General features: G+C 49.3%; 1 protein-coding gene across 1 annotated transcript; it reads left to right on the forward strand.

Moving 5' to 3' along the window:
* Positions 1-66621: 66621 nt before the first annotated feature.
* On the forward strand, positions 66622-118450 carry LOC147412526 (acrosin-like). The gene is made up of 6 exons (XM_086481289.1): positions 66622-66704; positions 67017-67217; positions 67556-67821; positions 68108-68253; positions 68745-68994; positions 118347-118450. Exons 1-6 carry the CDS (start codon positions 66634-66636, stop codon positions 118448-118450), a joined length of 1038 nt encoding a protein of 345 aa, XP_086337415.1. The 5' UTR covers positions 66622-66633.
* Positions 118451-121896: the final 3446 nt, after the last annotated feature.

Consider the following 121896-nt stretch of genomic DNA (forward strand, 5'->3'; position numbering starts at 1 on the left):
GGGGAAGACCGTGCCTGCGCAAGGGAGAGGAAATCTAATTGACATCCGAAGCGGGACAGAGTGATAAATATGTAAACATGTAAGTTTTGTTGCTTTAAATAGGACGCAATTACCGCGGCTCGGGGTGCCGCATCCTTGGGGCACCGGACCCTCGCTGCACCCAGCGCTGCAGAGCTGTAATAAACAGACCTGCTGCACAACCAGCTTGGATTGCGGAGTTCTTTCGCAGATCAGTTCAATGACAGATTTTGAAATCTTCAAATGCGTCTGAAGTGTCTGTGGGAAGTTTGAGATTTCATTTAAAATGTGGCTCTACTTTTAGCTTCAAATTTAGAGTTTGGGTTTGCATCTGAGCTGCCTATTTCAGGGTGAGACTTTTGGTTCGGTTTTTACCTCACCTTTAGTCTTGGGGTTTGCATCTGATCTGGCTGTTTCTGGGTGAGGTTTTTGGTTCGGGCTTTAGCTCACCTTTAGCATTTGTGTTTGCATCTGACCTTCCTGTTTCAGGGTGAGTCTTTTCGTTCGGCTCTTAGCTTCACCTTTAGAGTTTGTGTTTGCATCTGACCTGCCTGTTTCTGGGTAAGCTTTTTGTTTCGGCTTCAAGTTCACATTTAAGGTTTGGTTTGCATCTGACCTTCCTGTTTCAGGGTGAGCCTTTTTGTTCGGTTTTTACCTCACCTTTAGAGTTGGGATTTGCATCTGACCTGCCTGTTTCAGGGCGTGCTTTTTGGTTCGGGCTTTAAGCTCACGTTTAGAGTTTGTGTTTGCATCTGACCTGCCTGTTTCTGAGTGGGGTTTTTGGTTCGTCTTTTAGCTTCAAATTTAAAGTTTGGGTTTGCATTTGATCTGCCTGTTTATCGGTGAGCTTTTTCATTTGGCTTTTAGGTCACCTTTAGGATTTGGGTTTGCATCTGAGCTGCCTTTTCAGGGTGAGCTTTTTGGTTCAGGCTTTAGCTTGCCTTTAGAGTTCAGGTTTGCATCTGAGCTGCCTGTTTCTGGGCGAGCGTTTTGGTTCCGGCTTTAGCTCGCCTTTAGATTTTGGGTTTGCATCTGAGCTGCCAGTTTCAGGGTGAGTCTTGGTTCGGCTTCTAGCTCACCTTTAGACTTTGGGTTTGCATCTGACCTGCGTGTTTCACGGTTAGGTTTTTGGTTCGGGGTTTAGCTGACCTTTTAGAGTTACGGTCTGCATCTGAGCTGCCTGTTTCAGGGCGAGCTTTTTGGTTCGGCTTTTAGCTCACATTATGTCATTTTACCTTTAGACTTCGTTTATGTCTTTTTATGTTTAGATGTTACATAATTATATGTCTATATATTATGTTTTGTTTTTTAAGTCTAACTTTATTTTTTATGATTAGGTATAGTTTTTAGGTTTGGGTTTCAGGTTACGATTTTATGTCATTTTAGGGTTAAGTTGGACGGGTGGAGCCTGTCCAGGCACAGGCTGCTTTGCCCAAGCCCAAACCCCTGGGGAAATGGAGCCGAGGCAAGAGCAGAGCTTGTTCCTGCTAGAAGCTGCGACGGGCACAAGAGCCCGAGAGAGCCAGGGCACAAGCAGCGCCTGGGAAGTGCGAGAGCCGCAGGCAAGAAGCTGGCCAGAACGGCCCAGAGGAGCCCTGGCAAGGGGCCGTGCTCAGTGCTGCGCAGGAAAGCAAAAAACCCCCGGGGACCGGTGCCAATCTGCCCCAGGGGAAAATTTCTTCCTGACCCCAGGGCTGGCTGGGGCTGCTCCCTGAGCACCTGAGCACGACCTGCACGACCTGCCGCCACCTCCTCCTCCTCCCACAGGCTGGTCGCGCCTCCCAGGAGGTGCCTGACCCTGCTTCTCCCTCAACCTGGAGCCACCTCCAGGGCTGCCCAGAGCGGCCAAATGCCCCCGGCCTGATCGACCTCGAGGGCAAGAATCCCCCTCCACCACGCCTGGCAGGGCACCTGTGGGTGCTCCAAAGCACTGGCACCCCTGCCAGCGTACCTGTGTCCCCCTTCTTACTGCCGCTGCCCCTGGCTCCGCAGGGGTGAGGACGGCGAGCTCCGCAGTGCTCCTCCAGAAGGCATCTCCTTGCCTGGCCGCTGCTCTCCAGCTGGAAAGGCCCGACAGCCCTGGGCACCTCCGGCTGTCGCTGGTGGTTCTCTTCCCCAGCAGCCCCGTGCGGCCTCCGCTCGTCCTCCCTCAGCCCCCTCCAAGCCATTCCGCCGGCTCCTCAGGGACCTCCTCGGGGATGTCTCCCTTGGGCTGCCCGGGCCAGCTCTGGCAGGGACAGGGCAGGGGGCTCCCTTGATCCTGCCCCAGGGCATTGTGACGTGGGGGCGTTGCCGGGTGGTGGCATTGTGACATGGGGGTGATGTGGCCCCCATGCACCGCACTGCCCACCACCCCTCTGCCCAGCACCCTACAGCAGAAGGCCTGGGAGCACACAGGGGGCGATTTCAGCAGCTGCAGCCCAGAGGAAAACCAAAGTCTGTTCCGCCTTCTTGGGGGGGCGGGGTGTGGGGTAAAATAGTGCTGTACTGCCCTGGAGCAGAACTTGTGATTCTTGGAGTGCAAATTTTCAGCAAGACACAGATATGTTCCTGTGTTAGGGCTTGTGTCTCTGTTGGGGACACTTCACCCCACTCTAGGAAGACTCTGCTTTACAATTTTCTTACTGCAGTCTAAAAAGCGGCGAAGCTTTTTGTCTTTAGAAGTGCTCAGCTGATTTATTAAGAGTTTATAAACGGAAAAGGAATGTCTAAGAGGCTTAAAATGGTTAATAAGTGATATTTAGATATATAAAATTAGGATATATATATAAGTAAAAGGAATGGTTAGTCTCTTCTTTTTTCCCTGATTCATGTTTTTTCTTTGTTATTTCTTTTTCTATTGTTGTGTTCTCTACCTCCTTAACAGTAAAACGCTGTGCTGACCCTGCTGCCTGTAGAAGGGTTCAGGCTCGCTCTTAGTGTTTGGGCTCTGCATAGCAACAGAAGTTGGCAAGAGAAGAGGAGGTCCCCAGTATAACAACAGTCTGGGGAAGAATCAGCAATTGGAAAAATTCTTCCTGAAGGGAAGCATGTTCTTTGTCCTTTTCAAAATGAGCTGTAGTGTTTCTAGACAGAATCATCTTGAAGAGAATAATAAAGACAAAAACCAAAATGTGTGTTATCTTGGATGTCCTTTGTGGTTTGTTAAACAGTCTTTTTAGTTTGGAGATTGGTTTTGGCATGTGCTTCTCTGACAGTAACTGACTTCCTGTGTTGGAAGAGGAAGGTAATAGTGGATCTAAAAACCGCTTTTGTGGTCTACCATGAAGTCTCCATCTGCTAAAGTGTTGTAAAGCAAGAATTGTCACATAGGGGGTTGTAGAACTCAGCACTATGGTACTAACACAGAATTGTCTTACTCTTTTATAGCTGGTTCCTGGAGGAGAAGGACCGGAATTGCTATTGTTGTCATCTCTGAAGACCTGTTATAAATACAAGGGTATATAATCTAAATGGAGCTTTTGGGGTATGGGTGTGGGTGGGTTTTGGTGTGGGGGTTTTGTGGGGTTTTTTATTCACACACTCTTGCAGCTGACATTTGAAAAAGGGTCGGGATTCACTCTTCAAGAGAGGTGCATTGCTAATGATAATGCTGACTTTGTAAGTTGCAATGGTGGTGTTCTTGTAAAACGCACTAATCTGTTCTGAAGAAAAGGCTTTCTTTTTGTTAGTTACCGTGTTCTGTTATGGAAGTGCATGAGTTAAGTAGTTTTAGAACTGGTTGATGGAATGGAAAATAATAGTTACGTTTCAGTTGCTCTCAGTCTTCAGGTTTTCTACATCTGTGGCATTTGTTTGTGGCCCAAGTCTCTCTAAAACCCGAGCCCTGAGCTGAGAGACTGCTGTTCGTTAGAGTGCTGGCAGGTACTAAGCTGGATTGTTTGTTGAAACGCAGCTTCAGGCTGCATCACCAGAAACCTTGTGGCAGAGCACTGTTGAGTTCTGAAAGCTCTTCAAAGTGCATCCATCTGTTTGATGCTCAGCAGCCTTTTGTTCTGATGGCCTGGAGGTTCTGCTGTCCCAAAATCAGGGTTCTTTTACCCAGTGTGCAAAGAGCAGACAACCACAGAATTCAGATATTGGTTTAATTTCAATCTGCACAAAGAAGGGTGTGAGGTGGTAACTCCACAAAGCTAGCTACGGCTTTTGAGAACTAAAGCTGGGTCTTATATACAAAACTACAGTGAAGTCAGTGATGTCACTCCTAACCTTACATATGAAACCAGACCTTTAACATTCTTTTATGTCGATTCTCTTGTTGTCTTTGAGATTAGTTGGGTGCCACCAAGGCAACAGACACACAGGTTGGTTGGATTGCTGGTGATAAACTCACTGTCTGCAAAGCACGTGCAAGTTTCAGATAAGAATAACACAGCCTGGCTATAAAACACACTAAGTTATAAAAGCAACTCAACAGAGATTTCTAAGTTTGCTGGGGAGCACGTGGTGCAAGTGAGTGTTTGAGTCTTACCCAAAGGTGTCCCTGTGGGGGGAAAGAGAGGCTCAGCCTGTCGACTGATCCCAGAAGTTTAAGGGAGTCTGTGACTTGTCAGCGATGACATCTTCCCTAACATCCTCCTCTCTTAAGCTATTTTTATACTATTTTTTACTTTTCGGGTGGAGCTTGAGTGACTCCAGTCGTACAGACCCTCGTTATGATTGGTGTCCAACTCTCCCGCTTCACTTTTAGAGGTACGGGCTAGAGACATTCAGGGCACAAGTTCAGCGAGGGGTGGCCGCACCTTGAAGGCGGGTAGCTTTTGGGATGGAGGCGTGTTCTGGGATTATAGTGATATTATGATGGGCAAAGTCCACCCAAAGGACAGTATTCTCTCAAGGAATGACAGCGTCGGCCCTGGGTAGCAAATACGCAGCTTATCGGTTCCGCAGCACCATCCAATTCCCATCCCAGGGCGGTACCGCAGAGCCTGGCCGCCCCCACCCTCTGTGCCGTGCCGTTTGTCTCTCAGAATCAGCACATCAAGCTCCCCTGATGTTGCCAACAGCCAAGGTTGCCTGGGGAGCTCCTGGGGAATGGATTCCTTGTGTACCCGCCGCACTCTGCTTTTGTGCCCTTCCTTAGCGGGGGAACACTGCTGCACCGTTAATCCAAGTCTAATTTCCAAGTCGCCTCTAGCTCTGCTTCCACAGCTGCGCAGAGGGGAAGGATCACTGCCCTCAGCCTGCCAGCAGCACTCCTCCCAAGGCAGCCCTGGGTGCTGTTGGCCGCCTTTGCAGCAAGGGCACGTTGCTGCCTCGTGTTCAACTTGGTGTCCCCCAGGTCCTTTTCTGCAAAGCCACTTTCCAGCCAGGCAGCCCCCAGCATATACTGGTGCCTGGGGTTGTTCTTCGCCAGGGGCAGTTGGGGACTATCCAATCAGCTGTGCTTAGTGGAAAGATCCACTTTCCTGCAAGTGCATTGAGGAGATAGTGCTGGGTACCAGGACCGTCGTGTAAGATGAATGCAGCCAGTTTTCTTGTGGTCCTGTTCTGAGCAATGTTTAATCTGTACTGTAAAGGTATCCCGCGTTTCCTGAGCACTCAAATCTGATAGGCAGGTTTCCTCCGGCTACTCTGAAAGGTCGGTGAAGAAGTATTCCCTGTTTAAGCCTTCCTTGGACGCTGAGCTGCCTGTGATTTCTTTAGGAGTGCTGCTTCACATGCTGATGGTGAAGCGAGAAGGAATATGGGTTCTTCTCTTAAATTTGCAGGATTTGGAAACGAGCTTGGACAAGCGAGCGCCTTGGGATTGGTAGGAGGGAGATTCCAGGTGATAGGTTTGATTTTAGTTCAGTATCCAGTGCCCATGATATAAGTAGAGTTGCCTTTCTCATAGTGGAATGGGAATATTTAAAACCCTTTTTCTCCCCTGGGGGGAACCTTCACTTCCAGGGCCCCAAGGGTGAGAACAGCCTTAATGACCCTGCTCAGCCTCTCCTGGGGTCTCCCCCCAGCCTGCCCCCAGCCCAGGAGCTCCATTGAAGCTCAGCCTGAGGCTATAACCTTCTCCCTGAGCAGTGCTGTGGGAGTGTGGGTCTTCATTGCTCCCGGCCCCAACATGCTGGCTGTTGGTCTGTCTGTCTGTCTTGTCCTTGTAGGCCTGCCTGGCCCCCGCGGGACTGTGTCTGACCTTGGCTGCGCTGGCTGGCCGTGATCCTGACTTACCTTCCTGGCTTGGTATGGGCCCTGCCTTGTCCCCGTGGCTTTGCCTGGTGATCTGGACTTGTAGCCACCTCTGGGGCTGCCCTGCTGCCTTACTGGGGTGCTGAGGTCGGTCCTGCTGGCCTGGAGATCCCCATCCTGTCAGGAGCAGCCTGTTCTTGCTGTGCCTGGACTGGGAAGCAACCTTTCCTTCTGCTTCTAGAGCTGGCTCAAAGCAGGTTAGATCACAGCCCTGGCGTGCCAATATGATGGCAGGAAGGTTTTGGTTTGGTGTGGGTTTTTTTTGTGGGGGAAGAGGGTGTTTCATTGTCGTTCTTTTTGGAAATCAGGTTTGGGAGAATCAGGATCTCTAGTTGAGCCCAAAGACCTACAGCTGGATTATGTAACCTATTGGAAGTATTGGAGTCCCCTTATTTGGATAGGTTAGAAATACTGTTTGAGGGAGGTCTGTCATTCATTTTAGGTGTAGAGTTTACCTTTTTTGTTTAGATTTTACCTGTCGATTTTATGTCATTTTCCATTTAGATTATTTTTCCGAATCTGTTTCCGAGCTGAAGGGCGGTCACAGAGGTACAGAAAGGAGCAGCAGGATTTTATGCCACTTTACAGTGAGATTTTAGGTCTAGATTTTAGATTTAGATTTTCGGTTTAGATTTTGTCCTATTTTCCATTTAGATTTTACATCATTTTAGGTTTTGTTTTTATGTTTACATTTTATGTCATTTTACAGTTTGATTTTTCCCTCTAGATATGATGATGTATTTTACTTCAAGATTTTAGGTTATGTTTTAGGATTAGATTTTACATTTACATTTCAAGTTTAACTTTTGGAAGTCTAGATTTAACATCTAGATTTAACATTTAGATTTTACGCAATTTTATGTTTAGATTTTATGTCTAGATGTTAGGCTGAGATTTCAGATTTAGATTCTATCTCATTTCATGTTTAGATTTTACATAGTTTTAGGGATATATTGGTTTAGACGTGGTGAGGAGCGACACAGGAATGGCAGGAACACCGCTGGGTTTGGTGACTGTGTCCGTGTCCTGCAGCAGCAACGTTTGAGGCTTCGGCCCGATTCAGCCGTTGCCGTGGAGAGGTTTGAGCTCACTGCACCCAGCCTTTTTGTACGGGCTAAGTGTAGTATTCTGGGGTTTTCTAGGTATTTTGATTTTAACATTCTGGGCCTAATTTTCCTTGAAACTGGATTTTCAGCTAGGGTGTTACTCTTGTTGCTAGAGTCTAGCATTGGGCTGCCTGAGGAAAAATAGTGTGTAAGGTCTATAACCAAAGGGTTTCTGTATTTTCTATATATTTCTATATTTTTGGAGTACTTGCCAGCTGAGGAGTTTCTCCCTTGGACTTAACCTATAGAGGGTGATCTGTCGGACAGCCTGTCCTAGCGGTTGCATGATTCCTACTTGTAATCAGGTTCTTAATTTGCAGCCTGAATTTTGGATGGGTTGTGTGCTGAACTTCCCAGTAGCTCATTTGTTTGCTGCTACATTTCCCCAAGGCAAAGATTTCAAAAGGCAGCAAAGTTAAGGATATTTCCTACTGTGCCGTGAGCTGTTGCTATTTGAAAGCCAGTTTGAGTATCGGTGGTATTCAAGAAATTGCCAAGGTTTCGAGGGTAAATCTGAGTATCTGTGTGCTGAGCAGAAAAGTACAAGGCATGTTTTCAGTGGCCAGGTAGATTTCTTCACGCAGGTTTCTCGAGATGATGCTGCAGCGTGGCTGGTGTATTTGTTAGTTCCAGCAACTGCCCTCTTAATGCAGAGATTGATGGCAGTTCTGTGATCAAAGCTGGGATCAGCGTCCCTGGTTACGTGTTCTTACTTGCTTTTTCTAACTCTACGGCAGGGCAGAAGAATCACTCTGCTGCCTCTACTGAGGGCAGAAGAATCACAAAGCTAGACCAGATTTTGCTCAGTGGCCATAACACGGCAGTGGTAAGTCGTCGTTGTTAAAGGCCGCGAGCATTTATCTTCTGTACCTGTAAATCCATCGGCCGTCGAGTTCAGCTACTTCAAGCTGAGCTTTCCGGCAGTTCTGTTACAGAAGCTGTTTTCAAGTAGTTTTGGGGGCGTGTGTGTGTGTCAGTGATGCTGGGAAGGGGATCTTACTGCCTCACTTGGTACATGTTACAGCGAACATGAAAGGAGCGTGGCCCTTATCTTATTTTGGGGAATGTTTTTCTGGTCTTCAGGTGCGCGAGGGAATCCCCGGCTTTGCTGCCCACTCTGTGGGTTGGGTCGTACGGTGGCTTTTAAGTGGTGAGCAGATGTTTGCCTGCAGGAGCGTGCAGGGTGGGATCCAGCTGCGTTTCATCCACCGCCTTACGGATCAACACATTGGCAGCCGTTCAGATGCTTACAAGCTCGCCAAGTCATCTGGCGGTGATGATGATGCCACGTGATGCCCGGAGAGATGTACCTTCGTGTGCTCTGAAAGGAAACCTGGAGGTCTGCTGGGTCACAGCAAATTGGAAGTGCTGTGATTCTTAGTTTATCCTGTGCCGATGCATGTAGATGGGTACTGAAATGGGAATGAAGTCTTGGAATTCTGCAATTGCGGAATTCTGCAATTTCCTAAATACCGCAAAAGCGGAGCCAGGGTCATTTTTTGCTTGTCTGCAGAGATGGCTACAAAATCTGGACTTGTTGCCTGAGGGCATGCGTGATTATGAGGGAGGAGAAGAGGAAGACTGACTTGAGTCCGAGTCAGCTCTGTGTGAGTAAGGAATAATCTCCATTTTGCTGTCTTCCCTGCCTTGCACCTCCTCCCAGTGTGACTGAGTAAGTGCCATCCTGACTTAATTTCAAAGCCTTTCTCCACTTTGGTTACCATTCTGCAGCCTTAAAGGATAGCGCATGTTCTGCGTTCTTGGGGGGGAGGTAAAATTACGACGACGCAGTTGAGCTGGTGCTCTGCTGCCCCTGGAGCAGAAGCTTGTAATTCTTGGAGTGCGAATTTTCAGCCAGACACAGGTCTGTTCCCGTGTTAGGGCTTGTGTCTCTTCTGGGGACGCATCTTCCTGTGCCAGGAAGGCTCTGCTTTAGGCTGTTCCTTACTTCAGTCCCAACAGCAGCAAAGCTCTTTACCTTCCGGATTGCTCAGCTCCAAAATCACTTTCAGCAACACAAATCAGAGAGGCTGCAAGTGGAAACAGTGTTTTGTCTTTAGATTTTATTTCATTTAATTTTGTGTTTATTTTTGTGAATCTATTACCGAGCCAATGCTCCCGAGCACTGACACAACACCCATGTGTCACCAGGAGAAGGCTGATGCGCTCTTCAGTTCGGCTGTAAAAAACATCCCTTGCAGCCTGGTGGTCCAGAAAGGAGCAGCGGGGGGTTATGTCATTTCACGTTTGGGTTATGTTTAGAGTTTAGGTTTGGATTTTAACTTCCTATTTCAGGGTGAGCTTTTCGGTTCATGTTCTAGCCCATGTTGAGGGTTTGGGTTTGCACCTGAGCTGCCTGTTTCAGAGTGAGATTTTTGGTTTCGCTTTTAGTTTCAAATTTAGAGTTTGGGTTTGCATCAGACCTTCCTGTTTCAGGTGATGTGCGGAAAACGCACTCCCCAATCTGTGAGACTGTAAAGTAGGTATGTGTATTCAGCACTGGGCAGCACGGGGAGCAGCCCCACCAAAATCGTGTGCACCCCAACGCGGCAACTTGTCTCTGATTTAAACGGTCAGATGCTACATATACCTAAGGTTTCCCAATACACCTATACATAGGCATAACCTGTCCCTGCTTTGTATTAAAATTAGTTCCAAAAGGTCATTTCCATAAACTCCTCCTAACTGCGCTTGCGCAGTGCCTCCTTGTGGTGGTCGTCGGGGGGCGGGGGGGGGGGGGGCACAGGTAGGGGGGTCGTGGAGATGAAGGCTGATGGCTCCTCTTTGCCACCGCTACTAACCCCTTGAAGGCTGATGGCTTCTCTTCATCACCGCTAGTAACCCCTTGTTCTTGCGCAGACTCAGTTGCTCCTTGGCTCTTGCTCAAACCGTAGGGTTGGTTTCAGTCGGTTCTTGAGGCATCCCCCAGGTTCTTATCAGGAACTATCCTTGTGTGGAGCCATAAATCTTCATGATTCTGTGAGTTTATCAGGAATTGTCTTTTGTAAGGGGCCACAACATTCCTTGCTTCAACTAGTTTGTACAATAGTCAGCAAAATATTAAGCGGTATCCATTAGCCTGATTCTTTGGGTTACACAGTAATCTAGATCATCATTAAGCAATAATATTTTCACCAAGATTTCCTTAGCCCCTTCCCTCACAGGAGGAGTTTTTTGGTTCGGGTTTTAGCTTCAAATTTAGAGTTTGGGTTTGCATCTGACCTGCCTGTTTCAGGGTCAGCTTTTTGCTTCGGCTTTTAGCTTCATATTTAAAGTTCAGGTTTGTGTCTGATCTGCGTGTTTCAGGGTGAGCTTTTTGTTTCAGGCTTTAGCTCACCTTTAGACTTGGGGTTTGCATCTGAGATGCCAGTTTCAGGGTGAGCTTTTTAGTTCTGGTTTTTATTTCACTTTTAGAGTTTGCGTTTGCATCTGACCTACCTGTCTGAGTGACCTTTCTGGTTTGGGCTTTAGCTCACCTTTAGACTTGGGGTCTGCATCTGAGCTGCCCGTTTCAGGGTGACCTTTTTGGTTCGGCTTTTATCTCAGAAGAAGCAAACAGGTTTGGGTTCAGCCTGATGCTGAGTCAGCTGAGTGCACCGCAGCTGGCAGGGTGGCAGTAGGCCTGTGTCCCTGGTTTACAGGCTGAAAATTCCCAGCTTCCTTAACCTCAACTGTTGATTAGGGCTCCTCGAGAAGCCTCAGGTCAACTGTGAGGAAGGGAACTGGATTTCTTATCTCTGATCAAATTCACATTCAGCGATTCCTGCCCTTGCCCAGATTATTTGAGATGCTCTTTTTCTTCATACATGCCTCGTCTGCTGCGGGAGTTGAGATCAGCACTTGGAGCTTCAAGGCATTTTCAGGTGTCTGAGTCAAACTGCAGGAGGTTAAAATCAGGCACCTGGAGTTGGTCCCATCTGTGTTCACTCCTGGAGTCTTGGGCAGAGGCTGTTGCCCCTGAGCTGGGAACAGTGAACAGCTTGTGATGGATCACCTGAAGTTCCCCAGTTCCCAGCTGGTTTTATGAAGGTGAATCATCCCCAGCAGGGACAGGATCCTTCTGCTGTTGTGTGTGGAATCACAGAGTGCAGTGAGAGCTCTCAGCTGCATCCAGACAGGAGAGCTGATAAGCAAGGCCTGTGTTTGCAGGTCAGGTTTTAGCTGATGGCACACAGTAGGTGTTGGGTTTAATAGTCACATTTAGACCCCATCCAGGGAGTTCTGCGAAGCCTGGAAACCAAAGGATGCTCTTTCACATTTTTCTGAATGCTTGTTTAGTGCAAGGCACGCAGCAGCTTCCGTTCCTGACAGGAGTTGAAATACCTAAACGTACTCTAAGGGCATTAAAGGATCGTTGATCATAGAGTTAACACCAGTCTGAATGTAGATATGATTCTCGTTTTCCACGTGTAGAGCAAATGCATCCCCTGTTGCTCACGTTCTTTCCAGCCGAAGCAGAACTCACAGGAATGAACCATTTTCCAGCCAAGAGTGGCCTGGATATTTCTGTGACGGTGTTTGTTTTCTCTCACTGGGATTTCCTTCCACCAGGCATATGTCTGGGGCCTGAGGGACAAATACTGGTGCGATAAATATCCTTTGAAATGCTGGTTAGACCTCCCCAGTTCCAGTTTTAAGAAAACCCAACAAACCAAATCCCAGGCATTTCTGTTTGCTTTTGCATTTATTAACCACCCTGCATCAATTTTCTTCAAAACTGTAGCCATTTTCCAAATGCTGCGAATCTTTTACAGTCTCCGGCTTCTAAATCATCCATATGTTGTTCTGTCATGTATCTGGGTGCCCCGGATGACTTTAGGGTCTCATTTTCACAGACTGCAGCTGTATGCCAAATCCCTTCTTGTTTCTGGGTGCGTTAAAGAAATCCATGAGCTTGTTGCCCCTTTGCAGCTACTGCAAACACTTCTTTCCTTTGTACTGTCCTTGTTTTTCTCTGCCAGCTGGATCACAGGAAAGCAAAAGAGACACGGCAAGAAGGTGCTTCAGCTTCCCCTAGATCTTTTTCTGTGGTCGTAGAACTGTTTAAAAGGTGCAGTACCCAGCTACAGATGACTCTGCTGATTGGAGTTCTGTGAAGAAAGGAGCAGCTGAAAGAGCTCCCTTTGTCCTGGCACTCCTGTTTCACAGCCAGGTGAATGGAGCCGGAATAAAATTCCCAAGGCTGGCATGGGTGCTGTGTTCCTTTACCGCAGGAGAAGGGACGTCCCTGGGGCAGCACCATTTAACCGCAGTGAGGACAGGCCCTCCGGCTCACCGCTGTGCCCGGTGCCTGAGGGCAGCTGCAGAGGGACGGGACAGGACTGATTTTGTGACACTTCTGTTGTGGGAAAAGTAGAGAAACTTCCTTTTATTGTTTTTACTCTAGGATAGTTCATTTGCCTTTTTAGGCCTGGAATTTTTCCTCTGTGTTTAAGAGGATAAGAGCAAAGTCCCTTTGGCCACTGTCTCTTTAAATGCCAGTAGTGCAGAGCTGTTCTTGCCTGGCAGACGTTTTTATGGAAGACTCCTAGATCTATTTCTGTTATTATTGCTGTATATTTGAGACATATACTGGAAGTTTAGGTGCAAACGGTTCAAAATGTTTTTCTTGCGTTTCTAAAGAACGTCTTGCAGAAGCAGAATGAACTCATCTGTCCAGCTTCTCAGCATGTGAGACCTTGATTCCAAGTGAACTGCCCTGGATAATGCTCACTCCATGTTTTGCAAAATTCTGTTCTAATTCCTTGGCCTGAGGTCTGTCAGGAAGACTTGCTGATCTGGAATTTGGAGACTGCTGAAAGACATAGTTGCGGTGGCTCCTGTCTGCCCAGTTATGCTTTTTCTTCATAGTATATTTGTGTACGCAGCTTACACGTTTGTGTAGAAAATGAGATTCCAAATGTTTCTGTTTATCCAAGGAATAAGCTGATGGATCTACTCTTTTTTTTCATCTGGTTACCATTTTTATCTAGAACAGGGCAAAAATCTGGACTAGGTTTGTTTTAAGGAAGCTGTACTTTAGGGAGCAGTGAGTACTGCAGGGATGCATTTTATGTAATCATCCTTTGAAATAATACAGCTGGCCCGAATTCACTCTTTAAAATAGCCAGTAAAGTTGGTGTCAATGCATGGAGAAACAAAATGTGCTTTTGCTGATGGAGTTCATACTGAGTCAGCCACTGCAATCAGCTGTCAAGGCAAGATCATGTTGATGTTGGAGTAGCTGTGGCTGCATCAGTTTTTTTTTTTGTAGGTATAGAAAAATCATCTCTAACCCTCTGCCAGGGAAGAAACTGGCACCGAAGACTGGGCCTTAAAAAATGGGCTCTCTGTGAGCAGTTCTGGGTAAGAAAGAAACAGGTGGAGTCTCGTGTTTCTGTTCTCTCTAGGTGACGTATCTGATAGCGACCAACGGGACACCAGAGCTGCAGAACTCCGAGCAACTGTGCACTGAGTTTCGGGCCTTTTTGAGCTGCTGCCTGGAGGTGGACGTGGGCAGGCGAGGGTCTGCCCAGGACCTTCTGCAGGTAAAACGCGAAGCGGCTGCAGGTGAAAGAGCTGCGCTGTGTCCTGGTTTTGTCATCAGCTGAACTCGAAGGCATCAGATGGAGCCCCCTCATACAGCCTGGTCTGTACTTGCAGGCCGGTAACGGGCTTTGGTACCGAATGGAAGAGGCCTCAACAGCCCTTCCTGACACCAAACCGGTGCTCAGTCAAGGCGCTTACGTACTGTTTTGTCAGGTGATAACAACTACCGGTCGCTGGGCAGGGCGGGACCTGCACCTCTGAGCACACTGACGTATCTGGTGCCCACGTGGAGGGGACAGCAGAAGTGACCCTGGACTGCTCTTCCGGACCTGCCTGGGTATAGCCCGCGGGCATCTGGAGAACCAGCGTGCTTGTGAGGTCAGACATACTGCATTTGGCTCCCGAGGAAAGGCACAAAAGATTTCAGCCACGTATTTCAGCCATTAACTTTGAAGTGCACTGCAGTTAGACAGGTCGCTGTCCTCGGAGTCTCACCATCTGCTCCAGCCTTGCAGGCTCTTTCACCAGTGGGTTCCTGAAGCCACACTTGAGAAGACAGGCCTTGTTTTCCTAGATTTCTTAACGCAGAAAGCAAACAGGGTATATAACTCTCCCTTAGGAGAACTTGAATAAGCAAAAATGGGGGGGAAAAGATTTGGAAACACAGATTTATTAAAATACAGGGGCTGAAATATTTTACCTGTTCATGTTATGAAAAACCCCCTATTTTATAGGAGAGAAGAGAGGGCACAGAGGATAGATTATGTAGCTCAACATACTTAAGGGGCGGGGGGCTTCCAGGCCATGCTGCAAAGGTAAAGTTTGAAGTCAGTCTGTGGCCTCAGTCCTTCCATCAGTGGGGCTAAATCCTGAGGATTTTTGTTGTTGACGATTGCAGAGATTCACTCCAAAGTTGAAGCAAAGAGCGACCGTGTGTCTTCCTGTAGTAAGTGGTGCCTGTGTAACAGCCAGGATCTGACTTACTCTGTGTCTCGGATCTCCTAAATGTGTGTTCAGCCTAGAGGATGATGACCCATCTTGCTAAAAAGCCTCTTTAGAGTAGAACTGCTGCTTCAGGGTGATGACTCGGCTTAAATGGTTCACAATTTAAGAAAACAACCTTCTGAACACCACTTGAATTCTTGGAGCTGAGCATACATTTTTATTTCCGCACTAATGTGCAGTAAGCTTTGGTTCATTTATTTTAGGGGAGAGAGCGGCTTTGCAATGGCATCCGCCAGCTCCCTCAACACTTGTGGGTGCATCCCATCAGGGCCCATGGATTTGTGGGTGTCTAGTTTACCTAGAAGATCCCTAACCCAATCCTTCTCAACCAAGGGGTAGTCTTCCTTTCTTCTGACTTCTTTCCCTAGTGCCAGGGTCAGGGACTCCTGAGGGTCAGCTTTAGTAGTAAAGACTGAGGCAAAGGCAGCACTTAACAACTCCACCTTCTCCATATCCTCTGTCACCAGGGCACCCGCCTCATTCAGCAATGGGCCCACAGTTTCCCTCGTCTTTCTTTTGCTGCCAATGTATTTGAAGAAGCCCTTCTTGTTGTTTTTGACATCTTTGGCTAGCTTTAATTCCAAGTGGGCCTTAGCTTTCCTGGTTGCATCCCTGCGTTCTCTGGCAGTGTTTCTATATCCCTCCCAAGTGACTAGCCCCTTTTTCCACCTGCTGTACATTTCTTTCTTCCCTTTGAGTTTTACTAGAAGCTCCTTGCCCATCCAAGCAGGCCTTCTGCCTCCTTTGCTCCACTTCTTCCTCATAGGAATGCACCCATCTTGAGCTTGGAGGAAGTGCTGCTTGAATAGCAACCAGCTCTCTTGGGCCCCTCTGCTTTCTAGAGCCCCAGCCCACAGGATTCCTCCAAGTAGTTTTTTGAGGAGTGTCCTGGTTTGGGCTAAATCAGAACTAATTCTGTTTTAGTGCTTTAACTTTTCAGTTAAGTCTCCTCTAACTACCAGCACTTTCTGAAACAGCAGCCTGTTTTTCCAGACAGTGACTGCTCCTAGCAGTGATAAGGCCTGGTGTTTATAGTTCGTACCAAGGAATGGGATGCAGAGAGGCCCTTGCTTATACTTGTTTTTATGGCGACCAAGGTCACTGCTAAATCTTGTGCCCCATGTTGGGGTGCCAGGAGTGAAAAGAGTCGCACCTACAGGGAGGAGCGAACTGGACAGGTGACCCAAACCTGACCAACAGAGTATTCCATCCCATAGACGTCATATTCAGTATAAAGCTGAGAGATCACGAGGGTCTCGTCCTTTCGCTCTTCTTCGATGGCCGACATCTGAGGAGGACTGATCTGTGCATCCCTGAATCCAGCGCCTGAGTCCAGCTCCTGCATCCTGTCCCTGTCTGCTGCCGAGTCCAGCCTGGGACTGCCCCAGTGTCAGCCCTGCGGTGTGGTGGTGACGTATTGTCATCAGGGTGGGGGGGAGTTGGGTTCGGTATTGGTTTTGTATATATTTGTACATACTGTATATATTTCATTTTTTTCCTTATTCTTATTATTATCTTTTCTTTTATTGTTATTGTTCCATTAAAGCTGTTTTAGTTTTCTTTTCCAAACCGTAAAGTCTCTCTCCCTTGTTCTCTCTCCTTTTCCCTTTTGGGAGGGGAGAGGGGTTAGTAGAGAGCGTCTGTCATTCGTTAGTGGCTGGCCCAGCCTCAAACCGTGACAAGGAGGCTGAAGTTGGCTCTCCAAGTCCAGGGTTGCCATCCTACTTAGTGCCCTGCTTCTTCCATGCAGGACCCTGAACTCCACCATCTCGTGGTCACTACAGCAAGGGTGCCCCCAACCTTCACATCTCCAACCAATCCTTCTTTGTTTGTCAGTATGAGGTCAAGCAGTGCCCCTCTCCTCATTGCTTCCTCCACCACCTGTGTCAGAAAGTGTCCTCAGTGCTCTATAGGAACCTCTTGGACTGTGGCTGCTTGGCTGGGTTGCTTTTCCAGCAAATGTCAGGGTAGTTGAAGTCCCCCATGAGACCCAGAGCCTGTGATTGTGAGGCCACTTTCAGCTGGCTGTAGAAGGCCTCATTGACTTCCTCCTCCTGGTCAGGTGGCCTGTAGTAAACACCCACAATAGTGTCACCCACATTAGCCTGCCCCTTAAGTCTCACCCATAAGCTCTCAACTTGTTCCTCCCCTAGGCAAAGCTCGATACATTCCAGATCCTTTTTCACAGAGGGCAACTCCCCCACCTCGCCTGGCTGGCCTGTCTTTCCTGAAGAGCCCGTAGCCATCCATGACAGTATTCCCGTCATTGAGCTGTCCCGCCATGTCTCCGTTAGTGCTATGAGATCACGGCCCTGCAGCTGCACACAGATCTCTAACTCCTCCTGTTTGCTCCCCGTGCTGTGTGTGTTGGTGTACAGGCATTTTGGGGAGGTAACTGAGCATGCAGGTTTCCCTGGAGGGACGGAGGAGGATCTACCATAGCTAGACATGCCCTGGAGGCAGCTGGCCTTCTGGTTTTCTTCTGGAGAGGCAGTTGTGGGACACTTGTTGTTGCTCTGCTTTGCCTGGTCTATTCCCCAGTCAAATGAAACGGCAGGGGCATTGCCACCCTGGACCCCATGCCTGGGCGCATTCAGTTTGAAGCCCTCCTTACCAAGCTGGCTGGCCTTTTACCAAAGATACCCTTGCCTCTGCCAGACAGGTGAACTCCATCCCTCCCCAATAGGTTAATGCCAAAGGATGCCCCACTGTCATAAACCCCAAACCCCTCACAACGGCACCAGCTGCACAACCAAGAGTTGATGTGCATTATCTGTTGATTTGCGGCTGCCTCTTTCCCCCTAACTGGTAAAATGCAGGAAAAGGTAACTCGGGCACCTGAATTTTGCACTGTTGACCCCAGGACTTTGTAGTCTTCTTTGATTCTACACAGGTTGGGACTTGTTAGGTCATTCATGCCCACATGAAAGAGGAACAGTGGGTAGCAGTCCATGCTCTTGACAAGCTGTGGTACCTTCTCAGCTCCGTCTCGGATCTCACCCCTTCCCTTTTGTTGCTGCTAGGTGTCACTCCTTGGCGCAGATGGTTTAGAGCGGGATGCTGATGGAACCGAAGAGAAGTCCTCAGAGCAACGAGCTCGCCGACCAGTGAATGCGTTTTTCTTGTTCTGCAAACACCATCGCGCTCTCGTGCATAAAGAACACCCTTGGCTCAATAGCCGTGATGCAACCAAGGTCCTGGCGGGTCGGTGAGCTGTTGTAGAGACAGAAGAAGAGCAGAAATACACTAACATGGCCAAGGAGGTGTGTTCTGCCGGGATGTAAAGGGAGTTCATTACCTATTTGCCTGTTTTCTGTTTCTGTGTGTATTCAATGTTTTCTGTGAGGTCTTCCTCTTCCCCGAGTTCCTCAGCTTCCCCAGTGGGATTCTGGTGCCCAGAGCAGCTGCTGTTCTTGCTTTGAATCACGTGGTCCTTCGGACCAGAATGAAAAGAAATTGGTCTGTGTACACAAACTAACCTGGCTCTAGTAGTCATTGGCACAAATCTACGTATTTTGTGGTAGATATCACCTGGTAATTCCTGCGGTACGAGCATTAACACGGGGATAGTGCATGGGCAGGGGCCACTGAACACAGTAACATACAGTTCAGTGTCAGCTGACCAGTGATCCTTCGCTCAGGCTGTGCATTTGCTATCGGTAATACAGGTTGCTGTTATAATACAGGTGGACAAAAGAAAAAGCGTAGTCAACAAATGTAGTTGCTTTTTACTTTTGATGCTAAAGAATTTAAAAATTCTTAGTGTTTCATGAAGTACTCTCCCTATGTATTGTTCCCCAGTTTCCGACAGAGCAACGTTTCGTGAGGCAGAGTCCGGTGTCTGAATCAGAGAGCAACCCATTGTCAGAGTCCTTTAACTGGGAGCAAGGAAAAGAGATTTATCCCCATATTTCACAAAGTATCTTTAGGTCAACTTCAAATTTAAATGAGGCCTTTTAAGAAATAGCTTGCTTGGTAAGCTGGCCCCAAGAAGGCTGCAGATCTCAGTAGCAGAGTGAGGGGGACACAGCCAGGCACTCAGGCTGATAACATCACCCCAGAACAGATCCCTGTAGTTACCCGTGTGATGTAGATTGTGGGTAACCACTGAACTCGATCTTAGGAAAAATGATGGAGGGCCAGTCAGAAGGAAGGACATCTCTCATTTGTCCAGCAACGGTGGAGCGCTACAAGAAGCACAGAGAGCTGTGAAATGATGGAGAAACCATTCTCTGTACCTGTACCTGTCACCCGAAGTTGTCTGTTACTGTTAACACACGGGTACAAGGTTTGGCGGTTCAGTACTTTGTGTGAGAACGGAAGAGCCCACAGGGAAATTGAAGTGTTCTGCATGGCAGGTCATTTTTGAAGCGGGGTCTGGAATGCCTCTGTAGTTCCCTGTCTGTGACACAGTGTAGAAATACTTGAGTATCAGCTTTGTCCAGCTGTTCCTGGTTTGTTCTGCATTCCCACTCACAAATTGGTGATGCTTCCTGAAAGGTGTGGGAAAAGGGCAGTTAGGAGATCCATCACTATTTTTCTTAGCCTTTTGTCTTGAATGAAGGAAACTCATTCATTAACAAGGAAAATAATTGCAGGACTTCTGCATGGAGTGACAGATTTGAAACTATTAATGATACTGCTGTAGAAATCATTGCTCCTGTAGCGATTTATTTCTTTTTCTTGGCATGAAGAACAAATTGCATACTCACAGTCAAAGCAAAACAATAAATCTAAGTAGTTTGCATCATTACAACTGGTTCCAAGAACATGTAGAAGAGAGATAGCATATAATTTTTATTCTTTAAACACCTGCCCTGGAGAGCTCGTGCTGTGCCTGTAGAACTCAGTGTTGGCTTCTGTTGGTGGTTTCCTTAGCAGCAGGCTTTCTATTTGTATCCTGCAGACTCCCTTGATCAACTTAACTTTTAAAGTTCCACGATCTAGGATATAAGCCCATTAGCTGAGAGGATTTATCAAGTGGAACCACAAGCGTTCCTGCCGTTCGTTAGCGTTTCCCTTCACCGAGGGGAAAATGAAATCTGGCCACTCATAAACATGCTCCAGCGTTTTTAGTTACTCCCATAACAGGGGTAGTGTTCTTCTGTTAACTCTCACAGGGCTTACTGGGAATATCCAGCTGCCTTGGAAAATCGCCAGCCAGGTTACGGTTGCTCAAGCCCCGTTTCCCTTGCGAGAAAGCCCGTCGTTTTTAAACACGGCCGTGCGTCAGCAAGACCCCGGCAGTGGGGATTGTTCCTGCAGGGAGCAGCCTGATGAATCCCGGCTGCTGCTGCTCAGTGACGGAGCTGGACGGGTCTGCCCGTGAGTGCTCGGCCAGCGGTTCCGCAGGTACAGGCAGCCCAGCTGGGAGCTCCTGTCCTTGCTGTGCTGCTGCTTTGGCAGCCGCCTGCGGTAGGAGGGGACAAGTGTTGCCCTCCCGCAGTTTGCTCCCTCCCCTTTGGGGAGGGCGGTTGATGTTCAGCCCTGGCTTTGCAGAGCAAATCCATTCATACAGCAGCTCACGTGAACTGCTCCTGTTGGGAACCGATGGAAAGCTGATCGCTGCCTTGTCTGGCGAACGGCAGGCGTTCCGTTCTCCTGTGATGGACAGCCTGTCAGCTCGTTGGATTTCTCTGTGGAACAGTTCAGTTACTCGAAGCAGCAAGGCTGATACGAAGAGCTCACTCACCTCATTGCTAGCGGTTCTGTGCTTTCCACTCTGCAGGCTGGAAACGTGATTCCTGCGTGGGCTGTGGCTTTAACGAGGGGAGGCAAAGCTGCTTCGCTGTGTATTTCCCTCCCATCTCTTCCCTTACCCCCTCCTCTTCCCTTCCCTCCACCAGGCTATTTTTGTGGCGTACTGAGCTCCCAAACCGAACTGAGGGAAAGGGGAAAGAGGCGAGGTGAGAAGTGTTGCAGTCCTCGGGCTGCAGATTAAAGACACGGGCCCTATTCAGAAAAGGCGGGGGGTGTGGGGGGGTCAGCGGTCCCTGCAGGGTTTTGTTGTTTACAGCCGTTCCTGTAAATCCAGGCTTTCACACGGCGGGTTCACTCGGCGCTGAGCTGCTTGGCCACTGAATAGTTTTCCCCCTTGCTACAGCCTGCAGGCAGCAAATGCCGGCTGGCAGGTTCAGATGGAAATGAAAGCAAGCGACGCATGTGTGATGGTGATCCTGCCGCAAGGCGTGCGGGGTGTTGGGCTGGGAACCACTGCAGGGACTCCATCAGAGGGCCAGGTTCCCGGAGCTGTTTCTGTGTGGGACACCCAAGGGGTTTTCTTCCTTCTGCACGTGTTTCTGTGCAGGCACACGCGTGAAACGTAGGTGCTTCTCTGTGCCGTGGTGGGGCCTGGCGGCAGCTGGTGGGTGGGAACATGTGCAAGCCCAGGAGAACTTCCTGCAGCTGCCCTGCCGTGTGCTTCAGGGTAAAACCGCTCTTCTGGTCCTTTGCTGCCATCGAGAGCTGCTGAGTGCCCGGGAAGGTGTTGGGTGTTGGGTTCCTCCTCCCTGGGGTCAGCACTGGTCCTTGCTGGGTGGCCTCCCACAGCAGCCAGTGCTGTACACCCCTGTCAGCCGTCAGGCAGACATCTGCAGCAAGATCAGCAAGATACTTGGAAAACATCGCTGTTGCAGTTTGTGAACGAAATAGGTCCCCGTCCTTCCCCTACTCCCCAAACTGTTGAGAATCCAGAGCTTTTCCCCCACCCTGCTACGTGTAGCCTGGCTTTGTTTGTTTTGGTGCCTGCTACCACGAATATAGCAAACAAGTGAGATGTGTGCGGTGTGCTCTGGGCCAAAGAAAGTTTTAAATGGTCCCAGTTTATTGTACACAGCCATGCAGCACGGTACATTTGGAAGGAACGCTGGGATGATGTATCAGAAATTACTGAAAACAAAATGATACTGGTAGTGGTTTACATTTGGTGCCTGGTTTGGGAAAGCATATACTCAAATATTCTAAAATCAGATCTATTAGAGAACAATGAGTGCAAGTTAAGGAGCATCATGATGCATTTATTGCTAAATGTATGTTTTAATTGCATTCAAACTAGAAAGTAAACCAAGATTGTACCTGCAAAATTACTCAAATGGTGTCTGTTTCCCAGAGTGAGCGTACAAGCACTGGAGAGCAGCTTGCAGGACCAGAACTTCAGCCTGCTCTGGGTGATAGAGCCTCAGGAGAGGGAAGAGAAAACCCACTTTTTTAAATACAGCTCTACTGATCTTATTATTTCTTCTTATTAAATTGTGTTGTCAGTGAGACTCTCGGCATGTGATTGAACTGTTAAAAATCAAGATATTTAAGGATTATTTACTGTATTAAATCCTCTTACAAGGGGTGCGCTCTGTTGCCCTGTGAATAGTATAATGCCATGACTGGCATAACGCGTCCTTTTCCTTTTCTTTTCTAGCACAAGGATGAATTTATGAAGGCAAATCCCGGGTACAAGTGGTGCCCAACAACAAACCAACCTCTGAAAACCAAGACATCCGCTGTTAGAAACAGGAAAAAGCTGCGAGCCTTGGCATCAGACTCTGCAAAAGATTTACCAAGCCAGAGGGAAGTGACAGAAAGTGAAGAAATGCCCCAGTTTAACTTGGGGATGGCGGGTGAGATTTCCATCCATGTTACTCAGACGCAGTGTCCTTGTTTTGTTGGAGGGTGGGTGTGGCATTGAAACAGAACTGTGACACCGCTTTGCCTTACTGCACATGGGACTGCCGTGCAAATACCTTTCCTGTCCCTAATTAAGCTGCCAGGCTCTAGTTAAACCTCTGCATAACAACTTTCTAAAATTTTCCTTCGTGCATGATTGCTGTCGGGTGTCGAGTCCAGATCTATGGCGGCATATCATAACCCACACTGCCTTTGGGGTCCAGATTTGGTTGATTTTTAATCCCAGCTTATCTGTTAGAGATGTTCATTTTCTCATCAAAAAGGAAAATGCTGGTTGTGTGCATTCTGTTTCACTGTCACAGAGCGGTGTTCTGTCGTTAGGAATTTGCGTTTACGAAAAGAACTTATGGGTGTCTGTGAAGTTGGAGGTGTTGACATTCTTGTGGATGAATGTACAGGTAGAGCTAACCTTTATTTAACCTGTATTTAAATCAAGAGAAGTGTAATTTAATTTCACTTACAATATGCTCTTTTCCCCATTATACCTTGGAGGGGCAGATTCGAACCTTTGAAACATTTAAAAAAAATAATAATCTGTGAATAAGTGTAGGTGAAGTGCCTGAACTGGTGAAAGGCAGATCATCTCTCACTGATACCCACAAATAGAACTGTTGCAACCACGACCTGGAAATACAGAGACATTAATGTTAAATACTGTCAGCTTAAGAACATAACGGTCAAGGTAGAATATAATTTTTCCCCCACCATCCTTTTTTCTTTTTTTTTTCCTTTTTTTTTTGTGCTTTAAAGTTTGTGCTTTAAAGTTTCTAATTTTATAAATACTGATGTATTTGAAACTTTGACGTATCCTACCTGGTTTATGACAGCTTATGTGGCAGATAGGACTTTTCTGCTTAGAGAGGTCATGGGCTGGAGGGTGGAAAATGCTTTTCTGGAACAGGTGTAAAAGGATAAAAAGGCTTGTAAGCCTTTTTGCTAGTATAGTGGTTGTGAAAATTCCAGTCATGAAATTCCTTCTGGCTATGAAGGAACTGGGAAATGTGATCAAAATAACGTTTTTCATGATACCTAGTTATGATATATGGGAGACCCATTCTAAAAATCGCAGTCCCCTTCATCAGGCCTGCTTTTGCTCTCAGAAAGTAACATTTATGGTCCTTAAGGTTTATTGGCATAACACAAAGAACAAGGAATAGGTCCTGATCCGCCAGTCTGCTGTTCCCCACTGCTCCTGCTGGGCTATCCCAGTGTAGAGTTTCTGAGTACAGAGAGGTCTTGAATCAAAGTAGAGGTCAGAGAACGTCAGAATTAATTAGAAACTAATCTTCTCCGTTGTTTTATCTACAGAGCCATTCACTTCTGAAGACGGCCCTTTTGTGCTACATGTGATTTAATTGATTGATTGATTGATTGATTTACTGCAGGCTGAGTCAGTGAGTGTAGTAATTGCCAGGGTCTCACCCTAGCCCTAATGCCAATGAGTGCTGGCTACCGCTTAGGGATAACAACAGCTCCTGAAGTCACGGCAGCTCCTGATAGAGATGTTGGCACATCCAAATCACGACCAGGCTGCCACGCCAAAGGGATGAGCGTTTTGTCAGCTGTGTGCCAGTTCATGCTGAATCTGGTTTGTGGTGTTCTGCTCCCCTCAGCTTCCTGTGATAGTGCAACTCAACGCTGACTCTTCTATCCAGCACAACCTCTTTTAAAACCCAGGCTGTATACTAGCTGATGAGCTAAAAGGTAGCTGAACTACCTCAGAAACACTTTCACCTTTGACATGTCACTGGCTGTCTTGCACCTTCAAGGCATGTAGCTTCCTTAGGACAGGGATTATATGATTCCAGAATAATTCCAGGAAATTTGTTTTACTTGTTGGTAATTGTTAATCCTGTCTCGATGGCTTTTTGCATATTGCATTTCATTTTGTAAAATAGAATAGAGAGAGAGTAAGATCTTGCTTTCTTTTTTTAAAATCCCCCAGAGGCCAGATCTCTCCTCTATTTTGGCATTCCAACAGGAACCACTCCACCTTTAAGTTTCTCATGCTGACTTATCATTGTGTCAAGAACCTGAGGTGTGGCACCAGCACCGGGCTTCTGACCTGCAGACCTGCTGGTGGTGTCCTTGCTCGTCCGGCCCAGGAGTTGTAGCTGAGCAGGTTTTCCTCATGACGTGGCTCACCTGTGATGTGTTGGGGCAGAAGGCAAAGACCATTGCTGTTTGCAGGGGGGTGTTACCGGTGCAGCATCTGCCCTCGCAGCTGCAGAGCTAAGTGGGCAACAGCTTTCCCATATGAATGTGCAAGATTCCCAGTGCTTTCACATTTCTGCATCAGGAGAAAACCTTCTGGGCCAAAAAGCTTTCTAGTGAGGCAAAGAGTGGAAAAAACACACTTCCTAGAATAGCCAATATCCTGAGAGAGATGCAGTTTTTGTTTGTAGAGAGAAGCTTCATTCTGCTCCCAGGAGGAAGTTAGTTGAAACTGGTACCTGCTGGCCTTCTTTCTGCATAGTTCTTCCTCGGTTCTTTCTTTCCTCTGATGGAAAACCTGCCGTGATGGACAAGCCATCCTGCCGAGTTTCTAACCAGACCAACACTAACAGAGTATGTCATTCCCAAACAGTGAGGTGCTTCCAAGCTTCATCAGTAGGAAAAGCTGTTGAGAAAGTCACGAATCATTTACCATTCTGCAACTCAAGTTCTTGACTATTTTCTCACTACTGTTGCTTTAACTGTGAATTGCTTTAAAACAGCACTTAAAGCTTGTAATTTTTCATACCAGTAAGTTCTTGGTGCCATAAGAGAAACGTTGTGCTGAGACGGCCCTACAAACAGGTGGCAATGTTGGTATGTATGCGTTTTGTCTTCTCTTAGATGAAGTTACTGTGTCATTTGAAACCTTAGTGGAAGGATGTTTGGTTTTCTCAGGATCAGACATCTAAGTGCCAGCCCTCTGCTACAGCTGCAGCAGAAGTATTCAAGTTGCTTACGCACCAAAATAAACTTTCCCTTCCCACTTAGCTGTCATTTTTTTCTCCCTTCCTCTTAATTTTTATATTTAAATTAACAGTTTAAGTGTTTGCTTACTTGGGGAGACCCCCAGTGCTATGTTTGTCCTGTTACAATAAGCTACTTACTTGAAGGGCAGAGACCCCCGAGAAAACATTTAGAAGGGGGAAAGAATTTTAGAGCCATAAGCTGGATGTGCTTCAGCTGGCCAGAACTGAAGAGGGGGGAGGAGACCTGCAGGTTGCTGAAGGGAAGCATTTGAGAGCAGCTGGGAGACACCAGTGTGCTGTGGGGATAAGAAAGTGCTGCCCTGCAGTGTGTCAGGGGGAGTGTTTTCTGGAGCCCTTGAGAAGAGTTATTGCCCCTGAACAGCGCCCAGCTGGGCTGATGTGGTTTCCCTGCTGACCCTTCATGTACCAGCAAGACGAACTCCCCCTGGAAAAACTGGAGAGGAGAGCTGCAGGGATCGCTGGGACATGGGGGATGGACCTGTGTGATGACACCAGGAGTTCTTGATTTGCTTAGGCTAGAAAAGCAAGTGGAAGAAGAGTGGGGTGAGTGCTGTAAATGCAGACGAGGGAAATAACGCTTTAGGGAGAACAGTTACTAAGCTGAAAGGTATGGGCACCAGAAAAAATGTGTACCGCCTGGCCCTGAGTGAATTTAAGCTGAAAACTACAAGAAGACTCATAATGGTTAGAAGATTTGGGTTCTGCAACGGCCTTCCAATGGGAATAAAGAAAGGAGAAAGCAACCAGCCAACCCCTTCTTGCTTAATACGGAGTTCAGTAAGTCTATGATGAGCCTGGAGGTCTCTTCCAATCTCTCCTTCCTCCGAAAGAACTGTCTCTTCAGGCATTGTTTTTCAAGATACGTGTTCCCTTTTCACTTTTTCATTGCTCGGATGTCCCTTGTTTGAAGGACTGAACTGTTTGCTGATCAAGTATTTTGATGGCAAAAAGTGCTCTGCTGACAGGATCACTTCACTTGTGGATCGTGCTTCGGGACTTGCTGAGCCTTCCCATTTTCTGTCTCTATTTCTTCCATCACTGCTTGTTACTAGATCCTACTCTTCTGACAGTGCCTTGTCTCTTTGTAGACACGTAATACCTTTTGTTCCCTTTTTTATTTAAAAGTAAAAGGTTTAAAAAACCAAACCAAACCAACAAAAACCTGTACACCTTCTACCTGTTCATCACAGCAGCGGTTTGAAGCCAGATGCTCTTTAGGCTGTGTTCTTAAGAGGATGAGCCACTCTTCTGTCCTTGAGACAATGGATGAGCTTGGGTTCCTCACATGGCCTTCCTCTGCTGCTGTTCACCGCTGCTCTAAGAGGGTATGGAAGAACCTACCTGGTGTCTGTGAGCGTGAGGTGCTGTCTGAGGGAGCCCTTTTGGCAGCATCTCTGGTATTGAATTAAACAGCACCAGCGAGTGCTCCCGTGAACTGGACCTTGATCATCTGCAGCGCTAAATCATTTGGAGGTTAACAGTTACAGGTTTGGCCAATGTCATTTAAAAAGCTCAACAAATTCCCTGGCACCACTGACGAGTGGGAAGGGGCCCAGGGATTTCCCAGGGGGCATTTTCAACACAGCTACTCTGCACCCAAATTTTGCACAACAAAATGCCACCAAATGGACAAGAGTAACACCTTCAGGAATGTCAGGCATCACGAGTTACAGTACTGAAGGGGTACACAAGTTCCTTCTGAGCCCACTTTGTTTGGGTGCCTTTTCTAAAGATGAGAAAAAATGTTCTGCCTTCATCCCAGGAAAAAGAATGTCAGGAAAAGGCAAATCCTCAAATCGTGAAGAAAAGTGGCCTTTTCCACGAAGTGGACCGAGTGGGAACAAAAACCAGGAAAAGCCATTCGGATTCAGTCGAGTTGCGGATTAACACTGTCCGAAGCTTTAGTTAGGTCAGTGTGGTAACTGAAGTGTGAGCTCTCTTCATTGCAGCCAAGGGAACTGCATCCAACATTCAAATAATCACAATCAGTCAGAATTCCTGAAAATTACCGACCCCACTGGGCTGAGCCATGTTCTGGGTACCTGCTGCTTGTGTACCAAAGTAGTTCCTTTGAGATCTTTCCTGGGTTACACTACCATAAACAGATTTAAATGACATTATTTACTCACTTTAAAAAAAAAAAAAAAAAAAAAAAAGCACAATATTTACCCACTCAAGAGGTGGTGAAGAGGGTTACTTATATTTTGAGAGCACTTTGCAAGCAGCATTTAATGTTCTGTGTAGGTGTTCAGTCATCCTAAACAGAATTAGACTAGAAAGAATGATCTCTCTGCCCGCTTGGAGAGATTGCATATGGAGGAAGAGTAAACAATTTTCTAATATTGACAAATAATTGTGATAAATATATAATTTTTCCATTGTAGAGACAAGATGTTTAAACTGCTCGCATTCACTGTGAAGAAATTAAATATATTGGAAGAATAATTAATGATTACAAATGCATTAAAACTTAGCAAGGCTCCACAGAATTACTTTTCCATTATCTAACTTCTCCGGGGTGTTAAGTGAATAAAAGCAGAGACATGTTTTTGTTTGTTGGTTTTGGGGTGTTGTTCCTCGCCCTCCTCCCCAACTAGGGCTGTATGCTTTAGTGTGGTATATTTTGGAGTAAAAGGTGCCAGAACAAATACAAAGCTAATTCCCACCCCAAAGCATCAGGTTTTAGAATATCCCCAGAAGATTGAATCATTTGACATTTGTCTTCTGGTTTGAATTGTTGTTGTTTTCTTTCTGGTGTAAGGACTCGTGTGTGAGGTTTATTTACTGGGTTTATTGTCCTTTTTTGTTTGTTTCCCTCGCAGAACAGACACATTTCCTGTATGAATCTGTGCAGCGAACAGAGCTGAAGTCACCAGTCTGACATTGATTTTTTTTCCCTAATTTTAATATATGCAGCTGATGTAATCCATGTGTACTGACTGAGGAAGGCAGAGGCTGCAGTGTACGTTCTCATCACAAAGCTGGATTAACATATACTAGTTTGGTGCTTACAGTGTGTTTGCGCTGCTTCTTTCACAGACTCATCACAGAAGGGTTTGGGCTGGAAGGGGCCTCCAAGGCCACCCAGTGCCACCCTGGGCAGGGACACCTCCCACCAGACCAGTCGCTCCCAGCCCCGTCCAGCCTGGCCTGGAGCCCTGCCAGGCAGGGGCAGCCCCAGCCGCTCCGGGCAGCCTGTGCCAGCGCCTCGCCGCCCTCCCGGGAAGAGTTTCCTCCCCGCATCTCACGGGAGGGAAGCGCCCCGCAGCCCCCAGCCCCGCCGCTGTCCCGCAGGGCAAACGCCCCCGCAGCAGCCCCGGCCCCGCGCCCGGCGCCCCGCTCCGGTCGGAGCCGTTTCTGCCCGCGCTGCCGGTGCCGCCGGGAGCGCGGCCGCACGGTTCCCTCGGCTCGGGGCCGGCGCCGTCGGGCCCCGGGGGCCGCGGGAAGGGGCTGCCAGGCCGGGCGGCGGTGCCGCCGCGGGGGAACCCCCAGAGCGCCCGGCCCGCCCCCGGCCCGCCCGTGCCTTGGCCGAGCTGGGCTCTGCCCACGGGGCGGGGGGAGAGAGCCCGGGAAGGGGCAGTGTCCTCCTTCCCTCTCACGCCGCTCCTGCTCCTTCCCCCAGCCCCTCCTTGCCCTCCTCCGGGGGGGCCAGAGCGGCAGGACCCGGGCGACGGGGCCAGAGCGGCAGGACCCGGGCGACAGGGCCAGAGCCCCTTTCCGGAGGGGCCCGGGTGGTGAGCGGAGCGGGGAGGTCGGGGCGAGGGGGCGGGGAGCCGCGGGGCCGCCGGCTGCGGCGCGGGGGAGAGGGGAGAGGGGGCCGACTGCTCCCCCCTCCCGTGGGGAAACCAGTGCTGGGGACACGGGGCGAGGAGGGGAGGGGGGGAGCGCCGCTCTCCCGGGCTCCGCGGCGGCAGTGGCCCCCGCGAAAATCAAGTCCCGGAGCTGTCTGGAGATCGGGCGCGCAGCAGCCCACCCACCTCCCGCGGCCCGACCCGGCCCCCGGCCGTTGCCCCTCCAGGCGTTTCCCGGGCCGGACCGGGATAATCGACGGCGGGGCCGGGAAGAGGGGACGAGCGGGCGGGGAAGCGCCGCTGCCGCTAAAGCTCGTCACAGCGGAGCGCCGGGTCGGCACGACAGCGCCGGCGAAGCGCTGCCAGCGGGAGGGGAGGGCTTCGGCCGGCAAGTCGCGGCCGGACGGGATCGGGCCCCTCGCCGGTCCCGGGGAGGCCAGCGGCCGCCCTGCAGCAGTCGCCTCTCGCTCGGGGGCACCCGCGCCCGTCCCCGCCGCGCCCCCTGCAGAGCTCCGCCTTTTACGGCGGCGCCGGGGGGGGCAAAGAAAAGAGGGGGCTGCGAGGGGTGCAGGGGCGAGAGCCCCCCCGCCCGGGGCGCGGCGGGAGCATCCCCGGCACCGGGCAGCCCTGGCGGATGGTGTCCGTCAGCCCCGCAAAAGCCCGGGAAGGGCAGGGTGGGCAGCAGCGGCAGCCCCGAGACCGCCCGCAGCCGTCCTGGGGCGGGCGAGCCCCGCTGGCGCTGCCCCGGGACGGGGAGGCGAGGACGGGCGGGTCCCCCCGCGGGAGCTCGGCCGCCGCCGGCCCCGCCGCCCCCCTCCCTCCCCCCGAGCGGCGGGGACAGCCCGGCCGCCCGCCCAGAGCTCGGCTCTCCCGGGGGGCTCCGGGCCGCCCCTGGCAGCGGGGCTGGAGGAGCAGCGGGGCCCCGGGCGGGCTCAGGGAGAGCATCGCTCCGCTCCGCACCCGGCCCCCGGCCCGGCCCCGAGGAGCGGCGCTGAGCGCGGCTTCCCCCGCCTCGGCCGGAGGACTCGGGTCTCACCGCGCCTCGGAAGGGGCAGCGGGATCCGCCGCCGGAGCCCGCGCGCGGTGCCGGCCTTGCCCGGGACAGCGAGCCGCGAACGGCCGTGGGAGCCGGGTCCCGCCACCGGCAGCCAGAGGAGCCGCGGGGGAGAGCGGGAGGCCGGGCTGGGAGGGCGCGGGCTGCGCAGGGGGAGAGAGCGCAGCGGCTGCCGCCCGCCGGGGCTCCTGCCGGCCCGCCGGGAAAGGAGCCCCGGAGCCCGGACAGCGCGCTGGGTGCGCCTGACGTCACCCCGCCGGGCTGTTCGCCCTTTTTTCCCCTCAATCTGACCAAGCTCAGCAGCAGCTCGTACACAGGAGTTACCCTTTTCCTCCAGCTGTCGAACAGTCGAATACTGTTTTGTTGTTACCTTTGTCGTTGAACTACGAATTCCCGTGGATCAACGGCCAGAAAGTTAGAAGAATTGGTGATTCGGGACTTCAGTACCCCTGGGGAAATAAGGAAAAAGGACGGTGGTTCAGTCCGGATCTTCCCTGTCTGATTCGTTACTATTATTCTGTCTGGTGATGTGGATGGACGGGGAGACTCACTCCGAGCCCAAACGAGCCGGTTTATAAACACCACCGCCTGAAGGGCTTCGTTTATACTTTGTCAAACCGACAAAACGGTGGAGACGCGCGGGGACAGCGCGATGGCGGGACCGCAGGAAAGGTCCTGTAAGAGCACGACCGGCTTGTTAATCGATTAATGTTTATTGAGTGTAAATATTTGGTAAAGTTTTTAGGAAAACTAGCTTTTCTAAATGATTAGACCAGTCAGCAGGGCTTTTGAATAACGCATCCCATTAAATACATCTAAATATCTCTGTAGCGATTGCTTTATTCGCAGGGCATCCCTCGCACCTTTCTCTCCCGTTCATTTGTTTTTCCGCCGCCGGCAGCTGGTTTCTTCTTGGCGCGTTCGCCTGAATATCAGGATCCCCAAATACGTGTTTCTCCCTGTACTTATAAACCGAACGTTTACAGAAAATGCTCTTTCAGCCTTGAAATCGGAGCGGTAATCACTTGGAAATTTCGAGTCGGAAGCGAAACTATAAAACTAAGGGGAAACCGAACTGAGCGCGTATACTTTTTGCTGGTTGGTGACTTCTGGTTTGTACACAGTATTTAATTTAGACAGATTTGATTAGAGACGTATTTTCCCCAATAAAAGCCTTTTCTTTCTGTTTCAAATTACAAACGCTTTTCTCCTCCCTCCCTCCCGACCCCCCGGCCCCGCGCCCCAGTGCATGATTTTCACGTTTCCTTATTTCCACCGGAAAAAAGGCGATTATTTCCCATCGCTTTCCCCCATCCATCCTCAATCTCGCTACAAAAAGAACTGATATTATTATCACTAATGACGCACCTGAAAGGCGCCTGCGGGGCGCGGGGTGCCGGGGAGCCCGCTCCGCTCCGTCCCCGGCCGCGCTCCCGCTCGGGGGGGGGGGGCGAGGGACGGCCGAGCTCAGGGGACACACCGAGGGGGCAGGGCCGAGGGCTCGCACCCCGAGGCCCGAATCCTTTTAACGACGGCGCGGCTCGGCAGTGACCGACTCCGGGCGGAGCGGCTGCCACCTCCCCCCAAACCGCGCTCGGCCCCTCACAGACACCCCGCTCTCTGCCCGCAAACCGCCCGCGCCAGCGCGCCCCGCGGAGGCGTGCGGAGAGCGGAGCGCTCACGGCAGCCGCTCCCGCCGGCCCTTCCCGCGGACGCGGGGCTCGGGGGGTCCCGCTGCCGCCCCCGCCTCCCGCCCCTGCTCCCCGCCGCTCCCGGGGCCGGTCCGCCCGCGGCAGAGCCGAGCCCGGTCGGCGGCTGGGGGCGCCGGGCGGGACGTACCGGGCGCCGGGCGAGTCCCCGCCGGCTGCGGCTCCGCTGGGAGCGCGGAGGCGGGCGGGGCAGGGCGGGAGGGAGGAGACCGGCAGGGCGGGGGTTGGGCTGCGGGGGCTGGACCTGTCACTGCTGCGGCCGTTCGGCACCCGAGGCCCGTGCTCAGCCTCCGGCCCGGCAAGGCTCCCCCCGGGGGAGCGGGGACGGTCCCGCAGCTCCACCGCGGCGGGCGGCAGAAACCAGCGCTCCGCGCTCGGCACGGAGCCGCCGTCCTGCCCGGCACCGGAGCGGCCCGGGGGCAGCACAGACAGCTACCGCGGCCCTCGCTCCGCACCCTGGAACGCAACAGCTCCGCTATTTCAGTCAGAACTGCTGACAGTGAGGGAGAGTTCAAATCCGTGACAGACAGAGGTGCCTCTCTCAAATCGTCCTTCGCCGGCACAGCCCGGCTCACGCACGGGCAGACCAGGCGCCAGCAGGGGCTCCCCGGGGGCCCGCTCTGTCCCGGGAACCGCGCTGCGCACCCCTCTCGCTCAGACGGACACGACCAGCGGCAGCACCGCGGGGGCCGGGGCGTCTCTGCGCGTTCGCCGCGGGGAAAGGAGGTTCGTCAGCGCCTGGGCTCTGCCCCAGCCGATGCTGAACCAGACCCGACAGGACCTCCTGGGCTGCAGCATCTCCCCCCGCAGCGAGGAGCAGGCGAGGCGCAGCGGCTCCCGGCCGGGCTCTCACGCAGAGAGTCGCGGAGAGCGGCTGCAGCCTCCCCTCGCCCCGCGGGGAGAAACTTGACCAACTTTCGCAGTGTCGCAGTCCGGGGCTTCTTCCAAAGCGCCCCCACCCTCCTTCTGCCCTCGCAGTCATAACCCCTCCGTTACCCTTCCCCGCACTTTGAACAGCAAAACCCACAGCCCGCGCCTCTTCCAGACCTAAGCCCCGCTCCCGCTCGGCCGAGGGCTCCTGCCGCCCCGCGGGCACGAGCCCGCACCCCGGGCAGCGGAGTCCGGCAGCGCCCGCCCGCCGGGAGCCCCGCGACGCCGCCGGGGCCGGGGCTCTCCAGCAGCCCCCAGCGAGCAGCCGGTGGCTCCGCCGCTCTCCGCCGCCCAGCCCGGCCGCCAGCCCAGGCCCGGGCCAGCCCCGCTCTCCCCAGCGGCGGCCCCCGCCGCGGCAGCGCCGCCCCGCCCCCGCCGGCCCTCCTCCAGAGCCATCAGCACCGCTGGCACCGCACGTGACGTCAGCTGTAAATTCCAGACCCGACTGCCGAGCTGCAGGCATTCCAGTCACAGCCTTGTCAGGCTCATAAGCCTTCACGGGCTGTTTCACCGCTGTCCTCGGCTCCAAGATCCCTCCCAGCACTCCCACCAGCACACCCTTTCTTCTTGAAGGCTGCTACAAAGGGAACCAAGGAAAAAATCGTGTTCAAAAGCCCAACCTAAAGAGTGAGCAGTAAAAGCAAACCCCAAAACTGTTAAGATAATCGCTGTTCAGAGGACAAATTAGTTTGCAAGGTGCCTCAGGCACCAACGGTTTGGCTCTTCCCATAACTACCAGGAGCAACCCCGAATGCAGGCAAAGCTCTCAAGGGCAGGGTAAACAGCTTGTTGTTCTTTGTTCTCATCAGCCCCACTCACCCACTGGTTAGATACCCTTGTTAACTGAAACGGGACTTCAAGAGTTAACTGTTCATTCTCCTAATGGTAAATGCTAAAGGAACATTGTCATTTAAAAATCTTGCAAATATTCTTTACTTGAAGTTTGTGGTTTACGTTAAATAGGTGTATGCTGGTGACTGGCTAATTATTTGAAAGAGCTCCAGGACATATTTATTACTTCCTTACCAAGCAGCCAGCAGACACCTCATATAAAACGAGAACAGAAAGCAGGTCAGGGAGTTTCATCTCCCGAACCAGGACTCTTTTTCTGGGAAGACATTCTGCTCTACAGGCAGAGGAAGAATGAAGTGTTACACACAGATAATTATTGTTTGATCCCCAAACTGCACAAGTAAAACACAGTTGAATTATTGATTAAATGAGCCTTCAGTGTACATGAAAGCATAAAGTGTAAATATTTCCTGAACTGCCAGAAGTTCAGCCGTCTGACAAATATCAAAAAACATGGGGAAATGGGAGACTGAACCTCCCCCCCTTCTGTCCGCTCGTAATGCAGCAAAAGAGAAACCACAAGATCAAGTTGATCTTCAGCTGCTAGGCCAACAGGAAGAGAAAGTGCCTGTCACAGAGCCCTGATATCGTCACCTTGACAAAAGCTCCTCCACTGGGTGACACTGGGGTATCATCTCTAATCTGGTACAGTCAGTCAAGAAGGGCTCTGAGAGACGCACGGCCAGATTGGAATGAATCCTATCTGATAAAGAGGAAAATGAAATATGAAGACAACTCATTCATTTACAGCCCGAGCAAGGAAACCCACCAACTCACATTAAATGCTGGTAATACTACCAAGGATACAGTCACAATTATAATCTCAGCCATAAACAAACATACTGTCATTCAAAATTTCTTAGCTACGTACAATTACAAATAACACGTTATAATGACCCATGAGATTTCCAATGAACAGAATCGCTGTTAAGCTCCATAAGAGAGGCCACACAGAGTAACTCATTGTATCTTTCCATTTTGCATAGTTAAGACCAGAATGAACTACAACTGTCAAAAGAGAACAACAATCATTTATTAACATACAGCCGAATAATACCAGTCCAGTTTGGAAAACAGGGAGTACATTTATGTGACATTCTAACTATTTCTGAAAAAAAACCGGCCTCACCACAAGAATGGGACAGCCCTACACACATGGACATACAGAGTTGATTTTTTTTTTATCAGAACAGAGTCTAATTCTCTGTTTAATTAAAAACAGATATTGATGTGCATAGGAATATGTGTGTGCATACACCACCCCCTTACCCCACCCCCCACCCTCCCAGCATGGAATTCAAGTTTGTGAGAAAAGATGAACCACTCACTTCCCTAAGCTTTCAACCTGTCCCAGGCAGGCTGAAAACCAGTAGCTGTGTGCTATCCCAGCGGAAGGCTCTAACGGCTGGAAGGCTCACACGAGAACAGCACTGCCGCAGGAGCGGGATTCTGGCTCCGGTACTGAGGGAGCACGTTGCAGGGCTTTCCCTTGAGCTCGCTGCTGGATGCTGGGTGTCCCAGGAACACAATTCGTTGGCTTTGCAATACGCAGCACCAGGGACTCCACACGATACTGCACAACAGGTTGGATACAGTCACTGTAATTTCAGAAATGCAGAGTAAACACGGCTGTATCCAACTGTGCGAGTACACACTCACATTTCCTGAATTTAAAGTACGGACAACCAGTTTTCCAAAATAAACAGCCACGCTCTCGCTTTTAAGGTACATTTTCTATCACATACGGTGGAACTTTTCCATGTGTTTCCTCATCATTTAGCCCTAATAACTGAAAATCAAGTACTTCTAATTTTTACCTATGGAAAAATAAACACCCAACAGGCTGCAACAACATGTGCGGATGGCCATGCTGCAGTCAGGGAACAAGCGTTTACTAAACTGTATTTTTGCTGGACTTGCAGAACACTGAAGAAAACACAGTATAACATGCAGCTGGTGAGCATTTTCCCGGTCATCATTCCAGGAAAGAGGCACTACATTATTATTTCAACATCTGGGAAAACAGGGAAATGACACGGGAGCTGTGTCAGCTGGTAATTGTGCCTCCAAGCTTTTAACCGTGAGGAGTAACTAGAACGTGCTTTGCAGCAAGAGAACTAAGGGAAGAATCCAAGTTAGCCCAGTTCAAAAGTCTGCTGCTTTGCTCTGGGTATCGTGCTTTCTGCCTGAGGATGCCACAAGTAGTATAGGAAGCATAAAACCCCAAAAGTTTAAGAACTGTCACCTTGTTCGAGACATCACAAAATGTTGCATGTGGAGGTAGCAACATGAGAAAAACCAGCCCTATTTATTTATTACTCAATGCTTTAGTAAGGCTTTAAAAGCACTGATAGCCAGGTATTCACTGTGTCCATTCACAAGAAAAAACAAAGTAGCTGAAAATTACACACATGGGTGGCAAAGGACTGAAAATCCCAAAATATCAAAGAACAGCCCCATGTAATCCTGGTTCTGTTCTTTGTAAGCAACTCAATCACTGCTCAAAAGCCCTCTGCCTGACGCACTACACATTCAAGTATTGTACTGAATGGCTTCGGTCTAATTTCTTTAACTCTGACGTTATCAATGAACTCAGAGAACCAACAGCTTTAACCAGACCCTGCTACCTCACAAACAGGTTGGGGTTTGAAAGTGTAGCTCTGCAGCAGCATGAGCTGCTGCTGCTGCCTTGCACTAAGCTGTGTCCAGTGCTGAGCTCAGGTGTGTGATGAGGTGCTCAGGGACTGGATCTGGCAAGAGCGAGGGGTTTGGGTTGGTTTTGTTTTCTTTTTTCTAGTGTTCAGCAAGTTCTTCAGTCATCTGACTAATAATCCCTAGGTGTATGACCATCTCCCTGTTAGATTTGTTTAGTCTACTATGGAACAGTCATGATAGCTTAATAAAAGAAAAATCCACCTTTAAAAAAGGTCTTGTAAAACTTCATATGAGATAAAAATATATGGAAAACAAAATATCTGAAATCTGTTCCTAGTGCTATTCCGTTTCACATCTTTTCCAGCTAAGGAGAAAAGGAGTATCTACATAAATGGCAGTGATGATTCTTCTGAGAAAAAAAATTATTTGAGGTGACTGGGAATTGCTGCAACTGCTATTGTTGTGATCTGGAAAGTTTCAGTGGGAACAAAACCTGAGTGCACAGAAGGAAAGAGCAAAGAGCAGTCAGGACAGAACATGCAGCCTGTTTCTGTGCTCACCCTCACGCAAGGCCATCTGAGAAAATGACAGGAAGGACAGGCTCTGCGGGCTGCAGCCGTGACCGCTCAAGCACCCCTACGTCAGCAGCACGCCAGCCTCCCCTCCCTGGCCCTAGCTCTGCGTTTCTCCTCCCTCGCTCCAACAGCAGCACTTTTCGGGGAACGTGGTGAACCGGGTCAGGGAGCTGAACTGGCAAATACCAACTGAACACCACCGGGGTTCTGTGGCCAGGGCCGCCCCTCGCCCAAAACACAGGGCCAGCACCAGCAAGACCAACAAGAACCTGCACTGGGGCATGAGGTGATCCAGGCAACTGCAGTCAAAGGGATAAGATGGCAACGCTCTTGAGTTGGGTTGGAGTGTTAAGGACCGGCAGCTTCAGACACTCCCGTTTCGGGCTGGCTCAGGACAACGCTGGTCTGCTCAGGACAGCAGTTTCCAAGTTGTCTTTTTGTCCACAGAAGTTGGCCAAATAATCAGTCCTGGTCAGCTCAGCTACAGTCTGTTAAGACAGAAAGCAGAAGGAGGGTAGGAAAGAAGGAGGAGGGCAGGAAAGAAGACAACAGCAGCGCAGACCACATGAGTGAGAGTAGTTGTCTCTCGTTTCAGGTGTGGTTCAGGGCTCATGAGAAGCCATGAAAACAGTCTAGTTGGTCCAGTCCCTCGGAATCTGGGCAAGGAAAGCCCTTGGTATTGCTGGAAACTGCTGGGGTCTCAAAGGAAGAGCAGTGTAAGTATCACTCTGTCCTGCTCCCGCTCCCTCTAATGCTGGTATCGAAATAACAGAACCACACACGACTTGCATGACACATGTCCTTAATAAAGCCAGAGCCCTTCTTGTCTTACCATCAGACCTCACCCAGAGGTCTGCTTCACAGCACATGTCACTCAGAACACACTTGATGCAGCTTTGCCTGCCCTGGAGGAAAATCATCTCCTCTTTCTAAGACGCTCTCAACTTACTGGTTATTGTTTTAAAAAGCATTCATTCTCAGACTCAGTCAGTAGAAGAGACTCACTGGCATGATTACCTCTGGGGCACTCATTGTTAAAAATAAACAGCTATTTTTAACCTCTGAGACTAACCATTCAGTCCATTAGTACCGCTTTTGAATGCCCTTCCTTTACATTTCATGTCATGCGAAACAGTTTTCTGTCACCTTATGAAAATACACACACTAACTGAAAAGATACTGGAGAATGATTGTATAAAGACTGTTTTGCTTTTGTGAAGTGTAAGGAAAACCAGATCTTACCTGGGAGCCCCTTGTTCATACGTGTAAGAACTGAATGCCAAAAAGTCTCGCCATCTCACGCGTTCCCTCAATCCAATCCAGTTTGTCTGACAACTGCAGATCCCCACGGACCCAGCCAACAGAATGATCAACCGCTTTCCATGTATGAAAGGCAGCGCCTCGTTATAAACCATCAGGACAGTGTTGCTCTTTCTACTAGTAACAACGTGGTTTTATGACAGCTTGTTACAAACCAGCAAACAAAATTCCCCCCAGGACATTCTCACACGGCTCTTTCAAAAACGTGGCACACACAAATAAACACTTATGTATTCTAAAGATAGACACAGACTGTGCTACAGCAAACTGCTGTTAAGGCCTATCTCAATGACACACTTTGTACTGTTTTCCCCACTCCCCCAAAGGACTACTGAAACAGAAACTCCAGTTGCTCTTCCCCTGTTTACAGGGTTTTTTAACTGAGCGGACTTTGGTGGAACAAAACCCTTCAGTATTAACAATCCAAACAACTGTTAATATAACACCTTCTGTATTAACAACACCTATCTCAGCTGAACATAGATTTATAATTTCAGCACTAAACCAAGTTTCCACCGAGTTGCAAAGTATTTAACTTGAACAGAAATCATCTGTATGTCACAAATGACGCTCAGATCAGTACTCAGCTTTATGAGCTGTTCACACCACACAACACCAAATCACTCCAGCAAAGAGTGAAGCCCAGTGTGATACATGTCATATAAAGGCTGTTTTTAAGCCGCTGTAGTTACTGCCTTAACATCTCGCACACTGTTTTGTTCTCCTTTGGAGCCTAGCTTCGTTGGCATGCACCGTGAAGTAAAACAGAAACCTGGCAGTTCATTAAAAGTCTTTCTGAGGAATAGTACATACAAAATAAATACCTTCCAGAACTTCAACATGGTCCATCTATTCAGATACCTTGGAACTGGGACTGAGCATTTGCTTTGGTTTTGTGTACTTTAAACAGAAAAATACAGAGAGATGAAATATTGAGGGTACAAGTACACAACAGAGCACAGCACAACAGCAGAGTAAATAAGCTCATGTTGCTGCATACAGACTGTTCCAGTACCTGAGCTAAACTGATTATTTCTCCCTATGCTCACTTTAGCTCACACGTATTCCCATGTTAAGAATCTGGCCTTAAAAGGAACAAACAAACTGGATCAATAGCTCCACCCATAGACATCTGCCTTATTATCAAACGAATCAGACAGCACTCGGAGAGTAAATAAAGGAAAACGGTGATGAAGAACATGAAAGCCCACGTTTTCAAAAGGGTAATTCATTAGATGCACCTAGAAAAACACAGAGGCTGCGTTAACCTGCGTCATGTCTTTCATAGTCAGAGAAATCCCTACTTTTTAAAAACTGTGACAACTCAATTTATTAACTTTGTATTAGGATTCTTTGCTAAAAAAGGTAAACATACATACGTAGAAGTCCCGAACTATTTACAAGTCAGGAAAGAATAACCCTCATCAGTTGAAAAGAATACGCTGAATTAAGCAAATCACAAAGGTCAGGTCTGAATTTGGTCAGAACAGGACTTCTAAGGACTGAACCATCTGAGTATTAAATGTAAGGTCTTAAACAGCAAAGCAATGAATAAGTCTGACAGCTTAAAGGAAGTTCAAGTAGTTAATTTCGTAAAAGCACCACACTTGACAAGTTGCGAAAACGGGTAAGTTGTTCTCAAAACCCAGAAAGGAGTGAAAAGGAACATCATCACGTAACATGACTAAAAGGTAAGGGCTTCAGTATTTTACATCCCAGTGACATGCAAAACCCAGTCTGACCCAGTGGTAGAATGCTCTATTTGAAAAGGTGTACAAACAGAGAACAGACAGTTACACAAGTTACATGAAATGTTCAACAAAATCTACTACAATTAAAAAAACCCCAGTCAGTCAAATACATTAACCTTTTGAAACTTTACCTCATTTCTCATCGTTCTCCAAACATTTAAGATAATTCACCCAACAACATTGATTTCACTCACTGTATCTGACCCAAATTCATCCAGCTCAGCCGCAAATCAGTTCTCTTCATCTAAAGACATTAAAAGAGAACAGATTTAGGCAAGTTACAGGACAGTCAAGACCAGACCAAGCTATCCTTCTTCCAATTTGAGCTCTCTAGAAAAATAAGAATTCATAAAGACTGTCACCGATTGCTCAAGATTGTGTATTTACCAGTCTTCCACACAATCTCCAAATAACACTCCCCCCAGGTTTTCCTGCTCTTGCACATCCAAGATAACGCTTCCTTCGTTTTCATTGAAATGGTGTCCATGGCAATATATTTTCCATAGCAAATATATTGGTTAAGCAATGCCCAATGTTACTTCAGAGCTAGCTGCATGCACATGAGTGCACAACATAAAAAAAAAAAAAAAAAGTTATTTCTGCCCTGAAGAATTTCTAACTCAAGGTTTTACTTGTAAAGTGAGTTCTGGATAGCCCAGACGGAAAGCAAGCTCACACTTACGGCATGACAGTTTTGAGAGGAGCTCCTCAGTGTCAACATTTCCTTGTCTTTCTCCTGCAGCTCAGGCAGAAAAGAATACTTACCTTACAAGAACATGAGTTCTTAGAAACATTTTAAGCGTTACACATTCCACTTCTGGGTGTGCATCTACCTCCTGTCACAAGAACACCAGTCCTATGAATACCAGGGCTGTGGAGATCACATCTACGTCCTGCAGGCCCACTCCAATTTTATGTCCCAAGATGTTAAGGGCTACAACCCTGGTTCCCTTCGCTAGAACTGAACCCATGTTGTGTGGGACTTCACAACTGCAGGGAAGGAAGCCCAGCTGTGAAACACACAGGGACATCGCCGTTAAGAACCGTGCAGCTCCCAGAGAAGTGACCTTTCTTCTTTGAGGAACTCTTCATCTGCACCCCAATTCCAGCATCTTGAACAACGGCTTCTGTCACAAAGGCGGGTACTATGGAGAGCTTTGCTGATGGAACTAAACGCATCAACTGCAGTGCAGACACAGCTGTCCTGCAAGGCACGAGCTGCGACTCAGCCTTTGAGATCCAAAGCAGAGACACATTAGTTACCTGTCCCAAACGGAAGAGATTGCTCAGCTGTACTTCTACAGCAGAGCAGGAAACCTTGGTGATCACTGGAGGGCTAAGAAACTTTTGACTGCAACACTTACCATTTCTCTTACCAAAGAAAAGGCAAATCTTGAAGTGTGAGGGGTGTCACGGTTTGAGGTTGGGCCGGCCACTAATGAATGGCAGACGCTCTCTACTAATCTCTCCCCTTCCAAAAGGGAAAAGGAGAGAGAACAAGGGAGAGAGACTTTACAGTTTGGAAAAGAAAACTAAAACAGCTTTAATGGAACAATAACAATAAAAGAAAAGATAATAATAAGAATAAGGAAAAATGAAATATATACAGTATGTACAAATATATACAAAACCAACACCGAACCCAACTCCCCCCACCCTGATGACAATACGTCACCACCACACCGCAGGGCTGGCACTGGGGCAGTCCCAGGCTGGACTCGGCAGCAGACAGGGATGGGATACAGGAGCTGGACTCAGGCACTGGATTCAGGGATGCACGGATCAGTCCTCCTCAGATGTCGGCCATCGAAGAAGAGAGGAAGAGACAAAGAGTGCAAGACCCTCGTGATCTCTCAGCTTTATACTGAATATGACACCTATGGGATGGAATACTCTGTTGGTCAGGTTTGGGTCACCTGTCCAGTTCGCTCCTCCCTGTAGGTGCGACCCTTTTCACTCCTGGCACCCCAACACGGAGTACAAGATTTAGCAGTGACCTTGGTCGCCATAAGAACAAGTCTAAGCAAGGGCCTCTCTGCATCCCATTCCTTGGTACGAACTATAAACACCAGGCCTTATCACTACTAGGAGCAGTCACTGTCTGGAAAAACAGGCTGCTGTTTCAGAAAATGCTGTTAGTTAGAGGAGACTTAACTGAAAAGTTAAAAGCACTAAAACAGAATTAGTTCTGATTTAGCCCAAACCAGGACAGAGGGGTCACAAGTTTTTCCGAACAGCCTTCAATACCTCTGAAGACTGTACCAGAGGCACTACTATTGCAATCAGTGCATCATCTCCATTTGAGCCATCAGGGGAAGGTAATAACAAGGTTCATGCAGTCAGTTATTATTCCTGAAGAACAAATTGGAGACCTTTGTGCTGGAGGAAATTTGTGACCTTTGACGGCCAATTCATATTTAAACTGCCATGTGTTCCTGTTTTCATATATTAAACATTTAAAAATTCACCAAAGTCCAGTTGACAACAACTTTCAACTGAAGATGCAAATCCGTTCTCATGGTTTTCTGTCCTTGGGAGAAGTCTACAAGTCAGACCTTTTCTGAACAGGTCACAGGTATTAAAAGCACCAAAAAATTCTGAAGGCATCAAAAGAGTGCACAGATGTTCAAACCTCAAGGAAGGAGTGTGTGAACACAGCTCTTCTGAAACACCGTGTTCTCCTGGCCAGGCACGCAGGATGCCAACAGAAGAGATGCTGTTGCTCTGCTGGGGAAGCCCAAAGATGCAACTACCCCTGTATCGGGTTCTATCAAGTACCCAAAAGCCGATGCTTCAACAACAGGGTAAGCAGCCATTGATAATCTCTCTAGAACTCTCCCAGCTTCTAAGCACTTGCAGCTTCCTGGGCCAGGCATGATTCTGACAAATTTAATAGTTCCCAATGGATTTTTCTTCAAAGACTTTAACTCCTCTTAAAGCAACACACACTTTAAGCATTTGTACTGTCTTGTGGCAAGGAACTCTGCAGTTCAACAACCCATGGGTGAAAAATCAGCTCCTATTCGGTAGCTGCCATTTGCTGCCTTCATTTGATGAGTTCTGGCGCTTGCATTGGAACAGCCAATGCATATTTCCCTTTAAATCCCTCAAGATTTCCCAGGCTTTTACCTTCCTTACCCAGTTTTGTCTGCTCTGGAATCCTAACTTACCAGACACATTTGGATTACCCGTGTCACCTTTATCAGTTCTCCTATATCCATTTTGATGGGGGAAAGGTTATGAAGAGGCTACAACTGCAGTTCTTTGAGGTGCGAGCACACTACAGATTTTTACATTTACATTTATTGGCTTATATTTTCCTTGCTCCGTAATTCCTAACATTTAATTTTCTTTCTCAACCATTACAGAGTAACAGGACCAAGTTTTTAGCAGGATCACAGGAAAGCACTTCTTATTTCATGGCTGCTTAGTTTCTGTACAGATCTTTGGCAAGAGCCCTGACAAAAGCAGCTTTTTCAGTTGTTTTGATTTTTAAAATCCTATCTCCCTCATCACCATCATCTTCATGACTGAAAAAAGCTACAAAAAAATTTTTGTGACAGTTTTTAATTTTACAAAGTCATCTTGAATCTTCTCGGGTGCAACACATTTCTCTAGCTGTTCACTAACTACATTCTTCAGAATGAGAGCTTCTGTTGATTGGCTAAGTACAGACACTAGGCTTAGCACTCTCCTAGATCGCTTTCCCCACGTTTTCAAGAAAAAACCCAAACAGAGATTTTTCTGAATGCTGGAGGAACGCAGCGGCACTTGGGCCAGTAAAATTTGCCCACAGTACAAGCGTGGCTATTGAAAGTAAGGATTTTATTGCAAAGCTGCTGACCAGGACGAGGGCTGCTCAGCAGCATCTTCATGTCCTCGTATGCCAGACAGAGAAACCACGAGTAATGTTTATAGCAGGCAGCCTGAACGACATCTACATATGGCTGAACCCAAGGAGAAGCAAGAGAAGGCTTGGTAGCAGAAGCACCTCCAACACACAAAACCTAACACACATGACTTCCAAAAATCAGTCTTGGTTCATGGATACAGGACACACACAGCAGCGGCACACACAAGGAATTTAAGAATGCAGAAAACACGCAAAACCAGAATCCCATTGGTATTTCAAAATTTTCTCTGTGTGTGTGTGATTGTACCTACAACAACACAACAGCAACAACAACAGAGAAGAGGTCCTTCTGTAGAAATACTCGGCATTGATTTTTTCACTTTATTCCAGGGTAACACCATTAGAGTGGTGCTGCAAAGCCAGTGAGCTCTCCTAAGAGCTCCAAGAGACAGAAAGCACAATCCTCCCCACAGATTTTACCTAAATCCACAGTACTTGGGGTTGTAATGGGTAACTACTGATAGTTTGTTGATCAAAGGCAGTTGACCGAGAAGAACAAGCTCTTTGTATGTAGAGAAAGATATTGTGAAACGTTAAACCTCACTGTTATGTTCCTATGTTATCGCAAGAGTACAGCTAACTGCGAGTTTGAACAAGCCTGGAGGGGTCACGTAGACAGAAGCAGCTGGAGGTTTCAATAAGCCTGGAGAATCAGCCGCCACAAAGATGAAAGGGGCCCCTCAGCTCGCCTGAATTTGTGAGCCGTAGGTGAAGCTGCGACTTCCCTCGGCCGCCCAGCGCTGCTTTGCTTTCCTACCTTAATCAATCGGAAATGAATAAGTTATTGCTGTATTGATTGACTCTTAGTTTGACTATAACAGGGTCAGCTATTTGTATACAGCGCAGATCAGCACAAGTCAGTAAGCTCTGAGGTGACACAAGGAGCCTGACAGGGAACTGGTACTCAAATCTTTCTGCTTCACAAGTAGGGTCAGCACTCCGCGCTGCTGAGACTGAGCTAGAAGCAGTACTTGCCACCCAGACATCACCCCGCACCGATACAGAACTGAATCAGATTGATGCCGTCGGTTGATATTTAATGTACTTTTTTTTAGGTTATGGGGGAAGATCTGATCAGTTTACCTGCCCTCCAGGATGTTACAGGCCTGGAAGTCAACCTGGTCGTCCAGCAGCTCACATGACCAAAGCAGCCATTCTAGAAAGATCCATGGCTGGCTGTAGGAGGAGGCTACCACTTTAACAGGCAGTTCAAAACCACTTCAGATCCCCTCTCCAAAACTCTTCTTTGCTTAAATATTTGTTTGAGCTGTTTTTTGTTCTTTCCACGGTCTTCTTCAGTAGACTACAACTTCTCATCACTTCTTCACAAGCTCCTAACACAACCTAACAAAAATATATCTTATTATCCTCCAGAGGAGCAAAGTGCATCTTTGGGCTCTCCTCTGAGCCTTCTCTATTTTTCCAAAATACTTTAAAATACATTGGAGCAGGAGTCGGACACAGCGCTGATCCCATCTGTTTCACAAACGCTACCTTCAACCTCCTCAGCATTCGCCTGTTATTAATGTAACCAGAAACGACATCAGCTCTTTCAGCATCACTCTGATATTCATTGAGCTGCTTGTCTGCAACGTCCCCAAATTCTTTTCACAGTCACTGTTTTCTACCCCAGGGACACTGCTTACATTCTTTGTTCTCACAAACAACATCCCCCTTTGTTCGAATACCCAAACTCTGTCAAGTGATTTACATACCTATGGATGACTGCTGCACTGTTTGACCTTCTGCAGCTCTCTGCCTTGCTATAATGGTGAATTCTATCAACATTATACATTACCGATACAAACTAATTTCACCGTCAAGTATAAAGAAATATTATAACCCATAGCTTCTCATGTGAAATATTTATGTTCTTTAAAGGGATGAAAAACCAAACGTCATTAAACTTTTCTAAAAATCAAACTCCAGCTCTTACTCTGCAGCCACATAACTCAAAACAAGTGAAAGCACATAAGTGAAAGACATGCTCCGAGTTATCAGAAAAGTTCTACTTTGAATTCTGTACATTGCCCTCAGGATTTAAAAAAAGAAAAAAAAAAAAAAATCACCAAGCAGCTCTTCTGTGTCCCCTACTCTCAATAAATTACTTTCATTAATTTTATTACAGCTAGAACGAATACTGCTGTTCACCAAGCCAGAAAGAGCCAGTACGCTTATACTTCATGGCACATGGCTAAAGAACAATAAAGCTATAAAACAAACAGTAGAAGAATACAAACATAGAAATGCATCAATAACAACACCAAAAACACATGTGCAAAAGCATGCAAGAATTAATTTGTATCACAGAGCTCAAAACCCCTCAAACTGGACACAAGACACATTGTATATTAAACCCGATAACATCTGTAACTACGTACATTTTATCCAGATGTATGTTGGTTACAGCCCGTGGGGGTGTGCGTTCAAACAAGGAGCACTCCAGTTGAAACGTCTGCATTCTAAAAAGTTTCACCTGCAGGAATAAAAGAGCACTGTCAAACTCAGATTTTTTCTTTTTTTTTTTTTTAAAAAAAAATTTTCACTTGTGTTGAAGTATTCCTAGTTTAGAATTCTTTGGTGCTCACTGCAATCACCAGACCTGACAAACGCAACCCTGCTGCAGGGATACTCTGCATGCTAAGTGAGCTGTGAAACGCCCGTAATAAAATGTAACTCAACCCGAACTATGCAACTAAACGTTGCCTGTTTCCCTTTCTTCTATGGCTGAAGCTTCTTTCATCACTTACTGACTTAATAGTATGTCTCTCCTCAGACTCAGACAGTTCTTAGCAGGCTGTAATGCCTGAGGGCAGCAGCTGCAGTCCATCAGCAGGAGCAACCCGAGTGCAGCTCTGTCAGCTGTACTGAATTTAGCCCTGAATTTCACCCAGGTAAAATCCCGGTCCTTTATCCAAACAGTTAACTGTCACCATTTCCCTCTTGGAAAACGGATACCAAAAAACCCTCAGCAACTGAACACCACAAAACGAGTAAAACTTTTTGATAGGGTCATATTAGGAGACAGCCATAAACCTAAACTGTTTCCACTTCAGCAACTTGCAAACAAACCCTTTCCTTTTAAAGTAAACCTCTTAATGATCCAATTTGAATGTGTAACAACTTACACTGAGGTTTATGTTTGCTGTAAGCCATTAACATCATTCCAATTAAATGCTTTTAAATGTTAAGGAAACCATGTCTAACACAAACCTTCGTAAAGAAAATCAAACCAAGGAAATGGAAAAGCAAACAGCCTAGAATTACAGAGTTTTTCTAAATCCAGCTTGTGACAGAGACCATCTCTCCCAAGCAGGTGCAGAACAAGTAACTTCACTTTGGTTTTGTCAAACAGATCAATGATATTCATTCAACACTGAGGAAGAGCTGAAAACTTGGGTTTAGTTTTGATTCCATTAATTTCTACTACGTGGAAATGACTCAGGTATTCCTTCTTGTCATTGAAGACAACAGAATGAGTTAAAAAATTTCAACAAAACAAGGAACAAAATCTGAAATAGAAACTAGTTGGATAAACCTATTTTAATGCAGGTTTATTAAATGCAGTTCTTCTGTCACAGAACAGATTGACAGAACAGTCGAGGTTGGAAGGAGCTTCTGGAGACCATCTAGTCCAACCTCCCTGCTCAAAGCCTATGACCTCGTCTAGTCTTTCAGTTGGCTTTGGATTTTTTTATTTGACTCCAGTTTCTACACAAAGGTATTCTGACAAGTGTTCAAGCCATCCAATCACAGTTAACCTTAAGCCCAACAACAAAGAAGCAAAAGAAAAGGTAAGTGAAGGTAGTTTTTCTTCAAGGCAATAAATACTATTAAACATCACCAATTAACATGTGTACGCCCTGCAACTGAAGCATCCTGAATTGACAATAATTATAGCAGTAAGTCTAAAGTTTTACAATACTTACTTCAGAAAAAGCAATTCCAAACCTAAGACTTTGAAGCTGTTTAGTTTAATATCCACCTACACCTGTTCTTTTACTCATTTTATTGACTCTATCAGCCTGTCAGGGCTCTACGTTTTTCAGAATGCAAGATGTATATAGATATGGTCCTACTTTCTATCTCAATGAACAGTGACACAGTAAAGTACTCGGACATTTCAGATCATCACTCCAAGCTGGGCTAAAAACTGGCTGGATGGCCAAGCACAGAGAGTGGTGGTGAAGGGAGTTCAATCCAGCTGGTGGCCGGTCACAAGGGGTGTCCCCCAGGGCTCAGCATTGGGACTGCTCTGGTGTAACATCTTGATGGATGAGCTGGATGAGGGGATCGAGTGCTCCCGCAGGGAGCTTGCAGATGACACCATATTGGGTGGGAGTGTTGATCTGCTGGAGGGCAGGGAAGCTCTACAGAGGGATCTGGACAGGCTGGATCGCTGGGCCAAGGCCAGTTCCACGAGTTGCAACAAGGTCAAGTGCTGGGTCCTGCACTTCGGCCACAAAACCCCCAGCAGCGCTACAGGCTGGGGAGGAGTGGCTGGGAAGCTGCCCGGCAGAGAGGGACCTGGGGGTGCTGGTCAACAGGCAGCTGAACGTGAGCCGGCAGTGTGCCCAGGTGGGCAAGGCGGCCAACAGCATCCTGGCCTGTGTCAGCCATGGTGTGGCCAGCAGGAGCAGGGAGGTGATCGTGCCCCTGTACTGGGCACTGGTGAGGCCACCCCTCGAATGCTGGGTGCGGTTTTGGGCCCCTCAGGACAAGACAGACACGGAGGTGCTGGAGCGTGTCCAGAGAAGGGCAGCGAAGCTGGTGAGGGCTCTGGAGAGCAGGTCTGATGGGGAGCAGCTGAGGGAGGTGGGGTGGTTTAGTCTGGAGAAGAGGAGGCTGAGGGGAGACCTTATTGCTCTCTGCAACTGCCTGAAAGGAGGCTGGAGTGAGGTGGGGTCGGTCTCTTGTCCCAAGTGACAAGCCATAGGACAAGAGGAAATGTCCTCAAGTTGTGCCAGGGGAGGTTTAGATTGGACATGAGGAAAATTTTCTTTACTGAAAGAGTGGTCAGACATTGGAACAGGCTGCCCAGGGAGGTGGTGGAGTCACCATCCCTGGAGGTGTTCAAAGACGTACCCATGTGGTGCTCAGGGTCCTGGTTTAGTGGCGGGCTTGGTAGTGTTAGGATAACGGTTGGACCTGATGATCTTAAAGGTCTTTTCCAACCAAAATGATTCTTCTATGTTGCGCCAGGGAGCTTTAGATTGGACATCAGGATAAATTTCTTTACCGAAAGGGTTATCAAGCATTGGGACAGGCTGCCGAGGGAAGTGGTGGAGTCACCAGCCTTGGAGGTGTTCAAAAAGCGTGTTGATGTAGTGCTTCTAGACATGGTTTAGTGCGCATGGTGGTGTTAGGTCAACGGTTGGACTTGACGATCTTAGAGGTCTACTCCAGCCTAATGATTCCATGATTCTATGATCACTACTGGCACAGTTTTAAGAATGGGTCAGTTCATACCTCAGAGCTATTGTTTTAAGCTCTCTGACAGCTCAAGCAGACAGTGTGTTACTGGATTGACTTGGTTTTGGTGTTGAATGTTTCCTGGCAACTACAACTACAGAACTGGTTCTCATTTGAAAACAAAATCAAAAACACAGGTCTACCTCTGTTCCCAAGATACTTTCTTTTATGTCCCCTGGGATTGCTGCTATTATTCTAAGAAGTTTGGCTTTACACAAAATCTTGCTTAAATTGAAGATGGCAAGGAACAGCATATATTACACAAATCTGCACACAAAGTTCCAACAGAACTTCATTGATTCAGGTTGTGAAAATTTATGGCTACTGATCACCATGTTCAGAAAAAGGAATCAAATAGCTACACAAGTTCACTACAAATATTTCAAATCTTACTGTATTAAGCCTTTGAGTGGAATGGATCATCAAAAGCAACAGGACTGCTTAAAGAATGGAAGAGAACTTGCATTTCCAATGCACTGAGAAAAAAATTATAACCACCATCATCATCATTTAGTTGGATCAAAGTAAGTCCTCGCTTTTTATCTGTTATCTGTTTAAAGGCTCCATATTTAATAACAGAACGGAGGACTTCCCACATTTAAGATACCCAGAGGACTTCATTAAGCTCCTCAGTACAACCTGACAACTGAAATAACAACATCCAAACAAAACACAGACATCTCACTGCGTTACTCAAAGGTCCATGGGGACTAAGGGTTTCTGTACAAAAGCCGGGGTAGTACAGATCTGGAAAAAACCAAAACCCATAAAGCACACTGGAGACTTTTTGGACTAAATAGTTGCCAAAGGAAGGTGCAATGGAGAGGGGATAAAACTAAACCAAATACAATCCGTTTAACTCCCAGGACACTCTACACTTTGTAAGTGAACAGGACAAAGTCTCCTTACCACAGCAGCAGGTAAAACTTGGGGATAACACTATAGATTAGCCATGAGAGGTAGTTTTATGCATTTTATGCATATGAATATAACTTCTGATGAAGCTATTACAAAGTAAACATTTGAAGCCAGTTTATTCCCTACTAGTTGGTTTTCTGTAGTGGTTTTATTGCTTTTTACCCAAGGGCTTACAGAAATAAACATTAATTAGGTCTTTTTTTTTCCGCTGATGGCAGAATACACACATGGTAATCTGCCCAAACCATTGTTTTCCCATGCTACAGCTACTGGCATAGTAGAAGCTAGCCCTAAAAGAAAAAAAGAGAGGACTAGAAGCTACTGAATATATTTTCCTGTTCATTGTCAGAGAAGTGATTGTCTCGATCTCTTTCAAAACAGACTTTGCTTTATACCCGTGTGTTTAGATACCCTTGCAGCTGGTTACCCTATGGAGAACTCCAAAGATTAACAACCAAATCTGAAGACCCAGGTGAACCTTGTAAAACACCATTCAGTGATTCTGCACCTTCCATACTGGTTTTGTTCAGCCATGTGCCTCTAGTGGTATATTCTACTTTTTGTAGTGAGATGCTCTAAGAGCTTTTACCGGCACATTATGTCAGCTTACGTGCCCCGTCATGACAAGCTTGAGTAAGGAATGCACTTGAACGCCAAGCTATGACTTTTCCTAAAGTCACTGGACGCGACCAGATCCGAAAGCACGCAGGGTGTTAACGTCAACGGTGTGATACACTTTGCAACAGCCCTACTGCTCATTGCTTAGTGAAGACACACCTCAAAAGAGCACTTAAGTCTTCCTCAGAAACTATCACTGACATTTCCAAGAACTGAAAAGACAGGCTGTCTTTCTGAAGCCGTGCAACAACTTCATGCTAATCATCCAGTGTCAGGAGACAGATCAAGAAGTTGTACAAGTTCAGAAGTACAATGACAACTCATACCTCCAAGTTTTTTGTCCCCGAGGTCGGTTGGAGAGTTATCGCTGCAGTGAACTCACAGTCCACAAAGATCACTAACTAGTAAAATGTTTTGGGGCTGTTGAACTATAAAGTTGCAACTGTCTCTCACTCAAAATAAAAAGACTGTCAGGACGCACCCAGTTTTGTAAAGCAGTCAGAGTACTACTTAACTAGAGGCTCTAGTTTGAGACTGGAAAACTCTCTGTGAACACCAGTACCACAGAACACAACTATTCCCATTCTCGTGTTTCAGATTTGGAAGTACTTGCATTTTATTTCCAGTACTAATGGCATCACTTTTGTTCTAGCCAATTTTATTATTTTGCTGTCCTGGCTCCCGGTCCTTTTGAGAGAAAGGTTTCATTCAATCCTTTGAACAATAACGATGAGGTTACTAACAATGAGTTTAAGAAAGAACTGACACACACAAACTTGTTCAGGCATCCAGAACAAAAGAACCTGGAAGTGTTGAGAGCAAAGTTCAGGACGATGAAGAAAAGGATCTATTTTTCATTTGTAATTAGACCAAGAAGGGAAAATGCTATAGATTCAAATCATTTAGATCAGATTACCAGTGCAGCACTGTGCCAAATTATAAATTAGGACTTTACTTCATTTGACATTTTTATCGATATTAGAAGCATTTTCCAAAGCCTCAGTAGAAATTGATGGAAAAACCAAACTCTGAACTCTCACACCCTAACCATCAGACTGCTCTTCAGTCAACACTTACTCTTCCAGTGGTCATTCCAACACTTGGGACAACTGAAATAAACAGACTGTAACCAGGAATAAAAATCTGTGCTTTAAAAGTATTTTGCATAGTTAAGGCCAACACTTGACTGATTATTGCAAGTCCTGGCCAATTAACTTGAGTATATCAAAAGTAAAATAAACACAAAGTGCATTGAGAGCAAAGCACAAACCAACAGGAACTTCTCACACAGGTGACCGCCACAGCATAGTATTAATAGCGATGGCTGGGGCTGGGACAACCACCTGAAAACCTCCTATTGACGGAAAGTAAGACTAAGGCTTGTGCAACTCTACAGAGAAGCTGACCATTCAAATCCCTGGGGCTCTAGCCCTTTAAGAGACAAAGAATTCCTTTATTTCTAGGAAAAGCAGAAAAGAATTGCCATCGAAACCACCAGAAGACCTTGAGATCTAAAACCACAGGTCAGGCTATTTATTTTGTCGTGGCTTTGGTCAGAAACTCATTCATCAGTGTCACCGGGGTGTTTCTGCACTGTCCTGTTCTAAAATGTCCTCACGCGGGGAGGAATAACCCCATCCCTCACTGCGGGCTGGAGGCAGACTGTCTGGAAAGCAGCTCTGCAGAACAGGACCCGGGGTCCTGGGTGAAGCAGCCAGCAACGCGCCTCGGCCACAAAGGCGGCCAACAGTGTCCCGGGCTGCATTAGGAAGAGCACCAGCAGGTCGGGGGACGTGACCCTTTCCCTCTGCTCAGCACTGGTGAGACACATCTGGAGTGCTGGGCCCAGGTCTAGGCTCCCCAGTACAAGGCAAACACGGACATACTGGAGCCCAATTAAGGGCTTGGAGCATCGGACATACAAGGGAAGGCTGTGTGAGCCAGGATTTTGTAGCCTCAAGAAGGACGGGGGGTGGCGGGAAAGAATCTTATCGATGCGTATAAAAACCTGATGGGAAGCAGTAAAAAAGAGTGGGTCTGACTCACCCAAGTGGTGCCCAGTGAACGGACAAGAGGCAACAGGCACAACTGGAAACACAAGAAACTTAAAAAGGAAGTTTTGGGTGGGTTTGGTTTCTTTCTTTCGTGTGTGGTTTTTTTTTTTTTTCCCCCCTCTTGCTGTTTGTTTTGTTTTTCTGTGAAGGTGGTCAAACACTGGAACTTACCCAGACAGGTTGTGGCGTTTCCATCCCTGGAGCTGGTCTAGGTGACCCTGATTTGAGCAGGGCGCCTGGACCAACTAAATGATCTCTAGAGGTCCCTTCCAACCTGAACATTAATCTGAGGGTAAAAAACCCACTTCTGTGGTAGGAAACAGAGGAACAGATAATACTCACAGCAGAACTGGGTTGGTTTTCCTGCTGCTGTTTACACCTAACAGTAAAGATGATTAAGCCTCAGTACTACAAAGCTAATTCAAACAGCCTAAAAGTCAAAATAGTTGATACCAAGTATTTATAAAACCAGCTTTATTTTACCTCAATGTAAGAAACTGCCAGACAACCTCAGGCTCTACAGTTTTTAATAATGAATATTTACTCATGCATTGCATAAATATTATTACATCATATCTCGTATGTATGCAAAATCAGAACTACAATAAAATAGGTTCCTCTGTTTCAATATTGTATCAATTAACCCACTCATCCACTTAATTTGGAGCTGTAGATGCATCAGGTCACAACAGCTTTAACATCTCACATGCCTCTGTGCCTAAACAGGAACAGACAGACCATTCTAAATACAAAAAAACCCAACCCACCAACAACAAAAACCCCAACAAAAAAACCTGCTCTACCATAATAACTGGGTGAGAGGGAAAGATACCATTACTGCGCTTTTCTATTATGTTTTTGTCCTGCCTAACATCTAACGTACATATCAACACCTCACTTTCAAGATGTAAGTCAATAAAACACGCAGAAATACCTTCATCCCCAAGGTCGGCATTACACAACGTGAGTATAAAATGGATCACAACAAGGACACTGAACATGGCTCACATCTCAAAGAACACGGCTTTTTTTCCAACTCGGTAATTAATGCATGAGTAAACTACAATAAGTATTACATTCATTTTCCTAAACATTAAACCCGTTAGAAATTTGTTCTGACGGTCAGAAACACACTTGAGACATGGGAAGACTGTAACCCTGAGCCCATGGAGAAGGGGCAACGAAGAAGTGGGATGTGACATGAGGAAGTCTTGGGGGCAACACGGGCCAGGGGTTAGGACGTTCCCTTCTGCAGTGCAGCACCAGTGCCCGCCGTTGTAGGCAGTTTGTACCACGCTAGCGTAGGACCACCATAAAACCCCCACTTTGCAAGTCCTGCACAAGTCTCCCTTGTGACTACGCCCAGAGGTCTCCCCTCGCACGCTCACCCCTTCGCCACCCGCCCCGCAGGAACACACCTCCTGCTGTGCCGCCTCCACCCCCGCACCCACAGACTGACCCCCCAGGTGACAACCCAGGAATCATTTACAGCCACATGAAACATCTGAATTCGAATTACTTCACATCTCCAGCTTCTGACTAGCAGCACGAAATTCAGTGGCTTTAATTGTGAAACAACCTTTCCTAATTCTAAGCTGCTGAAATAGGCTGCTGAGTCAGCACCGTATAAAAACTTAAGTCTTACGCTAAAGGGGGAGATGAAAACACAGGAATTTGTGCCCCCCTGTGCTGCACAGTAATCCCACCCCGAAATTCCACTCCCCGTGGCTGAGCGTAGGCTGTATCTAACAGACCCCAGCCTGGCACGAGCAAACCTGTCCCCACGGCATTCCAGAAGTCTGGGCAGAGACGGACTGCTGCTCCTGGCCCCGGCAACTCGGACCCGGGGGTCTCCCTCTTCACCACCTGATGCTGCCCTTGGCAAGCGAGCCCTGGTTTGAACACCTCCCCAGCAACCCACCAGCACAACTGGTCTTGTACCAGAGAGCTGCCCTTTTTCCTGACAGAAGCAAGGGGCTCGAGGAACTGGAAGACCAGCAGCCAATTATCTTTCCTAATCACAAAACAACCCCGCAGACCTTTACTTCAGCTGATGGCAAACTCCTTCCGTTCACAGCTCAGTCCCTGCACAGTCCTCACCATCCTCCAGGAAACTGGGTGGGCCTGGAAATAACTGGGTTCTCTGGACATACACACACTCTTCACCTTGAAGGTGTACTGATAGCTACACCCACAAGGTACTGCAGGGGTCACAGCATACAGGCCTGTTCTTCTGCCAGAATAAAACACACAGCGCATACCTAGAAACCTGTACCGTGAACTCTGATCTGAGAATCAGAGCTTTTAAAATCCCCAGTTGCTGACACTGCTGAACTGGTAAAGCACGGTAGAGGTGTAAAGCTTTTCCAAGAAACTTCTCTGCCTACATTGTATTTACGTGCACAGGCTACAGGTATTTAGAGGTTCTTATTCGTGAGTGCCTAAATTTTAACCAAACCTTCTGAAGCACAGCAAGTTCTCCACTACTTCAGGGTTCTTTGTTTTCGAGGAGACTTTCACACTTTGACTCAGCCTGTCTCTAGCTAGATGAAGCTAGCCATTTCTCTCCCCCTTCATTGCCAAAAAAAGCTCGTTTCATGACCCCCCGAAATGGAGGTGTTTGTTAACTGACCTGCTCCCGTCTCTCCAATCCCACACGTGGGACCAGTCCGTAAGTATTGCCTCGGGGTTGCTCAGCCACAGCTTTCCAGGCTCAGCTTCTCCTCGTCCACCAAGCATCTCGTAAAAAAAGACGTAATTACAAAAGTTACTGCCTTTGCAAAGTTGTGGGATTCTAACTGGGCAGAAAAGTTCCTCAAGTCATCATACTACCCAGTGTTACAGCACCCTCAAACACAGGGCTCAACTGGCGGTTCACAGGAAGGCCAAACACTCCTGCCTCGAGCACAGCCACACTCAGAAGCACGAGGAACACCTTTGGGGGCTGTAGCAGTTTGGGCTGTCTAATTGCAGTCCACGGGCCTCAGTCCGTTAGAGTTTGCATCCAGCAGCGTGCCTGCCTGGCTACATCACCCCTGAGCCATGACTCTTCCCAGTCCTTCTCCCTCCACCTCTACCAGGAGAGTTGTTTCAAGGGACACAGGAAAAGTTGTGTTTAAAAAAATCCAAACAAAACCACAAAACAAAATAAAACAAGAGATAATTCTAAAGCCTCACTGATTGACGTGAGCGAGCTTAAAGCTTTGCAGAAATTTCAGGCAAAGCACCTAGAAACTGAAATGGCTATTTTTATCTTCTTTGCTGGAGGCACCTACACAAAACTGTTTAGAAACTCCACCCAAAAGGGAACGATTCCTAGGTACTGCCTTTTTATTTGGGTTGAGGTTTGGGAAACTGTAGAACAGTAGGTACACCAGAGACATCAGAGACGACTTCTCTGAAGGAAGGTGAGGCTAAGAACGCTTCTGAACACACTGCGAATGGTCAACAGAGCATCAAATTGGGACTGCAGACAGTAAAACAGTGTTGAGTCCTTCATACCAAGTAAAATACCATCTCCCCTCAAAACCCACGCCGACAAGCAGCAAGGGTTACTGACACTGGCATTACTGAAGCTACAGAGAACTGTGCCTGCTGCAGCTCAACAGCTGAAATTTTTACCTCACCTACAAAGCCAAAAGCTAGAACATTATCTTCCCATAGAACATGTTTACTTGCCACTTAAGAGGCCACCTGAATTCAAAACTATCGGCTCTGTTCCCGCAGCTTTCAACAGCGAGGGTTCTCCTAAGGAAAACCCACTGTGTGCTGTAAGAAAGCACAACCAGGGGCATTGATTGTCATTTTGCTTCAGTTAAACACAACCGCATCTCCGAGTCCAACGATTCAGCTCTGCCCTCCCTCGCTTCCCGGCGAGGTGACCTCGAGTACGGCGTCACGGCCAAGGTGACAAGTCCCGAAAGCTGCGGCTTCCCAGTTCAGCTCCCAGCCCCCACGGTCTGCAGTTACGGCAAGGGCCGTCAAGCACTTCCCTCCCTCCCTCCCTCCCTCCCTCCCTGCCTCCCCCCCCGGCAGCGCCGAGATGAAACCCTCTCACCTCCACCCCGCCGCGGCCGTCCCCGGCAGGCGGCTCTCCGAAGGCACGGGGCGGCCAGGGAAGGGGAGCGGTCCCGGCGGCAGGGACGCAGAGAGCGGGACTGGAGGCCCCGCGGGCGGACGCCGCGTTACCTCGCTCCCCTCCGGGGCCCCGCAGCGGCGCTCCCGCCGGGAGAGGCCTCCCGGCCGCGGGGCTGCAGCTCCCTCGGCCCGGGCCGGGGCTGGTGTCGCGCAGCCGCAGCGCCGGCCCCGCCGCCGGACGGCGAGGCGGCCCCGGCAGCGCCTCTTCCCCCGGGCTCTCACCGCAAGTGCGAGCGGCGCAAGAGCGCAGGCGCCGGCGCGGCGCGGGGAGGGCGGCCCGGGGCGGGGGGGGTCGGGGGTCGGGGCCGGGGCGGCCCCTCCGCTGCCCGGGGGAGGGCGGGCGCGTCCGGGCCGCGTCTCCCGCCGTGCCGGCGCCTGCGGGAAAACGGTCCCGGGGCTGCGAGCGTCCCGCCGGTTGCTTCCGCCTTCGGTCCCCGCTGTGGCGATGAACGCGCTCGCGGGGCGGCGGGCGGGAGGCACGCGCGGCTCCGAGACAAAGCCGCGATCGGGCACAGGGTCATCGGCCACCGCCGGCGCTTGGGGCCTGACCCCCCCCTCTGACGAGGCTGCAGAGCTGGCAGGTAGGAGGTGCCCTTGGGCCAGCGCCTTGTAGCTCCTTTTTAGCTGTTTTTCATCTCAAAACGGAGCGCGCGAGCTGGGGAGGCTCGTGTGGCGCCGTGGGGGATGTGGCTGGGGAGCTGACGTAGGCAGGATCTCCCTGCGGTTCCTTCCCTCGGGCAGAAATCAATCTGAAACTCGACTTTCCCGGGTGAGTTCGCCTTCCCGGTGGCAGCGTGGGATCCAGGAGCAGCGTCGTGAGTGATAAACCTCATGTTCGCCTCCGTGGTCAGAGCTGAGGCTTCTGCTTACCCGCTTCAAACACCCCCCCCCCCCCCCCCGCCCCCCGTTCTTTTTTACCTTCCAATCTAGAATTTATTTTCGTCTGTGAGAGAAGGGGAAAGTACTGTTTCTGTGAGGTACGTAGTGGTAAGGGGATGGCACGACTTGCAACTGAGGAAACGGTTTCAACCATTGAGTCTTGACGGTGCTGTAAGCCTTTGTGTTCTGTCTTGATGGTCACTGCTTTTTAAACAAGATCGAGCTCGTTTTATACTTTAGATATAGGGAGGAAAGGATTGTAGAAGAGTTGGGACAACAAGAGGAGGTACCTCATCCTACTTATGGGAGAGGGAGTGGGGAGACGGAGTGGTTTGCGGGGGTGTTTTTTGTACTTGGTATTGATGTCCTCAACTTGATTGTCATTTAAAAATGCAGCCAACAAATGAACCAAACCCAAAAACCACAACCAAAACCAACCAACCAACCAAAAGAACCCCATAAAAAAAACCAAACTGGTTTGGATTTTGCGTTTCAGTGGGTTTTTTTTCACTATGGTGAAAATTCTTGTTTTAAGACAGCTTATAGTAGCTTCTCAGTACCTCCCTACTTCTGGCAAATTTGGAAAATTCAAGCCTTGTTCTACACCTATTATATTCTTAAGTTTAGGCTGTAGAAGTTGTAGGCATTTGAGCATCTGAAACTTGGGCCATTTTTTGGTTTAAGTATATGTTTTAAGAAAGTTTTAGTCATGTGTTTAGTGCCATTTGTGTTCAGAAAAATCACAGAATCACACGCTCTGCTGACTTGTGCGTCTGTATATCTCTTTAAATGTGTGTTTTGAGGCTTAATTTGCCTCTGCATAGTTAAAATCTTGATGTTTACCCAAAGTGAGTTTTTCTTGAGGCCACTTCACCTCCAGAGCCTGGGAAGCATTTGCTGAAGCAGTGCTGTAACTGACTCAAAGAAAACTCACTGACAACTCAGTGTTATTAAGCAGGGATTCTGTATTACGGTGCCGGGCAGCACGGGGGATGGCTCCTTCCACCCGTGCTCCAACGGGTTAGCAAAACACATCAGTTCCTATACACAAAAATCATACGTTTGTGAAAATGAATTTGTGAAACATACCTTTGTGTAGAAAGTGGAGTCAAATTAAAAAAATCCAAAGCCAACTGAAAGACTAGATGAGGTCATAGGCTTTGAGCAGGGAGGTTGGACTAGATGGTCTCCAGAAGCTCCTTCCAACCTCGACTGTTCTGTCAATCTGTTCTGTGACAGAAGAATTGCATTTAATAAACCTGCATTAAAATAGGTTTATCCAACTAGTTTGTATTTCAGATTTTGTTCCTTGTTTTGTTGAAATTTTTTAACTCATTCTGTTGTCTTCAATGACAAGAAGGAATACCCGAGTCATTTCCACGTAGTAGAAATTAATGGAATCAAAACTAAAACCAAGTTTTCAGCTCTTCCTCAGTGTTGAAAGTTTTACAAGACTTTTTTTAAAGGTGTTTTTTTCTTTTATTTTATTAAGCTATCTTGAATATTCCATAGTAGACTAAACAAATCTAAGAGGGAGATGGTCATAGACCTAGGGATTATTAGTCAGATGACTGAAGAACTTGCTGAACACTAGAAAAAAGAAAACAAAACCAACCCAAACCCCTCGCTCTTGCCAGATCCAGTCCCTGAGCACCTCATCACACACCTGAGCTCAGCACTGGACACAACTTAGTGCAAGGCAGCAGCAGCAGCTCATGCTGCTGCAGAGCTACACTTTCAAACCCCAACCTGTTTGTGAGGTAGCAGGGTCTGGTTAAAGCTGTTGGTTCTCTGAGTTCATTGATAACGTCAGAGTTAAAGAAATTAGACCGAAGCCATTCAGTACAATACTTGAATGTGTAGTGCGTCAGGCAGAGGGCTTTTGAGCAGTGATTGAGTTGCTTACAAAGAACAGAATCAGGATTACATGGGGCTGTTCTTTGATATTTTGGGATTTTCAGTCCTTTGCCGCCCATGTGTGTAATTTTCAGCTACTTTGTTTTTTCTTGTGAATGGACACAGTGAATACCTGGCTATCAGTGCTTTTAAAGCCTTACTAAAGCATTGAGTAATAAATAAATAGGGCTGGTTTTTTTTCATGTTGCTACCTCCACATGCAACATTTTGTGATGTCTCGAACAAGGTGACAGTTCTTAAACTTTTGGGGTTTTTATGCTTCCTGTACTACTTGTGGCATCCTCAGGCAGAAAGCACGATACTCAGAGCAAAGCAGCAGACTTTTGGACTGGGCTAACTTGGATTCTTCCCTTAGTTCTCTTGCTGCAAAGCACGTTCTAGTTACTCCTCACGGTTAAAAGCTTGGAGGCACAATTACCAGCTGACACAGCTCCCGTGTCATTTCTCTGTTTTCCCAGATGTTGAAATAATAATGCAGTGCCTCTTTCCTGCAATGGTGACCGGGAAAATGCTCACCAGCTGCATGTTATACTGTGTTTTCTTCAGTGTTCGGCAAGTCCAGCTAAAATACAGTTTAGTAAACGCTTGTTCCCTGACTGCAGCATGGCCATCCGCACATGTTGTTGCAGCCTGTTGGGTGTTTATTTTTCCATAGGTAAAAATTAGAAGTACTTGATTTTCAGTTATTAGGGCTAAATGATGAGGAAACACATGGAAAAGTTCCACCGTATGTGATAGAAAATGTACCTTAAAAGCGAGAGCGTGGCTGTTTATTTTGGAAAACTGGTTGTCCGTACTTTAAATTCAGGAAATGTGAGTGTGTACTCGCACAGTTGGATACAGCCGTGTTTACTCTGCATTTCTGAAATTACAGTGACTGTATCCAACCTGTTGTGCAGTATCGTGTGGAGTCCCTGGTGCTGCGTATTGCAAAGCCAACGAATTGTGTTCCTGGGACACCCAGCATCCAGCAGCGAGCTCAAGGGAAAGCCCTGCAACGTGCTCCCTCAGTACCGGAGCCAGAATCCCGCTCCTGCGGCAGTGCTGTTCTCGTGTGAGCCTTCCAGCCGTTAGAGCCTTCCGCTGGGATAGCGCACAGCTACTGGTTTTCAGCCTGCCTGGGACAGGTTGAAAGCTTAGGGAAGTAAGTGGTTCATCTTTTCTCACAAACTTGAATTCCCTGGAGACTTTAGCATCTTTTCAGAGGTACTGAGAACCCTTGGGTGTCATTGGAAACCAGGGGCAGGTGTGAATAGCACCATTTTCTGCTACACAATAGAGATGATAAAAATCTAGGGGGGGGCGGGGTATGCACACACATATACCTATGCACATCAATATCTGTTTTTAATTAAACAGAGAATTAGACTCTGTTCTGTTAAAAAAAAAAAAAATCAGCTCTGTATGTCCATGTGTGTACAGCTGTCCCATTCTTGTGGTGAGGCCGGTTTTTCCTATTGCTTCAGAATAACTTAGAATGTCACATAAATGTACTCCCTGTTTTCAACACTGGACTGGTATTATTCGGCTGTGTGTTAATAAATGATTGTTGTTCTCTTTTGACAGTTGTAGTTCATTCTGGTCTTAACCATGCAAAATGGAAAGATACAATGAGTTACTCTGTGTGGCCTCTCTGATGGAGCTTAACAGCGATTCTGTTGATTGGAAATCTCATGGGTCATTATAACGTGTTATTTGTAATTGTACATAGCTAAGAAATTTTGTACATAGCTAAGCCCTTCTTGACTGACTGTACCAGATTAGAGATGATACCCCAGTGTCACCCAGTGGAGGAGCTTTTGTCAAGGTGACGATATCAGGGCTCTGTGACAGGCACTTTCCCTTCCTGTTGGCCCAGCAGCTGAACTTCAGCTTGATCTTGTGGTTTCTCTTTTGCTGCATTACAAGCAGACAGAAGGGGGGGAGGTTCAGTCTCCCATTTCCCCATGTTTTTTGATATTTGTCAGACGGCTGAACTTCTGGCAGTTCAGGAAATATTTACACTTTATGCTTTCATGTACACTGAAGGCTCATTTAATCAATAATTCAACTGTGTTTTACTTGTGCAGTTTGGGGATCAAACAGTAATTATCTGTGTGTAACACTTCATTCTTCCTCTGCCTGTAGAGCAGAATGTTTTCCTAGACAAAGAGTCGTCGTTCAGGAGATGAAACTCCCTGACCTGCTTTCTGTTGTTCTCGTTTTATATGAGGTGTCTGCTGGCTGCTTGGTAAGGAAGTAATAAATATGGCCTGGAACTCTTTCAAATAATTAGTCAATCCCCAGCATACACCTATTTAAGGTAAACCACAAACTTCAAGTAAAGAATATTTGCAAGATTTTTAAATGACAATGTTCCTTTAGCATTTACCATTTGGAGAATGAACAGTTAACTCTTGAAGTCCCGTTTCAGTTAACAAGGGTATCTAACCAGTGGGTGAGTGGGGCTGATGAGAACAAAGAAGAACAAGCTGTTTACCCTGCCCTTAAGAGCTTTGCCTGCATTCGGGGTTGCTCGTGGTAGTTATGGGAAGAGCCAAACCGTTGGTGCCTGAGGCACCTTGCAAACTAATTTGTCCTCTGAACAGCGATTATCTTAACAGTTCTGGGTTTTGCTTTTACTGCTCACTCTTTAGGTTGGGCTTTTGAACGTGATTTTTTCCTTGGTTCCCTTTGTGGCAGCCTTCAAGAAGAAAGGGTGTGCTGGCGGGAGTGCTGGGAGGGATCTTGGAGCCGAGGACAGCGGTGAAACAGCCCGTGAAGGCTTATGAGCCTGACAAGGCTGTGACTGGAATGCCTGCAGCTCGGCAGTCGGGTCTGGAATTTACAGCTGGTGTTACATGTCGTGACTCCGCTGCTAATTGTTCTGGAAGAGTGCCCTGCACTGAGGTGAGCCTTGCAGGTAAAAATGCAGAAAAACTGTGGAAAAGGCACTGTTAATAAAGCATAGTCAGATAACACAGTAGTATTATTTGAAACATGTTTAATGTAAATACCTTCACAAAAGCTGGTTTTATTTGTAGTACTGAAAATCAGCAACTTGGGATTTATTTGCAATCCTTTCTTTAAAAAAAAAGTCTTTTATTTTTTATTCTTCCCATAAAAAGAGCATTTGGAGTTGGCATTTCTGTAGAACTCTCTCCAAAAGTAGATTACAGTTGTAAGAGCGGAAATAAAATAAAACACTGTGGCTGTTTCATGGTTTTCATAAAAGGAAGAATCAGAAGAATCCAAAAACCAGATAAAATGATCCTAAGCAATCTTGTCATGCTCCTTACACTGCTACCATGCCTAAAGACGTTTAAACCAAATTTTCCTTTATTTTAATTCTTAAGAATTTGTGATCACCCTTCCTTTAATTTGTGCTATTTTGGGGTAATGTAAGCAACCTTTTTATTTATTATATGCATTTAAACCCTTAAATAAAATATATTGTCTCAATATAGTAATTTTCGTAAGCAAAGTTGGACTGTGTTTACCAAGAACTAGTACTGGGTTTAGCAGTAAAGATTTTCAGTTTATTTTTAATTTTGTAGGTTGGGGATAACCCTTTCCGCAAAGCCAGAGAAACGCTGGAGCGCGCGATAAAACTGGTGAAGGACACAAAACCCGGGGTGCTCACTTGTGTATGGTGATAGGGACAGGCATTAACGGTCTGCCTCTCACAGCGTTTTAAACCGTAGTAGTTCTTCATAGATCTATTTTTCTTTTGTCTCCACAAGGGAAATTTTTGATACTGAAAGGAGTCTGTGGACCCTCTTTGGGAGGTTGCTTACTGTCTTGCAGGATATGCAAAGTAAATAATATTTATTTCCTTGGAGTTTCTTTTGGGACTCTTAGAAAGAACTTTGAGGGTTTCCTTTCCTTTGAAAATTATGTGGAAGAGAAAGAGGGGGATTTTTTTTTTCAGGTGTGAATTAATGTAAGTCTTCTTTATTGAATTAATATTTTTGTGCCTGCTTCTGATGAGATTTTCTTATTTTGGAAAATAGAGTATTTATGATCCAGTAGGCATTGCATGTTGATACTCAGAGCAAGGCACTGTTTTTAAGCCTCAAAAGTGGACACAATTCAGAAGCGACCACCAGAGCATACAACTAGATGATCAGGCGGCCTGAAAGACATCCATATAAGTATCTCCCATCTCTCAGTCTAGGATACACTCTGGGCATAGCCATCTCTGGTGTTGGACTTGGGTAAGTTTCCAGCCATGGGAAACAAGGCCTGTCTGGCTGTCCTTCCTTAATAACCTGTGAATCCAGTGAGTGAGTTCAGCCAGATTTCCTGAAAGACTTGAAATTTCAAATATACTAAGTTCATAGTAGCTTCAACAACCAAAAAAAAATTGTTGGAGAAAGGAAGTAAGATCCTGTTGCTGCCTGTAGTGGGAAGAAAGAGCTCTTTCTAGTTGTTGTCTCCTGGGCACTCAGGTTTTGCAGTGACTGGGAGCAGTCATGTCTCTGCCTCCCCAGAGAATCACAGCATTTGTCGTGCCTCTGGCACTCCTGATCTCATGCTGAACGGAAGTTTCTGAGGTTTTGGGCTTTTCCAGCTGAAGGAAGGGAACAGAATTACTAACAACATCCCTGCCTTGCCACCAGGAAACTATAGCTTATAAGTTTCAGGAACTATGTGGAACAGATTTGTGCTTGTTTCCTGGGTCTGATTTCCCACAGCATGTTCGTACTCTTGACAGGAGCCACGAAGGAGCAGTCTTTTAAGACCGGTCCAGAAACAGCAACAAACCCCAAACCTGTTGAACTGAAATGTGAAAAGGTAAAAGGAAAATACTTTGCTTCAAGTGTGTTGGGTGAAATCATGATTATCCTAAAAAAAAACAAACCAAACAAAACAAAGGAAAAAAAAAAAACAACAACAAAGAAAAAAGTGTTATGCTTTCTAAAACAAAAAATAGAAACTACATCCGTTAGCTTAGAGATTTACAAGGATCTTTCCCTCAAAACCATGTTTTTACTGACTGATTTGTTCTTGCCTAAATCCCATCTCTTAGTTGTGGGAGGACATTTATGAAATAAGGGACATGTGAACAATCCAGCCTTTTCAGAGAGCCTGGGCTGGGACGTACCGGAACTGCTGAAAGCATAAACAACTTCCGGTGCAGGGGGCATCAACATCTTGCAGGTGCAGGAGAAGAGACAGCCGCCATTAATGACGCAGTTTTAATTCCTGAAGAAGATGGGTGTGAACATCTGTGAACGTGACTTGAACATGACTCGCAATATGGCCAATCGGGTTGGACTATGGGCCGATTATTTGCGATGAAGCCAATCAGTATTTATTGGGTGTGGTCGAGGGTTATATATTGCACTGAAAAACACGGAAATAAAGGTTCACTTGTTAGATCACATTGATCGTGTCAGTGTCCTCACGCAGCTCCCGCACTTAGTTATTGGCTCTATCTGACATAGGGGAAACTTCTAGCAGCTTCGTACAGAAGCCACCCCTGTAGCCCCTCAGCTACCAAAACCTTGCCATGCAGACCCGTTACAGTGCCTTCTGTCTGTCCACCCAAGCCAGGATGACGGCAGGAAGCTCCCGCACCTTTCACGAGCTTGGAGGCTGCCGTTCTTCAAGCCGCTGCTCTCTCCCCTCCAGGGACCCGGCCCTGCTCAGCAAATGCCACGCACGGTGGCTGGCTGCCGCTGTGCTCCCGTGACTGCCCTGCGCTCCAGCACGTGAGCAAGGCAAGGCTCCGCCATACAGCTGCAGAAGGCGGACTGGTGAGATGAGGCTGGTGCAGGGCTTCCCAAAGCCGTGGAGAATGACATGTGCGGCTGAGAGCAGGAGGAGCATCCTTCTCTGTCTGGAGCTTCAGCTTGCACGTCCTGGGCCGCACGAACCAGGCGCCCCATCGCCCTTGCCAGGGTTGGCTCGGAAGGGCGACAGACCTCCTAGACAGCGAGGACAGGAAGCCTGCCAGAGGGTGTTGCTGTGGCTGCCCTAGCCAGCGTGGACTGTGCTGCATCTGTGTTTCACTGGGCTTTGTGCAGGGAAGCTGGCCCTGCTTGGGGATGCTTGGCTTGTTTGGCTGCACATCGCTGCTTGCCTGCCGCGGCGATGGCCGGACTGGCTCTTCAACACCCAACAAGTGCGTCCTGCCCAGAGCAGTTATGTTCTCTGGTGTGTGGGTTTTGGGAAGGACCTGGAGGCGAACGGCTGCAGAGAGCAGGGTGGCAGTGAACTTCCCAAAGAGGCCGTGCTGCCACGCTTGCTCTTTTCCTGCTGGCTGTGAGCAGGCAGCGCTCAGAGGCAGGCGCCGCTGCCTGCCACGGGGCCTGCACGCCCTCATCCTGCAGGCAGAGTGTTCAGCAGGGGTCCGTCAGGGGGGTCCGATCCCAGCTTCTGCCTCCCCTCCTGCTTAGAAACCCCCCATGTTGCTGACACCCCCACCTCCACCCCCCCGAGAGGTCACCATGCCCCACGCCCAGAAACGGCGGCTCTGTGACATCAGCCCCAGGGCCAAGGGCACCTCAGGCAGCGAGACTGCTGCGGGCAGTACATCGACAGCTGCACTGGAGGCAACAAGACCTCCTTCTTGCAGCTGACACGTGCTGCTGGCAGCGATGAAATTGCTCGCCCTCCTCGTCCTGCTGGCCGTGTGCCGGCCTGCGCACGGCATGTGGGACAGCTGTGGGTAAGTGGGTCGAGGCTCTGGGAGGGAGCTCGGGCAGCCCTTGACGGGCTTTGCTGGAGGGGGCCCGCGTGTGCCCTGTGGCCACCCCACAGCTTCCCGAACCCGTGTGGGAGCCTCAGCTCCTTGCCAGCACCCAGGCTGCTGGCACAAGCCGTCTACGGGGCTGAAGCGGACAGAGGGCTGGAGGCACAGCCACGGGGTTCCCTGGCCCTGCCGTCCGTGCAGCCCCTCGGGGGGAGGGAAGACGGCTGACCTTCAGCCTCAACAGCAGCACAGCCGTCCAGCAGCACACTCATGAGTTTCTTCTTACAGCGGGACCTGCGGGCTCCGGCCCATGGCGGCTCCCTCCGGCACGTCGCGCGTGGTGGGTGGCACGGGTGCCCAGCCAGGGGCCTGGCCCTGGATCGTCAGCATCCAGAACCCCTGGAAAGTGGGCACGGGCCACGTGTGCGGCGGGTCCCTCATCAGCCCGCAGTGGGTCCTCACAGCAGCCCACTGCTTCGTCGGGGCCAGGTAAGGAGGAGCAGGGAAGGGGGCTATCCCCACAGCACCAGCAGGCGCCCTGTCCGCAGCCCCACGAGCTCCTACCATCCCGGTGCCTTGCAGTATGCCCAGTGCCAGGGCACTGGTGAGCCCAGCTGAGAGACTGCTCCGCAGAAGGCTGGGCTCGTGCCACCGCTTCCTAGCAGCCTCCAGCTCCACGTTCCTGGTGCCCAAGGCGTGCTAGGGCAGTGGCACCCTCCGCAGTGCTGCTTTCCTCCCTGCCTTGGGAAGCAGAAGGCAGGGAACTGCGGGGCTGCTGCAGCACGTGGCTCCACTCCCTCTCACCGCTCTCTCCATCTGCCTTCCAGGCACGTCACCATGTGGCGCGTGGTGATCGGGGCCACCCACTTGGCTCAGCCAGGCCCTGAGACCCAAGTGCGCAACATCAAGCGGCTGGTGGTTCACGAACACTACCGTAACGGCACGGAGAGGAACGACATCGCCTTGCTGGAACTGGACCAGCCTGTCCAGTGCGGCTACTACGTACAGCTGGCCTGCGTGCCCGACGCCTCGCTGAGAGTGTCAGAGCTGACAAACTGCTACGTCAGCGGCTGGGGTGCCACCACGGCAAGATGTGAGTTCCCAAACAGTGCTCGTGTCCCGAGGGCAAGCTCGGCACGCTGGGGAGATGGGCTGGGCTTATGGCAGCAGTGGCGGCGAAAGCCAGAGTCGGGCTGTGGGGACGTACGGCCACGGAGAGATGGGCCCGAGCCACTAGCCAAGGCGAGACAGAAGGGCAAGCCCGGCACAAGGCCTCTGCAGCGGCAAAGGCGAGCCCTAGGGAAGGGCTTCGCCCACACAGGGGAGGAGAAGTGGGAACAGAAGGGCTGCTGGCTGCTAACTCCTTCCTGTGCTCACAGCTGGAGGATCGACCGCTGTCCTGCAGGAGGCCCAGGTCCCCCTCATCGATGCCAAGCTCTGCAACAGCAGCCGCTGGTACAGAGGGGCCATCCACCCCCACAACGTGTGTGCCGGCTATCCGCAGGGCGGCATCGACACCTGCCAGGTAGGAGCGTGCTCCGCGCCAGCCCCCAGCAGCACAGGCAGCCCTGTCGCCAGCGCCCAAACGTCCCCCGGCGCGTGTTGCGCCTGCCGAGTCGCCCTCCCGCCGCTGGGTCCCCACCGCTGTCGGGGCTCGCCTGCCCTTCCCTGTCTGCAGGCCCTTGCCCAGCGCCCGCCTTGTCCCAGAGCCCCAGCACTCTGCCCAGAAAGGCCACCCAGTGCTCTTGCCCCAGCCCAGAGCTCCGGATCCCAGTCCTGGAACGTCCCCCTTCCACACCTCCAGGATCCACTGGGGCAGACAGGAGAGCGCCCGACCTTGCAGGCCCACCAGCCCCTCCCGGACAAGGTCCTACAGGCTCCAGCACCTGAGCAGAGCCTTTCTGGGCAGTGGATACGGCTCTGGCAGGTGCTGGGAGAGAGAAGGGGCCAGCCACAGTGCTGCCGGAGCCACCCAACAACACTGGAACCCCCTCTCTCTCCTCCGCTCCGCTGCAGGGGGACAGTGGTGGTCCTCTCGTCTGCCAAGACAAGCACGCTGCCTACTTCTGGCTCGTGGGGGTGACCAGCTGGGGGAAAGGCTGCGCCAGAGCCAAGCGGCCCGGAGTCTACACCTCCACGCAGCACTTCTATGACTGGATCCTGGCGCATATGGGACTGCGCCCAGCAGGAACGGCTGCTCCAACGCCACAGCCAGTCTTCACCTCAGCCCCCGTGCAGAGGCCAAGGCCGATCCCAACCCAGTCGGGCAGGTTTAGGCCCTGTCAGTTTCCACGGCAGAAGCTGCTGGAATTCTTTAACCTGCTGCAGGAGCTCCTGCAGGTCCTAAGGGGGATAAAGGCTTGAGCAGCAGGAGGAACAGGAGCCAGTGCAGGCTGCAGAGTAGCACCACCCTTTCCTCCCGGGGCAAAGCCTGCTGAGATCCAAAGGCAGCCGCAGTGCCAGAGGTCTGCTCTGTCCTGCCCACGCTCCTCTCCGGGCACACACTTGCTGCGCTCGACTTAGTTCTTGAAATAAAGTCACCAGTTGTCACAGTTGACCACGCTTCAGTCCAGTTCAGTCTCCTGTGCAAGGCAAGGACTTCCACGGCAGGCCCTTGCGGCAGGAGGCTGCGGGCAGACAAGTCGGGCACAAAGGGGAAGCGTCACACCAAAGGGCTGAAACGGTGCCTGGACAGAGGGGAGGGGGCTGGGAGCCCCCATGGGATGGAGAAGACGGGTCACCGAGGCTCGCAAGAGGACAGGAGACAACAACGTGCCACGCAGACAGCTGTGGGGGCACGCGTTAAGGCACGCAAGCCCGTGCTTAGGGCCTGGCTGGGGTGGTTTGACCCTGGTTAGATGGCAGGTGCCCACCAAAGCCACTATCACTCTCCCCTTCCTCAACTGGACAGGGGAGAGAAAAATAGAACAACAGGTTTGTGGGTTGAGATCAGGACAGGGAGATCACTCGGCATTTACCCTCATGCGCAAAACAGACTTGACATGGGAGAACGAATGTCACTTATTACCAATTAACTCAGAGAGAAGCACTGAGAAATAAAACCAAATCTTAAAACACCTTCCCCCCACCCCTCCCTTCTTTCCGGGGCTTAACTTTGATCCCGATTTCTCTCCCTCCTCCCCCCCAGCAGCACGGGGCGGGAGGGAACAGGGAATGGGGGTTGTGGTCAGTTCATCACTGTTGTTCCTGCTGCTCCTTCCTCCTCAGAGGGAGGACTCCTCACACACTTCCCCTGCTCCAGTGTGGGGTCCCCTCTCAACAGCAGACAGTCCTCCATGACTTCTCCAGCGTGAGTCCTTCCCAGGGGCTGCAGTTCTCCACGAACTGCTCCAACGTGGGTCTCCTCCATGGGGTGCTGTCCTTCAGGAACCGACTGCTCCAGCGTGAGCCCCCTCATGGGGTCACCAGCAGCAAACCTGCTCCAGCGTGGCCTTCTCTCTCTCCCCAGGCCACAGGTCCTGCCAGGAGCCTGCTCCGGTGAAGGCTTCCCACGGGGTCACAGCCTCCTTCAGGCACCCACCTACTCCAGTGTGGGGGCCCTCCACGGGGTGTAGGCAGTCATCTGCTCCACCGCCCACGGGCTGCAGGGGGACAGCCTGCCTCACCGTGGTCTTCACAGGCCGCAGGGGAATCGCTGCTCTGGCGCCTGCAGCATCTCCTCCCCCACCTTCTGCACTGACCTTGGTGCCTGCAGGGCTATTCCTCTCCCATATTCTCACTCCTCTCTCTCGCTGCAATTGGTGTGTCACGGTCCACTCCGTGGACTCGTGATGGTTCATTTGCTGTGATCTGAAAGTCCAAAATTAAGGTGACCATGCCAAAGGGGTTTGCTACAATCAGACAGTGAAACTTTATTGTTTGCCCACAAAGTAGTGTGTGATAGGGAAAGAGGGTGAAAGGAAAGGAGAAAGTAAAGTGAAAAGAGGACAGAGATGGATAGCTACCACCACGGGTCCAAGGCGTCCCTATGGTCCCAGGTCCAGACAGCATCCTGCTGGTCCTAACGATCATCATGATCCTTGGTGGGGGGAGCTTCCAAAGTTCGGGTGCTGAGGAGCCCTTTTTTATGCCCAGCAGCAGCCCTTGCTCCTCCTCTATATCTCCGCCTCTTCTTGGCTCCATCGATGCTGATCGTTCCTTCTTGATTACGGTTCTCAGGCTCGTCCCTGGCACCGGAGAACAGCACAGCACTCGTGAGACAAAACAGAGCCCTCTTGCCTCCAGCAAGGCTCCCTCCTTTGGCTGTTATCTCCCCCCACAAGGTTTCTAGAAGGGAGAAGCAGATACCAGCATCTCTTATCCTTTTGCTGTTTTCTGCCAGATGAACAAGTTGCTCAGCTCTCGTCCTTGCTCTGTCCGGGGCACAATGACCTCACAGGCCTGGCATTCCCTTCCCAGGATCAGCAACTGCTGCTCAGGCAGCAGACAAAAATGTCAAATGTGTTTGACAATGCTTCTCTGGGCAGTCTGGGGTGCAACCACGAGTGCTTGGCTTTGGAACGCGGAGCTGGTGGTATGTTTTGCCGCTGTTGAGGAAGGTGCAGGCCTAAAGATGCTTGGGAGTTAGCCTGGTTCTCAGCTACTGCTGGACTTTCCCCTTTCCGCGTGAGCTCAGTACCCAGTTTCCCGGTCTCCAGGGGGTCGTCTGGACGTGTGTTTGGTGGTGGTTCATGGTGTCCTGCTGCTGTCTCTGGCAATCTGTTACATTGCTCATGGAGAGGCTCTTGTACTAGTGCTGTCAAGGTGTCGATTGCAAAATTTACAGACTCTCCTTCTCTGAGATGAGAGTCCAGAAATACTAATGGCTTCCCAATTGGAAATGCAGTTTGCTTTTTGTTTTGAGCAGTAGCGTGTTTGCATATGCTGGACGTCGATACATACAGATTGTATCAGTGTTGGAAAATATTCTTTGGAGCAGCACGTGTGGTTTCTGTTTATACAGGTCTTCACCTGAATCTGCTGGGGTTTGGTGACTGAAATCATTTGCACTACTATGTTATAGACTGTTTTGAATTGATTTTTTTTATTCCTCCCCCCACCCCCAGAAACGGCACTAAACCAATTGATGACTGACATACAAAGTAACTTCCAGTGCCTTGGTCTTCTGCAACCCTACTGCTGGGCAAAGGGAGAAGCTTGTGTTGTAAGAGGACCAGATGCCATGTGGTATCGAGGTAGAGTTGTAGGACTCAGCAGTGCCTATCTCCAGGTAAGTTTGATTATATGGGGGGAGGGGGCATGTGTGTATGAACAGGCGCACATGTATGTTAAAAAAAAAAAAAAAAAAAAAAAAAAGGCAAATAATCCAGTCGTCTACCGTCAGTTTATGATCACACCTTTTTTTTCATTCAGCTGACCTGACTATCCAGATGCTCATTCTGCTTAAAAGTGTGGTAACTGTCCGGATGTTAATGTTTCTGTTAAAGATGAATTCTACGTACCTATCTCAGTTGTCACAATCTTTCCTGTAGTTTTCCTGGTGATGATAGATGTTCTTAAGTAAAAAGCTCCCCTTGATCCCCTGTAAGTAATCCCTTGCAGGTTTTTTCTTCTTTTGCTGTTGGTGTTACCATGTGTGGAACGCTTTGAAAATACTTGGGTTTAGCTTCCCCCCACCCAGAGAGTCAGGGCTGGCTGTGTGTTTTGAATGCTTTCTGCTGCACAGGTACAGAGCTCCTTTTTCGAATGAGCAGTTAATCCTACCTAAACTCTTGAGTCTGCTTGCCCTCTTTCAACGTAGATTTGCAAGTCTGACTCCAGCCTGGTTCATGCATTCTTTATGTCTTTCACTTCTAAACTGCTGTGGGTTATTGCACAACACGTGGGGTCTCTTGCAAGACAAGTTTGGAAAGCGAACTTCTGACCTGCCATAGCGTTTTTTTAATCCTTTCCTTCATTTCCACCTCATCACATCACCTGCTCTCAGCAGACCGTTATTTTTTCCCCCAGAGAAGTGAATGCTGTCAATGAACGAGTTCTCTGAGTAAACTTGACTGAATTATTTCAGGAAAGCTTTTCTTTTCCTATAGGTACAGTACATAGACCATGGTTACATGGAGAGGGTTATTCCGTGTCTTCTGTATCCAGCCGCGCTGTATGCTGGTGTTCCTGCGTTTTGCATACCCTGTGAGCTCCACAAGACAGTACGGGTGAGCAACGGTGACTTGGAAGAGGTTTTAGCTGATAGTTACTCAAACTGGTACGCTGTTGAGTCCCACCAAGGTTGAGGCTAGTTGCTGGCGTGTTTTCTTGCCTGCGAGGATGGGGAGAACAGCTGGAGGATGGTTTCAGCAAGGCAGGCTTTTACCAGGAGCTGCCGGATTGCTTTATGAAGTGACCATGCTTCAGAAGCAGCTGTCCTTGGAATTAAATCTTTGTGAGAGGGGACGCTGCGGTAGTTGGCAGGATGATACTCAGGAGTGGTAGTTTGTTTTGCAGTAGCAGCGAGAAGAAGGGGGGCCTGGATTTCTTAATGCAAAATAGCCAGAAAATTGTCAGTCTTCAAGTCCTGCAAAAGTTTCTGTCATTCTGCAGGTAGCTGTGAAGGAAACCCTCTGTTACCGCTGCTCAACTCATGGGAGTGAGTGGTTTAGGGGTTTTGTTAGTCGGTAATTGGTATGTAAACAACGTTCTCGGGTGTCATCACACCTTAGTCCCATTTGAATGGTGCATTTAGTAAAGGTGAATTACTGAAACGACTGGGTCACTTTTGAACTTGTTCTTAAAGAAAACCTTTTTATTGCTGGGAGCAGTTCAACGGATAGATTCAGACAGACAGGCTTATCGGCCTGGGGGTTGGGACGCAGACAGATATTGCAGGGAAACACAGAAGTCTTTAAAGTGTCCTGTGTTTCCTGTTGTCTGTTATCTCCGAGTGTAATTCTGTGTCTTTGGGTTCTGCTTTGGGTGATTGTGCACACAGACCGTGTTAGGCCTGGGGTAAAGGTCAGCCTTGGCAAGCAGCGTCTCTTTCTAAGCCACTTCAACGTCTGAACTGGCTGGTGGGCTTTGTCACACGGAAAGTTTTAGTGTCCCAAAGAGCAGGTAACGTTTAAACTGTTGTAGACAACTCAAACCAGTGATGGGTGTTTTCAACCAAGTTTTTCAATGATAGTCGCCTATTTTCATGCCCCTGTGTTGAGGCTGGTGTGGGGCTTAGTGTCAGCGTCTTAATGTGTGGTGATTTTCTTGCTTTCACCCAACAGATTGGCAGTTTTCGGCAGCAAGGTGCAGTGGATTGCCTTCAAGAACTACTTACACATGAGGAGGTTGAAATCCATGTTCAGGTAGCTTAATGTATTCACGGGTGTGGAATGAGGCTTACTTTCTGTTATCTTGCTTTAATTTCCTTTTAACTTGCATCAGGAATAATAGGTGAAGGAGTACAGCAGTAAATGTGTTGCGTAGACAGATCAAAATCCCAAACTAAAGTTTTCTCCCGTGACTTTACCTTTGTTATAGTTTTCAGGCCCGAAATGTGTCCTTTAGAGGTCAAAAATGCTTTTTGGTGCTGTTTGTATTCTGTGTTGTCATTCTGACAAGCATCCTACCTACCACAGCATAAATTCTTGTAAATTCAATTTTAAGTTATTAAAATTGGGCGTAATCGAGTATGGACATGCTTAAATTAACGTATGACACTACAGGGAAACAGATAATCTGTATTGTCTGAAAACCTGCAATTTCAGATAATTTAATTTCTAATGGTATATTGTGGAAGAGAAGGGTTTATCGCTGAGTGAGCGAACGTGGGATGGTGTTTCAGTGTTAGACCGAGTGGTCGGGGCTGCCGTTCCAGGGACGGGCACGTTCCCATTTGTGTCGTTACCTGACGTTAACGACCATCCTTGGGGGTTTCGTCCTGTTGGCGAATGAGTGGGGCGCGCGTAGGACTGACAGTTTGGAACTTCCGGGTCGCTGTTTCTAAAACCTCAGTCACACTGTGCCTGTTCTAATCTTACTTTGTCCTGTGTAAGTAGGAATTACCAGATAACCCGTGGGGCAAATTGTCCGTCAGCCTGTATTTTGGTGGAACATCGCTTTCTTCCTTCATGGCATGTCAGAAGTTCTGTGTTGCTGAAGAGGGTCAGGACATAACAAAGCTGGTGAGCTTTTTTGTGTGTGTAGGTATGTCTCTTGCTGCTGTCCCTCTGACATTAAAAAGACTGCTCAGTTGCTCGTCTCTGCTTCAGAGGATCGTTTTCCCCTTCAGAGGACGCTGCTGTCACTGCTGATGTAATCGTGGCGTGCATGGCAGTGATGCAGTTAGAAGAATCTCTCAGCGTGCGTTAGAACTGAGTAACGGTGAAACCTCAATGGTGAATCAGTCTCTTGTTGCGTTTTGGTAAAGACAGCACGTGACATGCGACTTTCTGCAAACTGTCTTGAAATGGGATTGTACCCTTAGAACAAAAATGAAATTTGGAAAACAGCCACCAAGCTGCATAAGGCGGTTGTAAGCAAGGAGCATTCGGAAAGCCCGGAATGCTCTCCGCAAGGCATGTAGCATTAAGCAGACCCGATCCAGAAATAAGCGGTTCAGAAGAATGTGTAAGAAAATGAGTGTTGGAGGTGTTCATTTGTGGACCAGAAAAGGGCAAGGCGTCCAGAGCTCGAGCTGGTTCTGGGAGCCGAGCCTCGGGAACAGCAGAAGGGGGAAGCCTGCAGCTCTGAGAATGTTCAGCCGCGATCAGCTCTGGGTTTAGCTGCAGAGAGGCTCAGCAGCCCTCCATCCTCACAAGCCAGCTGCTACGCTGCGTTGGCTGAAGATACCGTTACTATGTAAAGTACAGCCATTACCCATGTTATTATTTTATAGTAACTTTACTTCCTTGCTTCACATGCGTGTTTTCGGGTAGGTAACCTGGTAAGGACTGTGGTCTGTTCTGGGAGTGTTGTCGTGCTGTTAACAGTGGTAATGAGCTGCTTATGCAGAGCCCGCTACACCGGTGTCTTGCTTCAGAGTGTGTTCCTGTCTGCGAGATGCGCTTCTGCTGAGCTGACAGGCGAGTTCAGGAGCTGGTCTTTGTTACCGTAGCACCATCCCAGCTTAGTCATTAGCCAGGAGATTCCCTGGCAGGCAGTAGGGTGTTGGAGAGCACCCCAGAACCCTGGGCGTGGTGAGCTCACGGCAGCGAGTCTCGTCTCGTTCTGGGTGAACGTGTGCACATGAACGTGTCTTCATGTGCATACGTGTAGGTACAGGTGCTGCCTTGTGCTCCTAGATTCAGGCCTGGGGGACTGTGACCTTGCTTCATTTGACAGACGAGTTTTTAATCTCTTTGTTCTGAGCTGAGGTTTAACTAACCGTCATTTCTAGAATTACTTTTTCTACAGCAGTTGACGACAAACCCTTTCCAAGCGTCTGAGCCAAAATAAGTCCCCAGTTCCTCCTATGGCCTGTTTTTGTATTTAACCACGCTGCTTGTCAGCCCCTCCGTAGGGAGGTACTTGAGGTCTGCAGGTTTTAAGCTCATGATCTGAGCGAGCCCTTGGCCAGCCTGGTCCCTTGTAATCTGTCCCTGGAAATGGCAATGCTGGCTTTTGGAACAGTCCGTCAGCTCGGGTCGGAGGAGAGCTGTGCTTCAAACTGCTGTTGACACCCTGGGCACGTTCATTCAGTGAGCCCCTGCCTTCTGAATGACAGCCAAGGCCGTGCTGAACAGACTTGACGCACAGCCGTTTGTGATGGGACTGACTTGTAGTCGTCTGAGCGCTTCCAGCCTCACCAGGAGCTGTTCAGCCACCAGCCGTTCTAGGAGGGACCAGTGTCTCCTCAGGCAGAGGGAGAACCCTTTAGGCAGAAGCAGCAGCGTGCGAAGGGCTGGTTCCTTCTCCTCTGATTCCACGTGGGCTTCCATGGTAGGAGAGCAGATGCTGCAGTTGGTGTTGCAGCACTGCCGGCAGCGTTGCAGATCCCAGCACTGGGACTGCGAGGTGGTTGGGCCCTGCAGCTTGCAGGAAGGCTTATTCCTCCTGTCCCTGTTCCCCACTTTTACACAGGCAGTTAATTCCCTCTGGAACCGGTGATCTGTATGACTGAAAGACCTGCCCGATCCCCTGAGCTGTTGTTTCCTTGTTAGAAATTTATCAGGCCAGGCCTGGATGAAGGACGGGGCTGTCACGTGACTGTGGCTGTATGCTGAAGGCCAGCTGTGTGGGTCGTGGGTCCCGCCATCTGTGACACCAAGAAGACCTGTTCTGTGGCTGATGTTCGCAATAAGTCCAGTGGAAAGGCGTTCTGCAAACACCTGGGTAGAAAGCCCTTTCTGCTTTCCTTTTGTCAACAGGAAAGGGAAGTCTACGGTACCCTGTCTGTGTCGGGGAAGTACAGAATCTGAGACTTGCCGGACTGTCACTTCGATCTTCCTCACCCTAAAGACGTCTTTAATGCCTCAGCCTACTGGCTGGGCTCATGTAGGCTGCTCATGGCCAAAGCTTTGCGTGTGGTGAAGGAGGTACGAGGTGACACGCTGCCCTGCAGCCTGCCCTTTGCTTTCTTTGGATTGAATTCCTCGTGCTGAAAAGTGCTCCTGTGTTGCCTTATTAAGTGTGCAGTGTTAGGTGATGTGTGAATTATCTATTAAACATTCAGGGTTTTGGCTGTGGCTTCAAAGATGCATTAAGGAATGCGAGGCCTTTTCAGGTGTTTCAAGAACAGGCACAAAGGCGGAAAGGCAGAGGGACAGCCGTTTGAAATGGGTAGCTCCTTGAGAGGTCTTGGCAGGACACGTTTTTAGGGTCAGTGTTTGCAACTGGGCTGTCCACGCCCCGGTGTGGCAGATCTGGCAGTAAGCACCCTGCTGGCAGCGAGGAAGGGCTGGTAACACAACAGCAGAGCTGCGAGGGCAGTTTTTCTTTCAGACGCGCACGAGAGGTGACCAAGGTGCCCGGCTGGGCGATGTGCAGTGCTCTGTTGGGAACAAGCAGGAATTTCAGAGGAATCTTCAGAGCCAGGTGCAGTCAGGTGGCCCGTCACAATATTCCTGGTGGTTTGGCAGAAATCTGGCACTTTGTGTGTGTCTGTGATCTAGTTAGATGTCCTTTCTTTACCGGTATTTATCAAGATGGGTTTGTTGGGTTTTTTAAGCTGTTTTATTTTGCAGTTATCGGTATCTGATTGCTTCCACTTTTTGTTTTGGGCAGAATGAAAACTGTTCAAGTAGATGTGTGAAAAATAAAATTATTTCAGAGAAATTGTGCCTTTTGTTACGTATGACATTAAAGTACGAGAGAGGACAGGAGCTGTACCCCGGAGCTATGGTCCAGCTGAGCTATGTGCTATCCATCCTTACTTTAAAGGCATAATGGAATGTGCCAAGGTTGATTTTGTCCTGAGCCAAGTGAGCGCACGGCACGTAGAGCTGAACCTGTACAATATAAGGGTCTAGAAGACGACAGACCGGAGCATGCTGTGCTGCCCAGACAATGGGTATCTGTACCCTGCAAAGTCTGTGATCTGTTTTGAACGTGGGATGATGCTGGCGGCTAAGGAGTCAAATTATCCTTTGCCTTTCTCGTAAGGGATAGCTTGCTCTGGCAAACTGCAGTAGCCTTGGGCACGGCATTCGGGTTAATCCGTGCAGGTAAATTGCTGTTATCTTCATTTTTCTTTCTAAATATTTTCTTTCTTTAAAGGGAATGCCATATTCAGTGCACTTTTGAATTAACAGCAGCCAAGTTAGCAAGTCAGTGTGTTAGGACCATTTCAAAGATAGATGCTTTCTATTTTAAAAGTGTTAATTAACTAGTTCTGTTCTGTTATCTTTTAGCTTAAGTTTTTGTTGGAAATGTTGATTAATATCTTTTTCATCAAAGACATGCTGGTTACATTCTCCTTTAATACATAACTCCTTTGTGCCAGGAATCATACCAAAGCTAGTTTCCATTTTGTTACTAAACATGATGCCTGACCAAAACCTCTCTTGGTCTAGGAGCTACTCGAAGAAGACGTTCCTGGTTTGCCTTCGTACCTGTTGCCACCGCTACCTGTTCCAGGAGATCCCTTTCCTGTCAGAGTCACCCATGTGGTGTCCCCTGAGGAGGTACATTTTGTGAACATCTTGGATCTGTTGCAGTCAGGAAACGTTGCAGTCCCGCCCTGCTGGTGAAAAGGGCGGGACAGCTAACAGTTTTAGGTGATAGAAAACAGTTGGTAAGGTGGCAAAAGGCTGCTGAGTTGTTGATGCAGATGGTTGTGCACTGCAGCTGTCTGCATTAACTCTTGCTTGAAATACCCTCTTCAGTGAGGGCGGAGAAATACTGACCGTTTCCCTGAAAAGATAACTTTAAGAATTACAGTACTGCAGTCTGGCGCTTACCTTGTATCATCAGAAAATAGGTCATTGGATTTTCACTTGGTGGAACAATGGTGATTTATCTCTTCCTTGTCCTTCAAAGGTTAAATTACTGGAACATTGTAAAGTGAGGTGAACATTTTCTGCCTGTTACAGTTGTATTTTACGTCTAAGTGATTGCTTTAAATTCAGCACCATGGCCTAACAGAAATTTACCCCACCAATTCACGTGACTATAAGTATTTTTTGGGGGGGGGGGGGGATGGCATGGCATAGGGTGTGCCTATCCGTTAGTACCCTGTACATTATCCGGGATTGATTTTCCAGGTAGGCAGCGATGAAGTTGTAACCAGAAGTCCAAGGGCAATCAAGAGAGACTTCAGGGTCTTGGGAGGAGTGGTGAAGGGATCAGGAACACAAGTAGTGTTCTCCTTTCCTTCCAGTTGCAGGGAGTGACGAGGGAAGAGACAGGAACAGCCATCAGATGAATACTTGGCTCCGAGCCCTGTGTCACTGGCAGAATTTTGGGGGTTTTGATCACAGGACCCCAGGCAAGTTGTTGTTGTTTTCTTACCGGAGAGGAATATAAAATGTTTTTGAAAACAAACCAACCCAACAAAACCCCGGGGTGGTGTTTGAGCTGTGGTTGCTCCTGAGCATTAGTCTGGGAAGTACATAGCCACGTGATGTCACATCGAAAAGGGATTGTTCGTGTAACGTTACAGGCCTTTGCTTGCAAAATTAAAATAAAGAAGAAAAAAAAAGAGAATGGAAAAAATAATTGATTTTACTTTAAGATCTTAGAGTCAGGTCTCAAAATAAGTCTGTTAGGGTTTGGTTTGGTTTGGCTCTTTGTATACTGCTGAAAGAAAAAAAAAAAAGATGAAAAATTTTACTTCACAAATTCCTCACGAAGTCTTGTTTAATGCGGTTGCTGTTTCTGATGGTCGTTGTCTGGGCTTTAATTCTTCTGCATAGGCATAGGGGGAAAATCACATATCTGAGGGTTTTTAATTCTTGTAATGCCCAATTTAGAGGTTTCTATGAACTTGTCCTCTGGCCTTAACAGTAGTGGGGAGCTGTCAAGCCTGAAGGGCACTGCTTTTGTAGCTGTAAGAATGGTAACACCTGCCTTGTCCAAATACTGCTGCTGTAACAGAAATAACCCATCCGTTCTAGTGAAATCGGTTTTGTCTTGATTCTCAAGGGAAAGAGGCTCCAAGTTAGACATCCTAATCGTATGTCTTGCATGTGTGGTTTTGTGATCTGGTTTTACAGTGCTATTAAATTAATAATTTGCTTTCAGTGCTGAGACTTGTTTTCGGAGTTTATGTTTTCTTCCGGGAAAAACAGAATAATCTTTCTTTTGCATGGTTAGACTTCCGTGGTACAGAAAGCTGTTTAATGATCTTTTCTCACTGAAATGTGCACCTGTCAGCAAGGAAGTTGATTAAAAATAAATACACCTTCTGCATGGTCTAAGTAGAGCCTGTCCCTCAGCACTGCTCCAGCAAAGACCCTTCGGATGAGAGGGGTGTCGTGAGCGCTGGCACTCCCCGCTGGCCCTCGGCCTTCACTCCAGCTGCACTTCCATGGCCAGGGAAATACCAGGTTTGGGCACACGGCCCCGCTGCTGGGGCAGGTGCTGCTGGCGGCAGCGGGGTGACCCGCCTCGTCCCGAGGAGCCAGCAGGGATCGGGGCTTGCGCTGGCAGGAGCGGACCAGACTGCAAGGAACGGCGCGCCGGTGGAGACGCCTGGGGTTGGTGCAGCTGGGCGGTCCCGGGGGTTTTTAGGGCACAACCCAGTGCGGCTTCGGTTCAGGGAAGTGTTTCAGCGAGCCTGACCTTTAAATGATGCAAGTGTCCACACTGAGCTGAGCGTGGTTGCTCACACACTCCCCATGAACTGGGAGTCCAGCATCATCCTGGTCAGCGCTCCTGACTGCCGAGCTGCACCGACTCCTCCCCGTTGTATCAACGTCCAAAATGATTTTACTCTTCTGTGGCAAATCACTGCGCCTGGAGCAGCCCCCCACACGGCGGTATGACCGGAGCTTTGGTCGGAAGGGAAGAGCGATCGAGTGGGGGGTTTCACCGATCCCCCGCTGTGGCTCGTGGCCCTGCCCTGAAAAGCCCCGGCAGCGTCCAGGGGTTGCCAAAGTGTGGCGGAGAGCAGGTCATCCCAGCGCGGCCAACCCCCCACCAACCGGCCTCGGCTGCAAAAGCCTGATCGCAGAGCTCAGTAGCCCGTTTGGCGCTTGCCCCCCGCTCATGAGGGAGGAGAAACCGCGCCCGGGGGGGCGACCACCAGCCCCCCCGCCCCCCCCCCCCCGGTCCCGCCGGTGCCCTCCGGCGGCGCCTGGCACGCGCGGAGGTGGCTGCGGGCCGTCGCGGGGCGAAGAAGCCGCCCCCGAGCGCCTGGTGCGGGCCCTGCCCCGCCCTGCCCAGACCCTCTGCCGCGACCACCGCCCCCGCCGCCGGCACCGCCCCTTCTGCGGCCCCCGCCCCGCCTCTCCGCTCGCCTCCGCGGCCCGAACCTGTCCCCGCCCAACGCGGCCAGGCCGGGGGTGTTCGGGGGGCGGGCGGGGACGTTACGGTGAGTGGCAGCCGCCGGCCCGGCCCTCCGCGGTGAGGGGTCACCCCCACCCGAGCCCCAAAACCAGCCGGGGCTGGGGAGAGCACTCCCAAGGCGCGACTGGGAGAACTGGGGCTGCTGGAGTTGTTGGGGGAGGGGGCAGGGAGGTGAGGGGGAGGTGGGTTTGTGTCTCAGTTTCCCCTGCTGACAGCAAAGCAGGATCCCATTTGCAGGGATGAGGGACTGACTTTTCCTCCCGCCCCGTGCCTCAGTTTCCCCTACGAGGCTCCTGGGAGCCCCGGGCTTGGTCCCCACTGAGCTCTGGGGCTTCTCACCCTTTTATTTCCCTTAAAATCTCCTCTTTTTTTTTTTTTTTTTTTTTTGTTTGTTTGTTTGTTTGTTTGGGCTTGTTTTGGTTTGGTTGTTTGTTTTTTAAGCTATTTAACCCAAGGGGGCAGTGGCCCTGCCTGCTGAGGCACGGGTGCATCCCCTGGGCTGGGGTGGCAGGGGGTGGGACACAGGTCTGTCCGCATCCCCGTGCCTCAGTTTCCCCTGCCAACAATAAACGCTGCGTCCTGCGAGGCCGTGGCCTCCGCGTCATCTTTTGTGTCTCACCCTGCCTGGGTGGTCCCCCAGCACCAAGGCACCCATGGATGTGGGGGTGCAGGATGAGAGATACACCCTGGTTTGGGGGTGCAAGTTGTGGAGTTAACCATATTTAGGGGTGCAGGGTGGGGGATTTAACTGGACTTGGGGGTGCAGGTGGGAATATAACCAGATTTTGGGGGTGCAGGGATGGGAGAAACAAAGATGCCGCAGCATCCACCCCGACAGCCTGGCTCAGTGGCACCTGTGTGTGTGGGGGTGTGTGTGCTGAGTGCCCTCTAGTGCCGCTTGAAACAGCCCCGAACTCCCCATTTCTTCTCTGTCCTTTCTGCTCTGTCTGGGTTTTCCTGCCTCTCTTCCCCTTTGGACCGGGGTCACACGGGGGAGGGGAAGAAGAGACTCACAACTGCCCATCCTCTTGTTTGTCACCCCCCAACATACAGGCAGATGTTTCTTTTCCTTTTTCTCCTTTTCCTCCGCACGTGGCATTAACATCTCTCCTTCTAATCCACATTTTTTCTCAGGGTTGGGGTTTCGGGAGCTGGGGGTGGATCAGGCCCCTGCAGCTCGCTCCTGCGCTGCCGCAATCGAATGTGCCCGGCACGGCTCAGGGCCCGCTGCCAGCCGCAGCCAAGCAGGGCATCACCGAAGGGACTGGTGACCTGGAGAAGAGACAGACCATAAGCTGCACCCATTCACCCCGTAACGCTCCAGTCCGGCCAGTCCGTAAGCCTGATGGATGGTGGTGTTTAATTAAAGGTTATAGCAAACTGACTGGTAATAGCCCGTCCCTGACAGCTCCATCCCGAGGGTACCCTCAGTGGTAACAGCAATACAGGCGGCCGCCTGTTCGTGGGTGGCCGCTTTGGGTGGTAAGGACCTGGTTTTTATGATTCCCGTAAGAGAAGAGGTGGTTGTACTGGTCATTTGCAGCCATCCCATGGAAAGGGATCTCTCTTGGTAGCAGTGGAGGTGGTGTGTGGACTGACCATGGCTACAGCTGTTAGAACTGCCTCTGGAGACCAGGCAGGGCAAGCACAGAGAAAGTGGTTTAGTATTTTACCCACTCCTGAGTGCATCCGAAGTGACAATGGGCCACATTTTATGGCCACAGCGGTGCAGCAATGGGCTCGAGGGGAGGGCATCAGGTGGGTGTTCATCCACGGTCTCATACTCAGGCTGACCATGCAGTCGAATGAACCCTTGGTTTGATTGAAAGATGTGCCGATGTCTGACACTGTAACTGGGATGTACAGCCACCACAGGCGGTCTTTATTGACAAGAACCGCTGGGGGCATCATGGAAACCCCAAAATTTGAGCGTTTTGTCCTATGGGACCATTGATGGGCATCGCCCCTGTACCAGATGATAAAAGGGACACTGTGGACATACGTGGGCCAACCTGTAATGGTGAGGCTGCCCTCCCTCGGCATTGTGCCCATGACCCTGGCGAAACCCAGAGGCATATTTGCCTGGGAAGCCCTGGATGGGAGTGGGAAATCCACCGTATTGGTGCCGGTGGATAATCCCTGACTTCTAACCCTGAAGCCCAGTTTCCAAGCTGAGGCCAGCCGTGTTGTCTTACAGGGACAGCGGATCGCCCTGGTGTCCCTGCTGGCCATGGTGACAACCAGGACCTGGATGACCGTGTGGTGGCAAAAATGCCAGTGGGATTCACCTGAGCGATGAACTTATTCCTTCCTACCCGCTCATGACACCGTGGGGTGGGGACTGGAATGGCACTACCCTGCATTTCAACATTCCCAGGGCAACAGCCGAGTGTGGTGCTCAGTGGAACACAATGCTGTGTGACCAAAGGAGAAGGAGTGTGTGGAATAGGGCTGCATCCACATCCGAGATGTATCGATGCCACCTCGGGATCAGACCAACGAAATGAAGAAAGTGGTAAAAGTCTGGGAGGCAGTTGTTGCTGTACCGGGGACTAATGGGTCGGAGAAAGTTTTGGAATGTTTGGATTTTAATAGGTGACTGCAGTTATGATTATTGTAATTTGTATTGTAATAAGCCAGAGTAGGCGTGCAGTACTGAAACCTGTTAATGGTAGAGTGCACCCCCTTGAAACCTGTTCTGTCCGTGTTGGACAGAAGGATAATTGAGGAATGACGATCCACAGCGAGCACGAAAGCTCCCCGAGGTCACACTCGCTTTTAACGCTGGAGGCAAGAGGTGGCTGCACGACCGCTCCCAGGAAACCAGTTGAGTAACGGCTGTGGTCATGGGTGGGTTGTGGCAGATGCACCTGCCCTGGCAAAGAGCCAACATTGACAGGGACTTGCCAAAGACAACGATCGGAGTTCAGCCGGTAAGATCTGATCATGGCGTTTACCTCACGGTTTTGGCACTTGGCCCCAGCTCATGAGAGGTGACCCCAGCCCGAGCCGAGGGGGCGCAGCCGGAGCCCAACCAAGAGGTGCTGGGAGCCACTCCGGGCCTCCGGGGAGCAGCGGGGCTGCGGCCAGGGACTCTCCCGGGGGCTGGGATGTGCCCGAGGACGCTGCCCGGGGCTGAGGGCCCTCACCCCCCGGGGGCATTGGGTGAGTGGAGACCCTGCAGATTCTGTCCGTGAGCAAGCCCTCGCCCGTCGGTGAGTGGTTGCAGGGTCGGGGCACCGGGTGTGGGCCGGTTCCCCCTCTGTGAGTGGGGTCATCGTGCCAAAACGATCGATGGTGAAACTTGGGCATTCTTGGGCCAAGCCACGGAGTGTGATATTCCCAGCTGACCCCGAGCTGTACTGCACTCTGGTGGAGTGCTGGCTGCATGGGGAGGGAATAAATCCCCGTTCTGAGCGGCTGCTCCGTCCGGTTTGTAGGTACCTCCAGGACATGGGGATGCTGGGTCCCCCTTGTGCTCCCCAAATTCCTGACCCCCCCCCCCCCAAGCGAGCGCTCGGCTGGGGCTGTCGCTGCCCCAGGCACAAGCACCTTGTAAAGAGCTGAATTAGTTCTGTGATTCCTTGCTGTAGGCAGCATTCAGGCTTTGTGAACCTTCATCCATTGCCTCACACCTTGGCATGGATAACTCAAGGCAGTCGAGCACCACGCTACAACACAGTGTTAATCGATCGGAGCCTTTTCTAATCTTTTTCCCATTTCCACTTTCAAGCAGCAGTTTATTAGTTCAGTGCTCTGTAGTTTAGAGGGGGGTTTCAAATCCTCAGCTGTCAGTGAAAAATCCATCAAACAGCTGAGGTAGATTACCTTATTTTAGTCATCTAAGAAAAAAGAATCTTCAAGGTAAAAGGTTGTGCTGTTGGAATCCCTGCCGTGGTGAAACACAGCAGAGGGCTGGCTTTAAGAGTGCGGCTGTCAGTTTACTTGGTGCTTGACTTCCTCTGCAGTTCGCCTCAGGCCATTCTTCTTCCCTCCTCATCTGATTTTCTCTCCCCCTCGGAGTTCAGAGGCAGCAGCATTAGCAGCCCCCAAAGTCTGCTCTGCCAACCGCTCTTCTATGTTCATGAGCCAGGACAGGGGAGACGGGGGGACAGGTTCATGCTCCGAGCTTCTCAGCAACGGGGGAGGAAGCACAGCACAGCTCAGCTCAGACCCTTCTTCCACCTCACGGGCACTTTGAAGCTGACCTGTCTTCCGAACTCCTGCAGTACCTGCAAGCTCAGTGCTGCTGCCAGTGTCTGCTCCAGCTCTCCAGTGCAGTGGGTGCTGGGAAATGCCACCCTCTCGCCCGGCAGAAGGCACTGGCTTCCTTCCCCTTGTCCCCCCGCTCCTCCTCAGGGCAAGCGAGCTCTGCCCTCACTGGGTCCGTGCATTGTTACCCCAGGGGCACCCCAGCTTGCAGCAGTGAGACCTGCGCTCACTCACAGCTGGGAGGGGCTTGGAGGGGGGGGGGAGGCAGTTCCTGGCAGTCCTGAACGTCAGCTCGTAGCCAGTGCCGGGCTAAGTCCCTTTCATGATCATCAATAAGCAAGTCCTGTTTGGGTTTGGTTTTTTTTAAATGATAATAAGGAAAGTGACACATGAGGTGCAGAAAAGACTCTACAACCTGCAAGGTTACACAGTAGGTGTGTTTATTGCGCGCAGATGCACGGGGGATCACTCCTCCACACACGGGCATACCCACCGTGGCCGCTTGTCCAGGATTTATACAGTTAAAACATCACCTATTTCGAAACGCCTGTACATATTCATGATCTATCCCCGAAAAGGCAGTTCCTTCTGGTCACTCCATTTCCATAATCTCCACCTCAGGCTCCTCCTCGGGGCGCTTGCGCAGTTCCTCCTGGTGGTTCTGGGCAGGGGTCTTCAGGGATGAAGGCCATAGGTCTTCCTCGCTGTGTACTCCTTGCCTCTCCCCTGGAATCTCTAATTTGGCTGAGCTTGCAGTCCCAGACCAGTTTCAGCCTGGTCTGTCCTTGTGTGCACACCTGGCTATCTCCTCTTTGTTCTTGTTTAGAGATGGATGTTAGCGAGCCCTCCTTAGCCCTTAGCTCCTCCTGCCTTTGATGCCTTTGAGCCATGAATTATGTCCTTGTTTCTGTCCTTTCTGTTTCCCTTATCAGCTTCTTTCTCAAGCAATTTGCAGGGGTTAGTGACTAATTGCTTACTTGCCTGTATGTTAGTTCTGGGAAGCAAGTTTTAATAGTTTTAGCTTTTTCTATGTAGCTCCCTATTAATATTTTCGATATATCTTTGGTTATAAAATGTATTTTCTATATGGCCCCCTATCAATTCCCCCCTTTTCTGTTAAGTGAATTCTTTTACTACAGCCGAACACAATGTTCCTCTATCTAACATTTTTAAAATACTGACTAGACTCAAGTTTCCATCTTAATTGGTTCTTTTTCAATTCATTGTAGGAATCCCCTGTCTTAACCATAAACTACATCAGACTGTTATACAAAGGACTATAAACAAAAGGATAATTGTTATCATTGTGACAAACAATTGCTTTAACCATGTTAGATTTGACAACCAAGAGGTTAGCTTTTCCCACAGCTTAGAAAAATCCCAGGAGGTGCTTTCTTCACACAGGTGTAGTGAATCCAGGTGCTTTGTTCTCTGATCCTAATTGCTGTGAAAGAGGTGAGAAGCACTTGATATGGTCCTTCCCACTGTGGCTCCAAAGTTTTCTCTGTAAGAAACTTAACACACACATAGTCTCCAGGCTGTATGTTAGGCACTGGCCCATCCAAACCCCTGCATCGGGTTCCAAACAGCGGTTTCCCAGTTTTACAAAGCTGTTTCCCTAATGTCACCATGTAGGAAGTCAATCAGTTCTTCACCAACTTGTGAATAGGTTCCCTTTTGTACCGCATAGGGTCGTCCATATAGAATTTCAAATGGGCTTAGCCCTTCCTTAGCTCGGGGTCTAGTTCGTATCCATAGCATTGCTAGGGGTAGAGATTGTGGCCAGGCCCAATTGGTTTCTTGTCCTAATTTAACAATCTGTTGTTTAATCAAGTGATTCATTTTCTCCACCTGGCCACTGGATTGTGGCCAGTATGGAGTGTGTAGTTGCCAGTCTGTCCCTAGATGGTGGCTTATTTGTTGCACTATTTTGGAGATAAAGTGCGGCCCTCTATCTGAGGACATCACTGCTGGGACTCCAAACCTGGATATGATTTCTTGTAGCAACACCTTGGTCAACTCTCGAGCTTTGGCTGTTCTGCATGGGAAGGCTTCTGGCCAGCCTGAAAAGGTATCAGTTAGTACAAGCAAGTATTTACACCCTCCTTTTCTAGGAAGTTCCACAAAATCAATTTGCCAGTGTTGTCCCGGACAATTCCCTTTCCCAATTTGGCCCATTTCTGGTTTGGGGACAATTTTTGGATTAGTCTGGAGGCAAAGGTCACCTTGCTGAGTCACTTGTCTGACAGTGGTGTATAAATTTCGAGCCGTCACGTGTCTGATAAGGTATTTGTGTAATGCCTCCGCCCCCCAGTGTCCCTTCTTGTGTTCCTCCCGGACCAATGGCCAAACCATATAAGAGGGGACTATGAGTTTCCCATGTGATGTTATGGCCCACCCGTCCTCATTGGATGTTCCTTCCAAATCTGTGATTAACTTTTGATCCTCCTTAGTGTATTCTGGCTTACCTTCTAGGGTTATCTGTCCGTCTGGGACTAGTGCTCCCTCCCCACCTTTACCATTTCTTTAGCTGCCTGGTTTGCCTCTCTGTCCGCCAGTTCGTTTCCTCTTTCCAATTCGGTGCTCACTTTCTGGTGTGCCCTGATGTGCATAATTGCCACCTTTTCAGGAAGTTGGACTGCATTTAAAAGTCTTAAAATTTCCTTCACGTGCTTGATAGTCTTTCCTTGGGAGTTCAACAGTCCTCGCTCCTTCTAAATTGCTCCATGGGCATCTACCACTCCAAAGGTGTATTTAGAATCAGTCCAAATATTCACAGCCTTTCCTTCGGCCCTCTCCAGGGCCCGAGTGAGGGCTATGATCTCGGCCTTTTGCGCTGAGGTGTCAGCCGGTAGTGGTCCAGATTCTATTACCTTTTCCGTAGTGGTGATGGCGTACCCGGAATGTTGTTTTCTGCCCAGAACATAGCTGCTCATATCTGTGAAGCAGTGCTCTACCCCATCCATGGGGGCATCTTTGAGGTCGATGCGGCTAGAGTACGTGGCCTCAATCGTCTCAAGGCAGTCGTGGTCCACTGGTTCTCCAGTCTTCCCACTAAGAAATGAAGCTGGGTTGACGATGTAACTGCCATGGAAACATGTCGCAAATAATAGTTGCTGTTGTTTACCATGGAAACGCTCTCAAAATTGTAGGTGCCATGGAATGCCATGGAACGCTCTGGAAATCCTATTTGCCATGGAGTGCCCTAGAAACGCACTGGAACTATAGTTGCCATGGCATTCCACAGAACGGTGCAGAACTTCTATTTGCCATGCAATGCCATGGTATGCTCTTGAACTTCTAGATGCTATGGAACGTCATGGAAACACATTGCAAGTAATACTTGCTGTTAAATGCCATAGAAACGCTCTGAAAGTTCTAGTTGCAGTTAAATGCCATGGAACCCTCCGTAACTCCTAGTAGCCATGGAATGACGGAGAAACACTCTGGAACTTCTAGTTGCCATGGAATGCTATGGAACGCTCTGAAGCTTCTAGTTGCCATGGAATGTCATAGAAACTCTCTGGAAGTACTAGTTGCGAGGTAGTGCCATAGAAACACTCCGGAAATATTAGTTGCCATGGAATGCTCAGGAATGCTCTGGAAATTCTAGTTTCCATGGAATGTAGTGGAAGGCTGTGGAACTTGTAGATGCAATGGAATGTCATGGAAACACACCACAAATAGTAGCTGCCACGGAATGGCATAGAAACGCATTGGAACTACTACTGACCATGTAATACTATGGAACGTTCTGGAATATCTAGTTTCCATGGAATGCCATGGAACACAATGGAATTTCTAGTTGCCATTGAATATCATGAAATGCTGCAGAACTTTTAGTTGAAATGGAATATCACAGCAAGACATCTCAAATAATAGTTGCCATGGAATGCCATAGAAACGCTCTGGAACTACTAGTTACCATGTAATTTTATGGAACACACTGGAACTTCTAGTTGCCATGCAATGCCATAAACCGCTGCAAAACTTCTAGTTGTCATACAATACCATAAAAACGCTCTGGAATTAATAGTTGCCAAGAAATGACATGGAACCCTCAGGAACTCCTAGTTGCCATGGAAAGTCATGGAAACACATGGCAAATAATAGTTGCATTGAATGACATAGAAACGCTCTCAAAAGTCTAGTTGCCATGGAATGCAGTGGGACCCTCTGGAACTCCTAGTTACCACAGAATGACGTAGAAACACTCTGGAACTTCTAGTGTCCATGGAATGCTATGGAATCCTCTGGAACTTCTAGTTGCCGTGGAATGCCATGGAACACTGCGGAACTCCTCATTGCCATCAAAATGCCATAGAAATGCTCTGGAAATACTAGTCGGCATGGAATGCCACGGAACACTGTGGATCTTCTAGTTGCCATGGAATGTCATGGAAACACATTGCAAATAATAGTTGCCATGGAATGCCATAGAAATGCTCTGGAACTACTAGTTGCCATGGAATGCCATGGAATGCTCTGCAACTTCTAGTTGCCATGGAATGCCATGGAATGCTCTGGAACTCCTAGTTGCCATGGAATGCATGGGACACTGCGGAATTCCTAGTTGCCATGGAACCCCATAGAAATGCTCTGGAAATACTAGTTGCCATGGAATGCCAAATAAACCCTCTGAAAATATTAGTTGCCATGGAATGTCATAAAAATGCTCTGGAAATACTGATTGCCATGGTGTCCTGGGTTACAGTGTAAAATGTGCCAGAAAAAAAAAAAAAAAAAAAATTCTATTACCATCTTCAGGAGCTGTTGAGACCAGGTGGGGCGGTGCTCCCTGCCTCCCCCCTCTGGACTATCTCCTGTCAATGGGCACAACAATGCCTTATCGCCTGACCCATCGGTAACTCGCTCCTGGGCTATCTCCTGTTAATGGCCCATCAAGGAACTGCCTCACGACTCCCCATCCCATTGTGAGATGCTCCGCCCGGGGAGGGGGGGGGGGGGGGGGGGGGGAAGGAGCCAAGCAGTCCATGCCAAATAAAAACGGAGATTTTGAACACCCTAGCAGCCTTTCTTCCACTGGATTCCCAGAGGAGCTTTTCCCCCCACTGGAGTTCCAGAGGACGAGAGCTACCTGCCGACCACTGGACCTTCGGAGGAAGACCAGACTCTTTTACCTGATTGCTGCTTCCACAGAACTACACCCATCACTTCAGGAGGACTGCAGCCAGCATCTTATCAGACTGCTACTGCCACCCTAACAGGGTGTCAGGTTGTATTTCTGACTCTGTCAGTGTAAACCAGTGGGTTGTTTGTTTTTCCCTGCCTGGTGTTATATATATATGTATATTAGTAAAGAACTGTTATTCCTGTTCCCCATATCTTTGCCTGAAGGCCCGTTAATTTCAAAATTATAATAGTTTGGAGGGAAGGGGGTTGCACTCTCCATTTCAAGGGAGGCTCCTGCCTTCCTCCACAGACACCTGTCTTTTCAAACCAAGACAGATTTTGGCGCCCAACGTGGGGCTCGAGGGCATCGAGAGATAAAGGAATAACGGTTTTTGTGCATTGGATATAGATTCCTTGTTAAGTGGCATCATGTGGGCTAGTTTATCCTGGTTCGTGTGGCATGTGGTGGTGGCTGTATTTCTCCCATTTGCAGGCCCTTATCTAAACATGGGTCCTATAACTAAGGCTACCGTGACTGTTATCCAGTTTGTTTTATGGATTAATAAGGTGAGGAATTCATGGCTTATTAACTTCCTCTGGAAGGCGGGCACATGGATTCGGAGCTATCAAACACTAACTGTATGCTTTTGGGGTTACTTTAATAATGGTACCTACTGTGAGGAAATGACACCGGGAGAAACTTTCTCCCAACCCCTAACCCAGCTCTTTGGGTCTACTCCACCAGTTTTCGAAGGATTCAGAGCTTTCCTAAGTGCTAATGATATCATACAGTGGCTGGTGTTGCTGATAATCCTGTTTTATTCAGTATTCAGAGATCAGGGGAGATTGGCTTGGATAACTACCCTGACTAGGAATGCTGCTCCAGAATCTGACCCTGCCTCACAGCTCACATCAGAAATGAACCACCCGGATTGGGTGAAGGAGATACGTGAGATGGGCCAGATGCTGAAGGAGTGCATTCTCTCAGCTGCTGGGAAACCCTCCTCCTGCCTTGAAGAGGGAGAGTCTAATGGTGCGGCAGTAGAACCCACAGACGTTACAACCGTCCAGGCTCCAGCTGAAACGCAAGGGCAGTCAGAGCCAGCAGCAGTCGCCCCTGTGGAAACGAGGAAATCTAAGATGAAATCAGAGCACTCAGTTAAGAAAGGAGGGCCCTCAGAACCTGCAGGCGAGCCAGTGGTTGAGATAATCACCGAGTCCCTGACGTACGACAGTCTCCGTAATCTGCACAAAGACATCGTACGGCGGGGGCGTGAGGCTTTTACAACCTGGTTACTTCGGGTCTGGGATCTTATGGGTACGGGTGTGCAACTGGATGGCAGTGAGGCAAGGAATTTGGGACCCTTGACTCAGGACTCAGGTGTCAATCTGGTATTTGTAAGGGAGCCAGGGACCCTTTCCCTCTGGGAGTGGCTTTTAATGAGTGTGAGAGAGAGGTTTGTCCACAGAGAGAGAATGCAGGAGCACCATCATAGAATGCGCTGGAAGACCCTTGAGGAAGGGATCCAGCAGCTGAGAGAAGTGGCAATATTGGAGGTACTCTTTGGGAGGGATGGACAGCATGGTAATGACCCTGACAAAGTCAGGTGCACAGGGCAAATGTTGTGGAATCTGGCAAATCTAGGGCCATCTGAATACTCCACCTTCATTGCAATGATTAATGCAGATAACGACCGAGAGACAGTGGGTTCTGTCACGAGCAAGCTTAGAAATTTTGAAAGCATGATCAATGGCCCAATGCAGGCTAACGTTTCTGCTGTGATTAAGAGCCTACAAGAGGAGATGAGGGAAATAAAGGAGGAGGTGAGGAGGAGCAGTTCCCATTTGGCACCGGTACAAGTCACAGGCCCCAAAGTCGGAGCCCAACGTCCCCCAGCTAGAGGGAGAGGGTACACCCCACAAGCTGAGCTATGGTACTTCCTGCGCGACCATGGGGAAGACATGGGAAGGTGGGATGGGAAACCCACTTCTGTCCTGGCAGCACGGGTGCGTCAACTCAAGGAGGGAAACACTAACCGGGGGAGTAACACTAAAGTGAAGGTAGCCTCAACCTCCCAGGACCGAGCTGCCAGATATTACAGAAGGGAGGATGATCTGACAGATCCCCTTGAAGGAACCTCTAGTATGTATGTCCAGGAAGGAAATGGTAACCAGTGCTAGAGGGGCCCTGCCTCTAGCCAGGGAGAGGCACGGGAAAACCGGATATTTTGGACGGTGTGGATCCGATGGCCTGGCACGTCAGAGCCACAAAAATACAAAGCGTTAGTTGATACTGGTGCGCAGTGTACCCTAATGCCATCGGGACATGTGGGGGCAGAACCTGTTTCCATTGCCGGGGTAACGGGGGGATCGCAGCAATTGACTCTGTTGGAAGCCGAGGTGAGCCTTACTGGGAAGGAGTGGCAGAAACATCCGATTGTGACTGGCCCAGAGGCCCCGTGTATTCTGGGCATAGACTTCCTCCGGAACGGCTATTACAAGGACCCAAAAGGTCTCAGGTGGGCATTTGGGATAGCTGCTGTGGAGGCAGAGGGCATTAGGCAATTGAACACCTTGCCCGGACTATCAGAAAACCCATCTGCAGTAGGACTCTTGAAGGTGGAAGAGCAACAAGTGCCAATTGCCACCTCGACAGTGCACCGCCGGCAGTATCGGACGAATCGAGATGCCGTGATCCCCATCCACAAAATGATCCGCGAGCTGGAGAGTCAAGGGGTGGTCAGCAAGACCCACTCACCCTTCAACAGCCCCATTTGGCCTGTGCGCAAGTCTGACGGAGAATGGAGATTGACTGTGGACTATCGTGGCTTGAATGAAGTGACTCCACCGTTGAGCGCTGCCGTGCCGGACATGCTGGAACTCCAGTACGAGCTGGAGTCCAAGGCAGCAAAGTGGTATGCCACTATTGACATTGCCAATGCTTTTTTCTCCATTCCTCTGGCAGCAGAATGCAGGCCTCAGTTTGCCTTCACCTGGAGGGGCGTACAGTACACCTGGAACCGACTGCCCCAGGGGTGGAAGCACAGTCCCACCATCTGCCATGGACTGATCCAGGCTGCACTGGAAAAGGGTGAAGCTCCGGAACATCTGCAGTACATCGATGACATCATTGTGTGGGGGAACACGGCAAAGGAAGTATTTGGGAAAGGAGAGAAGATCATCCAGATTCTCCTGGAAGCTGGTTTTGCCATCAAGAAGAGCAAAGTCAAGGGACCTGCCCGAGAGATCCAGTTCCTGGGGGTAAAGTGGCAAGACGGACGGCGTCAGATCCTCACTGAGGTCATCAATAAGATCACTGCGATGTCTCCACCAACCAGCAAGAAGGAAACACAGGCTTTCCTAGGCGCCATAGGTTTTTGGAGAATGCACATTCCTGAGTACAGCCAGATCGTGAGCCCTCTGTACCTGGTTACCCGCAAGAAGAACGATTTCCACTGGGGCCCTGAACAGCAACAAGCTTTTGCCCAAATCAAGCGGGAGATCGCTCATGCGCTAGCCCTTGGCCCAGTCAGGACGGGACCAGAGGTGAGGAACATGCTCTACTCTGCAGCCGGGAACAATGGTTTGTCCTGGAGCCTTTGGCAGAAGGTGCCTGGAGAGACTCGTGGCTGACCACTGGGATTCTGGAGTCGAAGTTATAGAGGGTCTGAGGCCAACTACACTCCCACAGAGAAGGAAATCCTAGCAGCCTATGAAGGAGTCCAAGCTGCCTCGGAAGTGATTGGCACTGAAGCACAACTCCTCCTGGCACCCCGACTACCGGTGCTGGGGTGGATGTTTAAAGGAAAGGTTCCCTCCACCCACCACGCCACTGACGCCACATGGAGCAAATGGATTGCCCTCATCACACAGTGCGCCCGTATTGGAAACCCAAATCGCCCTGGGATTTTGGAGATAATTACGAACTGGCCGGAAGGTGAAGACTTTGGCCTCACTGACGAAGAGGAGCAGGAACAAGTGATGCGGGCTGAAGAAGCTCCACCGTACAACCAACTACCAGCAGAGGAAACACGATATGCTCTTTTCACTGACGGTTCCTGTCGCATCGTAGGGATGAACCGGAAGTGGAAAGCAGCCGTATGGAGCCCCACACGACAGGTCGCACAAGCTACTGAAGGAGAAGGTGGATCAAGTCAACTTGCTGAACTCAAAGCCGTTCAACTAGCCCTGGACATTGCTGAAAGAGAGAAGTGGCCAAAGCTCTACCTTTATACTGATTCATGGATGGTAGCCAATGCTCTGTGGGGCTGGCTGGAAAGGTGGAAAAAGGCCAACTGGCAGCGTAGGGGAAAACCAATTTGGGCTGCTGATGAGTGGAAAGATATTGCCACCCGGGTAAAGAAGCTACCTGTGAGGGTCCGTCATGTAGATGCTCATGTCCCCAGGAGTCGGGCTAACGAAGAACATCGTAACAATGAACAGGTAGATCAGGCTGCAAAAATAGAGGTGTCCCAGATAGACTTAGATTGGCAACATAAAGGAGAGTTGTTCTTAGCTCGATGGGCCCATGATGCCTCAGGCCATCAAGGCAGAGAGGCCACTTATAAATGGGCACGGGACCGAGGGGTGGATCTAACCATGAACAGTATCTCCCAGGTTATCCAAGACTGTGAGACCTGCGCTGCAATCAAGCAGGCCAAGCGGGTGAAGCCTCTGTGGTACGGTGGACGATGGTCGAAGTACAGGTATGGGGAAGCCTGGCAAATTGACTACATCACTCTTCCCCAAACCCGTCAAGGCAAGCGCTACGTGCTGACCATGGTGGAAGCAACCACTGGGTGGCTGGAGACCTACCCTGTGCCTCATGCTACTGCCCGGAACACCATCTTGGGCCTGGAAAAGCAAGTTCTTTGGAGACATGGCACCCCTGAGAGAATCGAGTCAGACAACGGGACACATTTCAAGAACAGCCTCATAAGCACTTGGGCCAGAGAACATGGAATCGAATGGATATATCATATCCCTTATCATGCACCAGCTGCCGGGAAAGTTGAACGGTGCAATGGGCTACTTAAGACTACCCTAAAAGCACTTGGAGGGGGGACTTTCAAAAATTGGGAACTGAACTTAGCAAAGGCCACCTGGATGGTCAATACCCGAGGGTCCATCAATCGAGCTGGTCCCGCCCAGTCTGGACCCTTGCACACAGTGGACGGAGATAAAGTCCCTGTGGTACACACGAGAGGTATGTTAGGAAAGACTGTTTGGATTAATCCCACATCAGGCAAAGGCACACCCCTCCGTGGGGTTGTTTTTGCTCAAGGACCTGGTTACACTTGGTGGGTAATGCAGAAAAATGGGGAAACCCGTTGTGTACCACAAGGAGACCTAATTTTAAGTGAGAACTCTGTGTAAGGTTTCATTGTGTATATATGTATATATGTATCTGTAAGGGGGCATTGGGTTGGGTATGGTGTAGATGGTAATAGAATAAGGGGTGGATTATGTCCTGGGTTACAGTGTAAAATGTGCCAGAAAAAAAAAAAAAAAAAAATTCTATTACCATCTTCAGGAGCTGTTGAGACCAGGTGGGGCGGTGCTCCCTGCCTCCCCCCTCTGGACTATCTCCTGTCAATGGGCACAACAATGCCTTATCGCCTGACCCATCGGTAACTCGCTCCTGGGCTATCTCCTGTTAATGGCCCATCAAGGAACTGCCTCACGACTCCCCATCCCATTGTGAGATGCTCCGCCCGGGGAGGGGGGGGGGGGGGGGAAGGAGCCAAGCAGTCCATGCCAAATAAAAACGGAGATTTTGAACACCCTAGCAGCCTTTCTTCCACTGGATTCCCAGAGGAGCTTTTCCCCCCACTGGAGTTCCAGAGGATGAGAGCTACCTGCCGACCACTGGACCTTCGGAGGAAGACCAGACTCTTTTACCTGATTGCTGCTTCCACAGAACTACACCCATCACTTCAGGAGGACTGCAGCCAGCATCTTATCGGACTGCTACTGCCACCCTAACAGGGTGTCAGGTTGTATTTCTGACTCTGTCAGTGTAAACCAGTGGGTTGTTTGTTTTTCCCTGCCTGGTGTTATATATATATATATATTAGTAAAGAACTGTTATTCCTATTCCCCATATCTTTGCCTGAAGGCCCGTTAATTTCAAAATTATAATAGTTTGGAGGGAAGGGGGTTGCACTCTCCATTTCAAGGGAGGCTCCTGCCTTCCTCCACAGACACCTGTCTTTTCAAACCAAGACACATGGAATGACAAATAAACCCTCTGAAAATATTAGTTGCCATGAACTGCCATAGAAACGCTCTGGAACTACCAGTTGCCATGGAATGCTATCGAATGCTATAAAACTTCTAATTGCCATGGAATACCAAATAAAGGCTCTGGAACAACTAGTTGCCATGGAATTCTATAAAACGCTCTGGAACTTCTAGTTGCCATGGAATGCCATGGAACGCTTCAGAACTTCTAGATGCTATGGAATGTCATGGAAACACATCGCAAAAAATACTTGCTGTTAAACGCCATAGAAAGGCTCTCAAAATTCTAGTTGCCACAAAATACCATGGAACCCTCCAGAACTCATAGTTGAAATGGAATGACGTAGAAACACTCTGGAAATTCTATTTGCCAGGAATGCCATAGAAACGCTCTGTAAGTACTAGTTGCCATGGAATGGCATGGAACACTCCGGAACTTCTAGTTGCCTTGGAATGCCGTGGATCGATCTGGAACTTCTAGTTGCCATGGAATGCCATAGAAACGCTCTGGAACTACTAGTTGTCATGGAATGCCATGGAACGCTCTGGAAGTCCTAGTTGCCACGGAATGCCATAAAAACACTTTGGAACTACTAGTTTCCAGGTAGTGCCATAGAAACGCTTTGGCACTACTGGTTGATATGGAATGGAATGGAACGCTCTTGAACTTTTAGTTGCCATGGAATGCCAAATAAACCCTCTGAAACTATTAGTTCCCATGGAATGCCACAGAAACGCTCTAGATATACTAGTTGCCATGGAATGCCATGGAACACTCTGCAAATTCTAGTACCTATTGAATGCCAAATAAGCCCTCTGAAAATACTAGTTGCCATGGAATGCCATGGAACGCTCTGGAACTTCTAGTTGTCATGGAATGCCATTGAAACGCCCCTTAATTACTAGTTGCCATGGAATGCTGCGGAACGCTCCGGAACTCCTAGTTACCATGGAATGCCATAGAAAGGCTCTGGAACTACTAGTTGCCATGGAATGGCTATGGAAACACATCACAAATAATAGTTGCCGATGAATGCCACAGAAATCCTCTCAAAATTCTACTTGCCATGTAATGCCATGTAATGCTTTTGAAATTCTACTTACCATGGAATACAATGGAATGATCCAGAACTTCTAATTCTAATGGAATGTCATGGAAACACATTGCAAATAAGAGTTGCCATGGAATGCCATAGAAACTCCCTGGAACTACTAGTTGCCATGGAATGCCATGGCATGCTGCAGAAATTCTAGTTGCCATGGAATGCCATAGAAACGCTCTGGAACTACAAGTTGCCATGGAACGCTATGGAACTTCTAGGTGCCATGGAATGCAATGGAACGCTCCTGAACTTCTAGTTGCCATGGTATGTGTAATGGGTCTGCCTGAGAAGCAGCCCTCACCGTGCTGTGCAGTGGTAGCTTGATAATACACCAGTGTTTTGACTAGTGCTGAGCCGGGCTCACACAGCACCAAGGCTGCTTCCCCACCATTTCCCCAGTAGGCTAGGGGTGGGTAAAAACTTGGAGGGTATATAGCCAGGACAGCTGACTCAGATTGTGCAAAGGGATATTCCATACCACATGACGTCTGCTCAGCAATATAAGCTGGGGAAAAGAGGAAGAAGGGGGGGACATTTGTTTCGCGTTTGTCGTCCAGAGCAACCGCTACACGTACCGGAGCCCTACTTCCCAGGAAGTGGCTGGACATCGCCTGCTGATGGGAAGTAGAGAATAAGATCTTTTGTTTTGCTTTTGCTTCCGCATGCGGCTTTTGCTTCATTAAACTGTCTTTATCTGACCCAAGTGCCCGTTGTTATACTTTGTCTCCCCTGTCCAGCTGAGGGGGTGAGAGTGATAGAGTGGCTTTGGTGGATACCTGGCATGTGGCCAGGGCCAAACCACCACAGTATGCGATAGAAATGCACTGGAACTCCTAGTTCCCATGGAATGACATAGAAATGCTCTGGTACTACAAGTTGCCATGGAATGCAATGGAATGCTCCGGAACGTCTAGTTGCCATGAAATGGCATGGAACGCTGCAGAACTTCTAGTTGCCATGGAATGCCATAGAAACGCTCTGGAACTACTAATTGCCACAGAACGCTATGGAAGACACTGGAACTTCTACTTGCCATGGAATACCATAGAAATGCTCAGGAACTAATATTTGCCATGGAATGCAATGGAACGCTCCAGAAATTCTAATTGCCATATAATACCATGGAACGCTCTGGAACTACTAGGTGCCATGGAATGCAATGGAACGCTCCAGAAATTCTAATTGCCATATAATACCATGGAACGCTCTGGAACTACTAGGTGCCATGGAATGCTATGGAACACATTGGAACTTCTACTTGCCTCGGAACCCTCTGGAATTTCTAGTAGCCATGGAATGCCATATAAACTGTCCAGAACTACTAGTTTCCGTGGAATGACATGGAGTGCTCTAGAACTTGTAGTTGCCATGGAGTGCAATAGAAATGCTCTGTAACTACTAGTTTCCATGGAAGGCTATGTAACGCTCTGGAACTTCTAGTTGCCATGGAATGACATGGAACGCTGCGGAACTCCTCATTGCCATCAAAATGCCATAGAAATGCTCTAGAAATACTAGTTGGCACGGAATGTCACGGAACTCTGCGGATCTTCCAGTTGCCATGGAATGTCATGGAAGCACATCGCAAATAATAGTTGCTATGTAATGCCATAGAAACGCTCTGTAATTACTAGTAGCTATGGAATACCATAGAAACGCTTTGGAACTTCTAGTTGCCACCTAATACCATAAAAAGCTCTGGAACTTCTACTTGCCCTTGATTAGTGTGGAACGTTCTGGAATTTCTAGTTGCCATGGAATGCAATGGAACGCTCCAGAACTTCTCGTTACCATGGAATGCTATGGAACACACAGGAACTTCTAATTGCCACGGAAACCATGGAATTTCTAGTAGCCATGGAATGCCATCTAAAACGTCCAGAACTACTAGTTGCCATGGAATGCAATGGAACGCTGTGTAACTTCTAGTTGCCATGAAATGCCATGGAACGCTGCAGAACTTCTAGTTGCCATGGAATGCCATAGAAATGCTCTGGGTCTACTAGTTCCCATGGAATGCCATGGAAACACATTGCAAATAACAGTTGCCGTGGAATGCCATAGAAACGCTCTGGAACTACTAATTGCCACGGAACGCTATGGAAGACACTGGAACTTCTACTTGCCATGGAATGCCATAGAAAGTCTCTGGAACTTATATTGGCCTCCTAATGCCATAATAAACTCTGGAATTACTACTTGCTCTTGATTGGTATGGAACACTCTGGAATTTCTAGTTGCCATGGTATTTGATAGAAACGCATTGGAAATCCTAGGTGCTATGGAATTTCATGGAAAAACATCGCAAATAATAGTTGCCATCGAATGCCAAATAAACCCCCTGGAATTACCAGTTGCAATGGAATGCCATAGAAACGCTCTGGAACTACTAGTTGCCATGGAATGCAATGGAACACTCTGGAACTCCTACTTGCCGTGGAATGTCATGGAAACACATCACAAATCATAGTAGCAATGGAATGCCACAGAAACGCTCTGGAACTACAAGTTGCCACGCAACGCTATGGAAGACACTGGAACTTCTAGTTGCCATGGAATGCAATAGAAAGTCTGTGAAACTTCTAGTTGCAACCTAATACCATAAAAACCTTTGGAACTACTACTTGCCATTGAATGGTATGGAACGGTCTGGAAATTTTAGTTGCCATGGAATTCAAAGGAACATTATGAAACTTCTAGTTGCTATGGTATGTGATAGAAACGCACTGGAACTCCTAGTTGCCATGGAATGCAATGGAACATTCCGGAACTTCTAGTTGCCATGAAATGCCATGGAAAGCTGCTGAACTTCTACTTGTCATGGAATGCCATGGAAACACATCGGAAAAAATAGTTGCCGATGAATGCCACAGAAACCCTCTCAAAATTCTAGGTGCCATGGAATGCCATGTAATGCTTTGGAACTCCTGATTGCCATGGAACGGAAAGGAACGTTCGAGAACTTCTAATTCTAATGGAATGTCATGGAAACACATCGCAATTAGAGTTGCCATGGAATGCCATGGGATGTTGCAGAAATTCTAGTTGCCATTGAATGCCATAGAAACGCTCTGGGACTACTAGTTGCCATGGAATGCAATGGAATGCTCCGCTACTTCCAGTTGCAATGGAATGCCAAATAAAACATCTGGAACTACCAGAGGCCATCGAATGCATAGAAACGCTCTGGAACTTCTAGTTGCCATGGAATGCAATGGAACCCTCTTGAACTTCGAGTTCCCATAGAATGCAATGGAACGCTCCAGAAATTCTAGTTTCCAAGGAATGCCATGGTCAGAAGAAGCAAATGCATTGGGCTTTGGTGTTGAGGTCAGAAGAAGTAAATGCGTTGGGGTTTTCCGTTGGTGTTTGTCGCTGGGTTTTGGCATTGGGTTTTGCCATTGGGGTTTGGCGTCGTGATCAGAAGAAGCAAACGCGTTGGGGTTTGGCGTTGGGGTTTGGCGTTGGGGTCAGAAGAAGCAAACACGTTGTGGTTTGGCGTTGGGGTCAGAAAAAGCAAACTCATTCGCGTTTTGGCGTTGGGGTTTGGCGTTCGGGTCTGGTGTTATGGTCAGAAGAAGGAAACGCGTTGGGTTTTGGCATTGGGATTTGGCGTTGCGGTTTAGTGTTGGGGTCAGAAGAAGCAAACAAGTTGGGGTTTGGCCTTGGGGTTTGGCGTTGGGGTCAGAAGAAGCAAATGCATTGGGGTTTGGCGTTGGGGTCAGAAGAAGCAAATGCGTTGGGATTTGGCGTTGGGGTCAGAAAAAGCAAACGCGTTGGGGTTTGGTGTTGGGGTTTGGCGTTGGGTCCAGAAGAAGCAAACTCGTTACCGTTTGGCGTTCAAGTCAGAAGAAGAAAACGCGTTTGGGTATGGCGTTGGGGTTTGGCGTTGGGGTCAGAAGACGCAAACGCATTGGGGTCTGGTGTTGGGGTCAGAAGACGCAAACATGTTGGGGTCTGGCTTTGAGGTCTGAAGACGCAAACACTTTAGGGTCTGGCGTTGGGGTCAAAAGACCAAAACGCTTTGGGGTCTGACGTTGGGGTCTGGCGTTGGACTCTGGCGTTGGGGTGCGGCGTTGGGTTCAGAAGACGCAAATGCGTTGGGGTCTCGCGATGGGGTCTGGCATTGGAGTCTGGCTTTGGGTTCTGGTGTTTGGGTCTTCTGACCCCAATGCCAAACCCGAACGCCAAACACCAACGCCAGACCCCAACGCCAAAACCCAACGCCAAACACCAACACGTTTGCGTCTTCTGACCTTAACGCCAAATGACAACGCCAAACCCCAAAGCCAAACCCCAACGCCAAACCCCAATGCCAAACCCAACGCGTTTGCGTCTTCTGACCGCAACGCCAGACCCCAACGCCAGACCCCAAAGTCGGACTCCAACACCAGACCCCGATACCAGTCCCCAATGCGTTTGCGTCTTCTGACCCCAATGCCAGACCCCACCACCAGACCCAAGGGCCAGACCTCAATGCCAGACCTCAATGCCACACCCCAACGCCAGACACCATGGCTTTTGTGTCTTCTGACCCCAACGCCAGACCCCAAAGCGTTTGCGTCTTCTGACCCCAAGGCCAGGCCCCAACGCGTTTGCGTCTTCTGACCTGAACGCCAGACCCCAATGCCAGACCCCAACACCAGACCCCAACGCATTGGCGTCTTCTGAACCCAACTCAGAACCAAATGCGTTTGCGTCTTCTGACCCCAACGCCAGACACCAAAGCGTTTCCGTCTTCTGACCCCAACGCCAGACCCCAACACCAGACACCAACACGTTTGCATCTTCTGACCCCAACGACAGACCCCAATGCCAGAACCCAACGTGAGACCCCAACGCCAGATCCCAACGCGTTTGCGTGTTCTGACCCCAATGCCAGACCCCAACGCGTTTGCGTGTTCTGACCCCAACGCCAGACCCCAATGCCAGACCCCAACGCGTTTGCGTCTTCTGAAACCAAAGCCAGATGACAACGCATTTGCAACTTCTCACCCCAACGCCAAACCCCAACACGTTTGCAACTTCTGACCCTAACGCCAGACCACAATGCCAGAATCCAACACCAGACCCAACGCGTTTGCGTCTTCTGACCCCAACGCCAGACCCCAACGCCAGACCTCAACTCCAGTCCCCAACGCATTTGTGTCTTCTGACCCCAACGCCAGACCTCAACTCCAGACCCCAACGCATTTGTGTCTTCTGACCCCAACGCCAGAACTCAATGCGTTTGCGTCATATGTTGCGAGCGCCACCCCGAAAGTCAGACCCCAACGCGTTTGCGTCTTCTGACCCCAACAGCAGACCTCAACGCATTTGCGTCTTCTGACCCCAACGCCAAACCCCAAAGCGTTTGTGTATTCTGACCCCAATGCCAAACCCCAACGCCAAACCCCAACGCCAAAACCCAACGCAAAAAACAAACGCCAGACCCCAATGCGTTAGCGTATTCTGACCCCATCTCAAACCCCAAAGCGCTTGGTGTTCTGACCCCAACGCCAAACCCCAACGCCAGACCCCAACGCGTTTGCGTCTTCTTACTGCAACGCAAGACGCCAACGCCATACAACAACGCGTTTGCGTCTTCTGAACACAACGCGAAACCCCAATGCCAAACCCCAACGCGTTTGCATCTTCTGACCCCAATGCCAGACCCCAACGCCAGACCCCAACGCCAAACCCCAACAAATTGGCGTCTTCTGACCCCAAGGCCAGACCCCAACGCGTTTGCATCTTCTGACCCCAAGGCCAGACCCCAACGCATTTGCGACTTCTGACCCCAACGCCAAAACCCAACGCCAAACCCCAAGGCCAAACCGCAACGCCGAACGCCAACGTGTTTGCGTCTTCTGACCCCAATGCCAAACCCCAACGCCAAACCCCAAGGCCAAACTGCAACGCCAAACGCCAACGTGTTTGCGTCTTCTGACCCCAATGCCAAACCCCAACGCCAAACCCCAATGCATTTGCGTCTTCTGACAAAAACGCCAAACCGCAACGCCAAACCTCAAAGTCAAACCACAACGTGTTTGCGTCTTCTGACCCCAACGCCAAACCGCAACGCCAAACACCAATGAACGCCAAAACCCAACGCCAAACTCCAACACAAAACCCCAACGCGTTTGCGACTCCTGACCCCAACACCAAACCCCAATGCAAAACCCCAACGCGTTTGCATCTTCTGACCCCAACGGCAAACCCCAATGCCAAACACCAATGCGTTTGCGTCTTCTGACCAAAACGCCAAACCCCAACGCCTTTGCGTCTTCTGACCCCAACACCAAACCCCAACGCCAAACCCCAACGCGTTTGCGCCTTCTGACACCAAAACCTGACCCCAAAGCCAAATCCAACGCGTTTGCGTCTTCTGACCCCAACGCCAAACCCCAACGCCAAACCCTAAAGTTAAACCCCAATGCCAAAGACAAACGCCAAATCCCAACGCCAAACACGAAAGTGTTTGCGTCTTCTGACCCCAACGTCAAACCCCAACACCAAACCCCAATGTGTTTGCGTCTTCTGACCACAATGCCAAACCCCAAAGGGTTTGCGTCTTCTGACCCCAATGCAAAACCCCAATGCCAAACACCAACAAACGCCAAAATCCAACGCCAAACCCCAACGCCAAAACCCAACGCGTTGGCGTCTTATGAATCCAACGCCAAACCCCAACGCCATACCCCAACGCGTTTGCGTCTTCTGAACCCGATGCCAAAGCCCAAAGCATTTGCGTCTTCTGACCCTAACGCCAAACCCCAACGCCAAAAACTAATGAATGCCAAAACCCAACGCCAAACCCCAATGCCAAACCCCAACGCGTTTGCGACTTCTGACCCCAACGCCAAACCCCAACGCCAAACCCGAACGCGTTTGCCTCTTCTGACCCCAACGCTAAACCCCAACGCCAAACCCCAAAGCCAAACACCAACGCGTTTGCTCCTTCTGACACCAACACCTGACCCCAATGCCAAACCCAACACGTTTGCGACTTCTGACCCCAATGCCAAACCCCAACGCCAAACCCCAAGGCCAAACCGCAACGCCAAACGCCAACGCGTTTGCGTCTTCTGACACCAGACCCAAACCCAACGCGTTTGCGTCCTCTGACTCCAACGCCAAACCCCAACGCCAAACCACAACGCGTTTGCTTCTTCTGACCCCAAAGCCAAACTCCAATGCGTTTGCGTCTTCTGACCCCAACGTCAAACACCAACGAACGCCAAAACGCAACGCCAAACCCCAACGCCAAACCCCAACGCGTTTGCGACTTCTGACCCCAATGCCAAACCCCAATGCCAAACCCCAACGCCAAACCCCAAAGCCAAACCCCAACGCGTTTGCGCCTTCTGACCCCAACGCCAAACCCCAACGCCAAAACCCAACGCGTTTGCATCTTCTGACCCCAACACCAAACCCCAATGCGTTGGCTTCTTATGAATCCAACGCCAAACCCCAACGCCAAACCCCAACGCGTTCGCGTATTGTGAACCCAACACCAAACCGCAACACCAAACACAAACGCGTTTGCGACTTCTGACCCCAACGCCAAACCCCAATGCAAAACCCCAATGCGTTTGCGCCTTCTGACACCAACACCTGACCCCAACGCCAAACCCCAAAGCCAAACACCAACGCGTTTGCGCCTTCTGACACCAACACCTGACCCCAACGCCAAACCCAACGCGTTTGCGTCTTCTGACCCCAACGTCAAACCCCAACACCAAACCCCAATGCGTTTGCGTCTTCTGACCCCAACGACAAACCCCAACGCGTTTGCGTCTTCTGACATCAAAGCTAATCCCCAAAGCCAAACCCCAACGCCAAACCAGAACGCCAAACACCAACGCGTTTGTATCTTCTGACCCCAACGCCAAACCCCAACGCCAGACGCCAACGTGTTTGCGTCTTCTGACCCTAACGCCAAACCCGAACGTGTTTGCCTCTTCTGACCCCAACGCCAAACTCCAACGTCAAAACCCAACACGTTTGCGTCTTCTGACCCCAACACAAAAACCCCAACGCCAAACCGCAACGTGTTTGCGTCTTCTGACCTCAACGCCAAACCCAACGCGTTTGCGTCTTCTGACCCCAATGACAAACCCCAACGCGTTTGCGTCTTCTGACCCCAACGACAAACCCCAATGCCAAACCCCAACGCGTTTGCCTCTTCTGAAGCCAACGCCAAACAACAACACCAACCTGAAAGCGATTGCGTCTTCTGACCCCAACGCCAAACCCCAACGCATTTGTGTATTTTGACCGCAACGTTAAACCCCAACGCCAAACCCCAAGGCCAAACCCCAACGCCAAACGCCAACGCGTTTGCGTCATCTGACCCCAATGCCAAACCCGAACGCGTTTGCCTCTTCTGACCCCAAGGCCAAACCCCAACGCCAAACCCCAACGCGTTTGCGTCTTCTGGCTCCAACGACAAACCCCTACGCCAAACCCCAACACGTTTGCATCTTCTGACCTCAACGCCAAACCCCAACGCAAACACCAACGATTTCAAACCCCAATGGAAACCCCAGTGCCAAACCCCAACGCATTTGTGTATTTTGACCGCAACGTTAAACTCCAACGCCAAACACCAACGCGTTTGCGTCTTCTGACCCCAACGCGTTTGTGTTTTCTGACCCCAGTGCCAGACCCCAACGCCAGATACCAACGTGTTTGCATCTTCTGACACGAAGGCCGGACCCCAATGCGTTTGCGTCTTCGGACCCCAAGGCCAGACCCCAACTCGCTTGCATTTTCTGACCCCAACGCCAGACCCCAAAGCTTTTGCATCTTCTGACCCCAACGAATTTGCGTCTTCTGACCCCAACGCCAGACCCAAACGCCAGACCCCACAGCCAGACCCAAACGTGTTTGCTCCTTCAGACCCCAACGCCAGACCCCAACACGTTTGCATCTTCTGACCCCAATGCCAGACCCCAACAACACACCCCAAAGCGTTTGCGTCTTCCCACCCCAATGTCAGACCCCAACGTGTTTGCATCTTCTGACCCCAACGCGTTTGCATCTTCATACCGCAAGGCCAGACCCCAACGCATTTGCGTCTTCTGACCCCAACGTCAGACCCCAATGCCAGACCCCAACGGGATTGCGTCTTCTCACACCAACGCCAGATCCCAACGCGTTTGCGTCTTCTGATCCCAATGCCAGACCCCAACGCGTTTGTGTCTTCTGACCCCAATGCCAGACATCAACACGTTTGCGTCTTCTGACCCCAATGCCAGACCCCAATGCTTTTTCGTCTTCTGACCCCAACGCTAGACCCCAATGCCAGACCCCAACGCAAGACCTCAATGCCAGAACCCAATGCCTGACCCCAAAGCGTTTGCGTCTTCTGACACAATGCCAGACCCCAACGCGTTTGGTTTTTCTGACCGAAACACCAGGCCCCAACGCCAGAATCCAACGCCAGGCTCTAACGCCTGTCCCCAACGTGTTTGCATCTTCTGACCAATACGCAAGGCCCCAACGCCAGACCCCAACGCCAGACCCCAATGATAGACAGCAACACGTTTGCGTCTTCTGACCCCAACGCCAGACCACAACGCAAGACCCCAACGCAAGACCCCAACACCAGACCCCAACGCGTTTGCAACTTCTGACCCCAACGCCAGACCCAAACGCGTTTGCATCTTCTGACACCAACGACAGACACAAACACGTTTGCGTCTTCAGATCCCAACGCCAGACACCAACGCGTTTGCGTCTTCTGACCCCAATGCCAGGCCCCAACTCCAGACCCCAACGCGTTTGCGTCTTCTGACCCCAACGCCAGACCCCAATGCGTTTGCATCTTCTGACCCCAACGCGTTGTTGTCTTCTGACCCCAACGCCAGACACCAACGCCAGACCCCAACGCGTTTGCTCCTTCAGACCCCAGCGCCAGAACCCAACGCGTTTGCGTCTTCTGACCCCAAAGCCAGACCCCAACGCCTTTGCGTCTTCTGACCCCAACGCTAGATGCCAGCGCCAGACCCCAACGCCAGACCCCAACGCCAGACCCCAACGCATTTGCGCCTTCAGACCTCAATGCCAGACCCCAACGCCAGACCCCAACGCCAAACCCCAACGCGTTTGCGTCTCCTGACCCCAACACCAGACTGCAACGCCAGACCCAAACAGCAGACCCCAACACCAGACCCCAATGCGTTTGCGCGTTCTGACCCCAACACCAGACCCCATCGCCATACCCCAACGCCAGACCCCAACGCCGGACCCTAACGCGTTGACATCTTCTGATCCCAACGGCAGATGCAAGACGCAAACGCGTTGGGGTCCGGCGTTGGGGTCAGAAGTCGAAAACGCGTTGGGGTCTGGCGTTGGGATCAGAACGCGCAAACACGTTGGAGTCTGGCGTTCGGGTCTGCTGTTAGACTCTAGCGTTGGTATCTGGCGTTGGGATCAGAAGACGCAAATGCGTTGCTTTCTGTCATTGGGGTCTGGCGTTGGGGTCTGAAGATGCAAACGCTTTGGGGTCTGGCTTTGGGGTCTGGCGTTCGACTCTGGCGTTGGGATCTGGCGTTGGGGTCAGAAGACGCAAATGCGTTCGGTTCTGGCATTGGGGTCAGACATCGCAAACGTATTGGTGTCTGGTGTTGGGGTCTGGCGTTGGGGTATGGCGTTGTTGTCAGAAGATGCAAACGCGTTGGCGTCTCGCGTTGGGGTCTAGCCTTATGGTCTGGCGTTGGGGTCTCGCGTTGGGGTCTGGTGTTGGGGTCAGAACGCGCAAACGCTTTGCGGTCTGGCGTTGGGGTCTTGCGTTGGGGTCTTGCGTTGAGGTCAGAAGAAGCAAACCCCTTGGGGTCTTGCGTTTCGGTCAAAAGACGCAAACATGTTGTGGTTTGGCGTTGGGGTCTGGCGTTGGGTTCAGAAGACGCAAACGCGTTGGGGACTGGCGTTAGGGCCTGGCGTTGGAGTCTGGCATTGGGGTCTGGCGTTTGGGTCAGAAGACGCAAACTTGTTGGGGTCTGGCGTTGGGGTCAGAGACGCAAACGCGTTGGGGTCTGGCGTTGGGGTCAGAAAACGCAAACGCGTTGGGTTGTGGCGTTGGGGTCTGGTGTTGGGGACACAAGACGCAAACGCGTTGGAGTCAGTCATTGGGGTCAGAAGACCCAAACGCGTTGGGGTCTGGCGTTGGTTTCCGGCGTTGGGGGTCAGAAGACGCAAACACGTTGGGGTCTGGCGTTGGGGTCTGGCGTTGGGGTCAGTAGACGAAAACGCGTTGGGGTTTAGCGTTGGGTTCAGAAGACGCAAGCGCGTTGGGGTTTCTCGCTGCGGTTTGTCGTTGGGGTTTGGCATTGGGGTTTGGCGCTGGTTTTTGACGCTGGGGTTTGGCGCTGGGGTTTGGCGTTGGGGTTTGGCGTTGGGGTTTGGTTTTGGGGTTTGGCATTAGGGTTTGGTGTTGGGGTCAGAAGACGCAAACGCTTTGGGGTTTGGCGTTGGGTTTTGTCGTTGGTGTCAGAAGACGGAAACGCGTTGGGGTTTGGTGATGGGGACAGAAGACGCAAACGCGTTGGGATTTGGCGTTGGGGTTTGGTGTTGGTGGCAGAAGACGCAAACGCGTTGGCGTTTGTATTTGGGGTCAGAAGACGCAAATGCGTTGGGGTTTGGCGTTGGGGTTTGGCGTTGGGGTTTGGCGTTAGGGTCAGAAGACGCAAACGTGTTGGGGTTTGTAGTTTGTGTTTGGCGTTGGGGTTTGGCGATGGGGTTTGGCACTGGGGTTTGGCGTTGGGTTTTGTCGTTGGTGTCAGAAGACGGAAACGCATTGGGGTTTGGCGTTGTGTTCAGAAGACGCAAACACGTTGGTGTTTGTCGTTTGGCTTTGGCGTTGGGGTTTGGCGCTGGGGTTTGGCGCTGGGGTTTGGCGTTGGGGTTTATCGTTGGGATCAGAAGACGCAAATACGTTGGGGTTAGGCGTTGTGGTCAGAAGACGCAAATGCGTTGGGGTTTGGCGTTGGTGCTTTGCGTTTGGGTTTGGCGTTGTGATTTGGCTTTGGAGTCAGAATACGTAAACGCTTTGGGGTTTGGCGTTGGGGTTTGGCGTTGGGGTTTGGCGTTCGGGTCATAAGATGCAAACGCGTTGGGGTTTGGCGTTGGGGTTTGGTGTTTGGGTTTGGTGTTGTTGTTTAGCGCTGGGGTTTGGCGTTGGGGTCGGACGACGCAAACGCGTTGGGGTTTGGCGTTGGATTCAGAAGACGCAAAAGCGTTGGGGTTTGGCGTTGGGGTTTGGTGCTGGGGTTTGGCGCTGGGGTCAGAAGACGCAAACACTTCGGAGTTTGGCGTTGGGGTTTGGCGTTGGGGTCAGAAGACGCAAATGCGTGGGAGTTTGGCATTGGGGCTTTGCGTTTTGGTTTGGCGTTGTGATTTGGCTTTGGGGTCAGAATACGTAAACGCATTGTGGTTTGGTGTTGGGGTTTGGCGTTGGGTCAGAAGACGCAAACGCGTTGTCATTTGGTGTTGGGGTTTGGCGTTGGGTTCAGAAGACGCAAACGCGTTGGGTTTTGGCGTTGGGGTTTGGTGTTCGGGTCAGAAGACGGAAACGCGTTGGGGTTTGGCGTTGGGGTTTGGCATTGCGGTTTGGCCCTGGGGTTTGGCGCTGGGGTTTGGCGCTGCGGTTTGGCGTTGGGGTCAGAAGACGCAAACGCGTTCGAGTTTGGCGTTGGGGTTTGGCATTGCGGTTTGGCGCTGGTGTTTGGCATTGGGGTTTAGCGTTGGGGTCAGACGATGCAAACACGTTGGGGTTTGGCGTTGGGGCTTTGCGTTTGGGTTTGGTGTTGTGGTTTGCCTTTGGGGTCAGAATACATAAACGCTTTGGGGTTTGGCGTTGGGCTTTGGCATTGTGTTCAGAAGACGCAAACGCATTTTGGTTTGGCGTTGGGGTTTGGCGTTGGAGTCATAAGACGCAAATGCGTTGGGGTTTGGCGCTGCTGTTTGGCATTGGGTTTTGTCGTTGGGGTCAGATGACGCAAACGCGTTGGTGTTTGGCGTTGCCGATTGGCGTTCGGATTTGGCGTTGGGGTTTGGCGTTTGGGTTTGGTGTTGTTGTTTGGCGCTGGGGTTTGGTGCTGGGGTTTGGCGTTTGGGTCAGACGACGCAAACGCATTGGGGTTTGGCGTTGGATTCAGAAGACGCAAACGCGTTGGGGTTTGGCGCTGGGTTTTGACCCTGGGGTTTGGCGCTAGGGTTTAGCGTTGGGATTTGGCATTGGGGTTTGTTTTGGGGGTTTGGCGTTGGTGTTTGGCTTTGGGGTCAGTAGACGGAAACGCGTTGGGGTTTGGCGCTGGGGTTTGGAGTTGCGTTTTGGCGTTGGGTTCAGAAGATGCAAACGCGTTGGGGTTTGGCGTTGGGGTTTGGCTTTGGGGTTTGGTGTTGGAGTTTGGCGCTGGGGTTTGGCGCTGGGGTTTGGCATTGGTGTCAGAAGACGCAAACACGTTAGGGTTTGGCGTTGGGGTCTAAAGACGCAAACGCATTGGGTTTTGGGGTTGGGATCAGAAGATGCAAATGCGTTGGTGTTTGGCGTTGGCGATTGGCGTTGGGATTTGGCCTTGGGGTTTGGAATTTGGGTCAGAAGCCGCAAACGCTTTGTGGTTTGGCGTTGGGGTTTGGCGTTTGGGTTTGGCGTTGTGGTTTGGCTTTGGGGTCAGAATACGTAAATGCTTTGGGGTTTGGCGTTGGGCTTTGGCGTTGTGGTCAGAAGACGCAAACGCATTGTGGTTTGGCGTTGCGGTTTGGCGTTGGGGTCAGAAGACTCAAACGCGTTGGGATTTGGTGTTGGGGTTTGGCGTTGCGGTCAGAAGACGCAAACACGTTGGCTTTTGGCGTTGGGGTTTGACGTTTGCGTTTGGTGTTGTTTGGCGCTTGGGTTCGATGCTGGGTTTTGACGTTGGGGTCAGACGACGCAAACGCGTTGGGGTTTGGCGTTGGGTTCAGAAGATGCAAACGCGTTCGGGTTTGTCGTTGGGGTTTCTCACTGGGGTTTTTCGTTGGGGTTTGGTTTTGGGGTTTGGCATTGGGGTTTGGCATTGGGGTCAGAAGACGGAAACGCGTTGGGGTTTGGCTTTAGGATCAGAAGATGCAAACACGTTGGAGTTTGGCGCTAGGGGGTGGCGCTGGGGTTTGGCCTTAGGGTCAGAAGACGGAAATACGTTGGGGTTTGGCGGTGCGGTTTGGCTTTGGGGTAAGAAGACGCAAACACGTTGGGGTTTGGCATTGGGGTCTAAAGATGCAAACGCGTTGGGTTTCGGGTTTGGGATCAGAAGATGCAAACGCGTTGGTGTTTGGCGTTGGCGATTGGCGTTGGGGTTTGGCGCTGGGGTCAGAAGATGCAAATGCGTTGCGGTTTGGCGTTGGGGTTTGTCCTGTGCCTGTACGCAGACCCTGATGAATTGGTATTCCTGCACCCAAATTATCCATCGCCTGCTCTGTTACTAAGTCGTAATATTCTAATTGCCAAACCTCACGGCGTGCCGAAAATAATGTTGTTTTCGTTAACATTTTCCAATCATGTGGTGTCATTACATATGCCACCCGCACTGCCTCTATTAATGCTACGGTGAACACATTTTGTAATCCATTTTCTGTAATAGTTTTTTTTTTAAGCTCTTTAGAAACCTGGTGAGGCAAACCCTCATTAGTTGGGAACCGGTTTTATTTCTTTTTAACAGGGAAGGCAAAAGTAAAATTAGCCCGTTTTATAGCTGCTTCTTTACATTTCTGCGCTGCCGACTCGATCTCGGCTAACTCCTTCAGAAAGGGATTAGCAGGTGCTGTAGACAATATAGAACGTAACAGCGGTGGTGGTGAAAATTACAGCAGGGGGGTGGGGGGGGCAGTGTCTCTAATAGCTGAGGAGGTAATGGTAATAGAGGGTATAAATCTGGTTCCCCCTCTGCACTAAGCAGCCCAGGGTCAAAAGGGGCTTCAGTCTCAGAATTATTTGGGACAGCTTTAGCTCGATCATATATATTTTGGCCCTTTGGCTCCCGTTTCTATCTTTTTTCTTTTTTTTTTTTTCCCCCTTTTTCTAACAATAGCCTCTAAAGTTTTGAGCTGCTCCAACATGGAGTATAAAAACTGCCGTGTCACAAGAACAGCATCAGGAATCTCAAAACCTAGCCCTTTAGGTGTCTGTAAGCATTCCTTTACTCGCTCCCACATAGCGCTATCAAGTGCGCCATCTACTGGGAACCAATTACGATGTTCTTTTACCAACAGCAGCAATCACATTAGATGGGTTTTAGTTACACGGTAACCAGCAGCACGCAATACCTGTTGCGGTGCTTTTTAGTGTAATTTAGCTCTTGCGAAGCCATCTGTCCCATTACAATGATCGTGTAGTTTTCCTGTTCAACGGGTGCAGGTGCTCCTATTTAAGGAAGGTAGCCACAAAAACCTTAGTAGAACTATAAAAAGCAAACTCGCCTGGAGGTTTTCCTCACACAGGGCACCTAGCTGTAGGTATGAAGGAGATGCAGACTTCGTAGACTTTTTCTAGGTATATTCTTTAATCGGCACGGATGTGCGGCATAGCAAAGGAAGCTCTCTTGCTTCTCTCTTTCAAGCAATTATACAGAGCGAGCTCATTCCTGAACTAAAAAGCCAAGGGGGATGTTTTAACATTCTTCCCTGGCGCGCCTGCGCTCGTGACTGTTTGTGGTTACGTCCTCTCTCACGTATCCTCCCAGGCGGTTTCCAGCCTGGCTTTTTTGTATGCTCAACATTCATTTTGCCATGGGGCTTGTTTGGAACACCTGGTCTTTTATCATGTTTATTCTTATATGTTGAACATTAGCTTCCCGCTTCTATTTTAGTCTCAATCAATCTTCCGTAGTATTGGCACTGCGCCCACAAGGTAGCAAATTCAAAAACTTGTTAGGGGGAGATTCAAAGTGGAACATAAAAAGCCATGGGCTAAAGTTTCTAGGACAGGAAATTCAGTAAATGATAACAGAAATAAAATTTTTAAAGCAACATGGTACAGGACAGGAAAAAACTAAATCAAGGGAAAGGGAACTAGATAAATGGAGACATTAAAAGAAAATTTAAATAGCCAGAGAGCAAGGAAAATGGAAAAAGAAATAGGGAGCGCAAACTGAATAAGGGACAAAAGAGTCAAATGTGACGGGGCATGTGACAGACAAGAAAGGATTAAAACTCAGGGATAGTCAGCTTAACAAAAGGAGACAGAGAAGGAAATCTGAAAATGCAAAAAGCTACAGTATGGTCATCAGACAACTGAAAATAAGAGACGGCAAACTAAATTACCTGTACAGGTGTAGAAACGCTTTTTAAAGCCAAGAGATTGAGAGGAAAAAAATTCAAAAACAGAGACAGCAATCTAAATTAATAGAGTTGTGGGGGAAAAAAAAAAAATCATAAAAGAAGCACAGGCTGCAGGACTCATGGGAAGGAAATAACAAACAAACGTGTTAGCTGGGACAAAATTAAGCACAGAAGCCACATGAGGCAAGACAAGCAAACCTAAAAAATAAAGGCTGAAAAAAAGAGACACACATCAAAAGTAAATTCAAAAAGTGACCGGGTACTCAAGAAACTGGAAACTATTAAAAAGAAGGGTAGAGAGCTGGGTCAAAGGAGAGGGAAAAAAAAAGTGACTAGGTAGAGGACAAAAAAAAAAAAACAAACTTAAAAACACCACCAGCAAACTAGATAAAAGCAGACACAGAAACAAAATTTTTAAAGCCAAGAGACTAAGACAGGAAAGAATGGAACAATAGTCAAAATAACAAGAGAGGAAAGAACAAAGAGCCACAGCAAAAGAAAATGCCAAGGTAGAAAGAATATCTAAATAGTCAGGGCGTAGAGGAATGCACAAAATAATTTCAAAATGTGTCAAAATTAAGACAGCAAATGGGATCTAAGGAGACACAGTTTTAAAAGGAAATAAGACAAAAAAAATTAAACACAGTGATGGAGAACAAAAATGGATTAAAAAAAAGTAAATGAAAGAGCACTAAGGAAAGAAAGGAAATAATAAAAGTAGGCATAAAAAAATAAAAGATATGGTTACTAGGGAAATGAAAAAATTATTAAATAGGGACAGCAAACCAACAACAAGTAGAAAGAAAATGTGAATAACATCAGCACTAAGGAAAACTAAGAAATAATTAAAACACCAGCAAAGGGTATAATCACTGCTACTCTCCATTTCTTTCTCTTCATTTGCCCCAGTTCTCCCTAGTTTCCCCATCTTTGCCTCCGTTGGCCCCGGTCCCCCTCCCTTCTCCTTTTTATCTCTGTTTTCCCCCCATTTCCCCCCTGTCCAGTGTATGTGATGCTGAACCTGGGCCTTTCTTACAGCTCTTACCTGGAACAGACTACTCTGGTTCTCTCTGTGACTAAAGCCCAATGCCCGCACATCCAGCCAGCTGCGGAGCTGCCACCACCAGCAGCACCAGTGGAGCACCCACCCCAGAGCAGAATGAGCTCCCTGTTGACTTACCAAGAGCGCCACAGCATCCATTGGTCTTTCCTTAACCCCGCTGTCACCCTTGCTCCATTCCCAAGCGCACTATGGCTTCTGCCAGACTATCCCAAAGCACACTGAGCTCCCTACTAAATTGCTGAGAGTGCTGGGTCTTTTCCGGGCTTCTCAAAAGCCCACCAAGTACCCTGCTGCCTTCCACCATCCAAACTTTGGCAGTTATCTCTGTGCAGACCAATTAGGACCCAATTAGGTTAAAAAAAAAAAAGCAAGTGGAAAAAAAATATCCCCTGACTGGGTTTTTTTTTCTTATTAGAATATCTTGGGTTTGGGTGGTGTGTTTGTTTTGGGGTTGTGGTTTGTTGCTTTTTTTATACAAGGCCTAGAAAAGAAAAATACCTTGACTTCAGCTACAACATGTTAACAACGCTTACATACTACCACACAACCAAAGCCAGACACATGCACAACGCTCACTTCACCTACCCTATAAACCACCCCTCCCTCTCCGCTCTGCCATTCGCCCACTGCTTGCCACCACAGGTCTGCGGCTCTCCTCAGGAACAGGGTTCCCGCTGGCCTCCAAAATCGCCCTGCCTTTGAAAACCCCAGCCCGAGGCCCTCCGCAGTCCAAACATTTACAATTAACAGTGCCACACAGAGTGATAGGGACTGGGGGAAAAAAAAACCCACACAGACAGGGCAAAAGAAAAAAAAGAGACCCGGCACCGTACGGTGCAATGCAGTCTTAGATCACAGTCAAGACCCAGCGCAACACAAAGCTGTATGGTGCGACACAAGACCCAGCACGACACAGAGCCATACGGTGTGACACAGTCTTAGACAGTCAAGACCCAGTGCAACACAAAGCCGTACGGTGCAATGCAAGACCCGGCACAACATGGAACCGAAAAGTGCGACGCAGTCTTAGACCACAGTTGAGACCCCGTGCAATACAAAGCCGTACAGTGTGACACAAGAACCCCGTGCGACACGGAGCCGTACGGCGTGATGCAGTCTTATGTCACAGTCAAGACCTGGCGTGACACATAGCCATAGTGTGTGATACAAGACCCAGTGCCATAAGGAGCTGTACGGCGCGACACAGAGCCATAGAGTGTGATGCAAGACCCTGTGCAATATGGAGCCAGAGTGTGATGAAATACGCAGCCGTACGGTGCAACACAATCTTAGATCACAGTCAAGACCCAGCATGACACAGATCCGTATGGTGTGATGCAGTCTTAGATCACAGTCAAGACCCAGCACAATGTGGAGCCATACAGTGACACGCAATAGCAGGTGTGACACAGCCCTATGGTACGACAGAGCGCCGTACAGTGCAATGCAGTCTTAGACCAAAGTCAAGGCGTGGTGCAATACAGAGCCGTAGAGCACGACGCAAGACACAGCACAATAGGGAGCCATACGGTGCGACGCAATCTCAGTCCACACAAGCATGGTGCTGCAATGCAAGATGAATACAACGCCATGCCATACAGTGTCCTACAAAAACAGAACGCTACAGTGCAATACCGTATTAGGTGACCATCAGTACAGATACAGAGCAATACAATACAAAACCAGAACAATGGACATGTGAGAAGCTGGGCTTTAAGACTTAAGCCCATAAGGGCACCAGGATGAAAAGCTGTAGGGCAGCTTTATGGAAGTGGATTTTTCAAGAGCAGATCGTACCCGCCCACATTGCCTCTACAAGGGCGACCCTCCAGGAACATTCACAATGTCAGGCATGCTTTTGGCTCCGATGAAAATAAATGCTCAAGGGGCTTGATAGCAAAGCGGCAAATCACCCGAAACCCTACTGACACACGTACCAAGCGTAGAGAGCCCAGGGGGCGAAACAGAGACCTGTGGAAGGCATCGTCTAAGAGACGGAATGCAGATGACAAATGACGCTAAGCCACGGACACGGGCTGGAACGGCCCTGCTCCACACACGTTCGCATCCTGTGTAACAGACCCCGGGCCCTCTAACCGCTCTCAGACTTAAGCCACCCCTAACAGCCTTGTCCACAACTCCAAATTTAAATGCCCTGCTAGCCCCAGCCACCCACCGCTTTTTGCCCCTTGACTTACCTTTCAGAGGGCAGGGTCCAGAATCCCTCCTCATCAGAAGCACACGATCCGAGTGGGATGCTCCTGCATTCACCAGGTTCTTCATCGCTTGCAAGACAGAACGCCACCCGTCACAGACATGCCACACCGCATTCATCTCTACCCAATGACACCCACCTTCTAAGTGCTGCGCCCAAGAAATCAGATATCATGTCCAGCATCTCCCACGGAAACCAGAAAACTGATGAAATATCACCTGTTACACTCAGAAGTTACCATCCGCTCTGCAGTTCCTAGCCTGCCGCTCCTCTCTCATCCACCGACTCGCCTCAAACCCTCGGCCCTTTGAGGAGAGCCCACGGGGCACCCGCAAAGCCCAAGACAAATGCTTAACAGAGTCACCACGTGATCCTCAGCGATTCAAGCTTAACTATGCCGCTTATCGAGTCTCTTGCCTTTTCTCAACGCGCTCTTCGTCATGCGACTTCTCCCACCCCAGAAGGAATGCGGCACCTGCCAAAGAAACAGAGGAAAGCGTACGCTAAGATACCGCCCAAAGCCTTGGCTCGCTTGAGGCTCTTTCCCTCCGTCTCGGTCGCTTGACCGGCCAGAGTCAGATTCTTTAGTCTGCCTGCCCCCTGTCAAACTCAAACAACGGGGTATTATTCTGGCTACATCAATAATATGACATATCAAACTGCTACCATAGCACAGTGGTCATCGCGCACGTTGCCAGAATTTGCTCTAGCGTGGATCTCTCACTTGACATTTTGATCCGCACCTAGAAAATAAAAACAAATCAGCGTAATCTAGTCAGAACCACTGACAGTCACGTCGCATCTCTGATATCAGACACCTGCCCACCTTTGTCCGGCGCTCGACTTTCCTCTTCTCTCGCCCTTTGGCGTGGGGTTCGTCGCTCCACATCTGAAAAAGCGACCCAAACAAACCCTTTAAAGCAGTTACCTGCATGCTGACCGGTACCTCGATGAGACCCAAGGCCTATCTTATTTTTGCATGTGCCTTCTAACTACAGCATTAAAACCACTAATTGAGCCCCACGTGTGCTGACTGCCACAAACTGCTGCTCCCAGAAGGTGAGACTCCAACCTGAGACGCACCCGCAAAACTCTGCAAGTCACTGTGGCAGCTGTCTACAGCTACTTGCCTGGAGATGGACTGTACGGTCTTCACCAAAATAATCCGGGCGGATCAAGTTATCACACGACAATAGAGTTATGCTACCCTGCCTTTAATATCGCTACACTCCCAGGCAAGGCAGATCCAACCCTGACATGAAGTCCAACAATACACACCAACACCATGAGAAACACGATCATGAGGCACAATAAGACCACAATCAGATGTGACTCGAGTGAGGAAGATGCTGCAGGCAGAAAAGCCCTATGGAGCCTCAAGGGAGGAAATTCTTCGCAGTCATCACAGAATAGAGTCGAATGTAGCGGTCCGTTACATGAAGTTATGGTCAAAACAGAAGACCGATGCACGAGAATCCTGACTTTGAGACCTACAAATGAGGAATGCCCAGAAACTCAAGAGATAGGAGACCGATCCACGTCTCACGCTTGTTATGCAAGAAAAGAAGCATCTGACTGACCCTATGCCGATGAGGCTGGGCATTCGAGATGCCCAGGATGGCACCCGAGATGCCCATCTTGCTCCTTGAGCACAAAGAGCAATGAGAACCTCGAAACCAAAAAACATCCAGGACACAGAAGATTGACTAGACAAACCACACAAGAACACAGAGACAGGCTGGAACTACCTTGCCCAGCACACAACACTTGTGTTGAAAAGTAACCCAGCTCCCTTTAACTGTCCAAAAGCAACTGCTCCTGGACAGCCCTCTCCCCTATACTAACTCTAAAATTCCCTCCCCCAAAATCCTAACCTTATCGCCCCACAAGCCACCCCCACCAACCCCAGGACCTGTCCCATAACTTAGCATTCAAAGGGCCAGGGTCCAAATCCATTCTCAAAGGAAACACATCAGATCAATGGGACACTCCCCTGGTATCCATTTCTTCTTTATCATCTGCAAAATCCAAACAAAACAAAAAAACCCAGTCCTGGCAGATAGCATCACAGCAGTCACGAACAACCTTTCCCACAACACACACACCGCCAAAAAGCACCGTGTCATTCCACTCCTCAACTGCTCCTCACCTGTTCCAAAGCTGGACACTGCAGCCATCATCACTTATGGCACCTGGGATACTAGGAAAGAAAATTACTGTTGTGCTTACGAGACATCACCAGTCCCATGATCCTCCTCGCTAATAGCCAGCTCAACTCTAATGCTTGGCCGAGTCCAGAGGCGGCCCACACAGTGCCTGAAAAAACAAAGATAAGCGCTTAACCAAGTTGCCATGTAATATTTGGCTCTTGGATGCTGACCCAGCACACAGCCTCAGCTTCTCGGACAGTTCATTGGCATGCAGCTTCGTCCTTCCGAGCCCATGTGTGGCACCTGTGAAAAACAAGGCAAAAAATGTGTTCAGAGCTACTGCCCGAAATAGACGCTTGTCCACAGCAACTCCTAGCTACTGCTCCTTTACCTCGCCTCCTCCCTGGTCCAGTCTCCGTCATTTTGAGTGGCCACATTGAGGCTCAGGTACCACCTGTAAAACACAAACAACAAGGGACGCCTAAAACTTCACCGACAATATGAAAACTGAAAAGTAACTGCTACTTCACCCACTAGCCACAGCTCACCTTGCCAGAGTCAGCACCGGCACCAGCATCCCGCTTTGCACATTGCTGTGCATGTTCAAATTAGAAAAAAGAAAACCATAATGTAGCCACATAGCCACCGGTCACAACTTCCCTCCAACACCCTGCACCGACTCACCTTCTGACAGGGCTCTGCTCACCACCTCTGTTGCTCTTCAGAGAGCTACTTGTCCCTCTGCATCCAAAAAAAATTTGTTACACAGCTTACCCAGGTGCAGATCAAGAGCTTCCCAATTCCAGAGCTCTCATCTCTGCTCCAGAGTACCACCTAGAGGCCAAGGGCAGCCTGCCATTCAAAACAACAGACCCAGCTTAGAGGCACACACACAAGTCTTATCACCTTTGAGATGCAATCTGCTTCGCTCCCACTAAACAACCCCTCCCAGAAGGCTCCCATCCTCTGTAGAACACTCCCGAAATGACTGGCCGCCCAGCCTGCCACCGGCTACTCAACCCAAGATGACTGTACAACTGTTGCCTAAACAGTTTATGGATATCAAAATGTTAACCAGAGACACTTATCACTATACCACCTACCCCTGACTCTACAGCCCCGGGCAGAGCAGCTCCAAGCCACACACACACAGACAAAGGGAGACCAATGCTACACAGAACTCTACAAATGAGGTGACAGAAAGATGAGAGAAAGCTATCGGCAAGAAGGATGACTCCCAAATGAGTTGCGTAGTCGGGCAAGACGACCTACAGAGCCGTAACGCAAGGTGAGGAGTTTCTATGGCAGCCCCAGAAAAAAAAAAGGCAGGAACCTAATGGCCCATTCCGAGAAGTTACGGTCAAAACAGAGATGACTGATGCGCAAGAAGCCTGTCTTCAAGACCTAAGAATGCAAGGATGCAGGGAAGAGGTCTCAGTCCGCAGAAACGGACAGCTAGCAAGCAGAGCTGCCGGTACAGCCCAGAGCCACGCCACAAATGAGGACGGCCTGGAAACGTCCGAGATGCAAGACAGATCCATGCTTGAAACTCCTCACGCAAAGAAAGAAATGCCCAACTAGCACTATGTCAACCAGTACAGGCATTTGAGACCACAGGGATGACGCCCGAGACATCTGGCTTGCTCTTCAAGTGCAAAGCGGAATGAGGACATTGAGACCTGAGAAATTTCCTAGACACAGTGAATGGACTAGACAAACTACATAACACCACAGAAACAAGCTGGAACTGCCCTGCCCATGCTCATCTGGTGCCAAAATGTAACCCACTCCTTTCCCTGCCCAAGGAGACGTGTTCCTGGACAGCCCTCTCCCCTATGTTAACTTTAAAATCCCCTCAGCG

Source organism: Leptosomus discolor, unplaced genomic scaffold (assembly GCF_034619465.1).
Source record: "Leptosomus discolor isolate bLepDis1 unplaced genomic scaffold, bLepDis1.hap2 HAP2_SCAFFOLD_85, whole genome shotgun sequence".
NCBI lineage: Eukaryota > Metazoa > Chordata > Aves > Leptosomiformes > Leptosomidae > Leptosomus > Leptosomus discolor.

Coding starts and splice junctions, on each gene's coding strand:
- LOC147412526 (XM_086481289.1), top strand. CDS start 66,634: ATGAAATTGCTCGCCCTCCTCGTCCTGCTGGCCGTGTGCCGGCCTGCG. Junction 67,218..67,555: donor CACTGCTTCGTCGGGGCCAG/GTAAGGAGGAGC, acceptor TCTGCCTTCCAG/GCACGTCACCATGTGGCGCG. Junction 68,995..118,346: donor GCCGATCCCAACCCAGTCGG/GCAGGTTTAGGC, acceptor CTCCCACCCCAG/AAGGAATGCGGCACCTGCCA.